The sequence below is a fragment of the Xyrauchen texanus genome, chromosome 16, assembly GCF_025860055.1.
Source record: "Xyrauchen texanus isolate HMW12.3.18 chromosome 16, RBS_HiC_50CHRs, whole genome shotgun sequence".
Taxonomy (NCBI): Eukaryota; Metazoa; Chordata; class Actinopteri; order Cypriniformes; family Catostomidae; genus Xyrauchen; species Xyrauchen texanus.
In genome coordinates, this window is record NC_068291.1 from 4872733 (window position 1) to 5016911 (window position 144179).

General features: G+C 37.2%; 2 protein-coding genes across 7 annotated transcripts in view; both read left to right on the top strand.

Annotated features, from left to right (window-relative positions):
* The window catches only part of LOC127656899 (cytochrome c oxidase subunit 7A2, mitochondrial), a 6353-nt gene extending 5429 nt beyond the window's left edge, over positions 1-924 (top strand). Inside the window, exon 4 of the mRNA XM_052145431.1 lies at positions 726-924. Coding sequence (XP_052001391.1) covers positions 726-784 — 59 coding nt within the window. The 3' untranslated portion in view covers positions 785-924. The remainder of the gene's footprint in view (positions 1-725) is intronic.
* A 5418-nt stretch (positions 925-6342) lies between these two features.
* Positions 6343-118434, top strand: col12a1a (collagen, type XII, alpha 1a). Of its 6 annotated transcripts, none has more exons than XM_052145093.1 (66): positions 6343-6456; positions 7303-7406; positions 12902-13018; positions 13096-13236; positions 14132-14185; positions 15604-15867; positions 16292-16456; positions 16547-16720; positions 16830-17120; positions 17499-18101; positions 20127-20405; positions 20501-20773; positions 20890-21159; positions 33430-33699; positions 37370-37636; positions 37744-37936; positions 39306-39430; positions 46068-46217; positions 48454-48573; positions 48659-48823; positions 48980-49126; positions 51115-51257; positions 54194-54323; positions 56594-56739; positions 61438-61567; positions 61683-61819; positions 62816-62945; positions 63138-63277; positions 63861-63993; positions 64091-64111; positions 64248-64387; positions 66021-66150; positions 67830-67969; positions 69065-69194; positions 72044-72186; positions 73576-73705; positions 73795-73937; positions 74109-74238; positions 75989-76108; positions 76819-76965; positions 77063-77179; positions 79347-79499; positions 79586-79660; positions 85526-85665; positions 85778-85901; positions 86170-86313; positions 89221-89385; positions 89480-89518; positions 89614-89752; positions 93277-93419; positions 94562-94671; positions 102710-102865; positions 103137-103214; positions 104784-104870; positions 105303-105356; positions 105947-106042; positions 106375-106428; positions 107547-107600; positions 107814-107867; positions 109260-109331; positions 109543-109578; positions 109844-109910; positions 110022-110204; positions 111796-111873; positions 113672-113842; positions 117608-118434. In XM_052145093.1, the coding sequence occupies exons 2-66, from the start codon at positions 7337-7339 to the stop codon at positions 117754-117756; spliced, it is 9339 nt and encodes a 3112-aa protein (XP_052001053.1). In that variant the 5' UTR covers positions 6343-6456; positions 7303-7336; the 3' UTR covers positions 117757-118434. The 6 variants fall into 6 exon arrangements, with proteins under 6 accessions (XP_052001053.1, XP_052001054.1, XP_052001055.1 ...); XM_052145094.1 differs by having other exon boundaries at positions 117611-118434; XM_052145095.1 differs by having other exon boundaries at positions 13150-13236.
* The last annotated feature ends 25745 nt before the right edge of the window (positions 118435-144179 follow it).

A 144179-nucleotide genomic window follows, 5' to 3' on the forward strand; every position in this document is an offset into this window, starting at 1 on the left:
CCGCTGTGTTGACTTGTTGATATGATGTTGATACTTGTTGATATGATGACGTTAGTTATCCGGTCTGTTCCACGCAAGCACATTCACACTCTTCCAAAAACCTGTAAGAATGCTTCTAACGTGTTTACATGGCCACATAAACCACGTTCTCCGGGAGAAATGTGTTAAATCTCTCTTTTAATCCTTTATACTATGTAAGGAAAACGTGTGTTCTCGTTTACATGGCGTTTTAGAATGCCGCTTTCTACAAAAACCCTGAGATAAACCAATTTCTTAAGTGCATGTAAACGTAGTCACTTTTGACTTTAAGATTTTTTTTTTAAAGAACCGTAGTGTGTGTTCAAATAATTAATTTGTATGAGTTGAATTATGATGTATTTTTGAATAAATTTTTTAAATGAGTGTCACATGTCCTAGTGGAATTTCTATGAAACATCACTAATATGTTTAATAGTCCTAAATAATTTAATATGTAGTTCATAAAATGTTCATGTTGTCTATGTAGTATTTGTATTGGATTTCTTGTAGATTTGTAATTTTTTGTTTATTATTATTGTTCAACTGGTGTAAGTGTTAAACATTTCAGAAATATTACAGAGATTACCAATAATTTAATTTAGGTGTGGCCTGATCCGTGATTCAACGTTTTTGAAAGAATGAACTGAATATGTAATTGTATGGCTCTAGAGCATTTGTTTGTTGTGTAACCCTTCTTGTGTCTACAGGGTGCGGTTATGTGGTGTATACATTGATTAATGCAGCTATGCCCAAGAAGAAGGAATGAACATGCCCCTCTATTCATGTGTCTGAGTTGTAAAGATGATTAATCCTCAGAATTATATGTCCTGACATTTATTTTGAATACATTGGTTTAATATTTATTGATTGTAATATACATAGCAATCACATTTAATAAAACTTTCCACTGTACCAACGTCTGTATGATTTCTTACATTTTCACCTATCCTTAAACACAATTTATAAAACTATATTTAATTTGAATTAAAGATACATGCATTTCAGTGTATTTCATATTTATTAGGACTGCATTTGTGAAAATGTGTCAGAGATGTAAATTAAATAAATAAAATGGGAAGGGCATTTTATATATATATACACACACGCAGTACTGTGCAAAAGTTTCACAAAAGCATTTGTCTGAATGCTTTGTTTTTATATCTTGAGCTTTTGTGTGTCAATAGGAAATATAAATGTTAGACTCCCAAACATTACTTTTGCAAATAGAAAAGATTAGAGTAGAAGAACAGGGAGCCCTGCAACAGATAGCATGGCCCGCACAAAACATCATGTCAGTCTGAGATTACATGTAGAGACCGAAGCAATTGAGACAGCTGAAATAGATAGAAGAACTGTGGTAAATTTTCCAAGAAGCTTGGAATATCCTTTCTGCCAACAACCAAGAAAAACTGTCCAGGTGTACCTAGGAGAATTGGGGCTGTTTTAAAGGCAAAGGTGGTCACACAAAATATTGATTTAGTTTTTCTATATTTACTGGACTTTGTATGACGTTTATTGATAAATGAAAAGTATTTATGGCATTATTTTTGAAGACATCTTTACTATGCAACATTTTTCACAAGTTCCTAAATCTTTTGCAAAGTACTGTGTATGTATATCTATATATATAATTGGGGCAGCATACCATGTGCTATATACCAGAGCTTGACCCTGTTGATTTGAATGAACTGAAACAGAAAATGCTGAATTTATTGCAGGATTCCTTTTATATATCAGATATAGTTTCAACTTATTTTCAATGCCATACTGTAAATCTAATAAGGCGGGGAACTCATTTGAATTAAGCTCTCTAAAATCTTAAAAAATGTTTTTTATAAATATAACTTCATATTTTGGAGTAGAATTAGCAGTTTTGAAGCACTGCAAAGTTTATATTAAGTATGGGGGAAATCGGAGCCAGTTGTCACATATCATTAACTATAAGGTTTGAGTGAAAAGTCAAAAAGTGTCTTTATTTTTTCCTGAGCAAAACATTTTGAAAATGTTCATAGGTTTTAGTAGAAATAACTTTATGGTATGTGTATATACAGAAAATAACTTTAAAAAATAAACCAACTCTAATCTACATTTTCCATTGAGTACTTGAAGGAATAATTCACCCAAAATATATAATTCTCTTATCATTTACCCACCCTCATGCAGTGTCAAACTCGTATGACTTTCTTCTGCTGAACTTGAAGAATGTATTTAGTCTTTCCGTACAGTGTACATCATTGGGAGTAAAAACTGTAAAGCTCTGAATAATACATAAAGGAAGCATAAAATGAGTCCATACGACTCAAGTGGTTTAATCCATGTCTTTTGATGTGATCATTTTTGACAATTATTTCTCCAAAGTAAAGCTGGGTTCACACTTCCAGCAACACGCAGCAAAAAACAACCACATCTCATTAATTTACAATGAGAGCTGGCGACTTCCGGCAACACGAGCAATGCTGAACGGATGTGGGCGTGTCCAGCGTCGCGACAAAGTTGAGAAAAGTTTAAAGGTGCGTACTCACTGCCAGCGACATCGCACGCGACAGCGACTCAATACCATTCATTTTCAATGCGAGCACAGCGACTTCCAGCGACACGAGCTGTCGCGACCGTTGGCGCTAGATGTGGGCGTGTCCAGCGACGCGACAAAGTTGAGAAAAGTTCAACTTTGGAGCGACTAACGGAAGCAACAGCCAATAGGAGAGATGACGGGAGAGCTCACATGATCCTTCTCTCTCTCTCAGCTCCTGCAGTAACGGAAAGATGGATGAAAGGCTAATTCTTGCTGTTAGAAATTTTCCAGTGCTCTATGATATGTCTCTTCCCATGTACAAGGACATTTTTAAGAAAAATACTGCGTGGAAAGGTGTATCTGAGATCGCAGGGATTTTATGGACCCAGACAGACCGGCATTTGCATTTTCGCCGCAGATAAACAGCCGCTATGGCAAACAGCAGGCCTTGTTTCTCATTCATCTTTGATATAAAGCATTTTATGTACTGATTCCATTTATATTTAGTATTTTCCCTCCAAAACGTTTGTTTTTAATGGCAAGAAAAGAGATTCGCTGTCAACAGCAATGGAATGACATCCGTGACTGTCATTTATAAACGTTACTAGGCAACCAGTAGTGGGAACATAGCGACTTCACCGCCAGCCACTGGCGACCTGCAGCGACAAAGTCGCTGGCAGTGTGTACGCACCTTAACTTGATGCAAATGAAGAGCGACTTTCGGGAGCGACAGCCAATACAAGAGAAGATGGTAGAGCTCGCGTGATCCTAATGTTTTAATAATAATATTAATTGTAAAGAAACGTGCTGTTTAGACTCCATACACACCACTAGCGAATTAACTGCCAGCTACTGGCGACATGCAGCGACAAAGTAGCAAAGAAAGTCTTTCTCAAAAGGGGTCTTCACAATGAATAACTTTCAGTAAAGTTAATTAAATAAAGATAAAACACCGTGACACATAAAATATTGTTGCTTTAACTTACAAATCACAGTTGAACTACAACATTCTTTTTTAAGGTAAAAACAGGAAACATTTAACCACTATTTCCAATATTTCTCAGTGCATAATGAACTGCAATATCAAAATTCAGATGTCAAGTCCAGTATATCTTTTGATTGTCCCTTCATTCAGAAATAGTACTTCTGCATGGTGTTTAGGACTAATGGTATGTCCTAACCAGAGGCAATAAGTGAAAAAGGTATCTCTTCCGTGTTATAGTTTTGTGTGTAATACTGTATAAAACTATGTACCAGCTTCCTACTTATTACCTCAACATGAATAGGTGGAAAAGGTTTTTGAATTGCAAATTTGCATCATCAATATGTACATGTGGGCGGTCTATGTTCATGTTTTGATATGTATTCACCTGACGTCAGAACGTTGAGGAATTTCAGAACGAGTTGTTTTTGCAGTTCAGTTTGAATAAAGAATATTTTTTGACTGAGTAGGACATTTTGAGTTCTGAAAGTTACAGTATGTTTTCATTGTACGATGAACTCTTTTAGCTCAAAAGGTCAAGGAAAATTTCATATTTAATCATATAGTTTAGACTGTGGTCATAGACCGAAATCCAGACAAAGACACCAAGCTATGAGGCAATGTCCTAGACCAAGACTTTGAGTAATGAGACCCAGATCTAGACTGAGGCCACATTTATGTGGTCTTAAAAGGTCTCAAGACCACAAGATCAAGACTCCAATTCTGCTATATAGTATGCCAGATTAAGAGCACAGTCTGAAGAAAATGATGGGTTTGTGATGGTCCTCCTCATCTTTTCTTTATCAAAAACTGCCTTAACCGTGTTTAAATGGATAACCTTAAAGTAATGTATGTATGTTATAAAGGTGTACAAAAAAACCTATTACTCCCATTACCGGTGTAGTGGATTACTGCGAATATAACAGTACACACTTTACCATGAGTAGTGAAGTACTTTTAGTATGCAGTTGTGGTAGCCTGTATGTGAATCCTGGCTCTGTAGCGTCTGTCAACACAGCTAGGGACGCGACAAACTAGAACGCTCCCATCTATCCTAGCTAGTCATATTTATGCACATTTTACATCCTCTCATGACTCATACATTCGCATATATCTCGTGAAGTTTGTACTTAACCCTTGTGCATCAATAAAAAAAACAACAACAAGGTCAGAGGTTCTTAGAGGACAAAAAAGTCCACGTCATGCCATAATAATAATATTAATATTATTTTCCACTTTCAATAAGTTGTTTTTTAACCAACATCAGTCCTTATCATAACTACTAAATATTCTAAAATGTTCAGGAATTTAACCCTTTACAAGCCAGTTTGTGTATATAATACCTGTTGTTTTTAGGGGGGAAAAAAAACAAAAAACTTATTGTTCTATATATTAGAATTATCACAGTCTGGGATAAGTCAATAATTAGCAACAACACAGATTTTTTTATGCATAATTATGTTTTGCGCAGTCGAATAAAAAAATGGCAGTTTGTTTACATAATGCCACTGTTGTTTTTTACACATGCATACAAATTTCTCAATACACATACAAAACACACTCTGATATCCACACCAACACACCCACACAATTTTAGCTGCATCATTTATTCAATTGGCCTGCAGTGCTCTATAAAACAGCAAACAGAAAGTAGGAAAAAAGCATGTATTTGCTCCATAGGCTAAACATGAGGAAAATGGAACCATCTGCTGGAAAAAAATAAACATAAAAATGTTTAAGCTACGCTCTGGAATGAAAGCATAATATAATTGAATTCATGATTTTATGTTTTGATGGAACCGGGATCAAATATTGCCATTTTAATTTCACAAGATTTCAATGGGGACATTTTTGTCCTGAAGGTCCTGAGTGTAACTATTTTATGTACACAGTGTATTATAGATGTATTATAGGAACTGAGGTTGAAAGATAAAAATTTCCCCAAAAATACACACCTTTGGCAAACATTTATGCCGTTGGCATTAACATAGCCAAAATGATCGGGGGGAAAAAAATGAATAAAACAAAAATGTCCCTAAGGTTACACAAGGGTTAAACTTTAGTCAGCTTGGTTATTATAATAGACCTCGTATGTGTACGGTGGTTTTCACAACACACATAGTTTCAAAGCAGCTTTACAGTATTTATTGTACCGCCATGTTTAATTTCTGGTGTGAGGGATAGACTCACCGTCCCTTCAGTGACTAACACAGTATGAAGCTCATAGATCACAGCAAATTTTACACAACTTGTGGAAGTTTTGTTCCCCAGAAGAACGATCCAAAACACTTCAATAAGTATCCCTCACAGCCTCGCTGTCATACCCTTCAAAAATGACAGATGGTGCTGCTGTGAATATGATGTGAGTCGCGTCGCGCGCTCGAATAGCGCAACTTTACAACCCACACAAAAATAAACTTTATCCAAATGTCATTACAGGACGTGTCTTTCACAGATATACTGCAAATACAACTGATTTGCAGTTTTAGCCCTTAGCCCTTAAAATGTGGTGCTGAAAGACCGACGCTCGCATTTTGTCATTTGTGATAATTACTTTTTACCACATTGAATGAATTAAAATGCTTAGTCCAACTTTTTGGAGTAGAATCTGAGTCTGAGGCATGAACCGTCTAATTCCAGACCTTCAAAGAAACATTAATTCCACCACAATTACATCCCACGGACTGATGTGGATCCCTGCCCATCCCATTACAGAACAGTCTCTGATGGGGGCTCCATTCTTGAAGAATTTCGTAAGGGAGTAAAGTTTGGGAACAGCCCCCTATTTAGTGTCAGGTTGAGCTCAGATACCTCCCATTCTTACCGAGGCTTTCCCTCACTGCTGGAGGAACGAGAAGAAGGGCTTTCTCTCAGTAACTGTGTCTGAAGAGGGGGACATCAGCTTATACTTTTCATTTGTGTTATCGACGGATACTTTTAACAGGTCTGAATGTGATTTTATCATTTTTTTTTCTTTCTTATTCTTCTTCATTTAATTCACACATCACAACAGAATAATTTAGATTTGCATGGGTTCATAAGACATTTTTTTAGTCAATAGTCAAATGACTATTTTTAATGAATTTTTGGTGTCTAAAGGTTTTAGTGAGCATGTCAAAATTGTAAGAGGAAATGAAATCCCTTTTTGGGTCGTTATGTTAACTCTTTTTAGACATTTGGCATCTGTTCTTTATAACACTGTGATGTTTGACCTAATGCAACAAAAAAATTTAAATATTTAATATTTATTAAATATATAAAATTAAATTTTAATTAAGTTTTTATAAAAATAATGTCACCGGGATCATTATTAATTTAGGTTTGCCTCATTTGTATTAATGGAATGAATGACGATTGCGTTTGAGATATATCTTTATGAACTTCCATGTGGAGGCGCTCATGATCTATAATTCAGATCATGGTCTCACATTTTGAAATGATCAGTGCACAATAGTCATGTATGAGAAGCTCTTTATTTTTAACTTGTGACTTGTATACTTGCTAAAGATGATTTACATTTCTACATTTTGAAACAACAGTTCATGTAATAAAAAGGAATGCAATAAAATGATTCTTCTGTGTAATAGATGGAGAAATGATGATGAATTCTATCTATCTATCTATCTATCTATCTATCTATCTATCTATCTATCTATCTATCTATCTATCTATCTATCTCTCTCTCTCTCTCTCTCTCTCTCTCTCTCTCTCTCTCTATCTATCTATCTATCTATCTATCTATCTATCTATCTATCTATCGATCGATCTATCTAATATGTTTTCTTTGTAGATTAATTCATGAGCTGCTGACTGTCTCTGTAAATATGAAGACCAGGCTGTCGTTGGCCACTGCTGCACTCTTAACTCTATTACTGAATTCAGTAGAGGCTGAAGGTATAGTCCATGCATCTCTCTCTCTCCTTCTTTCACCTTTTTTACAGTTTAAGTATTTAACTGAAATATGTGTAAATTTATTCATTTAGAAAACTTGAATATCCCAAAAGTTAAGTCCTAGTTTGGTCACTAAATTGTGTTGTTATTTCTAAACCTAGTAGTGGTCTGTAAAAATGAGCAATAAATTATGTGCTATATATGTTTAAAAAAAAAATGTTACTCACAATGTTACATCATTTCAGTGTTCATAGATGCACATGCTCCTAAAGATACAGAAACTTTTAAAGTTACTTTTTTTTTCTTCAAAAGTAAATATGTGTGTATACTAAAATGTTACTGAAAAATATGTTGTAAAGTAGGCCTAATCTGCAATTTGTAGTGGGCCATTCAGAAGAAATGCCGCATGAGTCTGGGATAGTAATCATTTCCTCTATGAGTCAGTTATCACCCAATTAATTACTATATAATTAATAACTGCTGACTCTAATTAGTCTAATTAATTTGACTGTCTGTGAAATTAAAACACTCATTATTAAACAGAATTATTCTTTTTAATAAGTATTTTAATTATTATTATTATTAAAAGGGATAATTAGCAATTACTAAAGTATATGAAGTATATATATATACTTCATATATATATATATATATATATATATATATATATATATATATATATATATATATATATATATATATATATATATATATACTGTACATATACAAAGATTAATTAACATTAATACCAAGAATGGCCAGATAGGTTTGAATTGTCTACTGATAACTCAGATAACCGCTGTGTACAACTGTGGTGAGAAGGATAGCTTCTCAGAATCCTATTACAGTTGGTTTTAATATTGTGGCTGCTCAGTGTGTGTGTCTGTATATATATATATATACTTATATATATATATATATATACACACACACACATATATATACATACACAGGGTTGGGAGGGTTACTTTTAAAAGGTATTCGACTACAGATTACAGAATCTGATTAGCTGATTTGCATGTCCGGTTTGCAGAGTGATACAAGAAGTAGGACAGATGACTCGCAATAGCCGGATAGCCGGTCTGATATGACTTAATCCCCAGATGTGCGGTTGTTACTCAGACACATCAGACCACTAGATGGCACCATTGAACAATCAGAATCGAATGTTTCACTCCAGCAGGACTTGTTATTCCAGCTTTTCACAAGTCCCATCTTTTTTGTAAAAAAAAAAGATTGCAGTTAAGAGTTACTTTCTCCATCACTTGATCACTGACACAGAATCTCTGTTGTGTGTGTTTTGTGGTGTGTACAACAGGGTAATGTCCCCTGACACATCGCAAAGTTTCTGCCCTATTCCAACCAGTGTTCAGAACTCACACAAAGCTGAATAAAATGTCAGAATCTAATGTCATATTGGTAAATACATTAAATGTGATAAAGAAAAATGTATGTGTTAAACAATTTAAATGAAGTTAGTTATATTTAATTAATAAGAAGTTATCACGCATATGAGTCTTTCTCCTTAGAGTATTTACTTTGTATTTTTATTTAGAGATTTCATGTTCTTAGGGCAGACATAAATAGGTTAACTTTTGTTAGACAATTATTTTCACTTTCTTCCGTAAGAACACAAAGTTAAAATGCTATGAGAAGTTATGAGGAGTTGATAGATGTGTTAGTTTTCACAGCACTTTTTCAAAGCAAAATGTATGACTGGAAATGTGGGGAAAAGAACCTGGGAAAAATGTTATTAATCTGTTAAATAACAGAATAAGTTATAGTAGTAAAATGGATAAGGTTTTTGTACCACATGAATTTAAGTTGTTTTAGTTTAAGATGAATAAATAGTTTCAGTCACCACACATCATCAGTTTAGTCCACTGACAGTTGTCTAGGGCGAAAATGATGTGATGTAAAAACATCTGAGGATGGAGCTTGATTCAACTGGAACACTGAATGGAAACTTGTAATTCATTTGTTTTTTGTGTGTTGTAACAGAATGGAAAGATGTAATATGAGAGGGCCAAATTAGTCCTCAGACAGCACAAAGACAAAGAGCCTTTTTAGGCTTCCTGCAGTCGCTTTCAAAAATGCTGAGTTGCAAGCCATATGGAAAGTTAAAATGCAGTAATGTTTAATGTCAGCACATGTTTCTGAATTACTTTGGCATCTGTTTGGCTTCTCTGGGAGACTCCAACCTCTTTTCCGAGCAGCCTGGCAATGGCGCAAGCCAAAAAGAATGCCTGACTGGCTTGAGGTTATTGACGTGGGGCAGACTCTCTCCAGGGAATGCAAAAGGACTTCTCCTGATGGGCCACTTCATCCTGAAGTTTCCAGAAACTCAACACGAGCAGACATTTTTGTCACTTCGTTATTAAACTGTCAATAAAGTCAACAAAGCCGTCACATTCCATTAGTTCACAGTTCACTAGTAAGTTGGTATTTAAGTTTGTACTTTGTCAAATCTTAGACAGCCTGAAAGTGAATGGTAGGTAGTAATTTATAGATGATTTTTGTGCGCTGGTGCTCTGACACCTCCCGTAAGATGCCTCAGCTTGACTTCTGAGAATCAATGAAGACTCATGGGTTTGGAGATGGCCAGGGGCCTGTTTGGACACATGAATGGAATCTGCCCAGGCCGTATGAGTTTGATGCGTCAGGTTGGTGAGCATTCTTTCTGAAGCAGACTCTCAAATCTGTGTTCAGGCCGTGTTATTTGTTGTTTGCCTGTGCAACTGGTGTGTTTCCTCCATCATTTGTTTTAAAATGATATTCTGGTGCTCTGGCCTCCATCCATCTTCTTTTCTTTCCACCCAAAACTTTCCTTGCTTTGTTTCTGCATGTGACATTTAGCCATATCCACATTAGCCAGTTGGCTAATTAATTAGCACGTGAATAATTGAGCAACCTTTGAACACTAGTGCATGAACAAAACATGATCCAGATTTCTACAGGGAAGATCTGCTGTTATACATGGTAAACCCTAATTTTGTCCAATTGTTTAAATTAGCTGAAATGTCAAATTTGAACTCAAATATGTATTTTTCTTAAAGATCCAGTTCAAACTATTGAGTGCAAAATTGAGGCTATATGGAAGAACAGGCGTCTATACATTTCTGTGGAGAAATAAGTTAATATAATGATTGACCTAGAATTAGTTGCAATCTTCTTTATTATTGTTATTGTGTATGATCTAAATTTGACTAAAACTATTGAGTACATTTGACAACATTTAAATAGAAAATTTGAGTTAAGTCTACTTGCATCTAAGTAGTTAAGTTCATTCTATATGATCACCAAGTTAAGTGAACTTAATTGCACAAGTTTTGGAGAAACCATTACTCAACTGATATGAGGTGAACAAGTTTAGTTAATTCATTGAATAAAGTCAACTTAATAGGGTTTGCAGTGTAGATGATGTTGATGCATCACCTTGTTGTTGATAAGTAGCATGTTAATGTTTTACTTTTCTAATCTCTGAAACTGACTCTTAAAAATCAAGGCTCCAATTACAACCGAAAACAGCCAAATGTCACTGAAACTTTTTTTTAGTTTAACAAAGAATTTATAACATCTGGTCTAATTTTTTTGTAAACCATTCTCTGGTGCTACCTACAATGAAGAGCCTACAATGTAAGATTACAAATCTTGAAAGAACCATATAGCCAACTCAAGAATACAGCGGAAAATGGTTCTTTTATTGGAAAAACTTTTTCTTACAGAGTATTTGTCTCATGTTTTACAGTAAAAAATATCTAAATGTTTTAAAAACAAGATACATTTACTAGAAAATGAAGTAGGATATTTTGTCTTGTTTGCAAATTAATCTATCAAAATGAGTTTACCAATGGGTTGAGAGAAAAAAAACTTGATTCAAAGTGAAAACAAGTAAATTTTTCTTACCTCATTAGCAAATATTTTTTTCTTACATTTACATTTATGCATTTGGCAGACACTTTTATCCAAAGCGACTTACAGTGCACTTATTACAGGGACAATCCCCCCGGAGCAACCTGGAGTTAAGTGCCTTGCTCAAGGACACAATGGTGGTGGCTCTGGGGATCAAACCAGTGACCTTCTGATTACCAGTTCTGTGCTTTAGCCCACTACGCCACCACCACTCCACTCCATTTCTTAATTTAAGCATAAAACCCCACCAAATTTTACAAGATTTCTTTGAATATCTTATGCCATTCTGCTTCTCAAGTAGTGTTGATCCAAATGTGTTGTGAAGAACCATTTAAGAACCTTTATTTTTAAGAGTTTTGCCACAATACTAAAATATTGCATGCTGCAACCTTTTGGTAAAATACACTAATACATTTTTTTGATATGAAGATTTTCCTCTATTGTTTGCATTTCAGATTTCCTCTTTTTTCCCTGTGCATTCATTGCATTTAAGACATTATTATCTTCATCAATCATCAGTATTCATGTAGCTGTAACATGAATGTTGAGTATGCAAGTGGAGTTCTTTTCTTAGAGCGCCGCTCAATGAAATGAGTCCCACTTTATAAAGTATTGTGTAGATTGCATGTCAATAATGTCTATGAAAGAATATCATTTTGGAATATATTTGTAGCATCTCTATGTGTGGTCCCTTGTGTACATGGAAACAGATTATCAAGTTGTTCATACGGCAACTTTCTCATGTACATGTGCATGACACTTTGATGACACTATGTGGACGTGAGTTTTCCCCCTATATGAGTCAATATATTTGTTTGTTTGTTGTAATTTTTTGTTGTTTTGTCGTACATTTTCCTCTATACCTCTTTATTAGTGTGTCAAAAGAATGTTTTGTCTTTATATGTACACCCTCTGAATGAAAAGGAACTACACAAAGGTCTGTCATGACAAATTGTGTATTCTTTTTTTGAGATTTGCAATGGATGTGTGCCTCCAATAAACTTGTTAGTACTCGAGCCTTGTTGGAATATATGTATATATACAAAGCGTATATATATAACATATGGTTTTGATCTCTGACAGAGCCATCTTGATACCTTTGACATGTTAAAAACTTGATTCCATTGTATAATCAATGTCTTGATATGTCTGTTGATTTACTTTTATTATCAGACTTTTGTTTCCGGTGAACGGGCATGCCTTGTATTGATTGCATTCAGCATGTATTGGATGGTTGTCTGCATATGGATTGGCGGAGGAAGTTTCATTAGCTATAGGACTTGAAATGTGTTTAGTCCTTCTGTGCTTGAGCTGCAGGCCATGTGATTCCAGGTTATGCAACTCAAGAAAAGGCCATTTGATCCTAAATGGCTTCCGTCACCCTCTTACGTTGTCTTACGTTCCGTCATCTTTACTCTTGATTCTCTTTGTCCTGCCTAACAATAAACAACCTGACTTCAGTCCTGAAGTGTTTGTCATTGGGATTTCTAAAAGCATCTGCAGTATTGTTTCTTTCAATATTTGTATTATTTATTCAGACATTTCAATTTTTCTTGATAATGAATCATTAAACTTCTTGTTTGCAGTGGAGCCCCCTTCAGATTTGAAATTTAAAATCCTAAATGAAAACACAGTGCAAATGTCATGGAGGACGCCTTCATCTCAGATACAGGGCTACAGAATACAAGTAGTATCAGATGCAGGTGAGTAATGGATGTTCTACATGTTCTGTGAGAAGCTTTAAGCAACTAATGACGTGCTATCTTGTTATCTGTTCCAGATGATTCTAAAGATTTCACTCTTCCTGCCTCGGCTACAAACACATCTATCACAGATCTGACAGCAGATATAGACTATTCTGTGTCAATCAATTCATATGATAGCTTGGAAGAAAGTATTCCTATCCTTGGCCAAATAACTAGTAAGTGGCATTATGTTTTGATTCTAATTAACCAGCCATTCTTTCTTTTTCTTTTTGTCCTCCTCTTTTTATTAACAGCGTTTGCTAAGATAAGCCTCACTGTTATTGCAGTGTTGCTCTGGCAATTTTCCCCAAGTTACTCTAAAAGTAATCCCTTACAGATTACAATTGACTTCTTTTTAAATTGTAATCAGATTATTTTACAGATTACTTACTGGAAAACTAACCACATTACTCATTACTTTATTTCAAGTTACTCTATAAAACATTGTTTCTCAACCATAGATGAGAAAGGGTCTATTCGGGGTGGGGGTGTTGAATATTGTCTTGGAGAATGCAGGGCCTTGAAGTCAAAGTCTTTGTTTTTATGCTTAGTGAATTCAAAATAATGGCTACCTTTCCTTCTCATCCATTGACATATGCAATTATACTCTCTAAACCAAGCTTTACATCCTTGCAACAAGTCATTATGGGGCACACACTCATATTTAATTATTGTTGTTTTAGTAATATTTGTAACATAGCTAATTTCATTCTAATGCAATTGATAGTCAGTAACTGTCAGTAACAAGATGTAATCTGTTTCATAAGTTTTGACTAAAATGTTATTGAAATATAGTAACTTATTGCTTTGTAATCACATTACACCCAACGTTGATTATTGCTCATAGGTAGGTTAGGGATTTAAAACATGATGGAAAAATGGGAAAGAAATCCCATACACTTACATTGAAGGAGGAACCCAAGCCATAGGGACAAGAATATCATAGAGACTTGGGAGTGGGCTTTTTGACTTTGGCCACTAAAATGTCCACTTTGTCTTTTATCAAATGTATTAAACAAAAATTACAAAATGTCAAGCATTGTTGATAAATGAATTTGCCTCCTATTCCAGTTCAATCCAGTAACACCAGTGGAACAGCTAGGAGACCACAGTCAGATGCAATCAGTAAGTACATCTATTCATCAGATTTAATCATCACCATTCCTTAACAGTTCAGATTTTTGGATATTCTTGGTTCTTGTCAGCCATCGAATGGCACTTTACGTACAATACCAAATATTTTCCCTCTGGACTTTGTGGCTCCAACCGCTGTGGTCTTTGTAAATTTGTTACTGCTTGCATATAATCTTTGCCCTAGTTTGTGGTTGGAAATGTATAAATTGCCTTTAATTAAAAACACTGAAATAGAATCAGAGCTCATGAAATCTTTGCTTTGTGCTGTTGGATAAAGTGGCTGATAAAATATGGAGGAGGGGTGAAGTCACTTACAGCCTCATTCATTGATCCTCAAACAGGCACACATCATGTTTTCAACAAGTGGAAAAGATTACTGTTCTGACCCAATTCCACCACTTGTCTTCTTTCTTGTGGGTCCAAATCATCCTGGAGCCAAAAAAAATCCCATTGAAATTCTAGAAAACCATTTCTTTTACTTATAGACACTGTTCTCAAGATTAGGCTTTCATACTTACACGTTTAAAGTCATGTCTAAAAAAAAAATCTGAAATACAGTACTGTGCAAAAGTCTTCACAAAGCATTTGTCTTAAGATGGCTATTTATATCTTCAGCTTTAGTGTGTCAATAGGAAATAAAAATGTTAGACTCCCAAACATTACTTTTGCAAATAGAAAAATTTGAATAGAAGAACAGGGAGCCCTGCAACAGATGTCATGGCCCCCACAAAGCCCCCCACTGAACATCGAGTCAGTCTGAGATTACATAAAGAGACAGAAGCAATTGAGACTTCGCCACTGTTCTTGGAACATCCTATCTTCAAACAACCAAGAAAAACAGTGTCCAGGTGTACTTAAAGAATTGGTGCTGTTTTAAAGGCAAAGGTGGTCACACCAAATATTGATTTAGCTTTTTTATACTGGACTTTGTATGACATTAAGTGATAAATGAAAAGTATTTATGTCATTATTTTTGAAGACATCCTCACTACGCAACATTTCTCACAAGTTCCTAAAACGTTTGCGCAGTACTGTACATTTACTGAAAGGTTCCATTGCTTTGCAAAGCATTTTCGAAATGTTGAATGCAACAGAGCCAGAGGACTTAATGCAGGACAATTATTAATAGCTTGTGTCTTTTGGGAGTCATTAATTATCAGTTGAGAGTAGTTGCAAAAATAACAGACTAGTTATGCTAAATAAATCTGCTTGAATAGACTGCTTTTGTAAAAAAAACTAAATCTATTTACCATTAATATGTCAAAACAAAAAACTATTAGCTCATGTGATGTATGTCACTTGCCTTTAGCTGAATTAATTTTTCATTTAGATTGTAGAAGATTGTCATTGATAGCATGGTCTCACTGTTTTGTCTATGACTCATGTTTCTCTTTTCCCTTGTCATGCAGAGTGTTCAGTAAGTGCTATTGCAGATCTAGTTTTCCTGGTGGATGGTTCTTGGAGTGTGGGAAGAGAAAACTTTAAATTTATCCGGAGTTTCATTGGGGACTTGGCTGGAGCTTTTGACATTGGGGAGGCTAAGACTAGAGTGGCTGTGGTACAGTACAGCACAGACACCAGGACAGAGTTCAACCTGAACCAGCATTACAGACGGCCAGACCTCCTTCGAGCCATCAAAAATCTGCCCTATAAGGGTGGTAATACCATGACAGGTGTGTTAACCACGTTGGTTATCATGCAGTACATATTGATCAACATCCTTGTTGGTCCTGGAACAACATTACTAATCAGATTTTAGCAATTTAGGAAAATAGTAGGGTTTGGGCAAAGTGAGGTTATGGCCTAAACAACATTCTTATTAATCCATCATTTGCACCTTTAAGGGTAGTTGACAGGAATGTTGTTCCAAAACCAAACCAATGATGCTGATCCAGCAACACATCCTAATTAGCAAAATCATGGTCAACAAACCTCTTCTAACCTGACTTTGTCTTTCATCTGTCACATAAAACATGCCACCCTGGCTAAATCAGATAAATGTTTATAATACCTTTCAACACCAAGTTGCTGGTATCACTTAAAATGGATTCACGAAGTTGGATTTGTATCATGATGTGCTGCTACATGTTCAACCAGGTGATGCAATTGACTATTTGGTGAAAAACACTTTTACTGAGGTGGCTGGAGCCAGGAAAAGCTTCCCAAAAGTGGCCATGATCATCACGGATGGAAAGTCTCAGGACCCAGTGGAGGAGTATGCCAAACGGCTGAGAAACATAGGAGTAGAGATCTTTGTCCTGGGTTTGTGTTTTCTTTTAAGCATATCTGATCAAATACATTTTTTTAAGTTGATGAAACTTTATATCAAGCAGCTTTTCATGTATTATTCAGGTATCAAAGGTGCGGATGAGGATGAGTTGAAGGAGATTGCCTCAACCCCTCACAACAAGCATGTCTACAATGTTCCAAACTTTGACATGATCAATCAGGTGCAGAAAAAGCTCATCACTGAGGTGTGCTCCGGTGTGGAGCAGCAGCTGAATTCCCTTGTAAGCGGAGAGGAAGGTACAACCTAACACATACACTCATAATGTTGCAAAAACTCACTAAAAGACGATTTGAAGATGTCTTTTGGAAGGTGTCATTTTATATAAATAAATGCATGTTTTCGCAGTTGTTGAACCAGCTTCAGCTCTCAGAGTAACGGATATCTCATCCAAGTCCATGAGGGTCACGTGGGATGCATCTCCAGGGGACATCACAGGCTATAAGCTTCAGTTCTTCCCCATGATTGCAGGTGCCAAGAGGCAGGAGTTGTACACAGGACACACAATCACCTTGGCCAATGTCAGAGACCTGTCTCCTGAGACAGAATATGAGATCAGTCTGTTTGCCCTCAAAGGTTTGACTCCCAGCAAGCCAGAAATAGTCAAGGAGAAGACGCAGCCTATAAGAATCTCCACAGGTTAGATCATAACTACTAATTTGTCATCTAACAGATGATTTTATTCTAAGCAACTTACAATACCCTTAAAACAGGTAAAGCTCCCCACCAACTCACTAGTAACCCACATACAAAGGCCCAAAAACTGTATGTATTCAGCGTAAAAAAGGGGGGGCACTGAATTGACCCCAATGGGGTGCTTGGATGGCAAAACGTTCAAACGCTTCAATTATTGGCCCAGATATTTAACAACTATGCTGCACCTCCCTACAACCCCTAGATCCTCCCTTCAGACCATCAGTATACTTAGCCATTTCCCTAAAAATCGATCTAGTTTTAACAAGATTTATAAATTCCAATGCAGAGAATGGTCACAAATCTTTTTTTTTTTTCCTATAGAGTGTTCTCTTGAGGTTGATGTCCAAGCTGATGTTGTTCTCCTGGTAGATGGCTCGTACAGTATAGGACTGGCTAACTTTGCTAAAGTTAGAGCCTTTCTTGAAGTGCTCGTCAATTCTTTTGATATCGGACCTAACAAGGTGCAGATCAGCTTGGTTCAGTACAGCAGGGATCCTTACACCGAGTTTTCCTTAAACAAGCACCATGACATTGCAGCCGTAGTAAAGGCAGTCCGCATCTTCCCATATCGTGGAGGCTCCACCAACACTGGGAAAGCCATGACCTATGTGAGGGACAAGATCTTTGTTTCCGGCCGTGGTGCTCGTGATAATGTGCCACGGGTCATGGTGCTTATCACAGACGGCAAGTCCTCAGACTCCTTCAAAGACCCTGCCAAAAAGCTCAGGGAGGCAGACGTGGAGATCTTTGCTGTGGGAGTTAAGGAAGCTGTGCGCTCCGAGTTGGAGGCCATTGCTAATGCTCCTGCAGTTAACCATGTTTTTGAGGTGGAAGACTTTGATGCCTTTGAGCGGATCTCCAAGGAACTGACCACATCTATCTGCCTAAGAATTGAGCAAGAGCTCCATAACATCAAGAAAAGAAGTAGGTGGCGACTTTCCTTTTTTACTATACAGTTACTTATTGCATTCTGTTAAAAATCTATTTTTTGCTGATATTTAGTTTCATATGAGAAATGTAGATGGGTACCATACCATGACCCAATGTCCTTTTTGGTCCTATCAACATTAATATCAACCAATCATATTTTAGGAATAGGTAAGGTTTAGGCTTAGGTCTGGAGTTCAGGGCTTGAAAAGCATTCTCATTAGTCAAGTCAAGTCAATTTTATTTGTATAGCGCCTTTCACAACACACATCGTTTCAAAGCAGCTTTACAGAAGATCAGCATTAACAGACGATAAAACTGTAATGTCTATAAAGTCGATGAATCATCATTGTGTAATTTAGGTAAAATACGATTCTTAATCTTGTTTAAAAATAATCAAATAATAATTGTATTAATAACCCCAGTGAGCAAGCTGTAGGTGACTGTGGCAAGGAACACAAAACTCCATAAGATGTAGATTAATGGAGAAAAATAACCTTGGGAGAAACCAGACTCACTGTGGGGGCCAGTTCCCCTCTGGCTAACATTATGAATGTAATGTAAATATTAATTATGTATAGGAAAAATCATGGTTTAAAATTATTAAACTAAGTGTTAAGGGTCAGTGATTAAACATCGATTGTGTTTGAACTGTAAGCTTAATGACCACAGTCTTTGAAGTCCATCTTGATTAATTGCAGAAGTTCACATAGATGCAATTGTCCTTGTTAATTGGCTGATGAAGGCTTTTGTTGGCAATAGTTAGGCTATGCATTCCATTTCAAGATTGTAGTCCATCAATAGACAGAGGTGATGCAGGTTGGAGTTGGCATCAGTTCATCCTCTGAAGTCCATCATAATAGACTGAAGTGATGTATGGCTGGCACCGGCTGCATTTAGTCATCATCATTCAGCGACATGTAGCAGTGGAGTCCAACACAAAGCAGGAATGGTGCTGGATCCAGCCGGTTCTGGTGACCTCAGCATAGGAGACCTGAGGTTGAGACAGGGAAACAAATAAAAAGATGTAAGTGTAGATGCCATTCAGTTTATTGCAGTTAGAGATCATGATCATGGTTTCTGGTTTCTGGTTCCGGCAGACCCAACTAAAGCAGCCTAATTGTGGGTTGGAGGATAAATTAGGTGTGTGCCTGGCTAAATAGATGAGTCTTTAGTCTAGACTTAAACTGAGAGAGTGTGTCTGCATCTCGAACAGTGTTTGGAAGACTATTCCATAGTTTAGGAGCCAAATATGAAAAGGATCTACCTCCTTTTGTGGATTTTGATATTCTAGGAACTATTAACAGGCCAGAACACATTAGCCAATTATTTCCAGCTGATAGGCAGTTTACTCTGGGAAGTTGATGATTAGGGTGGGGTTAAGAATTCGATTTGGACTATATTTGTTTGACAGGAATGTTGTCCTCGGAGAAACAAAAGATGCTGATCAAGAAAAACCCCCTACTTGGCAAATTCATGGTGACCAGTATTGTTTTATAACACAAATAGTTTTGGAAATGCTAAGATTTGAAAACATATTTTGCATGCAGCTTAGAAATAATTAACACTGATTATATCTCAGCACCATCATAATCAATATTAAGTGAATAAGTAGTTTTATTCACCACATATTGAAAAGTTTCAATGTCAGTGTTATTCTTATTATCTTTTAGTTAATAGTTTATAGAATTTATAATAAAATGCTTTTAAAATTTCTTAGCTAGTGGGGTGAACATTTACTGCTCTTATAGCTCAGTTGCTCAGTCTAATATCTGTCTTATGTCCAGTATATTAACAAATCTCTGCTTGCCATCTCTTATATAAGGACACCTCTTTATTCTAAGTTGCATATTTTAAACTTTTTTTCTCAGTAGATACTCTGCAGCAACCCAAATTCCACTATAGATTCAATGTATTAACAAGCAAGACCAAACCCAAAGGATTAACTGAGAGATAATAAACTTTTGAGAAATTGTACACTGAACAATCCTGAATGCATTTGGGATGTGTTTTACCATACAGGTTTGATTCCTCCAAAGTCACTGAGCTTCTCTGAGGTGACTTCCAGGAGCTTCAGGGCCTCATGGATTTCTGAGGCACAGGATGTCCTGTCTTTTCTGGTGCGTTTCAGGGCGGCGGCTGATATAATGGGAGACTACATCTCTTTGGTGGTTCCTCATGACTCCATGACTACCATTTTGCCAAATCTCATCCCCCTGACCACCTATGAGGTTAACGTTATCGCCCAGTATGACAAAGGAGACAGTTATCCCTTGACAGGAGAGGAGACAACTTTGGAAGGTATTTGATCATCGTCAAAGTCACTGACATACAGAATACAGCTTCTTGAACTATATACAGTATAAGCGTTAACACACACCACTTTTCTAATTCAGAAATAGGCGTTGTCCGTAACCTCATGGTGAGTGAGGAGACCGTGGACAGCTTACTTGTGTCATGGAAAGCCGCTCCTGGAGCGGTATTGAGGTACAGACTGTTCTATGAGCCAGTGGCTGGAGGAAATAAACTGGAAGCAGAGACTGATGGAAGTCAGGTCACCACTGTTCTCCAAGACCTGCTACCCATCACCACCTACCACATCACAGTGCACGCTGAGTATGCAACAGGGATGGGGCCTTCCATGGACACTACAGGCACCACCAAAGAAGGTCAGTTGTTGCTTTCATTCTGCAGTCATTTTCCTTAAACTCTTTAAAGTGCAGCAGGAAAAAAGATTATATTCCAAAACAATTCGATTAATCCTATTTGTGTGGTTCTCTCTCAGTTAGGGGCTCTCCACGTGACCTGAGGGTCTTCAATGAGACGGTATCGAGCATGAGGCTCTCATGGCGGGCTGCTCCAGGAAATGTGCTTCAGTATCATGTGGCCTACAAACCTGATGGTGGCGAGAAGAAAGAGATATTTGTTAAAGGAGACACAACTAACACAGTACTGAAAAATCTGCTGTCTGACACAAAGTATGAGCTCTTTGTTAGCGCCCACTACTCCTCTGGTTTTGGAGATCCACTTTTGGGAACAGGCACCACTCTGGAAGGTAAGAAATGAGTGACTTGAAATATCACACATGATGCTTCTGGGTTCTTCAGTTTAATTAATTTGTCTGCTATACACTGTATGAATAAGATTAATACTGGCTTGAATGGATGGTTTAAGATGTCCAGGTGAAGTAGGGTCCACCATCACATCACTCTGCAATGTTACTGACACTACATTAATTTGTTCTTCTTTGAAGGCAGACATACTTGTAAGAAATTTGATCTCTTTTCAAAACATAATGAGCTGCCTCGCTTTGTACTGCATACACAACCAAATGCCTTATAAGGAGGCATGATGGACCTCATAAGTGACTGATTTGGAACTCTCAACTTAACAAAATTTTTCAGTAGCGTGACAGCAAACAGCTACTTGAACTACTTGATTTTTGTATCAAGCATTCCAGCATTGCATACTGGAATTGCCTTATCTGTGAAGGATGCTGTCAAATCTAGGTATTTTATAAAGGAAGAATAATGTTGCTGCATACCTTAATGCTTACTACCAGCATGCCTATGATGCCTTAAAAATGCTGTCTAACTAGGCAGCTCACTAGGTTTTGGAACAGAACTTTGATGTTGCCTGCCAGTGTAAATTCCACTCAGCTTTTTTCATTGTGGGAAGCTGCAAATGGATGACCTTTAGAATAGATTAAAAACTACCAGGGGGCATTTACACCCAATGACCAGGTCCTTTGGTGTTATGGCTGGGGTCAAATGGGTCCCATTTCCAGAGATTTAGTGACCACAGCTTTTGTATCTCATCCCACAATGAAGCAGCAGTTGTCTCATTAGTCATGTTTGTGTCAGATAATGAGAGGGTGTTTGAATCAGTCTGGATGACCCATGTGAATTCCCCTACGCTCAGGGTTATTACATTTGGCGTGTGGGCAGATGATGAATTAGCTGAGCTTGTACAAATTTCCACATTCATGCTTGGGAATTACTTGGACGTTGAATGGAAATTAGAACGTCATAGGTTTTACTTTGTTGAAGTATGCCTCTCTAGTGTCTAAAACCCTGGTTTTAGCGATCAAGATTTTAGATTTCAGTATACATTTTCCTAAATTATCCAGTGTGTAGGCTAATTGTTTCCCACTTTCCATCGTAATACCACATCATGTCAATGTATAGATTACATAGCATCTTCATATTATTTTGAAGCCAAAAGATTTACAATGATTGCTAGTTATCTCTTGACCAATGCCAGTATCCTGTTACTGTCCAGCTTAGAGGCACCCAAACCAAGAGAAAACTGCATCCACATAAATGTACATGGTTCTTGCTTTTGCAAAGAGTGTGTCTCTCTTAATATTCTGACTTGTCTTTTGATAAAGAGCTTGTCAGTGCTAGAATTACAATTTCCATCCTTTTATCATAGAAGTATTGGCCATAAATGCCACAAGACCTACCTTCTTTCCTTACATGAATTACAGTAACCATCATCCTAAAACAACTGATTTCAACTTCTAACCTGAACCACTAATGACTATCCTATGGTTATTTTACAAGAGCAGATATTTCAGAGGCCGATCATTATATATGCTGACTCAGGCCAACTTTCCACACAGGGTTGAAGGAAACATGTGATGCCTTCTGGCTGATGACAAGGCATCTCTGAACTGAGCTTCATTAAACTCTATGTACTGGTGGACAACACAGCTCTCTTTGTTTGAGTTTGCCTCAGCTTCAAGAAAAGTGCACTTTGAGGCCAAACCCAGTCAGAGCAGTTAGAAAGTGACCTTAGACAAGGGCTGTGGGTGTGTGAATCACTCTTGATCTCCTGTGGAAAACAGGCACAATTCAGCCTACTGAACTTCTTGTGAATTCTTTAAAATCTAATAGCAATTTTTGACTTGTAATATCTAACAGGAAAACAGAAATGACAGGGGATACTAAAAGGTTTGTTCACCCCAAAAGGAAAATTCTTTCATAATTTACCACCCATCCTTTTGTTCCAGATCGGAATGACTTTCTTTCATCTGTGGAACACAAAAGGAATTATTAGGCTTTGTGTCCACCATTAAAGGGGTCATGAACTGCTTTTTTTTATAATTGTATTATCTTCCCTGAGGTCCAATGATAATGTAATAAAGGTTTGCACCAAAACAGTCACATATTACATAGCAATATGTGATAATAGTCTACCCTGTTTTTGGCCCTCTGTGTGAAACACTTGGCCTAAGCACCTCCTTAAAACTTCAATGTAAATGTCCACTGTTATGATTGGCTAGCATCGTGCAGCCCCTCAAATTCAGCAAACTTAATCAGAAGAGAATGAACAAGCCCCTCAACATTATAAAACAAAATTGCAGGGTTTACGCACAATGCACATCCAACATGTTGCATCTGAATATATATTAAACTGTTCATCTCAAGCACAACTGTTAACACTCAGCACCGTAAACTATCAAACAGTCATTACATTTGAAATATTCATGAATGAAATGATTTACTTATGTTTTTGATAGGGTTCAAGTGTCCAACCTTCAATAGCAGTTACTTTGCAAAGCTTGAATCGTATTATGCCTGTTCACAAGCAATCCACGCTGACATGAGCCTAAAAAACGAAAACACATAGTCCAGAGTGGTGAAACTAGATATAGCATACACATACAGAATCATCCTGCACTGAGGCGCACATTGCTGGAAACACATCAAAATGGTCAATCGTCTAAAGACGTCCATCTTAGCATATGTTTACATACACAAACTATTAAAAATAGCGCAGATGTGTGAAAGTGCATGTCCATGACGTGTTTGTGCATAAAACAAAAAGAGGCAGCTTCTGAATGAAAGAGAATTGCTTCTCCCTTTCAGAGTTGTAACTTGCAGAGGTGGGTAGAGTAGCCAAAAACTGTACTCAAGTAAAAGTACAATTACTTCAAAAACATAATTACTCAAGTATCATAAATAATTACTTGAGTAAGAGTAAGAAAGTATCCAATTAAAAGAGTACTCAAGTATTGAGTAACTCATTACTCTCACAAATGACATAATAGACATTTACTCCCCTATATTTACTATATATATATATATATATATATATATATATATATAAATTGAAAGTGAATGGTGACCGAGACTGTCAGTCCCTAACATTCTGTCTAACATATTTTGTGTTCCACATAATACAAAGCCTCACACTGGTTTGGAACAACATGAGGGTAGATAAATTATGACAGAATATTAAACTATGGCTGAGCTATCACTTTAAAGAAATAGTTTACCCAAAAATGAAAATTCTCTCATCATTTACTCATGCCATCCCAGATGTGTTTGACTTTCTTTCTTCTGCAGAACACAAATTAAGAGTTTTAGAAGAATGCTAAATGTAAACTGCATTTAAGATGATCCAAAAAGCATTTAAAGGCAGTATAAAAGTAATCCATAAGACTCCAGTGGTTTAATCCATGTCTTCAAAAGTAATATGATAGGTGTGGGTGAGAAACAGATCAATATTTGTCATTTTTGAAATATTCATGAATAGGCAGAGAAGAATGTGAATCACCAAAAACACAAGAAGAATGTGAAAGTAATCTGTTTCTCTTTTTCTCATACACACCTATCACATCACTTCTGAAGATACTGATTTAACAATTAGAGTCTTATGGATTAATTTTTTGCTGACTTGTGTTTGTTTGTTTAGCTTTAAAATGTTGCCACCAGAGTATGTGAAAGAAAAGCTACAATGTGCTTTATTAGAACACTAACATTAGCCCAAGACTAAATGAAATAATTTTTATAGCTTACTCTTGAAACATATGGGCAGCATTCTCTGGGTTTGATCAATTAAATAAATTGCTAGATGCAATTATTAGGTCTATGTATTATTGCCTAATTATTGACTATTATTCTCTATTATTGCACTTCTTTTAATTAACCTTGCCCTATAAATCTGTGAACAAACAAAATTTAAATACATTCTCAGAATATTCTACTCTCTTTTAGTTCACTTTTAGAAATACTAGCGTTTTTAAATCTTCCTCTATTCACATTTGCTGATTTTCTTCATCTGCAAATTTATAATGCATAAATTAGCCTACGGCACTAAAATACATTTAGATGGCAATCGATTAAATTCAAACTATGCAATATTAACATGTTGATTAGTTCAGTTGGTGTTTTGCGTTGTTAAAAGTTCATTTCTATTTAATGCAGGGCATAATAGCCTACAGTTAAGATTGTGATGCATTAGATTAGAATGTTGATATGATTATTCAAAATATTTAATAGGGGAGAGATATAGATGTATGTATTGATGACGTTTAGACTTTCTCTCCATATATGAATGGATTATCATTGTGTTTTCTGGACACGCCTTTTAGAATTTCACAACAAACCTTCGATCATGGCAATCACCTCCCCACTATTGTTCTCCTTCGCCATCCCGTCGTTAATTTTCAATAAACAGCAGTTGATGCAGGAATAAAAAGACAAGACACAAGCATGTAGTTAAGTCAAGCTTTACTGTAAGCTTACCTCAGTAATAGGGAGTGTGAAAACTGAAAGCAAAAGTAACCTGGTGGTCGAACATTACCAAATTAGTATTTTTTTTTTTATCACATTCTTTCTGGTTATATCAGAAATTCCATCTTTCCTTCATTCCAATAGTGTTTAACACTGCTTAACATGTGGTGAATTATTTTACTAAGGTCCGTTAAAAGGTGTTTTGCCTGTGAAGGAGCGTTAGTGGAGCACTCTTGGAGCGAGACAAAACAATGACGCTCCAATTTTTTAAAAACCCGCTCCTTGCTTCAGGCAAAATCATGCCGCTCCACTCCTTACTCTGTTCCCGCTTCGCTCACATACTCTGGTTGCCACCCATTCAATTGCATTGTAAGGACCTACAGAGCTGAGAAATTCTTCTAAAATCTTCATTTAAGTTCAGCAGAAGAAAGGAAGTCATACACATCTGGGGTTGCACGAGTGTGATGTAATAATGAGAATTGAAATTTTTGGGTGAACTATCCCTTTATGGGCTCTTGTCAGATCTGGATGAATATGTCAATAAGAAGAGAGGTTTGGAAATATTTCTAGTAATTATTACTGTGAAAAGTCCCACAAGGACATTATATATAATGCTGAAATATAATGCCTTCTTTTGCTATTTCATAGCTTTTAAAATCTTGTGTGGATTCTTATTTCAGTGTAGTTACAGTTTTCAGTAAGTATGTAGATCGTTAGTTCTGTACAGCAGTACCGCTGCTCTCTAAATGCAGAGAATGCAGCCTACGTAGGGCAACAACTCGTGGAACACCCATTGTGCCTGAAACTGCCCCCTATCCACTATATAGTGCACTATTTCGAGTTTGCGCTATTTTGTAGGAATGTCTGAATTCTGAATGAGCCACTCATTCCCTACTTTTGTTCACTCATTCTTACCCACAATGCACTCTAATTTCAAGTACACCCGATGACGGTTAATTTCCCGCAATTATGGGGAAGATGTACGAGCTAGGATATTACTGCTTCTTTCACTCCTGCAATGTTTTATTAAGTATTTTTTCTTGTTTTAAGGAAGTTTAAATATTTTTACCACAAAATAAGACAAAAGTAATATCTATATATATATATATATATATATATATATATATATATATATATATATATATATATATATATATATATATCTATATATATATATATATATATATATATATATATATTCTTTTTTTTTTTTTTTTTTTGCAGTGAAGGACTCATATAACTACACAAATAGTAATTTTAGTAGTAATTTTAACTACTGAACTCCACTCAAGGTTCCCTGCAGTGTTTGAAACTATAGTTCACCAAGCTGCAAGCTACACATAACTAGATAACCTACAGTCAAGCTTTCCTTTTAAAAAAGTAGTTAGTTTAAGTTGTATTGGTTCTGGGGTTTTCTAAATCAGACAGTTCGCAGCAGATGTAGCAGGGAGCCTTTGTTGTGTTTTAACACCTGGTGAATGTGGTTGCAGTCAGCATGAGTTTTGTCTCATGATTGTTTGTGTGGAAACTGGGCTCAGGAGATATTTGCCAGTGCCAGATTGTGTTTCTGTTCCAGACAGCTGCCTTGTTTTAGTGAATATCAGCTGGATTCTGTGAAGAGAGTGTAGAGAGAGGACAGAAAACATCCACACCTCAATAACTGAATAGACTAAGAACATATTTTGCAAATCTGACACCTATGCTTACGGTATTAATCAGTGAGGAAGCCCAGGTTAGGTTCAAGCTCCTGAAATTGGATAAAGTATGTCTATAACTGCAAATAGGAAATTGATGGAAAATGGTCCACAAACTTTTAATGCCATATTTATTTATTAGCTTTTTTATTTGTTTGTTTTTTGGAAAATAATTTCAAAATGATATAGAGCGCAACAGGGATTTAATAAAATTCTTCATAAAACCAACCAGCTCCGATGTGAATCATATATATTTTGATTTAAGTAAAAATGTATTTGAAAAACAGTCAAAGATGCAAGACTTTCTACTTAATATCAAATTAGGGAATAAACTACAAACCCATGAAGCATTGTGAATGATATAATTGCATTAAAAACATTGGAAAATGTAAAACTATTGATTTTAGGCTCTTGATTATCAGTATAGAACAATATATTACAATTTTATTGAAACATTTTTAAAGATACAAATTGTTTTAGAGTGTAAGGAGACCATCTTGTTTGGTTGCATTATAAACTGTGTGTCAAAGGAGTTTTTTTTGTGCTTTCATGCCATGTTGGAATTACTACAATTATGAGATTGTGATGTGTAAAAATCTCACGCCATTGTAGACCTCATTAATTCATTAAGGCCACTTTATTTTAGTCAATCTTACCTGGTGCGCTTTTTTATCTTAAACATTTTGCAAGAACACGTAGAGGTGAATTAACGAATTAATGTTTTGATTAAATATTTTGTTGTCATCAATATCAAATCCACACATGGATCCATTTTGGGTTACGAGCATTATTTCAGATTATGAGGAAGTGAACAACTCAGAGTAGAATCTCCTAGTATTTACTCTCTCCCCAAATTACAGTAATTCCGTTTTGATTCACTCCAACTCTGATAGGTGAATCTTTCTCATCAGGATTCACGGGTAGTTCTTCACAAGAAATTCTGCTATTAAACATGATTTTATTTGTACAAAGTTGAAGTAACATGGACTGGTGGCTTCAACAGAAGCATATACCATCAATTAACAACCTAAAGTTGTTTGATCTAAAGGTTTATGCTTAAATTCTTTCAATTAGTTTTTCTGACAAATATCAATTGTCCATGCACAAAACCAACATTTTAATTAAAAAAGTCCCAGTCAGCAGGGGGCAGTCAGCACAATGTGCAGCTCTACAGACAGCAAACCACAATTACAGACAGCACAAGATGAGGACACATTCTTGTGTTCAAACACTACCAGATGGAGCACAAGACCGAATGCGGGGGTCTCAAAACTATGTTTAACTTGTCAAAGCATCCTAAAAACAATGCATTAATGGCATGATGCAACCAAAGTGAGATGCTCCAAAAGTATCTGTCTGACACATGTATACATAGATGCATTATTAGAGAAGACCTTATAATAAGTCTACCTTGGACAGATTAAATTGCAAAATTGATTGCTGTGGACTATAGGTCAATAATAGACATAAATTGACAGCTTTAGTTAATTTATAGATTGATGACATTATTATTACTACTTTCCACATTCTAGAATAATAGTATAGAATGCTTTTGACGGGTAGTGTACATGTCTGCTGAGCAGTTTTGTCCAGCCTCTAAATGTGATGTGAGGAATTTGAGATTCAATAGACCTCTTATTGGAGCAGGAAGATCTGGAGACTTTGCTTGTAGAGACAAACAACCACTAGATTCTCTCCATCCAGAATGCACATAAGGCTTTCAGTCCTGCTGTCAAGAAAATGTGCTGGCTGAAGGAAATAGCAGTGGAGCATTTGTGTTGCTTCCAGGAATCATTCACACGATGATTACAATTTCTGTTCCCAGTTAACAGTTTGGAAGAAATGCAATAACTAGGATCAAAGAAGGTCGAAAGCCTGCTTTTAATCTTGCTTGAACACATAACAATATCTGCAGGACAGCATTAATAAGCTCATGAACAGCACAGCGTTTCCGTATCTCTGTTAAGTGGCTACTTCTTCTGTCAAAGCAGAATCTTACTAAACAAATTATTCTTCAATAGCATGTGTAAACTGCGCAGTCATGCGTTACACTGCCTGGCATTGGCCATTTGTCTGCATATTAGTAATGAAAGCAGCCTGCAGAAGACATCAACATGCGATTTGTTCCCATCTGCGCTCTGTCAAAAAAATCAGCAACTACAGATCCAGGCACCCTGGCATGATTCCTGCCTCAAAACACACAGGAAAGTCTAGACTTCTCCGTCTGTTTCATCTTGACTCAGTTCAATTCATCATTACCACTGCTCATATAAACTTAAGCACTTGTTAAGAACTAGTCCTGCACCATACCTTATTGTGCAGCTTGTTGAGGAAAGGTGCGTTAATACTTTTTTAAAGTGATCCGAGCCATATCTGGGGACCAGAATATCAGAGAGGGAGTGGGCTTTTTTGATTGGTCCCTGTAAGCAATCCTTTAGCAACCAGTGTTTGGGAGTAGTTAAATAAAAGTATTGACATGACTAACTTAACTACATTTCAGTCATGAAAACTCTCTGAAAGATTTTGCATGTTAATGTGGGTATGGAATACTGAAAGGATATTGGGTTTGGCTGACTAGATCTGCTCTGCTGCTGCTGCAGACCAAGAAGAATTGCTACTGCTAGAACATACACAGACATATTGAGTTAAGCATGTGGACATGCTTCTGCTGCTTCACAGTTAGAAAAAAACACAACATATGTTGCATCAGCATGTATGACATGCTGCTGCACAATTAGACATAAATACTGTCCCCATATAGCAAAGCTAAACAGGTGGAGCTAGAGTGGTGGAGGGTTTCAGAGAAACCAGCTTACTGAGCAAATGTAAATGTTAGGCATAGAGAGAGTATGCAAGTTGATTGGCTACCTGATTACACAGCAAAGAACCTATCGGCTTACACCATGGACTGGGAATTTCATGGGATCTTTCATGCCAACTGGCCCAAAACTTGTCGACGGGTTGGGGGTGATGGGGGGGGGTGTTGATCCGAAAGTTGTTGAGTGGGGGGTGATGGGGGGGGGGGGGGCTGTGTGTTCGCTGTCCTTTTCTGCATATCGTGGGGATGTTCTGCGGTCCATTCTGCATAACGCGGCGGCTCATTTGAGATTATGGCGGCCCATTCAGCACGTTTTGTGGCCTTATGCCAGATTACCAATCCAGCCATGCCATGGCCCCATTTACACCTTGCATAAACATGACACTCGACCACTATAAATGACAGTGCACCCAAGACACATAGTGATTGGATTGTGATAACATCACTCAAACCACATTTTTCATGCCAACTGGCCCAAAACTTGTCGACGGGGTGGGGGTGATGGGGGGGGGGATGTTGATCCGAAAGTTGTTGAGTGGGGGGGTGTTGGGGGGGGCTGTGTGTTTGCTGTCCTTTTCTGCATATCGTGGGGCTGTTCTGCGGTCCATTCTGCATAACGTGGCGGCTCATTTGAGCTTATGGTGGCCCATTCAGCACGTTTTGCGGGTTTATGCCAGATTACCAGTCCAGCCATGCCATGGCCCCATTTACACCTTGCATAAACATGACACTCGACCACTATAAATGACAGTGCACCCAAGACACATAGTGATCGGATTGTGATAACATCACTCAAACCACATTTGGAGGTGGTCAGGAATGGACTCTGACAACATTCAAAGAAGGTGTAAATGCAAATGCGTTTCCGTTATCTGGATACAAATGCATAATTAATTATGTGATGAGGTTACGCTACAGTCATCCATTGTTAAAGCGTTTTGTGTTCTTGCCTTGTTTCTGTTAATTCAGCCATAGCAATGTGAAGAACACAACAGACATTGCCATCTTGCAATCTTATCACAATGAACAAAATCCCATTCACTATTCCACTAGAATACACTTAGAATATTACTACTTGGAATCTCTCTCCTCAAATCTCACTCGCTCACGTCTCTCTCCTGTTTTCTAATCATACACGTCACACGTGAAAATAGTCTTCAGTCACACATTTTAGTTGAGAAGAATATACAAAAAGCCAAAAGTGAGAGGAATATCATTAGATTTGCTTCAGCGACCATCACCTGTATAGTGAGCAATGGAGCCTCCTATAACTCTCTATGCAGTAAGTTCATTCAAACCAAACTTCCTATTTAAAGTTACGTTTCATGCTGCAGATTATATTTGGGCCACTCAACTTAAGCTTTTCTGATAATTGAATCTAATGACCAATAAAACCATTCACTATATCTACATGCTTGAGTTTCTACACATTGGCGACACCTACTGATGAAACGTGACTTGACTAGAATGATGCCTGTTCTGAAACATTGGTTCGAAACTATTGATTTGTTAAGGATTTGAAGTTTTAAGAAGCAAGATTTGTGAGAGTTCATCACTAGTTTAGGCTAATCGAAGCCTGGTTTATTGATTGCTCGAGCAACACATCAGTTTGATCTTTGTTGTAAATCAAGAGGAGGAAAGCAATGACTCAAAGCAGCTAGTAGTAATTTCTATTCAGTCATTTGCCACGCTGTACTACTTTTAATGTGTGTGCCAGAAGTGTGCATATTTTTATGTCAGCTTAAGTTCAGTTGAGGTGTAGGTTGGTTCCGGCACTCCTGCTTACTCAGATGTCAAAGAAGAATTACTCTCTCCTGAAAGAGTTTGGAATGTTAAATTTCTTGAACTCTTAAGCTATGATTTACAGTCTCTATCGTCCCGAGTCTTTATGATATCTAGTTATTGTGTTATCAATGACACAACCACTGATACTTAATTGTACTTTAACTTGACCTGCTGTTTCAGCCTGACAATTGGCCCTTTTGACATGAATTTGAGGAGCAGTTTTCAGTGGGTGGTAGACAGGTGACTGTCCTGAGGTCAAACTCTCATCAGGAGAACAGGATGAGAAAAGGCTGACTAGCCTGTAAGCACTACCACATTTTCATATATTTTCAGGTCGCTTTCCTCTTTTTTGCTTCGACCCACTCAACATACAGCTAAGAAGAAGTAAGAGAGGGAGGGTAGGTGGTATGGCGAGGACAAAAAGTGATCTACATCTGCAATTTTAGCAGTATGTGTTTAACGGATTGGGTTTCGTGTTCAATGGAAAGTAGATGTGGTGACAGATGTGTGGCAGCAGTGGGAGAGATTGTTTTTGCAGAGCACTTTTCCAGGGTGCTCACTTAGAAAGAAATAGTTTGCACCAAAATGAAAATTATGCATAATTTACTCTCATTTAGCAGAATGTTGATGCTACTCCTTCCTTACAATGAAAGCATGCAGTGTCCAAAAAGGACATAAATGTACAATAACAGTATCCTAAAAAAAGTAGTTCATTTGACATCTAAAATCGATAGCTTTGTGTGGGGAAATGTTGTGGTTGTACATATTCAAACTTAGCACAACAATACAAGAGGGCCAGAAATGAAGGGGGGTTCAGACAAAAATATCACCAAAGGTGACAAAAATGCCCCCAAATAAAAATGTGAGGGCAAAAAATTACTATTAATTACTAAAGTACTACAACTTCTGATGTAGTTTCTAATATTCTATTCTAGGCCTAGTTATATATATATATAAATGTTATATAAAGTTATATATATATAAAATGGCATAATATATGAGTTGAAGTGGATAAAAGATCGCAACGTGTCAAGTTTGAATATGAAGCACAATCTAGATATGAGAGCAATGGTGGAGGGGAAGATAAGGTCAGTAACGTCTTAAATTATGGTTCATGGTATAGATGGCTTCAAAAGACCTGGAATAGAGAGTACTTTTATTGTGCTCTTGGTGTATTTTTGGCATTTTTGGAACTTGACAGCCCATGGTCACCATATGCTATTGTTTTATGAAGAAATGCTTTCGCTCCTTGGAAGAAAGGTAGAAGAAAGGAAGAAAGAAACAACATGAGTAAATGGTAACATTTTTGGGAACCATTCCTCAGGAGAACTAATCCTTGTGTTTTTAATTTACACACAAATAAACTTGCATCATACTGTATTATCCAGTTTTGACAAAAGTGTCATTTTTTTAGGTGTTATTGCTGTTAGAATAAATCATTACACACATGTTTGTATAGGTTCTCTGCTCCTAGACTTTTGCATCTTTTCAATTTCTGTTTTTAGAACTCAGTTCCCCTTCGAACCTGGTTACTTCGGATGTGACGGAGAGCAGTTTTGTAGCATCCTGGACTGCCGCCCCTGGCAATGTCCGCCTTTATCGGGTCAACTGGAAATCCCTCTTTTCAGAGGAAGCTGGAGAGAAAACGGTCCCCGGGGACATTACCACCACTGTTCTGGATGGCCTGACACCGGAGACCCGCTACAAGGTTTCTGTGTATGCTGCCTACAGCCGGGAGGAGGGAGAACCGCTTCATGGAGAGGAGACCACAGATGGTAGGTCCATTCCCACCCACTTAATTCATCCAGCATACACACTTTACCTCTCTCCATCTGAGGTGGGCCTCTCGTCCTGAAGTAACCTACCCCTGAGAGGACAAAAATCCTTGATATACTGTACATAATGTGAGAATATTCCATTGACATGCACCATAGACCAGCTGCCCTATCATTTTGCATGTGAACACAAGTACTGAAGGAAATGGAATGGATCACTGGACATTTAATGTCTGCACAAAGATATTAAAATCCAATTAAACAAAAAAACAATTCCCAGCTAATTTTAAATGATTAGTGACATGGCTCCAGACTACATCTAAAATGTTCACAAATGAAAAATGAAATAAAATTATTGCAACATTACCCTGAACTCTAGTCGCCATTGGTGACAGTCGAAACAAATTGTGTGTGTACAGTACTTGCAGTTTCATCAGATATCATCTTACAGAATTATTAGTTATTGAATTACACCTTATGCCTCTTTTCACCCTTTCTGTTAAGATGAGCTCACTGTATGTAACAAGCACAGGGACCCGAATTGTCTGATTCATGGACAAATATATTTTTGAACCGGGTTTGTTTTATGAATCAGAGTCACTTTGTTAGAGAATCATACAGTGAATCAGCCGCCAGTGAGTTCACAACTGAATTCCAGATTACCGGATTACATTTATAACATGTGATCGCTGATGATTATTACATTGTACATTTTAAATGATTGCAAGAGGGCATATTTTATTTTCCTTATATGGTTGTGAGAGCACCTACAAAATAAAATTTCCCATTCCATTTTTTAACTAATTAAATATTTCAGCTTAGGACACAATGGCTCAGTAGTCATTCTGTAAGTCTGGAGCCCCAAGTGAACACCTTAAAACACCCTAACAATGCCCTAACAACCACCCACAGCACACTAGCAACCCCATCGCAACATGCTAAAAACTACTCAGAAAACATCTTTGCAACCACAGAGTAACACCCTGGCAAACTTCCAGAACATCCTAGCATCGTGGTGCTAATTTTTGCACAGGCAAGCACAACCACTCTCATTTTCTTCAGAATCTAGTATTATTTTATCCTTGTATCTTCATTCAGAGTTTAACAGCTCTTTTAAATGCACTCAACCCCTCTCCTAAAGCAATATAATGACATGAGGCTTTGATGTATGCTGAGAACAAAGGCTCTAATACAGAAACGTTTTACTCTGGAAAAAGTGAAAGTCTGACTTACAGTTCCTTTCGTTAGCACGTGCAAAGCGTCATTGCCATAGGTTTGTGTCATTGCCACTGTTTCTTTTGAAATGCCACCGCTGTGGGCTTTGTTAACATATGCTGAAGTGTATGGAAGAGTAAGAGTGTGTGTAGTCCCTGATTTAATGATTTACACATGCTCTCTGCTATCAGGGGACACAGGATTCGACACACTCTACAAGACTCTTACATATAAATCAATGGGAGAACTCATTCCCGTTTAGTGGATTTTTTTTTCATGTACTGTAGGGATCAAAAGTCTAAGACCATATTGAAAATCTGGGATTCTTTCACAGTTTTACTTGGAAGTTATGACATAAAATGAGGAAGAAATATTTAAGATTCTGTGCTGTATCTAAGTAACTATTTCAAATATAAGCCCGTTTTTAATATTTGACCATATTATCACTTTTTTCTTTGTATTTCTTTGTATTCATTGAACCAATTTATCAGATTGTTATATTGATAAAATTAAATTAGATAATAATAAAAAATAGAAAAGTTTTACTAGTGGTCTTAGACTTGTGTACCACATGGTATATGAGCATGATTAAGCATGTCTTAAATTTGCTATCAGGTTATCTTGCTGTCTGGCTGCTTATTTATTTTCTGTCTTCTAAGAAGTCTAGCAGTGGAGCTGAAAACAGTTTTTTGTCACTCCCATCTGCATTTTATGTCTGCCATCACTCCTTCAGGACTGACAACACACTGTGTCCTCTTGGTTTTAGGATTTTTTTATTTTTTCGAAAAGTTGTTTTCCATCCATTCAACTTTGTGGAAGGTCTCTCCATCTGAAAGTGTTCTTTAGATCATTTAAAGCCTGACAATTCATTCCTTTTCCCTCTTGCGTAAATCCTCTCTGGTCACAGCATGGAAAGAGAACATTATAGCCGGTTTTAGAATGTCTGTGTTATGCATGATGAACAACCATTTCGGCATGTCTGGTTTCACCCGGCTTGGAGATTCTGAGACAATCTTGGATCAAGATTATAATGGCCGATTAACTTTCCTCATTTGGGTAGTTTGGTTTTCCTTTGATCCCAGGAGTTATGGATAAATCAGTTTGGGAATGCTCAACATTTGTAAGGTGCCACTAACGTCACCAAATAGAATAGGTAAATTAAATAGGTAAATTCGGTCAAGACAAACTTTTTTGTTGGCATGACAAAGACTTAAGGCGATTGTACACTGGACGAGAAGCGTCACACATGCGAGTATGATTGGACACTTCAATGCGGTACAGCTGGCAGTCCAGGGTTGTGAATCTTATTACCATAAACACAAAAGTTACGAAGGTCTTTGTACTTCTTCAGGAATGAACAAAGTGAAATTAATGAGTTTGCAGGTTAGTGTAGAAAACTGTTTTATTCAAGTTGTCAAACCACAAACATACATTGAAAATACTGAAAATACATTGTGCAGGCTATATTAAAGATATATATTCACAATATATAATCTAGTGATGGCTAAACCAATTAATCTATGTCCTTTGAAAATTAATTGGGACCAATTTAATGAAAAACATTTCAAGTTGCACTCCATGGCATAGCAGAAATTTGAGCAGCATCCAGATTCATATCTGGGTGCCACCAACAGACAGCGAGCAGTGGTGGCGGTGTGTGTAGATTCATAGAAAACAATTGTTTCCAATTTAGAACACGCCATGTTGTCCGGCAGAAGCCTTTGGTGTGCGACTGTCTCTAAACTAGTTTTAAGTTTGATGGTTATACAGACATTACAGATAGGTAGAAAGAAAGAAAGAAAGAAAGAAAGAAAGAAAGAAAGAAAGAAAGAAAGAAAAAAAAGCAAGGGAGATACTTTTTTTTTATTTGAATTGTCTTAGCCGTGTGAACTTTCTGTCAATATAAGTCAGTGGTATTTTTGATTGCCCGCTATGGGGAAACCGCAAGCTCGATCAGTTAGAAAAGACATAGCACACTAAGTCAGAACAGTCTTAAGGTCTGTACCAAATTTGGTGGATGTAGCTTGAAAGCTATAGGAGAAGTTACAATTGATCATTTTGATCTTAGTTTAGGAATTTGGGAAAAATCCTAAACCATGTCTGTAGAATAAGAGTATGTTGGCTTTGTCAAGCCAACACAATGACTGCTTTCAAACAGGTTTCCCCAAAACTCCCCCATCTTCCATTGGTCGGACAAAAATATAGCCCCACCCTAATCTCACACCATTGGTTGGAGTGGCCTGACACCAGACCCAATGGTGACCCAATGTCACTCTGTCAGGCAGGTCGGGATGCTCAAAAAAACAGAGCTACAGTACAGTGTTTACACATTTTTGGGGAATTAACCATCAAATTACTTATAGTTAGGTCTGCATATTAAGAATGAAAATATTTTACAATACAAAATTACATACTTCACCTTTAATGGTTATTCCCTTTCATTTATCTCCCCCAGTGTCTGCAGCTGCGAGAGTTCTTACAGTATCAGAAGAAACTGAAAAAAACATGCGGGTGACATGGCAAACAGCACCTGGCAATGTTGTCAATTATAGGGTGTCGTATAAACCTCAGGGGGATGGGCGTCAGTTGGTCTCCAAAGTACCAGGTGGAACCAACACCATCATCTTGAGAAGGCTGCAAGCCTTGACCACGTACGATATCACCGTGGTTCCGGTCTACAAGTTTGGTGATGGGAAAGCAAGGCAAGGAGAAGGAACCACTTGTAAGTTTATCTTTGATCACCAACAGGATTAATAGTAATTGATGATTTGATATCTTGAAGTGAAGCAGAAGTTAATTCTCTAATTCACCACTATGTTCTCTCTTCAGTGTCTCTATACAAAGCTCCCAGAAACCTGCAAACTTCAGAGCCCACTAAGACCAGTTTCAGGGTAACATGGGACCATGCACCTGGAGATGTGAAGGGCTATAAGGTCACTTTCCATCCCACTGGACAGGAAGTGGACCTTGGAGAGCTGCTAGTTGGACCCTATGACAACACAGTGGTTCTGGAAGAGCTAAGGTATGAAATGCCAATGCAGTAAAATATACTGTATATTGATCCATATTGTCATGTATTACAATCACAAACCATGGATTCATAAGACAGGTAATGTGTTAGCCTTATGCAAATGTACTGTGATAATACCATGGTACTTTCCATGGTCTATAATGTACCTGTACTCTCATGTTATTTAGATACTCATTGTTACTTCAATGAATTGAAATGGTACATGTCCATAAATGCTGTGAGCCACTGTACCATATCCAACAAAACATGTTAGTACCCTAGTACTTTATGGTACTGTTTTTAGGTAACATATTTTAAATTGCATGTGGTTATCTCTATTCATAGAGTAACATTTTGCTGTGTCATTTTACATATTTTACCGCAAGATGATATTCAAGCAATTACACTACTCTCATTTGGCTTGCGCTCTTCTTTAAACAGTCATATTGGTAATCATAATGCCACAACAAGGATAAACTTTGACAAACCTCTGTGATACTTCTTCTGTGTTTCTTTTCCCTTGTGTGTTATTGCATTTTTTTAAAGGATAGTGCATCCAAAAATAAATACATTCTGTCATGACCTTCATGTTCCAAACCTGTATGACTGTCTTTCTTTTGTGGATTAAAAATAGAAATATTTTGCTGAATGCCCACAGTATTATTTTTCATAATGGGGACTGAGCTTATTTTGAGCTAAAACAATTACAAGAAAGCATGAAAAAATTAGTCCATATGACTTGTGCTCCTTATTCCAAGTCTTTTGATGCCAAATGATGGGTTTGTGTGAGGAACAGGTAGGAATTTAAATCACTAATAAACTTACACTCCACCACAGGTTTCAAATGTCAATTTCATTGCCATTGGTTCTTACTTGTCTCGTTATTGATGTCTAAGCTAGCACAACACATCTGGATGTGCCATATCTGAATTAAATAAGATTGGAGAGCTATGGAAAAGGGGGAAGATTTTCATTGCACTTCTGCTTATTGGTACTATGGTACTTTTATTTTATTTTATTTTTCATTTTTGGAGCTTGACAGCCATTGCCTCCATTGTGAAGATCATGGACATTCTCCAAAATATCTTTGTTAGACTTCCACAGAAGAAAGAATGTCATATGTGACATGCTCCATCAAAATGAGTCGATGCAACTTAAAATGGTGGAGCGGGTCACTTATGGGTTTGGAACGACATGGGTATAATGTGTAATTGGGAATTTTCATTCATTTTGGTTGAACTATTCTTTTAAAGATCCATTGCTAAAGTAACACCTGTTTTTTTTTCTTTTCTTAACTTAATCTTTCAATTAGTATTTTTAGGGTTGATAAATTAGATTTGAAGGTTGGAATGAGGACTGATTTTTATTGCTCTCATCTCAGGGCTGGCACTAAATACACAGTGAGTGTGTCTGGCATGTTTGAAGGAGGAGAGAGTATGCCACTGGCTGGAGAGGAAAAGACCACCCTCTCTGATGCCCCCGAACCTCCACTTTTTCCAACCACAGGTAATACAAAAACATATATAACATCTATAACAAAGCATATGCTTTTACAATACTTGAGTCAGAAAAATAGGCTATAGTCTCAGATAGTGTTTTGAGTAATGGCAAATACCATTCAGCACAGCTAATTGTGTTGTCAAAAAGCAGACAGGGTGACTACGCCACATGGTAGCCGCTGTCTCTGCATTCACACAAAGTGACGCTTGAGTTTCAAGAGCAAAAAAATGATCTGCTCACAATTACCAATGCTTTACAACTTTGTCAGGAAAAAAATGACAAACAGAATTAAGGCTTTGCACATGCTCTGCTGACCCTGGTCTGGAATGTTGCTCCTAATTGGAAACAGATCTGGTGGTGAGGGTCTGCTGGTCAATACCAGCATGAGAGAAGAAGGAAAATATACTAAGGCAGGGGATGAAGTTTGCATACAAAACTGTGATATTGCTAAGGTACCATGTCCAAAAACATGGTAACTTGAAAATGTTATGCTTTTTTGGAATTGTACCTTGCTGTGTAAAAAAAAAAAAAAAAACAGCTTAAAGAAGCCTAAACTGGTTTGCTTAGCTGGTCTCTGAGCCTGGTCAGACTCATCAGTTTGCTGGTTTTTAGTAGGGTGTTATGCACTATTAAGCTAATCAGGCTGAGAGACAAGCTGGCCTTCAACTAGTTTACTAGTTAAAATCTTTAAATCTATCTTCTTTAAAATACTTTGTCTTCACTGTTACAGTAAAACCCAGTTGGGTCATTCCATGTCAACTCTTTGGCTCATTTTACATATAATTTTACTGGTGAAAGATAAAAATAAATGAGGATGAAAGCCAATTTATTAAATGCCATGGATCAATATTTACTGAGTAATCCATTATTAACAGGGGGGTCAAAATAAAAATTTCCATCTATGATTTTCGAGCAAAACTACAGGTAAAAAAATAACATTATTGTTTTTATGTGAATAAAGGTACATTTATAGTTTCATAATTACTTGTAGTTCTTGGGGGGGGGGGCAATTGGCCAGCTTACTGTTTAATTTCACATAATTGTAATAGTAGGAAATATCAGAAGATGACATTGAAATGGAGTTCGTTAGCATCTGAGATTATTAAAAGAAATTGGTTGGAATACCTGGCAAAATACAGCAGAACTGGTGACATTAGTGAGTCTGTGATCCTATATAACACTCTTGAATTAAACATACAGACAGTCCATTCACATGCAGAAAATATGTTGTGAAACACGAGGCTGCATTGTCCAAAAACACAAAAAAATCAACACTCCTCTTCACTCAATTATGTTCTTTTTATATTTCTTATATATATTATATTTTTTACTAGTAGCCCCAAAGAAACATTTTTAGACCAAATAGTTTTCCTAAAAATGGGTGTCCTCATATGTGGACAGTGGGACTAAGTTATTGTTTCCAGGACAGATGATTATTTCTGTTTTTGAGATGTTATAGACATTACATCAGAAATAGACATAAATAATTATAATTTAAAGTATTGACCAGCATCATCCAATCACTGCAAACCATGTTAAAATAAAATTATACATTATAAATTCGGAATTTGTGTACTGATTATCATTGCCCCATGTCTGCCAAACATGCTGAGTGGTCCAAACATCATCTGCAGCCTGAAACTGAACTTTAAAAAGGAAGTTTGGATCGAATGCACGTATAGAGCATAGAGCGCTATAGGAGGCCCCATTGCTCACTATTTTGTGAATTACTTCACCTCCAGTGGGTTATCTGTCTGCACTGGTCTCAGAACAGTTTGAAATGCACCTTATTTTCATCCTAAATCCAAATAAAGTCTCTGAAAGCAGTTTTTGGATGCATCCATTAATTCTCAACGTGATAATGCACAGTGAATATAGGATATTTTAACTGAAACTGAGCATACGAATGTGGTCATTGTGTTTAATGGCATGCCGTTTTGCGATAAATCACTAAAATTAAAAAAATGGCATATTGTATGAACCGTCTCGGTTACTGTTGTAACCTCCGTTCCCTGATGGAGGGAACTAGACGTTGTGTCGATGTGGTGACACTAGGGGTCGCTCTTGGGAGCCCCAAACGCCACTAATCTTTGAGAAAAGGCCAATGAGAATTGGCGAGTGGAATATGCATGAATTTGAACGCGCCAACCGTGCACGTGCAGAAATGCTCTTAATCGTGTTAGGCAGTGCAAAACATTTGCACTTAATGTGGATGTTTACAAGGATTTATACTAGGGGTGCAACGGATAAAAAAACTCACGGTTCGGATCATATTACAGTTTTTGAGTCACGGATTGGATAATTTTTCAGATCAGCAACAAGGAACTTTTGCCTGTGGTTTTAGCAACATTAAAAATACCCAGTGTTTAAATCAAATCTTAAAATCAAATCTTAAATCGTTGTTAAAGACCAATATGAGACATGATGATACCTTCTTCCTTTAAACAATAGTGAAAGAAAAAATGATGTCCACATCATTAAAAAAGTATAAAAACAGAAAGAAAGAAAAAGTGGACGAGCTTATAATGTCAAATTCTTTTTCAAAAAGATGAGGATGTCTACATTGTCTGGGGAGAGAGTAGACCTCTTTGCAGTCACTATGTCTCCTGCCGTGGAGAACACCCTCTCTCTAGGGTTTTTACACTCATTTATTTTCCACCATGCAAGTGGATCACCACCATCCACTGGCATACTGCTTGCTGCCTCTTTGATGGTGTTGGCAAAAGTCTTGTCCCTGTACTTATTCGCAAAGGTCTCCCCTAAATGCTCCTCCATGGCCGCCTTCTTTTGTGGAGGAGATGCCTCTGTGGGTGACGGCTCTGTGGCTTCACCCTGCAGAAAAATTGGCTCTGATCTATTAACTAACTATATTTCTTATCATAGCTATCCAATAACATTTGCCATTTTTATTCCAATTAAAAATGGATGATTCTCATAACAATAGCATAGAAGACTAGACTGCAGTATTTATTAGAAGTAATTCACTATATATAAGTAGCCACATTCTCAATGGTGAAATCACTGTACGTCCTCTCACGTAGGGCAGGGTCTAGGTGAGTCAGGCACATGAACCTTGGATCAAGTGCAGTAGATCTATGAAGATAGTCTTGTATATTAGGGGGTTGGTGTATCTGGATTTAAGGTCCCCTCTAATAGCAGCCTTGACATCTCTAGTGATGGTGCTGTCTTCCTAAATTGGAGACATGGATTGTAGAATCCTTGGTTTCAGAGGTAGGATCATGGTCACAGACGATGCAGTTTCAGTGCTCAAGAGGGTTGAAACTATTTTGAGGGGTTTGAGCACCTGGAGGACCTCCTCTGCCACTTTCACATCATCTTCAGACGATGGTGACAATGGTGACAATGTCTCTGATATTTTTTTTCAAAGTCTTTTCTGTCAGTGCAGAGTATACAGCTGCCTGCTGCTCAACATAGCGCTCCAACATGTCATAAGTGGAGTTCTATCTTGTTGTGACATCGTGTATGAGCTTGTGTGCTGGTAGCTGTAGCATTTCTTACTTGGTCTTAAGCACATGTGCTGCTGTTGTGCTTCTGTGGAAAAAGGAAACCGCCTTCTTGATCCTCCCAAGGACCATCTGGTTCACTGAGATTCCATTTTGGGATGCTAAATTGATCACATGTGCAAAGCAAGCTATCTGGGGCCACAGTCCAGCTTCTATCACTGCATTTACTTGGATCTTGGCGTTATCTGTGGTGACTGGGATATTGGTATTTTGCCTTTCTAACTTTCACTCTGCTACTGCTCCTATCAGTGCCTGTGTGACTCTCATAGAGGGGCATGACTGTAGCACTGGACTTTGCATCTGTAGTGAGCAGTCACAGTCACGTAGCTTTCCATAGCCCTGGAGGTCCACACGTCCGCGGTGATTACAATAGAGGATGCCTTTGATAATTCTGCAACAATTTAGATTTTTTCCTGTTCAAAAAGTTCTGGCACAATCTTCATACAAAGTGGGTGCACAAGGGGATTTCGTAGCGTGGCTCAAGCACTTTCACCATATTTTTAAACCCTTTGTTTTCCACAACGGAGTATGGCCTCATGTCTGCAGCGATAAACATCCCGATAGATCTGGTAATCGCTTTAGCCTGGTCTGATTTGGCAGCAAAGGGCTGCTTAAATGCCGCGGCGATAAGCTATTGGCTCCCGTCACTGGCACACCAGGGAGATGTCGCTTCAGATGTGTGGTCATGCTCGATGTATTGCCACTTTCATACAGCTTTCTCGTGCCACAATGCCTACATACCTTAACAGTTTTTTCCACCACCCTTCTTCCGTCATCATTATATTTTACAGGGAAGCCAAAATGCTCCCCTACATGCAACTTGAATGATGCGGGAGGATTTTGGAATTCTTCTGCTCCTCCACTAGCCATGATGACTGTTATTATCAACTGCTTAACATGCCATGTTATCATGAACACACCACTGATTTGTCTATATCTTTTCACTGCATCTCTGCATCGCCAGTAAAACTGTCTTTTACTCTATGATGCTTAATCTTAGCTCTTGCTGAACAATGTGGAGGGGTCCGTATGGATCACAGATCAACTGCAATCCATTACACCCCATATTTATACAATAGGCACTGATATGTTGCAGCGCTGATATAAAATGTAAACTTAGAAATTGAGGTCATAAGAGCCCAGTTACAGATTCACGCTTAAAATCATGGTATCACCATGACAAAGCCCACATTGTCACAATCACTAAACAGTATCTCAACATGTTTTCTTTAGTTGGAGCTGCAATTTTTGTCTTGAAATATCTCCTTGTCTTGGTGTAAAATTGTCATTGTGTGGAGTGAAGAAATTTTTGTTTTGCACGCTTGCTTCTGTAAAGTTGAACGCGACTCGAGTGACAGTGTGCAGCTTTGAAGTTCCGCTGTCGTAAGAGTCCCGTTAAAAAATCTCAATAAATTATGCATTTATTTACACTACATCAGAAATTCACTTGAGTAAGAGTGAAAAGTACCCACCATAAAACATTACAGTACATTCTTTCAAAAATTTTACTCAAGTAAATGTAACAGAGTAAAAGTAGTGCGTTACTACCCACCTCTGCTACAAACTGGTGTGTTCATGTTGACTGATTTTGACTGACTGTACAACATAAACAGAATGAGCTGTCAGCATCAAGGTAGACGGAGCTCCATGTCACACCTACAGATGATGTGGACCAATGACAGCAAGGTGTTTAGCAGCCGATTAGAAGTTTTCCTAAAAGTTTGCCCAGATGAGCTGTTACGAACCACCAAAATGAACACAAAAACCCCATCATTTTGACCAGATTTTTTTCTAAATGACGTCAAATTTCGTACGAAGTATATTTGGGCCTTTACTAAACTACACTCAGTAGTGCATCCATCCAGCAGGTATTTAGCATGCTAACATTTACTTTCACTAGTTCGTACATTTACAAGAAATAAAAGAGATTTATTTGAGTTACATTGGCACATCTAATTTTGTTGGGTTTACCCAAAAGAAAACTGACTTTAAACATATGGAACCACTGTACATGATTGAATCAAGTTTAGCCAAAGAGATGTTTTGAGTGCATGGCATTTAATATTTTGGCTTTCATCGTCATTTATGTTTATCTTTCCTCAGAAAAGTATTAACAAAATTCAAATTTAAAGGGAAAGGTTCTGAAATGTGGTTGTTTTGACATGGAATATCCCTGTTGATTATGGACTAGATGGATCTTGCCTTCTAACAGGAAGTGAAGACAGAGAACATGACATGAGCGCCTCCTGCGTACTGTACTGTCCAACATATGACATGGCATTTAAGTTATGTGCTTTCAGACGGAGATGAAAGCACACCATGTGTTCGTTCTACTGAACAATCTGGACATACTTAAGGAAGCCCATCTGTGTCTATACTAAGCCATGCTAGATCCATCCTGTTATTCATTCAGTTCATTTTATTAGTCATCTTCCATTAGAGGGAATATTTGGCAATGGCTTCACTTGTTTTCTTTACTAATAAAGCAGAAACATAAGCTTACTGATTTGTAGCTTGTTAAAGACCTCATCAAATGGATTGATGAGTGCAGCTTTCTTTCTTGTGTTAACATATTTCTGTTTGGGTAATAGATCTCTTTTAAGGCCTTAGATAATTCATTTTATTGCTACTAAGAAACTTCCACACAGGTATGTTTTTTATGTAAAAAACACATTTCATAAACATAGTAACCACAGCATTTGAAAATGTATCAATTGGGTCTGACTTTTTTTCATATCTTTTTTTTTCTCAATAAATCAGACAATTTTGCAACCCATTCTCTTTGAGCAGGGACAGATGGTCGGCAATTTTCCCATTCGCCACAATCAGGTGTCTGGAAAGAAAACAAGATGGGACACAGACCAACACATCTCTTAAAAGAATGTTTCTTCACAAACAAAAGAGTTCATAGTTTAAAAAGATGTTATGTAACATAACTTGTAAAGAGATTATACAATGTATCTGCCCAAAATAAACTGTGTTGTGGCTTGCGTGAATGTGTGAATGTTTTGTATGTGTTTTCATTTCTCGAATCTTGATCTTTGGCATCATTTCTATCTTTATGGCTGCTAATATTAGATTTGTGATAATTGTTCTTTAATTGTCCTCTGGCCATACAGCTGCAATGTGCAAAACCACAGCTCAGGCCGACATTATCCTGCTTGTTGATGGATCTTGGAGTATCGGCCGTTTGAACTTCAAGACCATAAGGACTTTCATCCTTCGCATGGTGGGTGTCTTTGACATCGGCCCGGATCGTGTCCAGATTGGTAAGAGAATTTTGTTTCACTTTATATTAGTGTCTTTAACTACTATGTACCAACATTAAAATACATACAATACAATGCATTTATTATGTAACTACATGTTAATTAGCAAAATTCTCACAAGATTCACATTTTCTGCTACTGAGGTTGGGATACAGGTACTGTAAGTTTAGGAGTAGGGTATATGGTAGGGTTAGGGTTTAGGGCATGGGTTGATGTAGGGTTAGGTTTAGGGTTAGAGGAAATGTTAAGAGTGTAACTACAGATGCTATTAGGGCTGTCAATCGATTCCATTTTTTAACCTGTTAAAACGCAATCGCCCGCGCGTGGTAATGACGTCTCTCTGCTTACTTTTAATATATCATTTACCATCTATAAATGTAATTAATGTTAATAAATTCTACATCTTTTCAAAGGTCTAAGGGTTCAACATTGATATCAGATCTCTGTTTCATGATAGCAATGCTCCAGAAACAGAAATGTAGTTATTTACAAATGAGTACAAATGAAAACATGCGATATCAAAACGGGACTTCATACCTTTATTATGAAAACACGATCGCCAGATGAATCCAGTTCAACACACTTGGGTCAATTGTCCATGACAAGTGTTCATTTGAAAAACATCCAATAGCACTTTTTGTCCATAAATGTGACAAATCTGAGAAATATTGATGTATTCTCTCCATTGTTTACATGAGATCTCGCCTGAAAGAATTATCCTTTGTCATCGTTCTTCAACAAACTGCAATCTGAGCAGCATTCATGTTGTAAAACTGTATATTATCTGATATATTAGAGTCTTATAAACAAAACGAGCCTCTCTCCAAAGTCTATTTTAAAAAATGGGGCGTAGTTTTATTCATAATAGCCGAGCAGTGCAGTCAGATTTAGTCTTGTCTTGAAAGGCGGAGCCTTAATTTTACTCTGTACGCTTCCAGCGATTTTACAGAGAAAAAGCTTGTAGGAACCTCATTTTTTGTCAAATTTGACTTGTGGCTTGGAGAATATTATATTTCTAGGTTGTCTTTGTACTTTTATTATTGTTTTTTTTTTTTTTTATTAGTTTGTGCTCAAAAAGAGTAATGTATCAACATTAAAAAAATGTATGTATCAACAGGTTTATTAATTACATGGTATGCCGATTAATATATTAATCGAATTAATCACATACAAAAATAGTTGCTAAGAAAGGCCCTCAAATAAAAATTATTCTAAATATAATTATTAAATAATTATAAAGATATATTTAAATAATTATAAATAAAATATATATATCCTAAAAAATAATACAGATATTTAAAATGCATTACATTATATGGCACACAAGTGAAAAATTATAAAATACAATACAATATATGAACATAAGCCTATCATTGGCCTACAGCTCACAGCAATCCATTTTGCAAGTGTATTCATCAATCAGTCCGAGATTTTTATAAGCGCTTGTCTAAGAGTGTGTCAATTATACTCCTGTGTCAGAAGGCCGCTTTCGGAGTGTATCGGATGTTAAGTCGTTTTTAGGTCGTCTCTGTCTGTATTATCTGCTTGTTGCCTATACAGAGAGGTTGGCTTACTGCCCCCTGGATAAAACAGGTGGTACTTCTGCATGAATTGCTCAGATGGAAGGAATATTGCTTATTACGGTCCGGGGACATGATTATTTGCGTACATTTTTATAATTAATCGCACTGAATTAACGTGTTAAATAGACAGCCCTAGAAGTTATTCAATGCAGATACTTTAGAAAATATAGTGTAAATATAGTGGACTATGCCTTATTGTGGACTCCTGCTCCTGATTTTTCTCCTGAGAAAAAGGCCATAGTATTCTCCTCTAGAGTTTCAGATCAGACGTTTGAAGCAAAGTTCAAACTTTGCTCAGATTTGCCAAGATACCAATGCTTTTAATCAAAACTCAAATATAAAAAAGTATTTCTCATCAAATTCGTCCAGGACCAAAGAATCTGAGCTATGATATCCACATTAATTTAATAGCTCAGTGCAGCCCTTTTAGTGTACAGAATGTCAACAATTTCCTCATTTGTGTCTATGTTTTTCTCCTCAGGAATTTTAGGAGAAACATTTGAAACACATTGATACTTTAATTAAAATCATAACTAAGAAATAAGTCTCCTGAGCTGTGAAAGAGAAGCCTCTAAGCAGAAACATCAACATTACAGTACATACATACAATGTGTGGTTATTCATATGAACATTGCATTTGTCCTTATTTATAGGTTTGGCACAGTACAGTGGAGACCCAAAGACAGAGTGGCACCTAAATGCTCACAAAACCAGAGCATCTCTTCTAGAGGCTGTTGCCAATCTGCCCTACAAAGGAGGGAACACTCTGACTGGTATTCTGATCCACATGTGAGAGTTGTTTGCTTGTAGTCCCAATTATATTCAGACTTCAATGACCTGTATTCTAATATTCCACAGGCCTTGCTCTAAATTACATCCTTCAGAACAATTTCAAAGCTAACGTTGGAATGCGTCCAAACTCCCGAAAGATTGGTGTCCTGGTTACTGATGGCAAGTCACAGGATGACATCGCACTCATCTCTGAGAAACTGCGGGACCAAGATATCGAGCTGTATGCCATTGGTAAGAACTCTTTTACTTTCTCTTTCATGATGAAGACAGGATAATTCATCACAGTCCTGCAGTATATGAATGCTCAGTTAACCGTACTGAATAATCAGTTGAAGTTAAATGTCGGATATTGTTTAATTTATCTTTTTGGGGTTCTGTGATCTCCAGGTGTAAAGAACGCAGATGAGGGCGAGCTGAGAACCATTGCTTCTGATCCTGACGATATCCACATGTACAACGTGGCGGACTTCTCCTTCCTGTTAGATATCGTGGAGGACCTTGCAAACAACTTGTGTAACAGTGTCAAGGGTCCAGGTAACGTTGAGGTCATATGCTGTATGTATGAAGTCATGGAGATGTATGTTTAATATATTATATTTTGAATATTCTCTGTATTGTTAAAATAGTCACGGCTAAAGGGCGTTATTAGGCACGATGTGCAGTGGCGTTACTATATTCACAATATAACACAGCCTCAGGTGCATTATTGCTTTTATAAAGCAGTTACTACATAATAAAAATATTAAGGATACAGATTTTTCTTTATCTTTATCACATAAAAAGTTTACGCTTAAAACATTAAAGTCTCTGTATACCTAAGTCAGGCATATGAGGTATCATTTGAAGTCTTAGAATCTGCACTTTGCAGAGATAACCATCAATTTTGCATTTATTTGACTCAAAATAACAAAATAAGACCTTAAGACAGTTGTGCTGAAAATGTGCGCCCCCTAGAGGTAATGGGGTATAAATATTTATATGAAAATACAAGTCCTTCACATAGCATCTAAATGAACAAGTCATATATCAAATGAAAGCTCTGATTCTCAGGAATCTGACTGTATAGATTAGTTTTGTTTCCCTAATAACACAGTTTGAAAGATTTTCAAAAGAATAGAAAGTCATCTTATACAACTGTCTCATTTATGCTCCGATAACTGCTGCTGTAAGCCCCAAGTAGCCAAAAACTTTATATTACAGCTATAAACCAGCTTTTACCTTAGGCATCGCCATTTTTTAATTGTCTGTGAGCTTCTTTGACTGAATAATCCAATGTTATATCTTAGATGTCCAGAACAGAATATGCCATCTAGAAGGAAATGTGTGGAAAACAAATTAGAAAAATATGTTTCGACAACTGAGTATCAAATGTTTTATTGCATCGCAAAGGGGAGGATCTCAGCTTTATAATGACACCTAGATTGAGCTTCTAGTGTACTCAGTGGCTAAGATATTCAATGAAACAACAAGGGTGGTGCTTGAACTAAAAATTAGACTTAATGTCTATGGACGAGCACATCTGTGAAGGCTAAAATGCATTACAGCGCCACCTTCATTTCAGATCTGTATAATATAATGGAATGTGATAGAGAAAAAAATATTTAGTGGAATAAAATGAGATGTTTCAAAGGGAGGCAGAGTGAACAAATCCAGAATTACATGTTTACAAATTTAGGACAACAAAAATAATGGATTTTTTTTTCATAAAAGCTTTCTGTTTATCATAAAATTATAAACACATACATTATTATTTATGAATTAATATTAACTTTACTAACAGGTTAATTGAGTCATAAAGACACATCCTTTATATGTGAGATTAATCAGATATATCTACAACATAAACAGAACATAAATAGAACTTGCATCTGGAAAGACAATGAAGTGAATGAACAGGTAAAATGGATTAAGTTGCGTGCTAGTCAGAATGCGCAACTGTAAATATGCCTTTTCTATAACGTAATATCATAAACGTGAGATTTTCATGACATATTAAACTTATGTTTATATTATACCTTTAATATGTTTCATACATATTTAAATAATTGTGAGTAGAATATTTGGTTCATTTTGATACAAGTTTGATACATTTTATTATTTTGCATATTATCGTTAATTGGACTAAAATGAATGAATCCGTCATGAAATACTGACTAAATTTAAAGCATTTTGTTGTCAAAAGATAAAAATTATGACTAAAATTAAAAAAATTGAAAATTAACACTGCCTTTATGGGTGGTGTGCCTTTATCTCATGTTTCTCATATCTCATATTTAACCCTGCTTCACTCAAATGCCTTTGGCTAAAGGAAGAAGAAAGGAATTTCCTTAACAGGAACCTTCTATCAGTGCTCCAAAAGAGAGAAAATTCCTAAATTAGAGAATGCTAATCTCTGAAAAATTTGGCCTGAAGTCCTTTTCTTCAGTTTGTGACAGTAAAAATATTCCTTTTCTATGACTTATTACCATTGTGTAACGAGGTCAAAGGTTAAAGTCTAATTACTGCCATTACTGCCCTCACAGGAGGAGGCCCTGAAACACCCACTGATCTAGTGACCTCAGATGTGACCCATAACTCCTTCCGTGCCACCTGGGTCGGACCTGACGGACCTGTAGAGAAGTACAGAATAGAGTATGTGAGCATTGGAGAAGGAGAACCTCAACAGGTATGAACATTTCAAGGCCAGCATCACTATGATCGGTAATGATCACAAGTGACGTGACTTTTCCCTAAATACGAAATTCAGTAACAACTATACACAAAGGTGTAAAAGAGGGGCCTTATATTTAATTTTGAGATTGATTACATTGTGATTACGTGAGTTCCAGCACATTTTGTTAGGGTTAGGTTAAGGGTTAGGTTTAGTGCCATTACAATACAATTCGACCCTTTGCTTCACTTTACAAGTTGGAAGTCTGACATAAAGTGGCGATCCATTGCACTTATCCAAGTAGAAAGCTGGAAATTCTGACACTCTGAATTGAAAGCTGTATGAATCATCACAGCAACAAGCTCCAATACATTGTACTGTGACCTGTCTTCGTATATCTATCTACCTATATCTATAATAAATTAAATCAAATAAAAATAAATCAAAACTGTTATATTTTAGCATCTTCACAGTAGTCACCCTTTGCCTAGAATTTGCAGACATGTACTCTTGACATTTTCTCAACCAACTTCTAGAGGTATCACCCTGGGATGCTTTTTAAACAGAATTGAAGTTCCCATCTATATGTTGGGCACTTATTGGCTGCTTTTCTTAATTATTTAGTCCAAGTCATCAATTTCAAAAAGTTTTGTTTCATTTGATTACATTTTTAGTTTTATAATGAAATACATTTATATGGTGGCACAATTATATTTTTATAATTAAACATTTAAGCATAAGCCTTCGGATCAAAAGATTTTTAAGATCATGAGAAACATGTTGTGTTTCAAGTGTTTCAAAAGTTATTTTATATATATATAAAACTGCAAAATTATCAGTTTTTTTATTTACTATTTATAGGTGAGTGTTTGAGGAAAATTTAAATTTTTGTTTCATTCTATAAAGTACTGACAACATTTCTCCCAAATTTCAAATAAAAATAATGTCATTTAGAGCATTTATTATCAGAAAATGACAACTGGTCAAAATAACAAAAGAATTTTAATTTTTAAATGGCACAATACTAATGTTTTAACTTAGGAAGTGTTCGGAAATCAGTATTTAGTGGAATAGCCCTTATTTTCAATCACAGCTTTCATATGTCTTGGCATGTTCTCTACCAGTCTTTCACATTGTTGTTGGGTGAATTTATGCCACTCCTGGAGCACAAATTCAAGCAGCTCGGCTTTGTTTGATGGCTTGTGGCCATCCATCTTCCTCTTAATCGCATTCCAGAGCTCAAACCATCCTGCCTGGCACCAACAATCATGCCACAGTCAAAATATATATATATATACTGTATGTTTATATATATACAGCCTTCTCAAAAAATTTGCATATTGTGATAAAGTTAATTATTTTCCATAATGTAATGATAAAAATGAAACTTTCATATATTTTAGATTCATTGCACACCAACTGAAATATTTCAGGTCTTTTAGTGTTTTAATACTCATGATTTTGGCATACAGCTCATGAAAACCCAAAATTCCTATCTCAAAAAATTTGCATATCATGAAAAGGGTCTCTAAACGAGCTATTAACCTAATCATCTGAATCAACTAATTAACTCTAAACACCTGCAAAAGTTTCCTGAGGCTTTTAAAAACTCCCAGCCTGTTTCATTACTCAAAACCGCAATCATGGGTAAGACTGCCGACCTGACTGCTGTCCAGAAGGCCATCATTGACACCCTCAAGCAAGAGGGTAAGACACAGAAAGAAATTTCTGAACAAATAGGCTGTTCCCAGAGTGCTGTATCAAGGCACCTCAGTGGGAAGTCTGTGGGAAGGAAAAAGTGTGGCAAAAACGCTGCACAACGAGAAGAGGTGACCGGACCCTGAGGAAGATTGTGGAGAAGGACCGATTCCAGACCTTGGGGGACCTGCGGAATCAGTGGACTGAGTCTGGAGTAGAAACATCCAGAGCCACCGTGCACAGGCGTGTGCAGGAAATGGGCTACAGAGAAGCAGCACTGGACTGTTGCTCAGTGGTCCAAAGTACTTTTTTCGGATGAAAGCAAATTTTGCATGTCATTCGGAAATCAAGGTGCCAGAGTCTGGAGGAAGACTGGGGAGAAGGAAATGCCAAAATGCCTGAAGTCCAGTGTCAAGTACCCACAGTCAGTGATGGTCTGGGGTGCCATGTCAGCTGCTGGTGTTGGTCCACTGTGTTTTATCAAGGGCAGGGTCAATGCAGCTAGCTGTCAGGAGATTTTGGAGCACTTCATGCTTCCATCTGCTGAAAAGCTTTATGGAGATGAAGATTTCATTTTTCAGCACGACCTGGCACCTGCTCACAGTGCCAAAACCACTGGTAAATGGTTTACTGACCATGGTATTACTGTGCTCAACTGGCCTGCCAACTCTCCTGACCTGAACCCCATAGAGAATCTGTGGGATATTGTGAAGAGAAAGTTGAGAGACGCAAGACCCAACACTCTGGATGAGCTTAAGGCCGCTATCGAAGCATCCTGGGCCTCCATAACACCTCAGCAGTGCCACAGGCTGATTGCCTCCATGCCACGCCGCATTGAAGCAGTCATTTCTGAAAAAGGATTCCCGACCAAGTATTGAGTGCATAACTGAACATAATTATTTGAAGGTTGACTTTTTTTGTATTAAAAACACTTCTTTTATTGGTCGGATGATATATGCTAATTTTTTGAGATAGGAATTTTGGGTTTTCATGAGCTGTATGCCAAAATCATCAGTATTAAAACAATAAAAGACCTGAAATATTTCAGTTGGTGTGCAATGAATCTAAAATATATGAAAGTTTAATTTTTATCATTACAATATGGAAAATAATGAACTTTATCACAATATGCAAATGTTTTGAGAAGGACCTGTATAGCTAGAGCAGAATTTCCTGGAATTGCATCCTACTTTTATCTTAGATCAACTGAAGTTACGGTATGAGGTTATCTATAATCTATCCCTCTGTTTCAGTTGTTTGTTGATGGGATGGTGACGACGGTGGTTTTGGAGAGTCTTACTCCACTGACGCAGTACATAATGAAGGTTTACTCAGTAGTGGGAGAGGAGAGCAGTGAGCCACTCAAAGGCATGGAGACAACATGTAAGTAAGCATTCATGAACAGAACAACAAGAGGCAATTAAGCAAAATGTCTATCATCAAATTTCTAATTTGGGCAATTGACAAATTACAAGTACCGTAATTTCCGGACTATTGAGTGCACCTGAATATAAGCCGCACCCACTGAATTTTTAAAAAATTCTTATTTTGAACATAAATAAGCCGCACCGGTCTATAAGCCGCAGGTGCCTACTGGTACATTGAAACAAATGAACTTTACACAGGCTTTAACGAAACACGGCTTGTAACAAAAATAAATAAGCTTTAACGAAACACGGTGTGGCAGCGGGGGCGTGGTCAAGCGCCCGTCCGGGAGAGAAAAGCGGTAAGGGCGCTTACATCAAGTGCTGAAAACTGTCACGCTGGTGCCAGTGTGACAGTTTTCCCAAGAAGGACACGTGAAGCAGGGCACTTGACGTTCCAGGTAAGGCTTTTAATGGCCACAGCAATGTTTCCAATCAATTTTATAAAGTTTCTCAATTCTTGGTCTTCTATGCGCCAACACTAGACTGACGTGTTTCTGTCTGTCTGTCACTCACTCACTCACACTCTCTCTGCTGCCTTTTTATGCCGCTCTCCCCACGCTTACTGAAATTAGACACCGGTGTTAGACATTAGCTCAGGTGTAAGCGCCCTTACCGCTTTTCTCTCCCGGACAGGCGCTTGACCACGCCCCCGCTGCCACACACGGCTTGTAACAAAAAATAAAAAAATTTGCAAGTCATTCTTTCATATCTTCAAAGTTCATATTTTCAAAGTTCATATCTTCCTCCTCTTGTGCACATGAAACCACTGAAGTCATCTCCTTCGGTGTCGGAGTTGAATAGCCTCAGCTTTAGTTGTCTTTTTGCGTCAATTCCTCACGCTGCTGTTTCCAACGTCTCCCGTGCAGCAGCTCTATTTCCTTTTCCAACAGCCAAATCAATCGCCTTCAATTTGAAAGCTGCATCATATGCATTTCTCCGTGTCTTGAGGGTGACAAAATGACTACCGTAATCAGAATGATGGGAAGTTTGAGCGCGCTCGATTTAATCTAAACAGTAAACAAAAAAGTTGTTTGACCTTAACCCGTTCGGCAATTTCATTGGTCTAATGGAAGCTTCATGCCGCCAAAAAATTGAGCACGTCACAGAATATTTTTTGTTTTTTTTAAATAAAATTTGAAAGCGGGAAAAATCCATATATTAGCCGCATCGTTGTTTAAGCCGCGAGGTTCAAAGCGTGGGAAAAAAGTTGCGGCTTATAGTCCGGAAATTACGGTAGTGTATTGTAATTAATGAGGATTTTATTCTGCATTTCTCTATATTGTAACAAAAAGTGTAATGGTATTACCATAGTTTTTGGACATTTACCATGGAAAAATCATAGTGTATGAATGTTGAAACCATGGTATTTATCAAAGTATCATGGTCTGTCAAGACAAAGGGGATTCTGCAAAACGAAAAAAATTAATAAAAAGAAATGTAATATGTAATTTTTCAAATTGTCCTGTACTGTTTTACATCTTAGTAGTATTTGTTGTACTGAATATAATTTAAGACAAGATGATTTTCATTACTGTATTACCAGTAATGAGCGACATTTTTTGCATTACAAAGTTGTCATCATCCAAATAAAAACCTGGATATGTTCTTGTGAGATTTACCCTTTTAAATGTGAACTATCATGCAGTATTCATATGTAATTATCCTCCAGGACAATTTTAAAAATACATTTTTGAATTTCTTCAGTATTTTCTTTTCTGGTTTTATAAAATGTGCTTATGATTAGCCAGTAACTGAGAAAGTGCAAATGAAATACTATGGAATGTGTGTGTGCTTACATTGCTAAATCTGTGTTTGTCATGCTTGTTTTTAAATTATCAATGTATGACTTAAGGCAATCATTCCTTTCACAGAGCCGTCAATGTTTTCGTGTTACATACGGCATGATGCTGCTTTGAGCTGCAAAGCGTCGCAGTATTATTTCATGCACATTTGCATTTACTCTATGTGTAATCACCATTGTCTTTATGTGTAATGTCATGATGTTGGCATATCTGTTTGTCCTTGTCATTTCCATCGTGTGAGTATCCCATTACTCCTCTCATCCAACCATTGTCTTCCATGGTGTTCCATTCCACAGTGTTAGGCTTCCGTCATTCCACCCTGGATTGCTTCCATTTTTCCATTCGTGCTTCATTCCGCTTAGATGGATAGCCAGGGATAGAAATGGTTTAGAGAAAAAGAGAAAAGCTATGTTCCCCTCTGTAGTGCCTTTCGGTGCTGTGATGAGCATGAACATCTACAAAGTGCGCTCCACCACCATGAATGTGAGATGGGATGCGGCTGAAGGGGCCACGGGCTACATGGTTGTGTACAGCGCCCTTAATGCCACTGAACCCTCTAGGAAAAAGGAGGTACGGTGACGCCACACTCAATATTGCAACCACTGTCCCACCTGCAGCTAAAATTAAAGGGATCACATGTCAAGAAATAGTGTTTTTTTGGCCTTTAATGGCAATAACTGGAAGAAACTAAATGTGCTAATGGAAATATTAGGTTGTTGTGACACTCGAATCTGTCAACGGCTATGACATGGTAGAAATGGCAAATGGAAAGCATTTTTGGAGATATTCTAGATACCAACTACAGTTAATAGATTCAAAAACGGTCTTCGTATTGCAGCTTTTGGAAAATCAAGAGACTCTGCGCTCAGCTCATTAGCTCATTGGGGCTTGTTAACACAGTTTCTCTTTTAAGCTTTTCACATAGATTCAGAGAATATCAGCATCAGTTCTGGCTACAATCTAATGTCCACGGGGCTTTGCCTATAGTTTCTGGGAGAGCAGATGTTCCAAAGCTCCTCCATTTCCTCATTAGAGAGAAAGAACATGTTCAGCACATGATGCTTGTTTGAAATAAGGCTACTTGGAGTTTTTATGGCACTAGTTTAGACATAATTGTAGTGGTAGACCAAGTTATAATGTCTTGGAATTCAAAGTTAAATACAGGGTACAATACAGTGTAGAATATGGGGAAACATACAGTAGGAATTTGTTTGTTAGTCTATTTGTGCTAAATCTATGCTGCTGAAAAGACCAGAATATGTTGTTTTTGTTGCTGATACCAGTATAGGATGCTGGTGTGCTAGTTTCCCCACCAGGCTTATTAAGAAGCTTAAACTCAACATGAAATCAATATTGAGCCTATTTTATTTCCTTATAAGTTTGGAATTGTTTTGGAATTCCAAAAGAAAGAAAAAACCTTTATCTTTCATTAAAATGTAACAACTTGCTCTGCTTCTGTGATGACTTTCCTTTTTTGTTGGTTAATGTCAATGAAAAGCCAAACTGCTATTGGCATTGATAGTAGGCTACTGTTGTAGGTATTGTAGCCTTATTAAAATCTTGCCTATATTTGTTGGTGGTTAATGTAATAAAAGAAGTGTTGTCAATCGATTACAATGAATTACATCCCGATAAATTGATTGCATTTATCAAATGAATTGCATATATCAAAATATTTGCTAAAAAGATGTTCAGATATTAGATGTTCAGATTAATATGGGAGACGAGTAAAACAATGAGTGCGTTTACATGCACACCAATACGCTGATAAATCCCAAAAATCTGCTTATTTAAAAAATGCAATGCAAGAAAACTGCTTTTATATGAGTCTTGAAATAATCGAGTTATTCTCTGCTTTGATGTCAAACCGTGTCACGCACACACTTGCGCACTTTGGATAAGCTGGTAAGAATGGTGGTAAAGGTGTTTCTGTGAAACGTGAAATCAAAGTATTGGGCAAAAATCAATCGGTTATTTTTAAGCCGTGTATGAACTTACATCGATAAAGCAAAGCTGTTTAATGCGTTTACATGACCACGCACATTGTCGGCTTATTAATCGTGTAAGACCGTGCATGCAAACATGCTCATTGATTAGGTTAGTCTAGAGATCGACCGATATTTCTTTTTTTAACCGATATGCAGAACCGATTTTTTTTAATCAAATTGAGAAAATATTAAACGGAGAAAAAATTTGCAAAAATTTTATATTACAATAATAATCACATACCATGCTTTTTATATAATAATTACTACAGCAACAATAATAATTGGCAAACTAATTTCACATCCTCTGATTTCAAACAGAGAACATAAATAAATGACATGGGAGTCATTACATGAATATTATCTTCCATTTTAAACTAGACCTACAGTTTAAAGATCTAGGTGTTGTTTAATAGGCTAAAGGCAAATTGTTTGCTGGAATAAGTATACATTCTCAGGAAAATGAAAAGCAATAAATATATTGCTGTGAGTCCATCTCAAATGGCGTCAGAATTATTAATGATGTTTTGTTGGTCTCTAGATTATAGCTGCTGCCTCACAAAACACCTGCTGACAGAGCTGAAATGTTTTGTTTTACAGAGAGCAGAACATCTGCAGCTTATCTTGCAGCAAATTACACGCAAATCTCATCAATGCTCATGTCACCTGACACAAAGCTATTTTAGACACATTTATTGTGACGCGAGTACTTTGCCCCATGAGTGTCTTTGCATTTACGCGAAACTTTTACTTGAACGGTATCGCGGAGATAAGTAATTTACACAGAGCTGATGATTAAGTTTAATAGGAAATGTTCATGTAATTTAGGGGATTTTAAATAAGTGGACCCTGTAAAAACTGAGCTGGTATACCGTGGCCATTCTGGCATACGGCCAGTCATTCTATTGGAACATGAGCATCTACCTGAATGGCAAATTTACAAGACTAATAAACACAGCCAACCGAGAATTAAATTAAACCGTCATATTTCCAACATACACTCATCCAAGTTGATGAATATGAAGTAATGTTAAGTCTTTTAGGATTTGTCATTATGTGAGTTCATCTCCGTTTCTTAGCACTTAAACCTACACATCAAGCATTTATGTAACACATCTCACTACAGCATAAATGGCTGTTACGTTTAATAAAATGTATTAATTTAAGCAATACATTGCAAAAACAAGTTACTTTACCTGTGGACATCCCCCAGCATTGTTTCTTCTCACACGCACTGCTGCAATGGCCATCTTAATCGCAATTCTGTTTCAACTCCATGTTTTTAGGATGCTATGCTAAGTTAAAAATAGTCGAAACTATGAAAATCATGTCTTGAGACCACTGCATTCTATTGCTCTTCATTCAGCTGTAAAGAAAATGTACTATGTGACCGGCTCTCATTATGTAGCTGTGCTGTTTGTGAGTTTTTTTGAGAAGCGCTGACTGTCCCCTGCTGACGCAGCTCATAAAAACATGTTACTTTAAGCTCGATTTGCTCAGACTGTTAGAAAATACATTATTATGGAAGTACTGATAAATTGTGTTAATTGTGCTGAAAAGTGCAGTCGTTGTTTACTCACACCTCTGTGTTGTTATAACCCTAGATGATTTTCTTTCTTTTTCTTAACACAAAGGGAGAAATTGTGAAAAATGTTGTGCTCAGTAATGTCATTCAATGGCAGTTTATGGTGACAACCTCTTCAAGTTTTAAAAAAACGCAAAAGTATAATTCAGAAGTCTTATAAATGATTCCATGAGACTCATGATTGTTATGAAAAAATACGATAAGGTTTGGTGAGAAACAAACAGAAATATAATTAGTGAAAATGTTCGCTGACCGCCAAACTTCTTCGCGTGTTCTTGATAGGGCATGAGATCAACAGTTCACGCAGACCCCTCGTGACATTGGGGCGAAAACGTGTTTATCTGTTATAAACAGATCCACCACAGCGATAGCGACAACAGAACACAACACATCTGCACACAAAACAGAGAACAGAACTTACTAAACATGTTTGAAGAGTTTGTAGTCGAAGAATTTATGCATTTCTATACCCAGCCTTATTTTTTTGAAAGTTTTTGGACCAGTGCCTGTTCACAGTGGACGGAGTTACCCGCTCGATGCCAAAAATAGAAAACATGCGATCGACATGTCCCGTTGCTCATCGCAGCTAGTTAAGACAAACACCCTGATTACCATAGAAACAAAATATGTGTTGCGCGTCATTTGCCATCAGGTTAGGACACGGTGTGACTGTGGCTGCCTCTACCCTCCTCTATGTTTCTGTTTGATTCCAAGTACTCCATTTAAAAAAAATATGTTTTGTAAGTTCTGTTCTCTGTGTGCAGCTGTGTTGTGTTCTGTTGTCACTATCACTGTGCAGGAACTTTTCACTAAATTATACATTATATTTCTGTTTGTTTCTCACCAAACCCTATCGTATGCTTTTTTTTTAACAATCATGAATTTCATGGAATAATTTATTAGACTTCTGAATTATACTTTTGCATTCTTTTGAAACTTGAAGAGGTTGTCACCATAAACTGCCACTGACATCACTTTCACAATTTATCCCTTTCTGTTAAGAAAATGAAAGACAGTCATATAGGTTTATAACACCAAAGGGGTAAACAATGACTGAATTTTCTTTTTTGAGTGAACTCATTCTTTAATGTTATTTTTTCATATAATTAATCATAATAATTTGTGTTAAATTGACAGTCTTAAATAAAAGTAATAACAATGTTACCATTCGAATGCATCATGATGCTCTCAATGGTGAAATTTACATTTAGACTCCAAGTCCCGGACTTCTAAAAATGGGTTGCTGGCGTTGTTTCAGGAGGAGAGCTGTCCTCCACATTTCACTACAAACTCACATTCAAAATGGCTCTATTCTGACATGGAATGTCCACTATTCAGATTTTTCTGAAATTCCCAATGAATAAAATCCCACCCTACATTTTCTTCCAGAAATGTCTTCCAATTTCTTCAGAAAATTGGTCGAATATAATTTCACTCAAAAAGAAATGTCACTTAATGGAAGTAAAATAGGTTGTGAATACTATTTTATGTTGACTTTAGCCAGCAAGACCTCCATCTAAAACCAGCTTCACCAAAAAGACTATACTGGTCCAACAGCTACATCAGCAAAGTAACTCTCACCCAACATAAACAAGCCTGGAAATGCATGCTGGCCTAACCTGGTCTTTTCAGCAGGATAATTTTCCCTTTGAACGCATCCACCATCCCTTTCATTTGTGATGTGGTTAACCTCCACAGATGCGTGTGAAAGGAACGGTCACTGACGTCCAGCTGAAGAACCTTCATCCCAACACAGCCTATGAAATTTTCATCTCCGCCATGCACGGCAATACTGCCAGTGAACCTCTTGCTGATCTGGGGGTGACCTGTAGGTGGCGCTAGGGCTTTCTTTCCCTCAGCAGGGACGTTTATCATAGCAATTAGATTCTCATTGTTTGTTTGTTTTTTTTTGTTTCGTTTGTTTTCTCCTCTGCCCGCCATAGTGCCTCTTCCTCCATCCGGTGAGTTGAGGATCACGGATGTTACCCACAGCACCATGCTGCTGGACTGGGATGCTGCACCTGGCGCCGTTCGCAAATACATCATCACTTACAAGCCAGAGAATGGAGAGTCCAAGGAGGTAAGATCACTGTTAAACACGAGAGTAGAAAGGGATTGAGGACTTCAGTGGCTAGGGTGTGAAGTTAAAGCACCCCAAGGAAGTTGCTTATGTGCTTATGGGATAATTATGTGGACAGCTTAACAACTTCTGGGGAGCTGAACTGTTGACCAACACTCTTATGTTTGGATGTATAAAGATGTCTTCCCAATTCACTGCAGAAATAAGGCTGTATCTGAACTTCCTGTGGAAAGATTCCTGTCTGTTTACACAATAAGTCCAGGCAGATAATGATGGATTTGGGACCTAACACTGCAGCAGTTGCATTACACAAGTCAGTGGAGATACCAGCTGCCGAGAGAGCAGCTGTTCTTTTGAGTTTCGGGATGTGGAGATCATCTTCCATAAGAAGATTGTGAGAGCAGATGCCCACCAAAAAGATGGAGGTTGCAAGAGTTTTGAATGGCATGCAGCAATCCTGTGCTTTTGGAAGTGAATTTTATGGGTGTTTTTCCCCCCGTTCTTTTTTTTTTAAACTGGCAGTGGCAGTTTTGGCCTCAGTGGTGCTCCACATCCTGGGGCATTAATCATTACTCAATGCTGCTCGTAACTCTTCATTCTGGGATGAAAAGATGAAACAAACATGCACACAAACGGAGGCCCAGGTGGACCGAGGCCTAAGAAACCTTTTGTGAAATCACAAATGGCGGCAGCTCCTGTTACCTGACAGATGATGATGCACAGTTGGATCAATTCTGCAGGACCTTAAAGTGCTTTTACATCCATTGAGGCTCCAGTGTTGGATTATCTTCTCTCCATTTCTCTAACACCTCTCAACCACCCCAAAAATCACTGTTTGAAATGCATTAGACTTATTAGAGTGTCCTATTAAAAACCTTGTGACTGCTGCCAAGTCTCCAGGGTTTGTTTTTCCATGATGTATATAAAGTAGGCTATGCTTCTATTTGGTCAGTCATTTCAAAAACTTTTAACTGCATTATCCATGTTTCTATTAAGCTTGAAGTTGACAGAGATGTGACAACTAAAGGACTTGATAATCTAATTTCCCAAACGGAATATGATGTGGCTGTCACTCCAGTCTATGATTCGGGAATGGGAAACCCAATGCTTAACACAGCCATTACAGGTAACGGACCAGGGATTCCATAACCTGTGATTTTCCTTTCTTTTCACTGGCATAATACCTGAATTTTATATGGTTTATGTGTTCCAACATTAAGAATACTAACTCAATTAACCAGTTCATTACACCATTAAACCAAACAACACCATTGAGTTACTAATGGTATAACTCAATGTCTCTTTCTCTTCATTTTAGATGTTGTCCCATCGCCAAAGAATTTGAGGTTCTCTCAGGTGACCCAGACCAGTTTCAGGGCTCACTGGGAGCATGGTGCTCCTGATGTTGCCCTCTATCGCATTGGTTGGTCAAAGAGTGGAGAGAACATCTTCCGATATGTAAGAAATCAGACAAAACTAATCTAACTAAAGTAAAAAAATTGGAGTATGGGGGTTTGTAGTGTACTCCTACAAGTTTGCAAAATATCATACTTGAACAACTACATAAACATAAACTTGAGGCTGTTGGCTATGTAAAAAAAGGGAAAAGTCCTTTGATATGTCCCAGCCCAACTTTCCGTTTCAGTGGGAAACATGTAAACACAGGAAAGAAAACTGCATTTGTCAAATCATATCATTGGGTCTTTAAAATTTCACAAACACATTGTTCCTCTTTATTGTTTTATGCCTGTAGCCCTATTAAAACCTCACAAATGGAACATATTCACAAATGGTAATTGTATATGGTAGTTACTTCTATTCTGTCATGTACACGATAAACATGTTGCTGTTGGTCCATATAGACTTACTAAATGTATGGTTGAGATTGTTTTTTAAGTTAGTAGTTCGGTTTGTGATCTTTGTTTTAAGCATGTTTTACTACTGATGTGTATTGTTTCCATAGATTTTAATGTAACGAGGATACAAAGAAATTATTTATACTTTATCAGTAGCTAATATACCAGATTCCTGTCTTTCTCAGGAGATCTTAAACAGTGATGACACCAACTTTCTTCTGGAGAGCCTTGAACCAGACACTTTGTATGATGTGTCTGTCACTGCCATTTACCCCGATGAGTCTGAAAGTGAAGATCTACTGGGCAGCCAGCGCACATGTAAGAAATGACAAAATAGAGACAACACATTTTTGCACCACATTCAAGAAAATGTGTCTCATTTTTGCTCTTTCTCTTTGTTCCCTCCCGACTTTAGTGTCCAAAGTCATTACACCTGGTGAGTTTGTTGTTTATATATATATATATATATATATATATATATATATATATGACATTTGACACATAGACTACATATGGATCCATGATGATTTGTTGCATTGAAAGCAAGATTGTAAAGTCTGCTTTTCTTATAGCTCCTAGTGGATCCCCTCAAAACCTCCAGGTGTTCAATGCAACCACCACCTCCCTCACCACCAAATGGGATCATGCCCCAGGCCGAGTCCAAAACTACAAGATTACCTATGTACCAGTTGCAGGAGGAAGATCACAATCTGTAAAATTCCTCAATATTTTTAGTTCATATTATTAGACTGATGACTGCATGCATGCATGGAAACTTTGTTTGAAATCCTTTTTATCCTTAGTCAAAGATTCATTATTTCTCAATTGTTTAAATCTTAATCTTAAAGGAGATTAAGACTGTCTTTGAAGAGTTTACCATTTCTAATGACTTTCTCTTAGAGTTTAAAGTAGATCTTTAATGTTTAGAACTTTTATATATTGTTGAGTGATTAGGATATTCTAATAATGCACATGCTGTTGACTTTGCGTAAAATCTCTAGATTAATGTCTTATCATTTTAATGAACCAGAATGTGTTTACTAAAAAGAATAATTGTTTAGATGAGCTGACAGCAGACCCAATATATGATTTGGGATTCCTACATTTAACTGGACTGTTGGCTTGTTGTGTTTTTAGTTGTAGAACAAAACCACTACCTATATTTCCATGACTTGGCCCATCATCCTCTTGTCATTTGTCATGTTTTTGGGATATTTGAGTGGGTGTAGGAGTGTTGTTTTTCTACTAAAGCCTTTGCAGTAGCTTTTCTATCATCTGTTTTTTTCATCAAGCGGATTTACACTGGCAGCAGTCACAGGAATAACAGCATAAACTGCTCAGTGGTTTGCTTCACTGAAAAGTAGTCCTATCACCAATCATTTTTTAGATGTGCTGTCATTAATATTAATGTATTCAGCCAGCACTGCCCAATTAGTTGAGCTGAGGATTGCTTAAGTTTATTTAATGGAATATCCTGCTTAAACTATTATTATTTATGTTCTTTTTAAGGTTAATTTCACTCATTTAATTATTAATTCGTTTTTTCATTACTTCTATCAAAATATAGTCATTTATGGCAGTTTGTCTGAAAGAACACAACACAACTGGATGTCTTACGCACAATTTACACATGGTCGGTAGCTGGTGTAAATTTTGTTCGTGTCAACTAATGTTTTGTAAATACGAAAAATTTCATGAATCCGAAAATTTGTCAGACCGGCTTTACGAACGATTTACACAAAAATGAGTTCTGCTCGTGTTTTATGAATGAGGCCCATTTTTTGTTGGTTTGTTTATTATATTCTCAATGGTAGTAAAAGTTGTATGTTTTTGTTTGAACTAACTTGTACGATTGTTTACGAATTCGCCATCTCGTACTATTATAACAACTTCTTGTGAGTCCGGGTTCTTCATATTTTAAACGCTAATTTGCAATGCTGTCGAGTTTCCCCATAGACTTCCATCGTTAAAACGTGTTCCACGCAATATATTTGTCACTGAATAATGTCTCTTTTAATATCACTTCTGTTCTTTACAGTCAGTTGTTGAATAAAAAAGACATATAGATTCCATATGGATTCCAGACTTTACAATCTTGCATATAACATAGAAAGGTAGTCCTAACTCGAAATTATGATCTAGCAACATTTACAGCTTAAATAATAAACAGTTTTTACTGAAAAATGCTCCTTTAAGAAAGTTTTTAAACCTTTCTATATGCTTGCTGTTCCATTGCAAGTACCTTACTGTAACCTTGTGTAGGATATTTCTTTAATATACTGTAAGCTAATGGTGAATCTAATCTTTTGAGTACACTTAATAAACAATTAGTTCTCTCCTTACAGACACAGATTGGGGGGAAGAAGAACACAGTTATCCTGCAGAAACTGACTCCAGATACACCCTACTATATCACTGTTGCTGCAGTCTACGCAAATGGAGACGCCAAAGACATTTCTGGCCAAGGAAAGACGTGTAAGTGACCAGCATGTGATTTAACCGCATTCACAGGTGCCAGTTACCCAGTTACTTAGAAGTTAATACATTTTGTGAATTCTATCATTTCTTATTAAGCACATACACGTTCACTGAGCAATATACTCATTCATACATCCATTCATGTCGCTTTATTCATGTGCATATTCATTTATTCATTCATCCATCCACTACTTATTTCACCCCAAACATATGTATATTCTATGTCGGAGCCGTAGCCATTTGGGCGGTGCTTTTTTACTGATTGTCATTGGTTTTTGTAATTGGATACGCCATATTTTATATACACATGTGATACACTCTTTCAAATACCTGATGAAGGTTGCATGACCAAAACGTTGTATTTATTCATTCAATTGTTTATTTGCAAGCAACAGCACTGTGCTGGATTTTGTTTCTTGTTTAATTATCTCAGTTGAATTTCCTACGCACTTAATGATAATTTTTAATGAGTTTTTTCTTCTTTTTTCAATATTTACTGTTTAAAAATGATTTCTAACCATTTTTCAAAACGTACACAATTTAAAAAAAGATTTTGGGGCAGCTGTGGCTCAGGTGGTATAGTGGGTTGGCCACTAATCACAGGGTTGGGGGTTTGATTCCCGGCCCACATGCCTCCACATGCCGAAGTGTCCTTGGACAAGAGATTGAACCCCAAGTTGCTCCCAATGGCAGGCTAGCACCTTGCAAGGCAGCTCTGCCATCATTTGGTGTGTGAATGTGTGTATGATTGGATGAATGAGACGCAGTGTGAAGCGCTTTGAATACTGCTAAGGTTAAAAGGCACTATATAAGTGCAGATCATTTACCATTTTTTACCATAAAAAAATTACGGCAACATCATTTTCACCACACTAAACACCCATTTTTTTCCAGAAGTTAGTGTACTTGCTTCATAAGTCAACAAAAGGGAAGAGCTTACTTGAGAGAAATTATGAGACAAGTGAATTGCCTCATATGCATAATTATGCAAAAAGTTTGAAAATATTATTTAATTGTTTGTATTTATGATACATCAAATGTTAGATATAAAATGTGCCTCAGCAAAACAAAAGAGTCTGCCATTTTATTTCAAAAACTTTACAAATGTAATTTCCATCAGCGTAATTTCCACCACAGAATTCTGTTAAACGCAATGCAGAATTTGTGATGTGGGAGGTGGTGGGAATTATTATTATAACTTTCAGAAAAAATGACAAAAATAACTCATGTGAGGCATTACATACACTGTTAGCAGAAAAAAAAACATTGAGAAAAACATAAGAGAAAATTTTTTTATCGAGACTTTACTTTCTAGAAATCCACTGTGCTAAAAGAGCCAAAGTTGAAGGAACACTCATATACACTATTAGTACTATTATTAAACGGACCTTGCACAAGCACCTTTTAACATGTTTCAGTATATTTAGTATTTCTCTCTAATTTATTGCACACTATATAGTGTATTTTTTATTTAAGTAATCTATTGAGACATTTGGTATTTTATTTGTTTTTGTTTATTGTTATTTCCTATTCTGCAGTTTATGTATACTGCTGTAATGCTGTCAATTTCCCCAAAGAGATAAATAAAGTACTGCCTTTTCAAAGACTATGCAAATTACATAAATTAGGCCCCATTGTTTACATGTTGAATAGAGTTGTAATGTGTGTTCCCATAGTACCGCTGGGAAGTGTAAGAAACCTTCAGGTCACTGACCCCACCGTCAGCACTCTCAATGTAGGCTGGGAGCCAGCCGAAGGAAGCGTACGTCAGTACAGGATTTACTACCAGCCCGTCACAGGGGGCGCAGAGGACATGGTACGTCTCACAGCACCTAGTCTTAAGAGTATCATCTAATTACTGTGTATGCTAAGGCTAATCTTTTTCTCTGCGTTTTGCCCTTCCATCCACGCAGAGATGGTGATTTTGACAACAAAACCAGAGATTTTCGAAATGTGGATACATTTGAAAATACAGTCTTTGCGTTGTGGATTGGACAGGGAAAACGGAGACATCTGAAAACGATTATGCATTTCTTGCCATGTGATACAGTCATGTGACCCTAAACAAACGAGATGGCAGCCCATGTTGTAGTAGCGTGTTTGTGCCTACTATTCACTTTGATAATGTTGTTAAAGATAAAGGTTACTTTGTACAACCTTCACATTGCATTCCTTCAAAGGCAATGGGAAGTTTACTCGGAATTGCTGCCTGGCAATGGAAAACGAGGACAATTGCATTTCAGACCGTATATGAAACAGTGATTTTGGCATGCGCAGTAAGGGGATTTTAGAGTTTTCATGGACGAGCAACTTTTGGAAAACTCTTGAAAATGGCAGTGTGGACAGAAAGCTTTTCGTAAATGAAAACGGCATGTATCCAGATGAATGTGGACATAGCCTAAGGCAAGCTATTTGCTAATACTCTTTGTTAAACTATTTCTCAAACTCAGGGTTAGGGGTTTAAATGAAAATTTGTACAACTTTGGTGCGCAACCTGTCCCCCACCATTTGTGGACGTGAATGATCCCTCCAATTTGTTTTCTAAGCGAGCAGACTTACAATTGTCTCTAGGCAGACTATAAAGCTGTTGAAAAAATCCTATAAACATTCATTGATTCTAGTCTTAGCCAGTGTTGGGTAAGTTACCCAAAAAAAGTAATCCTCTACAATTGATTAAATACTTCTTTAAAATTGTTATCAGATTACTTTAATGGGTACTTCATAGAAAAGTAATCACATTACAAATTACTTTACTTTTAAGTTACTTTCTATAACATGACACAAGTCACCCTCAGCAACACACATTTCTCCCTTACAATGAGTTATTAGATGTGTACGCCCTTCAGCTGTCAAAGAGACATTGAATATATCCTTCAGAAAATGTAATCAAGTTTTTTTGTTGTTCTCCAAGGTCCAAGTTCCTGGAACCACAACCAGTAAAGTTCTAAAGAACCTGCTGTCAGATACGGAGTACACAGTAACCGTGGTGCCAGTTTATGCTCCTGGCGAGGGCCAGCGCATTTCAGAGAATGGAAAAACCTGTGAGTTTTTAAAGTTTTTCCCTACTTTTACCATCAATGGATGTTTCAAGGCAAAGCATTCCTATACTCATCCATAGTATACCCCCTAATGACATTCTACCTTTTGCCAAAATTCTAACTCCCGAAAGTGCAAAGTGCCGTTTTGTGGCTTTTACGTTCAAGCTTTGTACTTATAAATGACTCTCAGATACTTGCCCAAAGATTGCTTTCTTGGATTGATCACCAGGGAGGAATGCAGATGTGTTGGCAACCCCATCAATGTGTCTCAAGTCTGGGCTTAATGAGCCTCCTTTATGAGGTGTAATGACTGGTGATACTGTTGCGAGGGGCATGAACAATCTATTTTATAAATTGAAAACTGAAGGAGGTGCAAAGACATAAAAGCAAGCTTATTTACTGCCCTTAACACAATACTTCTCATTCTGAGTGTAACTAACAGATTTTGTTGCCGTAATTGTTTTTCCACCACTCAATACACGTGGTTTGCTTCTCATCATTTGGGATACTTTGTTGTCTGGTTTTCTTTGTGTGGAGACATGCGATGTTAAAGTGCTGACCACTGCTTTTGTTTAAAATCTTATATCCTGGTTTTTGTTGTTGGAAAACGCTCTGTGTTTCTGATGTGAATGATTCATGACACATGTCTGTTTGTTGGATAAGCAGTTTTCATGTGTGCTTTCAAAGGTTGCTGCAGCTAAAAATACGAATCTCACGAAAACATGTCCAGGTCACAATTTTACTCCCAAACGAAGGATAAAAGATTTATTATATTTTAGAAGCCTGTTATAGAGTGCAACAGTCTGGTTCCAGAAGTAAAAATCCTATTTATTTATCCTATAGACTAATTGATTTTCAACGTTAACTTATAAACATTTAAAGACAGACCTACTGTGAGCTAAAAGGTTGTTCATCGATGGTATATGCTTCTGTCGAAGCCATCCATCTGTATTATTTCATTGTTTAAAAATAGTGTTTGATAGTGTAATTCATGGTAAACAACTACATTACCCATGGTACAGAAAGATCCACCTATCAGAGAACCACAGCCAACGAAACCCGGGAAAAGTGCCTCAGAGCGACCGCGCGCTCCCATTACGCACTGTGAATGATGTAATCATCTTAAACTACTTATATATTTGTACATATCGGAATATTTAGCAATTTAAGTAAAATATATTGCTTCTATACTACAACCTTGAATCAATAGTTTTATAATTTGCAGTGCTTCATGGGATTGTAGTTGTGCCCTCATGAAAGATAGTAAGTACACAGCCTTGTATCTTTGTCTTCTGATTTTCAAATACTTTTTTTGCCTCAAAACAAAGTTTGTGATGTGATTCACCTCTGAGCTGGTTGGTTTGGTTCAGGTTTTTAACAAAAAGTCTATGGAAGAAATGGCTGAAAAAGTTGACAGGCACTGTTGCGCTCTATTAGGACTAATACGATTTTTATTTTATTTTTGGCATTTTGGAATTGTTCATGACAGTTTATTTCCTCACAAATTACCACTGGACATTTACTTTGAGTTTTTGTACATTCTCATTGGTGATTCTATTGACTTTCTTTTTCTGTCCTTCAGTAAAACGTACCTTTTGAAAAACATTTATTTTATTCTAATCAACATAAATTAAATGCAGTACAACAAATACTAGTATGATATAAATGGTAACACTTTATTTTTATGATCCCCTACAGATATTCAACTGTCTATAAGTGACTTATCAAATTACTTGCTATAGCTAAACAGTGTTTCAACAAACATTCAGTAGTCTTTCAATAACCTGTATATAGATCTTTATTGATGACCTACATACATTATTGTTGAGAACATAAGTTCATTCAAATTGATAGACAAAAAAATGACTTCTGTACATTTATATTTCTTTTACATACAGTTATGTGCTGGTTGCAATGTGGTGGTGCGATTCCTGTGTGTTATTATCAGTATTGGTATTTACCATCTTTTGATAATCTGTTTAAAAAAAGGAGACATGTAGCAAGTCAGCTAACCGTATTCTTTAGATGTTCACTTTATTTTGATTGTCCCTAGGTAACTATAGATGAACAGTTGAAACTACATTAAAGTGTCTGTGAACAAACAGTCAGTAGAACATTTCCAGAAAACCTCAGGGTAACTAAAGGTGAAATAAGAAAATGAGCAGGTAAGCAAAGAAATGTAAGTAGGTCATTAATAAAGATCTAAATACAGGCTACTGAAAGTCGGCTGAATGTGTGTTGAAACACTGTTTCCTAGCAATAGCAAGTCAGTTAAATATCTTTAGGGGGACCATCAAAATAAAGTGTTACTATATAAATAATTAGCAATGTAACTGTATATATATATATATATATATATGGGACACAACGTCTCGTTCCCTCCATCAGGGAACGGAGGTTACAACAGTAATCTAGACGTTTTTTTTCTCAGACTTATTTCTTCCTTATGATTTTAGGGTGAATTATGTGTTCTTGAGATGTTTCGTGAGAATGTCCTATATCATCTATATTTACATTTAATGAGAGCACTCTTACCATCTGTTTTAGTTTTAAGCCCGTTTTCCCCAATCATGTGAAGTGTCTTTCTTCACCCTTTTGAAATGTGTTTATGTCATGTCCTCTAAATCTTTAGCCGATTTGTTGATTGAAACGACCACTAATCAACGTTTCTACCAGTTTGTTTAGAGCAGCGCACGCTGTATGTAAGCAATGTCCATTCATGCAGTTCATGAAGGAAATCCTCTTTTTTTGGGGTCTTGTAAATAGTTTGAAAATATCTTTACCTCTTTAACCACTCACCCCTTTCACTCTCTTTCGTTTTATGATTCTGCTCCCACTCATTTCTGCAACAGTGGTGCGGACCCCTGCCAGGAACATCCAGGTTTACAACCCCACCACAAACACCCTGAATGTGCGCTGGGAGCCAGCCTCCGGAGAAGTACTGCAGTATCGTGTCATCTACACCCCCATCACCGGAGTCCATCCCTCTGAGTCTGTGAGTCATTGTTGTTAGGCTCGCGTGAGATGTCATAGAGGAAATAAAGCGACAACAAATGTCAAAGAACAGTCGCTGAACCATTTGAATGTAACAATCTGTTTGCAATCTAGCCCTCCACAAAGATGTTTATGTTTTTAATGTTGTGTAACCTCATTCTCACATTAACTTTTTTGCTTGAGAGGGATTTTCATAAAGCCTAGAGATCCATAAATGGCTTTATTGTCCTCTGACCCTTGCATGAACAACAGCTGTGGGAAATCTTGAGCCTAAACCTATTTTATTTCAACACTTATGAATTTAGAGTTGAAACAGAGTGATGTTGTCTTATTTTTAGAGAATTAGCTCCTTATCTGCAGCCACTGAGATTTTATTTCTTTGTGGAATATTGCTTTGGATGCAGAAACTTTTCCGATATTAGAGACAGTTTTCCAAATCAGTTGCAATGAGGCAAGTGTCCCGTTACACTGAGAAATTTAGCCTATAAATTGACTGCACTTTATTTTAAACCTTTGATCTACCATGAATTGCTTTTCCCTTTTTCCACTGGAACTCTAAAAAACCCATTGCACAGAAGTACAAGCATTTGTCAACTGGCGAACTTCAAAATAAAGTTTAGGGTTGTCAGAAAAGAGAAGAAAAAGAAAAAAAGGAGTTCCCTCTGTAAGTAGTTGGGAAGTCAGTGACCCCATGACCTGGCATAGTGAACACTGGTGAAAGGAGGCAATTGCAAATCACTGTCAGCACATCAATGTATTGCTACAACTGCTAGACTATTAGCACATTAAGGAATAATTCCACTGCTTTTCACTTTACATTGACTGTGTAAATTATCGCTAATGGTTGGGAATCAACTGGGAGTACAGATATTTCAAAAAAAGAGTCCCCAGTGTATTTGTAAAATTTCCTGCTTTATGCAGCAAATCTTTGAAATGCTGGTTTCTTTTGGCTGCTGTGTCTGTGCTTATCACAGTAAGAAAATGCTCAAACACATTATTGTATCAGCAAAATCAAATATCACACAATCTTTTATCATATTAAAATATGGTCTGGTATAATCATATCGTTATAATTGTATTTGTTCAAGACTTAAAAAAAGGTATTAAAAAGTCTGTGCAGCATCCCTGTCATTGAATATAATTTTTCGCTCAGAAATATGTCACATTGTGGAAGTGAGAATGACATTTCATATTGACTTGTTCCTAAAAATAGGACTGATTTTCAAAATATAATTTCTATTTTATTTCTTTTGATTTTGGAATATTACTGTCACACTTTCTATTTGAGATTCACTCGTTAATGTAGGTGAAAGTATTTGAAGCCACTGATTACTCTGACATCCTTACAACTGTCAATATGGTTAATGATTACTGTTTTATTGTTCATTAGGTTCTTGTTCAAGGGAACACCCACACTGCCTTGCTGCAGCAGCTAAATCCAGACATGGAGTACTCGATCAGTGTGGTGGCCCTGTATGCTGATGGAGAGGGCTCCTCTGTTTCTGATAATGGAAAAACAAGTGGGTCTAAATTCAGGAAACTTTGATCTTCTTGCCTTCCTGAAACATGACTGTGAAAGAATAATGGTTTGTGTTCTTTCTAATTGCAGTGCCCCGCAGTGGCCCCAGAAACCTGCGGGTGTACGATCCAACCACAAGCACGTTGACTGTGAGCTGGGAGCACGCAGACGGGCCCGTGCAGCAGTACCGAATTGGCTATGCACCAACCACTGGCGATCCCATTGAGGAATTTGTAAGCAGTGTTATACAGTATTTTGTGATAATAACTGAAATGGACATGACCGGTGCATGTAGCAGCATATGTGGACATATGTATTGTTGTTATTTTGTGTCTCCCTGGATATTATTTGAGTGAATGTGTGCTAGTAAGATAACCTTGTCCTACTCTGTATTTGTCACATAGACAAGTGTTCCTGGCAACAGAAACTCTGTCATCTTGCAAAACCTGCAGCCAGACACTCCTTACAACATAAATGTGGAGGCCATTTATCAAGATGGCCCTGGAGGACGACTCTCTGGAGATGGACATACATGTAAGATGGTCAAACAAGCACTTGTTTTTCAGGCACTTAAACATATCGGTTAATCAGTTTTAGGTCAATATCAAACATATTTACCAAAGATACCTATCGTAAAAGATATTTAGAAAAGATCCAAGATACAAAGTCTAGGACATTTCATCTTTTCATTTCAGCCATGACAATTCAAATAAAAGAATGTGTTATAATGTATATGACAAGTTGGTAGGTTTGGTTTGCTGCTGCAGAGCAAATACAAAGACTTGCTTCTGCCTGAAAATATACAGACATGCTTGTTTAGCATGTAAGATATGATGTTGCACAATTAGACATAAATAAGACATGCGGCATCAAGCATGGAGGACATGCTGCTGTAACACAATTAGAAATACGTACAATCCCCTTAAAGCAGATCTAGACCAGTGGAGCAGGGGAGGAGGAGGGTTTCAGAGAATATACTCTTGTAGCATGCTACAGTGAAACCAGCTTATCTGCTAACAACTGAGCAATTTAAATGTTAGAAAAAGATAGAACGAAAATGTACTTGGCGAGCACATTACATTTTAAAGGGCCTATCATCTTGCCCCATGCGAGCCAATTGGGTTAACAGATTGCATGTCGATGACCTGCCAGCTTGGGCCATTTAGAGTTTCATGACTTAACTTAAAATCATTAATGTGAACTACTATTCTTTGACCGTGCAAAGAAAATGACCTCCCAGATGGGCAGAAATTACATATTCAGACAGGATTATGGTGATCAGACATTTGTTTGTGAAATAATTGTTACTGTGGACGTCTGTTATGTTTATCGTCAATTTGCATGGGATAAGCGATGTCTATAGAAATCGCAGAGATGGGTTTGTTTACAGCATTTACACATTGCCGTCACATGTACTGTATCTGAATAATTTATCAGCACAACTTTAAAATAATAAACATGTGCATATACTGTCTTAGGTTATTACAAGAAATGTATTGCAATATCTGGTCAAATACATGTCACAATAAAACATGTGACATTAGCGATCCTGCAATCCTATATTACAGTTTTGAATTAAAAAAGATGGACAGTCCATTCATGTAATGTATTTTTATTAGTCCTTCAGGAAATATTTTTTAAAATGCAGGTCTGCAGGTGGCATAAAAGGCTTCAGAAAACATGCATCAATCATATGCAACAGCCAGCGTTATCTGAAGTTGAAAAGTGCATCTTCATTTTCTTGTGTCAGACACTTCGAGAAACAACAATAGTTAAAGGGCTCAATGGTTGGACAGTGCAGATTCACTGTCTTTTTACCAGCATGTCACTTTGCAAGGGACTACCTTAACCTGGGGTTATATTTCCAAGGGATTTTATAGAAAGTAAAGACTGTTCCAGTCTGTAAAAATTGGACGGGATTAAAATCACCAAGAAGCTCTGGTTATTATTACATTACCCAACCTCCCCATAAAAAACTAATCCTGTCCGAATAGAGCTTTATTGACAGAAATGTCTTGTATTATTCCTTTTATGTCATGAATTATCTTCTATCAGTTTACCATGAAATCAAATTTTTGGTTTTATGGCTTTTAGTTAAAGTCTGTTTGCTTTTAGACCATTTCTTTGCTAATGTTCTCGGTAAAGTTTCTTTGTTAAAAAGAAATGTTCAGAAAAGTGTTAATCAAATCCTTTCACACAAGCTGTAAAGGAATTCTGTCTATTCTCTATTGGCTGTATCTTGGCTCATGTGTTAAGTTTCTTTGGCTTGTCCCCTCTCCCTCAGTGGATCTCCTGGAGCCTCGTAACCTGCGTGTTTCAGATGAATGGTACACTCGTTTCCGTGTGTCTTGGGATGCTGCACCTGCACGGGTCAATGGTTATAAACTACTCTATACACCAGTGGGTAAGAGACAGCTGTAGTTTATTTAACCATGTTCTTATAATCAGGAAACTGTGTTGCTGGTCATATTATTATAACAGTGTTGGGAAAATTACTTAAAAAATAAGCTTCCCAAACTACAAGATACAGACAACTTAAAACAGCTAAACTACATTCATGCTATCATTTAAAAAAATTGTTAGCTACACAAGCTACTAACAAAACTATTAGAAATATTATTGAATATAATATTAATAAAATAAGGAAACACAATTTTTAATATTTGAGTAACTAAATATTTCAATTCTATGCAGGTGCTCAGTACAAAATATAATAAATAAATAAAAAAACAGCATTGTAGCGTTTTGTGGCTCTACGTCGTTACTCGTTGGATTAAGTAGCTTGTTACTGGAAAAGCTACACTTGAGAGTAGCTGAACTATTGTCCTGCTACTGAAAATGTAATTAAGTTAGTTAAGATGAAACAAACTACTGTATGTATTTTGAAAGAAACTTAAAAGTAAATAATTAGTAGTGTAATTATTTTTCAATTAAGTAGTCAGTAAAGTAACCTGATTACAATTTAAGAGAAGTAATCAGAAATTTGTTGTGGATTATCTTTTTTTAAGTGGTTTATCCAACACTGGTTAATAGCATCACGACTTTAAGTTAGTTACTGCCCAACACTGTGTTACACATTTTGTATTCATTTCTGTTTTTTTTATGCCATTACAGGCACTACTGACACTTTGGAAGTGTTTGTTGGTGATGTTACTACATACAACCTGCCCAACCTTCAGTCTGGCACCACATATGACCTGAAAGTGTATGCTCAGTATGATGCAGGCGTGAGCGGAGCACTCATTGGACAGGGAACCACGTGTATGTGCTTGTTTTCTTAGTCTGGGAAGCTGTATAGACATGATATGAGATTCTATTTACATTGGATTAACTATGGAATGCTGATTGTCTTTTCCAGTGTATCTCAATGTAACTGACCTCTCCACATACAACGTTGGTTATGACTCATTCTGCATCAGATGGACTCCTCATCGGGCTGCTACTTCTTACAGACTAAAAGTCAATCCTTTTATCTGTAAGTAAAAGCTATATAAAGACAAAAGGGTGAATTAACTAAAAAGTTGTGTTACTAGTGTGCAATATTTCAGCACAAAGCCCTTGCTTTACTTTCATAGCCTCCTTTCTATGGAAATTTGAATTATAGATTGCACCACATTAACATCTGTCAACGCTATTTGCCTGATTTACTTTGCCCAGTTACCGCCCACAGGCTCAGTCTGATATCATGAAAATGATGTGACTGCGGCGGCATTAATGCAAAATAACATTACGTGATTCATTACATGTATAGTGGCAGTTCCTGATCAAATGCTTACTGTGTGGCACTAAAAGAGTTTGTTCTCCCAAAGAGATTGGGTTTTTAAGGTTAATGCTCTATCAAGCTTTAAACTAACAAAAGCACTGTCCTTACCCTAAATAAGGATGTGCAAAACTAGCAATTTTCATTGTTGGACGACTAGTTAATTAGTCGACTACTATAGTGCATCATAACCCTAAACCTTAAGGCTAAACCGCTTGTCTCATAAAAGCTAGTTCTAAGGTGAAAAACATAATTGCAGAAGCTACCATTTTATTTTAGGTTGCTTCTATGACACTTTCGGCTCACAAGTCGACTTGCATGCTCAGGACTGGCATTGCAACTACAACGGTCTATCACTTGAGCTACCACACAACTTGATTTCACAGTAATAAGCTTGTAAATGTAGTTGGTTATGCAATACCTAAGTTAAAATGTATCTCCTTACAAATCATTCTCTATAATAAAAGTGTTTTGATGTAATAAGATAGCATTGTGTAAGGAACAGAGCGAAAAGTACATGTTTATGAACTAATAATCTGACGTTTTACTCGTAATTTGTGTGAAAGTGAACAAAAGTCATTGGGCCTCATTCGTGAAACTTTCGTAAATTGTATTCAGGCTTTTTCAGCACGGTAGCTCAGTGGTTAGCACTGTCACCTCACAGCAAGAAGGTTCTGAATTCGAGTCCCGGCTCAACTAGGGCCTTTCTGTGTGGAGTTTGCATGTTCTCCCCGTGTTTGTATGGGTTTCCTCCGGGTGCTCCGGTTTCCCCCAAAAGTCCCAAAACATGAGGTTAAGTGAATTGGAGACTCAAAATTTCCCCGTATGTGTGATAGTGAGAGTCCCCCAGCCACTGGGGGTTGCGTCAGGAAGGGCATCCGGTGTAAAACTTGTGCCAAATCATATAAATGTATGCGGACTATCACGAAGCAGACCCTGCACATATGCGGGACAAACGCTAGGAAAGAGAGAGATTATTGACCATATGTTATCAACTAAATGTGATTTACTGATGCCTATACTAAATTATGAAACCTAAGTTATCCAACCAGTCACATTAGAGGGCATTCATTTTAGTTGTTGTTGAGAAAATCAAATGCAAACTGCATCTTTCTATGATCCTGTCACACCATGTCAAGCATTTCTGTTGGAAAAATGCTGAGTTTGAAAAAATAATATCCTTTTTTTTTGTCCAAAAATGTACGTCAGTAAGGCTTTACGAACGATTTACACAAAAATCTGTTCTGCTCGTGTTTCATGAATGAGGCCCATTGTTGTTGTAGTATTTATTTCACCAGGAAACTGCTGTGATTTACAACGAGCCACATAAAACTTGAGTTATAGTAACATGATTCTCTGAGACCAGGTTGGAAAAGATTATAGCTAGATATTACAATGATCATGGCATTTGTTGTCAAGCATTAGGTTGTGTGGAATTCACAGCCTGAAATTTCTAAAATTCACTTTGAGTTCTTTTTCAAAAAAATTCACCAAAAAATAGCTTTGCGTTAATTTATACATTTGCCTTGGCACTAATTGTTGTGTGCATATTACAATAAACACAGGCATATTTGTACCATTACCTACTTAGCATTATTCTTTTGTGAATCTGGTGCTAAAACAATGCAGAAAACATATGCAAATTAATTTTGTATTAAGGTGTACTGTATATTTTATGAGTATGCGTACTCATGTATCCATGCTCTACCAGTTGAACTACTGGAACTCCAAGCAGCATTTACAGGTCAATCACACAACCTTTGCGTTACTAGCCAACAGCACCATATTGTTCTCCACAAATATCTTGTATTAAGATACAGTTAAAGTGTATGGTTTCTACTTGTAGTGATTATAAAATGTTGCTCTTCTCTCCAATCATTAGCGTCTAATCGTGGGGCACAGGAGGCCACTATCACCGCTGCTGAGAGCAATTACTGTTTTGATGGGTTGACACCGGATGCGCTGTACAATGTCACTGTCTACACCCAGACCCCCAACCAGGATGGACCAGGAGTCAGTGTTAAAGAGCGCACATGTAAGTCGGTGACGTCTTCTGAAGATATCAAGTACACAGCTCCCTTCACATCTTACTCATGGTGTTTGGTTTCTTCTTTTATTTAGTGGTGAAACCTACCCAACCCCCAACAAAACCCCCAACACCTCCGCCACCACCCACTATCCCTGGTGCACTCGAAGGTAAGGACCGTGCATCAAAATTGACCTAGAACTGTCATGAGATTGAAATAATTTATCACAATGAACCTCTTCAGCTCTGCATAAATCCCAAGACATGGCTATAGGTACACGGGTGTGGCCAGAAGTTTACTTTTACAATTCAAAAGTAAAAAAAATTTTTTTTTTTTATATCTGCTACTATTTGAAAGTTTAGAATCATCACTTTTTTACAGAACTCTATCACTTTGCCTTTTTGTTACATCAAAAAACAAGATAAGGACTGAAAACCCCTACATTGCAATTAAGACCCACACTGTTTAATGATGTAGGAGTATGAATGTAAATGTTTTTCAAATACAACTAAAATAGACAAGATTATCAAAAGAATCACAAAATTGAAAAATGATATCTGTAAGACAACAAAGACAAACGTTCTGCTCTGATTACTGCTTCTGTAAGCCCCTAGTAACCCAAAACTCTAATCAATTCTTATCTTAGTCTGTTTTCTTCAAAATGAGCAATTTGCCACTTGTCTATGAGCTTCCCTGGGTAAATATGTTGTAAATGTCATAAATGTTGTCAACTACCGATTATGAAATGAAAAATAAAAGCTACTCAGTCAACTCAGAGGCCGAGATTTTCTCATTATCGTTAATACATCAATATAAAGCAATGGTTTCTTTCTCCATCATCACTGATAAACGAGAGTTGCTATGGGATTGCTGTTTAAACAGACACTTATGCTGGTGCTCTTATTTCAGTTGGTCTTTAGAAATCAAACAGAACATGACAAAAGTTTTAATTTCAAACTAAAAAAGGAAACTTTGTCACAAAAGACTTTTTAAATGTTAGCTTGACAAAGCCTTGCCTGAAAATGTAAAAAAGAATACATTTTAAAAAAAATTTTTGTTTTTGTTTTTGTTTGAATGTTAGCATTAAGCGTTTGTGTGAGTGTTGCAGACTGAGTAGGGTTGCAAGTTTTAAGACATTTCCTTAATTGACAAATTAATGAAATTAATGAAAATTGATTAACCATTATCAATAACTATAATAAACTGTAAGTGATTAACAGCTTGAAACTCCAAAAAATACAAGACACATATTGTTATTCAATCATAGCTTTATTTATAAAAGTTTGATTTTTGACTGACCAACCATTCAAATGAAAACTTGAAAACTTCAAAATCGCATCAGAGAAAAATTCCTTACTGCATCAGGAAATGTGTAATTTTAATACATTCAGGCTGTGTTAAGTATAAATTTGTGAATTTTTTATAGGTGAATAATGTAACTTTTTTCAGGTCAAAATACTTTACTAGCCAAGATATATATGCATTTTGTGCGTATATGGTTTTACCGTTTATCGCATTTTGCCATCATTTAATCGCACACTGTTGCACTGGCAGAATTAATGAAATCAGGCACTGACAGGACGGTTCTGGGCACCGTCTTGACACGCCTCCACAAATTTTACACAACCAGCAGAGCTGGGAAAATGCTACTTCAACTTTCTTTGCACCAAAACTGCATCTTGTTTCATCTTGGCATACAAATAAAAGCATTTTACTCTCCGTTCTTGTCAGAGAGCATTTTTTCTTTCTTAGCGTATATCACTCATATTTCGCGTTCAGAATGGCTAATGAAACATTGCCTTTGGAAATAAACAAATAAAGGCATCGTTGGAGGTTATGCAGGTACATATGAATGGAGATGTACATGGAGATAAGAAAACTGCATCGTCATGATCTTGGTAAAGAAAGAAGCAGATTGTATTACCGACTCTTCAATACAACAACACACAGCAACTAATGAATGATTTACTTACTCTTTTACTATCAATGCAGACGTTAGAAAAGACTTGCAAAGACACAGAGACAGAGAACGGCGTAAAACCAGAGTGAACATTGACCCCCCACACACACACACACACACACACACACACATGCACCACCAATAAAGACATCGCTGCGCAAGTTGCTAATACACTCCACCCGTCAACAACAGTGATTTCACCTAGGGTGCCAAAATGGTCAGAAACTGCACTGTCGTAATGCTTAATAATTACGAGAACATTCTACCTCATGTGCAGGATCTCTATACACCCAGCTGCCGTTCAATCCGCCAATGTTATCAGATGACCCAATTCCTCTGCCAGGCTTTCTTTCTGTTGTTTTTATGTTATAGTATACTTGTTCATTACGACGTTAAATGTTCATCACCTTTTATTTAGTATGGCCTATATGTTCATAGGAAATCAGAGATTGCAAAAGGGCCTGATGAGTCTGAGGGGTGTTGGCAAATGTTGTTTGAAATCATTCTTTATTTTTGTAATTCAGGCAGTTGAACTATCTCTGCTTTCCAATGTTTGGATGACCAACATTAATCAGAATTAATGAAACACCCCACTCCATCTCTCTGGGAGATTAAGCTCAGAAGAGGAAATGCATAAAGAAGGACATTTGGCCAATTGGCATTTCCATCCACTTGAGAGAAATACAGAGGACATTGAGCATTTTCCTGTGAGGTGAAGAGATCTAAGGCAGCCTGACCATACCTCTGTCATATCTGATCCACCACCTGCGGATGGAGTCTCCACTCTCCATACAGAGGTTTTGCCCTGGACAATAAATCTGCCCCCCTGTTCAAAATCCCTGGAACATGAGTTGCCCTAAGGGATAAGAGTTTTATGCCGCACCACATGATCAGTCTTACAGAGAATTGATGCAGATAAAGGGAGCATGTGCCTCCCTGTCGGTTGATATTTTTTGCAACCACTGTAGAATTGTCTGTTTTCACTAAAACATGCTGGCCACTGATGAAGCTCAGAAAGTTTTTCAGAGCTAAAACATTGCCAGCAACTCAGTAATTAATTTGCTTGTGAATTAAATGAGGCCACACACCGTTCACAGTCCTACCCATCAGAGTTGCTCCCCAGCCCTTAAAGGACAAATCAGTTGTCATAGTAACCCTTGATTAAACCACCACCAAGGGAATCCACATTCTGAGACTCACGGGGCTTTTCCCATGTCTGAGCGCTCTGACGCACACATTAGTTATTTTTACCGGCTGATGCCACTGAGAGCACAGATGTAGATGCGCAACCCGCTGCTGAAAATCCCTCATTATGAGAAGTCCCAAATATACTACCGAAATTACTGAAGCCTTTAAGCCCAGCATTCATACATTCTGTACAGGACCACTCTCCCTGTCTGAAGCTGATTAAGACATTGTGTGAAAGACGTAATCCTCCCTACTAACAGCGTAATTCGATAAGAGAGTGAGTTTATGCTGAGACCCAGATATTCTGTGTGTTGAGAAGGCTCTAATTGGCTCTTTTCCATGTTGATTCTGAAACCTAAGCTGTTGAGATGATTTAACACTATGTCTGCATCTTTGATTGCTTGCTCTGTCGACGAAGAGCATATCAGATAATCGTCTACGTAGGACAATATTCTTATACCATTTTTTCATTATGGGGACAGAGCCGCTTCCACAAATTTGCTGAAAACCCCCGGGGCTAAAGAAAGTCTGAGCAGAATAGTTTGAAACTCGTAAGCTGTGCCTGGTTATGCAAACCTGAGAAATGTACTGTGAGACGTAAAAATGTCTATGTGAAAATATGCGTTTGACGGATCGATCGACAAAGTACTTTGTGTGTCAACATTCAGAATGAATACATTCGTAGGTGCTTGTTTAACACACAAAGATCCAAAATGGGTTGGAGGGATGTGCTCCATTCTTATGGAATCACAAAGTAACGGGAGTAAAAACCCTGACGGCTCTCCTCCACTGGCACAACTCTGATCGTCCGTTTGTATAACAGAGTTTTGATTTCGCCCTTCAGGAAATGAGCCGACTCTCTCTTGGCCACCAAAACTACCACTCGGTTGAATCTGGTGGTTTCATTGCAGATTGTAGCCTGTATTCCCGTGAAACCGTAATTAACCACGGATGAACTGCACATGCACGACAATTGTCTATGTGGGCCAAAAGTGGTCCCCTGTACACTTCTGCACCACTGGCGTTGCATTGTTGCACGGACAGGCTCCTACTGAAGGAGCGAGTGCTCACCCCAGCGGTGATCCTAGGGAATCGCTCTTCATTTCTTTGGGTTTTTTGTAACATATCGCCCTCTGCTGTTTGCCTGGCTACGATAGTGCATCTTTTATTGTCTTCCGAACTCAGGGAGCATATAGCCCTTAGCCTGTGGCCTGAATGTGCATTCTTTATTTTCAATTCCCCTGAACTGAGAGGTGCTTGAAAACACTGTGTGAGTGCTTGGTGACAATGTTGAACATAACTCTGAGTTCCCTCATTTCTCTGAACTTGAGGAGAAATTACAGAGAGGGCCCTTATAGAACTTAAAATGAGGGGGATGGATTCCCACCTCCTTCTCTTTGCTGGTGGAGTGAGGGGAGCAGGGGAACACTTGCATGTCAGGTCACACGCTTCTTTTTCCAATCCTCGGGGTGGGGTGGTTCCTAGAAGCCGTGGTTCCTAGCCGCCACGGCTGCAAACAAATGTTTTCCCCATGGTCTCCAGCCATCCGCTCTTGGTCGTTGACCTGCATGTTGCCTGCCATGAGCAGGTCTTTGACTTCTATTTCCCACCAGCTTCACTCTCGCTGCCACCGCGGCTGCTGCAGAGCACCGTCGAGCTGACGGAGAGGGTGGTTGCGGTACTTGCTTGTGTGGTAAAAAAAGGTTAAAGGCCTCTTCATCCTGTTTCCTGAGGGTGCTGGTTTCCCTCATTTTCTCGAGAGCCGGCCTGAACAGACCCTTAGTGGGGTCGTAAGCTATGTCCATGACTTTCACTGGTTCGGGTGGAGATGGTAGGCCACTGAAGGTCTGGTAAACACCAGCTCTCCCATACCCCAAATCTCCAACTTAGAATATTCCTTGGCAGGGAACTTGTTTTTAAAGGGGCTAGGCCAATGGCGAGGCATCTCATTCATGCAAGCTGGCATGGCAGGCTGGAGTTAACTCATGGTGGGTTGTGCAGGTGGCAACATTTTCCCATCGTAAAGGTCAATCTAAGCCAAATTTGCAATTTACACAACTCATGCAGGCCATTGTCCACCTGAGTGCTAGAGTTGGCCTTGCAAGGAGGTCTAGATTGTTGGGCAGGGAAGGGGAAATCCTTCTCCTCTTCAATGTCTAAATCGAGGAGGTCAGTTGAGTTAGCATCCCCCTCTGTGTCCTCGTCACCCAGCCCTTCTTTCTCCTGTGTGAGTAGCCCATCATACAGTGGTGTTATGCCTCCATCATGTCCGTCCAGCTCATAGTAGCTCACGTTTGATGGTCAGTAGCCATAGATTTTGCAGTAGCTCCAGACAAACATGGGTCCTCTTGGTCTGTCACCGCCATTCTTAGACTTCTTTCCAAAATTTTCCCTTTGGCTGGGGTGATGACCATCAACATAATGTATGAAACATGAAGTTATAATCCGAAGACTCGTCACAACATTATATATATATATATATATACAGTATATATATACAGTATATATATATATATACAGTATATATATATATATATATATATATATATATATATATATATATATATATATATTATTATTATATAATTAATATTAATCTAAAATAAAAAATATTATTCCAATTCCCAATAATTTTTTACATTTAATTAGTCTTTTTTGTTTGTTTGTTTGTTTGTTAAGATCTGTGGAAAGAAAATGGATAAATATTTTTTTTATTTAAGGCCCACAAAATATATCAAAATGAACTATAAAACATGTTCTTTATCATCATCATCACAGTATGAAATGCATTTGGAATCTATATTCCTAATACATCCATGTCACAAAAACAAAATAAAAAATGTAATTGGCCCATTACTCATTCCACTGTCTGTTCTGCCTCGGCAGTGTGCAAAGGTGCCAAGGCTGACCTGGTGTTCCTGATTGACGGCTCTTGGAGTATTGGAGATGAGAGCTTTGCTAAAGTCCGCCAGTTTGTTTTCAGCATGATTGGAGCATTTGATGTCATCAGCCATGAGGGCATGCAGGTAATGGACCTGTCAGTGGTCATGTGATGAACAACGTACTCTACGACATGCGTGTTGACGGCGTGGCTGTGCTGTGACTCATTTGATCCTTTCTCTCATTTTGTTGAAACAGGTGTCTTTTGTGCAGTACAGTGATGAGGCTAAAACTGAGTTCAAGCTGAACACCTACCATGACAAGGGAATGGTTCTGTCTGCCCTTCATATGGTCAACTACAGAGGAGGAAATACCAAAACAGGTTCAAAATCATTGATGAACATATGCACATATGAATGTCTAGATTTGCATTTCCTGAAAGAAAATAACAGTGCTTGCCAGGCAGAATAGTTTTTTCAGTAAAACAGTTCATGCAGATTGTGCCAGATTTCTGTTGAATGCACACAAGATCCAGATTTCCTGTGATTGTCATTCCTGTGGAAATGTATACAGTATCAATATATGTCTATCCAATGTGACATTTCTTTTTAAAACATTCTTGCACCTTTTAATGTGTATGAATGTTGCAGGTGCTGCATTGAAACATGTTGGAGAGAAGGTGTTTACCTCAGACAATGGTATGAGGAGGACCGTTCCAAAGGTACTGGTAGTAGTCACAGATGGACGTGCTCAGGATGATGTGAAGAAGAGTGCTACTAAATTACAGCATTCAGGTAACTACAGCTGGATTTTAAAATAGAGCATTAACTCTGTATGAAAACACCAAGATGGAAAAACATGCACATAAAAACGTATATGCTTGGTTAAGGTGGAAACATTTTTGTGTTTAGTAAAAAGGCATAAACTATGATGAAAATATTATAAATATTTACCATTTCATAAAGCTGTGACTTTGCCTCAACAAGATATGTGAATACATCATTTGCCTACATTAATATCATCCTATAGCATTTCAAATGTTGCTCTAGATATTCTAAAATGCCAAATTCTCTCATTAAAATGACTGGCTACTATTACCTCCCAGATCTGTATGACCCAGTTTTGATCTCACACATAAGGCATCCTGACTGCTAACCCTAATTGCTAGCAAATATGATGTTCATAAAAATTCTAGTCTTTGTGCTATAAACCGCAATAATTGTTTTACATTTAATAAAAGAGCCACTTCAACTTGTATTTTAAGTTTTTTGTTCTGCCAATATCCTCAGAAGTTTCGATTTTGTTCTCTAATGCTTCCTTCATGTGTTATCGGAATCATCCTACTTTCCACTTCTGAAGTGCTAATTACGAGTATGTCGCATCCATGTGCTTTGTTGTCAGAAAGAACAGAAAACACGAACATCGCCAGGTACAGTCATGCATATTTGTTGAGGAACTTTTATTTTGACACCGTAATACATATTAATGTGTTTTGGTCAAAAACAAGCTATTTTTACAGTGTAAAAATGTACAACATGCATCAAATGGTTGCAGATATACATAAATGGATATGACCAAAACGGCAAGCACTAACAATTAGCTGTATTTAGAAAATGTAATAAAATCTGCCATTCATTTGCAAATTGTTTTTGTGATATTCCGATTTTGCGCATAAATTAAATTCGTAATTTGGATGGAAACATCAGGACAATAAGCAATACAGTACATTTTCTTTTGGTTAAAGTGGCACTCAGTAACTTTTGTCTTTGTGTCATCTTGGACTTACACTGACACCTAGTGGCTTGGATGCAGCATAATTTAAAATCAGCAGTTTTCAGTTTCAGATGCAATTGTAGAAATGCATATTCACAGTCAGCCATGATTACTTTAATCAATGAGTGAACGTGTCTAATAACAGGACGGTTACTGAGATTAAGTGAGTAGTATTTAGCTGGCCATGTGATTTCCCATGTGCCGACCCTCTCCATGTAGAATAAAAGCACTTTTATAATGTAACTGATATGACTGGAGTCTTCATTTTAATGTGAGTGATCATGATTTCCTACATATATTGCAAAATTACAATTAATGTCTTTAGGTGATATATTTTTAATGAGGAAAAAAATTACTGAGTGCACCTTTTTAAGTTTTTAATTCTTTTTCTTGAATTTGTTATTCTCATTATTCTCAATGGTAACAGTCATTATAGTCTCAATAGTGTAATACAAGTTTTTTTCATGTCGTTCATGTCATTGATTGGTCGTTTGTTGAGCATTTGCTCTGCAAACTACAGTTACTAAACTACACTCTGTAGTGCTTCCAACCAGCATGTATTTAGCATGCTAACGTTCACATTCACTAATACTTATAGAAATAAAAGAGATTTATTTGAGTTATGTTGACACATCTTATTTAGTTTACCCAATTCAACTAGGTTCTTTCTACACAAAGTGTTTGTATTGAGATTACATAGTTAAGAAAACTAATTTCAAACATGTGGAACCACTGTCCACAATTGAATCAAGTTTTGCCAATAGCAAAAAGTGTGTGTAAATAATACCATAATACACAAATGTTTTATGTTAATCATCCTGTCCCTTCACAATTTATAGTTTTCTTAAAATAAGCATGAATTAAAGGTACAACAAATACTACCTTAACATATAAACACTAGTCACTTGATTCAAGTCAAGTTTGAATTATTTCTGTATTGTGACGTATTTTCAAGTGAAACGGCTTGTCGAACAAGAAAAAAATGTATGGCGGGGATTTTACACATCGGTTGTTGAATGGATTGCGAAAGTGGCCGTTGCATAACGGCAGATCTGAATGCGAGTTTGCGGTAGACACGCACACACATACACACCCTCCAGTGTGCTGCTTTTGCTATAGCAGTGATCTCAACACAGTTAATGACTGACAACATTAAATGCACTCAGCACATCGCGGCCTGTGCTTATGACAAGGGTGTAGCTGTGTAAAAAAATCACAATATTTCAACATTTTGAATCACAATACACTAAATATAAAGGGAAAAAGAACACTTACTTGTGCTGTACATCCCAAGATACCGCCAAAAGATGCCTGTATTAAAAAAGTACTAATAAACTCTAAGCGCTTTTTCCGACATGTGTTCCATTAAGAAGCGATCACACCTGTTAGCACTCATGCATCAAATGCTTCGACCAGAACTTCGAGTTCGCAGTTTTTCGTCCTTCAAAATGTGAATTCATGCCAGCTGGCCCATAACCAAGGTAGTTTGCGGTAGGGAACAGGGTTTTGGGAGGGAAACCTCTTAAAAACCTCTTAATCTCTACATTTTAGCTGCTTTGATGCCAGCCAGGCTTGTTTACATGACAGGCTGATGGGGCGGGGTTATGTACATGTGATATCAGCATGTGATATTTTGTTCATGAACTAGTCAGCCTTTTCTCATTCACTTTCGTCTTTTCCCTTCAAAGCCAATGAGCTCTAGTGCTTTGGTGGCTTTCTTGTCTGTAAAAACTGATTATAGCGTGAGCCAACAGAATATTTCTTTAAATGTCGTGAAAGTAATGTCACAATGCCAAAAATATTGATGGTCTTAAAATAGGCTTCATTTTTGTGTCCTTAATTCTTTGATATGCTTTGATCTATCCTTAATTACCTTGAGCTAATTACTGTACATGCTCTCTACATTCTCAATGTTCTGTCTTCCACAGGCTACAGTGTGTTTGTGGTGGGTGTCGCTGATATAGACCTGACAGAACTAAAGAATATTGGAAGCAAGCCCAGCGACAGACATGTTTTTGTCGTTAATGACTATGATGCATTTGACAAGATCCAAGACAACCTCATTACGTTCATCTGTGAAACAGCAACATCCAGTATGAAGTCATTCTCTGCATTGTTGGCTTTATTTCTAACTTGAAAGCTGGGAGGAAACTCATTTCTGGCTCTGTTTCTTGTACTCTTTTACAGCATGTCCTTTGATTTACCTTGATGGATTCACAACACCAGGTCAGAACTACTGTAGACTCTCTCTACTTAAAAACTCATCAATCATAACATATGTTCTGTTGTACGGTTTCTGATGTTTTGATGAAATCTGGCAGGCTTCAGGATGCTGGAAGCTTTTAACATCACTGATAGGACATTTGCTAGCATGAACGGAGTATCCATGGAACCTGGATCCTTCAACAGTTACATCGCATACAGAGTCCATAAGGATGCATTCATTTCCCAACCCACAAAGTAGGTTCAAGTGTATGAGTTCTGAATGTTCTCTCCCCTGCAGGCTGTAAAAGTACCCAAGAGATCACAATTATTTTTAACGGTCTGCAAGGGTTTTGCAGTCTGTGATCTCCTCAACACCCATTTTAGGAGGCAGCGTCACTCTTTGGTTGTTGTTTCAACTTGTCAAAATTTTCTTTATGCCTCCATTAAACACAGGGGTGGAGCTACGATTTCCGAGGCCTCAAGCAGGGGCGGACAACCAGGGAAAATAAAATCATTTCTAACAGCCATTGTAGCCAAGCACATTCAAAATGTTTAATGAAATAAAAATCTAGATAAAGGTAATGAGATCCCAAATGCCTTGCCTTGAAAGTAGATGAGAATAGGCGGTTACAGTTAGGCGGGAAGTTAAATAAGTGCAGACAAGTCAGACATGTTCAATGTCAGGAACCTTTTTTCACTAAGGAGCAAATTTGAAAAGTTTTGGTTGAGGCAATTTTTAGAAAGAGCCATAGCACAAACTAATAATTTACTATTTTCAATTTTCTTTTTTTATCAAATAAAATGTTTGTTATGCCCATAGACTACTCAAAAATACAAAAACAAACAAATATGCCACAATTAATTGGTAAAATGTTACAATATGGAATTTAGTACACGTGTTTGTGCGGGTCTCTATAAAATTATTTCATTTTACAATTGTTCATGAAAAAGTTTACTTCCCTTTTGGGCTGGGCGATATGTAAAAAAATATATATTTTAAAGATAATCGCCTTAGAAAATATCGCAATATCCAATTACGTCATCAACCACCCTGCCGAGGGTCGGTGAATATTTTTGTTTTATTGATTTTGCTTTCAAAACTAAATTAATTTATTGAAACATGAGAAATGTAAACAAAAGACATTTCTAAATTCAAATTGCACTTTAAAAGAAATGAAAAAAAAAAAAAAATAATTAAAATAACATGATTAAAAAATCGTATATATAACCACCTCCACAAATACAAACATTAACTGTCTCCATTTGCCATCACAAAAGTATTCATCGATAACAGGTGAAATATGACTTATAGCCTACAAATGAAGAACTAAAGACAATTATAAGTGCAAAGATAATAATAATCATAATCTTTGTGGTTAGGATTAGGTATAGAGATAGGGTTATGATTGGGTTTAGATGTACTGTAAGGATAGGTGTAGTGGTAGGGTTGCTACAGGGACTCCAAATAAACACAACATACACAGTGTATATGACATCCAACTGTTGCAAGACCTCAGCATTTCACTGGTTCATTGCAGTGGGCATAAATTGTAGTAGTCTTGCAGGACAAAGACAGACTCTTCTCTTTTGCTCAGCTTTATGACCGAGACCCCTCAATGGTGATTAACGCCTCTACTGGTTAAATAATAATTAACCCTAATAATGTTCTTATTACATTTTCCTTTTCCAAAGGACAAACAAGATGGTCTTTTGAGGCCTTTCATCAAAACATAATTACTTGCTCCATCTCGAAACACTTTCCACTTTTCATCTCATGCATTCTATTGGTTAATGTTAACAAGTAACCAAATAGTTGTTGTTTCAGGAGGGAAATAGCCCTCCACAATTCAGAGTAAACTTACATTCAGCTTCATTCTGGTTTGGAACAGACATTTTTCATGATCCAATTAATTCCTGATAGTTAAAATCATGTCCTCAAATGGTCCTGAGGCAATTGATGAGCTGCTTAATAATTCAGAAAACGGTCTCTTGCCAAGGCATGCTTGATTAATTTGTCTGTAATGATTTGTATTTGTGCGTTGGTAAGCAGCTGTACAAATGGAAACATTTCTAGCACCAGATGAGGGAAATTCTTTCAATATGTTGCAATTCCTTGAGGCTGGGAGCCGTTTCTCTCTTTTGTTTTTGTCAGAAGATGGTACATGAATATTTGTCTGGTTTGACACCACAACAATTTAAGCTGTGTGGAGTCTTTCTGGTAACTGTCATCAGACACCTGCAATATTCCCAACCATCACAGTAAAAATTTTAAAATTCTCAAGACACCATTTGGGGTTCCATTTTAGAGAAGCTCTATAGATTGCCAACAGATCCAAGATAATGGTTACTCAATAACCCCACCATAATGTTGAAGTTCCTGGAGTATATAAATAAGACCTTTGAGAGTCCTTTAACCCTTAAATGCATGGATATTTCACCAAGCATGATTATAGTTTCTCAGGTCTTTAGAAACCTGGCATATATATCTGTTTCAAATGGATAAACAAAATGCCCAGATAGTTCAACATTTTCAAAGCATTTTCAAGACAATTCGAAAATAATAGAATAAAATGATAATGCAACAAATGATAGAACTTTCTCATTACTTCCACAATTACATTTTATGAGATGCAACTGGTTTATGCAAACCCATATTAAGCTATACATATGTATTTTTAAAAGGCACTTATTGAGTTTAAACAAATGCACCGCTTCAGAATTTCAGTAGTTTACCTACAGTAAATGGCAACAGTCGTATCATATTGTACATGTGTTCAACTTCCAAGTTGCTCCATAATAAAATTGCAATGTCAAATCATCACTTAAGTAAAAAATAGCATGTGTACACGCATATGGGATACTGATAATTCACCGCTGTTGCGCAGAAAATCAACATGATATAGTAGTCATTTGTATGAATGTAGTTCAGTCATGACAACTCTCTGAAAGATTTAGCATGTTAATGTGGGTATGACATATAGGATATTGGTACAATCCCCATGTAAATGTTCTAGACAAGTGGAGCTGGGGAGGGGGAGAGTTTTTGAGAAAACTCTTGCAGTGCGCTGCAGTGAAACTGGTTACTTGAAAACTGAGCAAATTTAAATGTTAGGCAAAGAGAGAGAATGCATTTTGATTGGCTACCCGATTACACATCAACTGACTTATCAGCTTACACCATGTGAGCCGATTGGCTTGACACATCACATATGAGCGAGCTGATTGGTTAACAGATAACAAGTTCGAACACATCAGCTTGCGTAATTAAGAGTTTCATGCCTGAACTTACTCATTACTCATTTTTTTACTCATTACTCGTCTTGTAATAAACAACTAAATAAATATCTTATGATAGTAAACATACAGTATATAGATATGAGATGGTTTCAAAATGCATTGTGACACTATAACATATCTCGGGTCTATAACATACTTCATACACCCTATACACTTTTGGTAATCAAGCCATTAGCATTTCATAAGAGGAATACTGAAGAGGTGGGGCATAACTCCAAAAAAAATGGATGAGGTAAATTTGTTGGAATGAATGCCAGGGTCACTAAAGACCTAAGGGTTAAAGGTTGCCAAGAACTTCCACAGAGGGTTCCACCAGTGTGGCATCTGAGAAACCTCATATGGTACCTTCAGAATCCTTTCATTTCTACATTTTACACTCCTGATTGGACAAAAGCCATGAAATAGGACTGCCTCTGAAATTCTAATAAATGTCTTAGCATTGATAAATGAGCTGTATTGAAAAGCTCTATTTTTCTTTAAAGGGAAATCCATCCAGATGGTCTTCCTTCCTCCTACACCATCGTCCTTCTCTTCCGTCTCCTCCCTGACACTACCAAAGATGCGTTTGATATATGGCAGGTTGCAGATAAGAATAACAACCCAGAGGTCGGACTTACCATTGACCGTAAGAACCATTTTTTTCTGTTGTTGTGTATGTGTGTTTGCAGTTAGCATGCAGACAGTGTGAAGTCTGTTAAAACGCCTTTAGAAATGTAGACATTGTTAATGGATTTACTACAGTAGTCGCTCAGAAATGCATATTGAAAACTCCTAAATTAACATGGACATTTCTTGTTGTGTTGTAGGGGTGGGTGGTGTGATGGGATACACTGTGCAATAGTAGAAATGTGTCAACTGATTGAGATTTTGATACACTGCTTTTACTGTAATAAATATGTTTAAAATTGCAGAGCAATGCAGAAAAAAGAGGAAATAATCAAATGATATTAAGAACCTTTCATTTGTTGAGTATTTCATTTACAGTTTTTTCCAAAAATATGCATAACCACATGGTTTTTAAAATATTATATTTTAGTTGAACTTCCAGCTAAAATAACTAAATTGGCCCTAGAATGTTTTGATACGTAAGGCAAACTATTACACACTTTGCACATTTACACATTTAATTGCATTAGATAAAAAACGTTAAATAAAACCAAATGGCTTGTGCAAACAAATGATGCTAGACCTTTTCTCAAAATTACCTTTACTTTGAATCTTTTTTGTTTTTGTTCAATTACTTTTAATCAATTGGTGCCAAGGTGATTTTAAGTTGATGTTTTCAGTTTTCCTCAAGTTTACACCAGTGAGCTTGTATAGTAACCACCGGTGTAATTCCTCACATTAACTATGAACATGTTGCACTAAGTTTGACAACCAGAAGTGTCCAAAAAAAACAGAAGACAAGTTTTTCCATCTTAATTTCTTAACAAAATATCTATGGTTTTATCATTTGAAACCTAACTTATTTTTGTAAAATGTTTTGCTTGATTAGTGCATTTGTGCTATATGTCTTTAAGATAAATGAGACTTATTTTGATATTTTGTTATATACTACAAAGAGATCATTTAAAATTTGTATTTAATGTGGCTAAAGTGTCAAAGACATTTTGGGGCCACTGTATACCATTACCGTGATATTAAATGACTTATGCGGTGAAATAAGATTTTGGTCATACTGCCTACCCCTATTGTGTTTTTCTTTTTGCCATATTAAGCCTGGCAGTCAGTAAGAGAGATCTGATAGTGTGTTTTATATGCTTTCAGCCTCCAGTCGAGTCCTTTCATTTTACAATAAGGACACCAGAGGTGAAATTCAGAAAGTCTCCTTTGACAGTGACCATGTAAAGAAAATCTTCCACGGCAGTTTCCACAAGGTAGAATGATTTTACATACATTGGATGCATACTTGGCCATTCGAAAAGCTTTAGCAAATGTATTATTTGTGATAGACAGCATAGTCATACATTTACATTTGTTTCTTGAAAACTTGGCTAGGTACTCTCATTAAAATGATAAAATTGCACATATAGCTTCAATCCCAAGTCATGATAACCTCTAATTTGGATTCAAATGCAGTCCCTGTTCCATAGACGGAATGGCTGATATCTGTCATTGGACTGGATTTCTTTTGTTTTAATTGGATGTCTTGTGCATTTTAATTGGCTGTTAGATTTGAACTGGGAGTGGCCTTCTATACTACTGCCAGATACTGCACATTAAGAAAGCCGATGTATTTCTATGGATGAATATAAGTACCTGAAAAGTAGTAAAGTCTGTTATTAATAACAATTTTAACTGATATGGATTGTGATATTTCTCGGCCAATAGATTCAGAACAAGGGTCCAACTAAGGATACAGTTTTACTCCTTGGAGCTCAATTAAAGATTTGTTGCTGTTGAGTTTGCCTTTCGATTTGAATTGCAATGTTTTAATGGCCCATATGGTGCACATATAGCTTTAGACCCAGCAGCCATTATTCTTAGTAAGATCAGATTTGTAGATTTGTCCAAGAGCAGTCCAACACTGCACATGGTGAAATGGCTCAGGAGAATTGGAAACATCTATCATTTATTATAAAGCTTTAAAAGAGGACGTTAATGGTGTTGTTTTTATATAAAGGGTTTTAAGGTAATTCTAGCCTAAAACAACGAGAGACTCTTTAAAGCAAAACATGACGGCTTGCATAGTTTAACGAAACACTTAAAACAAGTCTGACAATCAGGAGACTGTAATTTATACTAGCTGGAATTTAAATGTTTTGGTATAGTAAGTGCATGCTGACAAATCATATTTTAAGGATGACTAATTTTAAAACCACAAGTGAGAGAGCTGTATATTTGAGAAATTGAAAAGCACAGCTTAAGCAGTGGACATACATACAAATATTTTATTTTCACACTGATGTAGTCATGCATTCTGAATTGTGAATTATCTCTGAACATCTGGTTTTGGTCCAGGGTTAGAGCTGAAAGCCATTGGTTTGATATGGTGGCAATTTTCTGCAACATTGGCATTGCTGGGGACAGCAATTCTCAGCCAAGGTGGTATTTAGATGACCAACTTGGTCACAAGATTACAGACAGGTTACATGGAATGAAAACATTTTGGTTTTAGCAAACCTATAATGCTTCTGCTATGTTGATTAAGACACTTTCTTCCTTCTCCCTCTTTCTCTATATGTTCAACAAAGCCAGAAACATGTAATCCTATTTACCTACATAGGTAAACAATAACATGCCACTTGTAGTGTTTAAAAACACAAATTGGATCTCCTGGTAAAACTTTACATTAACATTCCCTTTGTTAAATGAATATAAAGGAGTTTATTAATGACTAATAAATCATTTACAAATGCGTTTTAAATCATTGATATGTGGTTATAACAATATGAATAAAAAAGGGGGACTTTCACTCTTTAGCTGACATATAGTGAGTCATTGTACCACATATTTTATAAATACTTAACACATATTCAGCATTAGTAAACTATTAAAATGTAGCTTAATTTAAGGAGGAATTACATAATGCCTGCTTTTAATTTCTCTATAATAGTCCATTTTTGCTGCATTGTGACATGAATTAGGGCATTTTATGTTTATGAATAAAATAAACATCAATAAGTGTATTTATTAAGCATTTATAACATGTCTGTTAAAATGCTAGAGAAACAATTTGGCAAGTATTAATGAAAGTTGCACTTTTTTATTCATGTTGTCATAACTGTGTATTAATGATTTATAATGCATTTGTGAATGACTTGTTAAAGTGTCTGTTTAATATATCAACATTTTGATTATTAAAATTAATGTTCATATTAATTTTACAGCTCTATACTCTTATTGTATGACAATTTATTTATTTTATTGCTTGTGGAGAAATACCTGAGCCTCACCTAAGAAAAAAGAAACCTTTAAAGCAATAAAATTGCTATATACCTTTAGTAATAATGTTATAAGGTCTCCATATATTGTAACACATTTTTACATTACGACTTTCAGACCAGCTTGTCTTATCTACGCTTTGACCAGTAATGTTGCGCTTCTTTGAGTGAGTGAGTTTGATCTATATGAAAGTTATATTTTATATGATTTCATTTTAGCTTGTGTGTTCTGAACCTTGTTAATGTAATATACCAGCCTGTTGTGTTTCACAAAAACAGGTATATTTCTAGAAGACATCATGCACTATAATCTATATTGCCTTTCATCGTTATATGGATTATATTGGTATATAATAATATACACAGATAAGCCAAAACATTATGACCACTCACAGGTGAAGCGAATAACTTTGATCATCTCTTAACAAGACAACAAGTTCTGGATAGATTTATGGTAAGCGAACAATCAGTTCTCATATTCAACATGTTGAATGCAGGAAAAATGGGCAGGAGTAAAGACCTGAGCGACTTTGACAAGGGCGAAATTGTTGTGGCCTGATGACTGGGTCAGAGCATCTCTGAAACGGCAAGGCTCGTGGTGGTGAGTTTCTACCGACAGTGTTCGAGGAGGCACAAACCACAAACCGCCAACAGGGGGTTGGGTGTCCAAGGCTCATCGATGCACAAGGCCAACGAAGGCTATCCTGTCTGGTCCGAACCGACAGATGGTCTACTGTGGCACAAGTCACAGAAACTTTTAATGATGGTTACGGGAGGAATGTGTCACAACACACAGTGCATTGCACACTGCTTCGTAGCCATAGACCAGCCAGAGTGCCCGTGATGACCTACAATGCCTACAATGGGCACCGAACTGGACCTTGGAGCAGTGGAAGAAGGTTGCCTGATGAGTACCGTCAACCAACACATTCTCACACCCCAACTCGTCACGTACGGACGCTTCGGGCAGTTGCCCATTTGCTTTTACATCACGTGGATGACCATGCATGTGTGTGCCATTTACCAGGGGAAGTGACAGCAACAGGATGCACTGTGGGAAGATGACAAGCCGGCGGAGGGAGTGTGATGCTCTGAGAAATGTTCTGCTTGGAAACCCTGGGTCCGGCTATTCATGTGGACGTAAATTTGACACGTGCCACCTACCTAAACATCGTTGCAGAGCAGGTATACTCCTTCATGTCAGTGGTATTCCCTGATGAGAGTGGCCTCTTTCAACAGGATAATGCACCCTGCCACACTGCACACATTGTTCGGGAATGGTCTGAGGAACATGATGAATAGTTCAAGGTGTTGCCCTGGCCTGCAAATTCCTCAGATCTCAATCCAATTGTGCATCAACAAGTCTTATCCACAGCTGCTCCACCCCGCAACTTACAGGACTTGAAGGATCTGCTGCTAATGTCTTGGTGCCAGATACCACAGGACACCTTCAGGGGTCTTGTAGAGTCCATGGCTCGGTGGGTTATTACTCTTTTGGTGGCTCGCGGAGGACCAACAGTATATTAGGCAGGTGGTCATAATGTTTGGCTCATCAGTGTACTGTATACTATAATGGTATTGACCATTATGCTATGGCAAATTCAGATTGGGTGTATGGAATTATAGATTATTAGTTTTCAGAAACAAACCCTACCAAAAACCCATTATTATAAGCAGTAAGAACTCAGTGTTGACAAAAGTCTGTATGCTGTGCCAGTATACTGTTTAACAAGAACAGTTAGTGAGCCATAGGAAATTAAAAAAGCTATTAAAGGTCTTCTTTGGTCAACCGCATAATACCGTAAAGAAAATTGGCCCTTTATTCATTGTATTTTACCCCTTTTATAGAAGCGAAAATTTAATGAAAGCTTTCCTAGTTACTTTAGATTAGGAGGCCATGTCTTGAGGCACAGCAGTCTTACCCTGCTTAATGGATTCTGCTAGGAACACAGAAGCTATGTTCCAAATTATAGTGTGCTTCCTACAGTACCTAGACAGTATTTTTAAGGCCCTGATATGCTTCATATGACAATGAAAAACGAATGTGTGTGACGTCATTTTGAACAAAATTTGGCCAAAAAGGTGTTTTTGCATACGTTTCGTTGTTTTGTAACAGCTCGCCTGGGCAAACTTTTAAGAAACTTATTACTGGCTGCTAAACACCTTCTTTCTGCCATTGGTTCACATGATCAGTAGGTGTGACCTGGAGCTCTACCTTGAGGCTGACAAATAATTCTGTTTATCTTGTTTAGTTAGTCAAAATCAGTCAACATTGAACACACTGGCGTGCAGAGTTATTAGCATGCTGGTGCAAATGTATCTATATCTGTACGATCGTTCACGTTTTTTTTAATACAAAAGGAATTAAATCTTCTAAAATTCTCTCAAGTGCCCATTCACTCATGTGCAAGCTGCAGAAAAAGCCATTCACGCATCTGCCCAAAGTAAGCCTATCATTATTCATATGTCTTTATTCTGCACATTAACACTTTTATAGACTCATATTTGCAATAGTATCAGTAGCTATGTTTCCATCCAAGTGTGAAACTTAATTTATGCGAAAAAAACATGTTGCAAAAACTGTGCGAATAAAGTTGCATTTCCATCCAAGGGTGTTCAAAAGGATGAAATTGTCACTTCCGAAGAAATTGTAGCCACTGTGAGTGTTTTATTTATTTATTTAGTATTATTATTTTCTCCCCAATTTGGAATGCCCAATTCCCAATGCGCTCTAAGTCCTCATGGCGGTGTAGTGACTCTCAGTTACCACTGCGTCTGAGACAGTCAATCCATGCATCTTATCACGTGGCTTGTTGAGTGTTTTACCAAGGAAACATTGCGCTTTTAGAGGCTTCAAGCTATTCTCCACTGCATCCATGCACAACTCACCGCTTGTCCCACCGAGAGCAAGAACCACATTATAGTGACCACGAGGAGGTTACCCCATGTGACTCTACCCTCCATAGCAACCGGGCCAATTTGGTTGCTTAAGGAACCTGGTTGGAGTCACTCAGCACGCCCTGGATTCAAAGTTGCGACTCCAGGGGTTGTTGTCAGTGTCTTTACTCGCTAAGCTACCCAGGCCCCCACTGTGAGTGTTTTATTAATAAAATACTGGTGGTTTAGAGCACGCAGACAAAAAACTGATAAGAAATTTCTCATGTTTGGGAGCGGCAGAGCATCACACAATTCGAATAAAGGCTTATTTGTTCTGCAAACTCTTTGTAGGGTTTGGATTTTCTAGACATTGTTATTTCAGGATGACTAGAGCAACGTTTCAGATATGGTCCGCTTATTCCAGAAATGAACAAGTTTTTCAGTCACATGACCTCTTTGATGCGCATCTTTAATCCTAACTGAATTTTTTAATTCTGTAAAGTGCGCATTTCTTGTAATCGAATACAAATTATGTACCTCAAGCAAGTGTATACATTTTTAATGTGCATTTCTGTCTGTCAGTCATTTTGTGCGTTTTCATAGTGTTTTAATTGCAGCAAATTATTGAGGCTGAATGCCATTTTTATGACATGTTGTTCAAAACAGTTGTCGGTTAAGGGCGCAATTTTGCTTCTGTTGTTTTTAACAACCGCATCTGCTCGATGTTGGTCTCAACAAAGCTCACTTGGTATGTTTGGAGTGCAGGGTTTTGGAAAGAGGGGGCATGGATAATCCAACGGCTCAGCATGTGGAAATTCCAGAATGGCTAAAATCACTTAGAGCACCTTTAAATATGACCAGGAAATTTTCATGACAGGTTTCATGAGAATCACCCATTCGGGTGACATAAATTTCATCATTAGCACAGTCAATGCGCATCCCATCACCTGTACGCATTGTCTGCGCATGCGCTTGAAGCTGACTGTATTAAAGAAAATGACAAAGCAGTCGTAGTCGTATGCGTATTAAAAAAATGTATGAGGTTAAATTTCGGCTAGGATGTGCCTTGAAAATTTGCTGCCTATGTAGACAGTAGACAGTGAGGCAGCTCACTAAAGCCAAATGGAAAAATGTGAAAATTATAGCTGCTTGACACTGCTTCCTTTCTGTGATTTTTTTTTTACACATTGAATTCATAGACTGAAGTTAGAGAAAATGGAGGAAGAAGTTGGTCAGCCAAACATGCAACTATGAAATGGAGGCAGATAGATATAATGAAAGCCTGACAAGAGAGGGGGAAGACTAGAGCAGAGCAACTAAATGAAACCACATGGTGGGCATATGTAGACACCCACGGTAGCCAGAGGGGGTTGAACGAAGCAGGCGTGAAGGCACCGTACACGGCACAACTGGACGAAATAGCAATGTTCTTTGGCCCATTCCACTGAAACTCAATTTTCCCTCTAGCAAAAATTTACTCTCGGGATTCAGGTTCTTAAGTAATGTCTATTGTATTCTCATCTCCCCATGAGCTGTGTAACATACTATTTGGACAAGCTTCCAAAGCTTTCCATATGAGTAGCTACATCCAAGCCAGAAGTTCAGACCCATTTTCTTGTGGGCAGCCAAATACTAATATTTGGTTGCCAAAGATGTTGACGGTATTGTGGTGAGCATTTGCCAAGAATTATGACATTGTCTGTGGAATGCTGATCAAAAGAGTAAGAATATCAGATGTATTACAGCTTGTCAGACAGGGGAACATGAGCACATTTGACGGTTAGCCGCAGAATGATATAATGGCATGATGTGGTGACGCTACATCTAAAGAAAACGTATCCCCCAAAATAGGATGGAAAAGTCATTTTGGTGGTTGTATCCACATTTAGATTCACTTAGTATAATGAAAGTTTAAATTAAGGTTGGTAAACCATTTAATATTATCATTAAAGGTTATTCTGCTGATATTAATTTTCTTATTTGTGTTCTACTGTTGGCATGGCTTAACATTATGAACTAATTTCTAATTAAACTCATTACAGTGGGGGAGCATCTATTATTGGAAGGATTGAGAGCATAGTTAGTGGAAAGCCTCACTAATGCTCATTATTTTTTAAACCCTTAACTCAAAGTATTAACCTTCGGCACATAACTCATCCCACATTATTTGTGCTAAAGACATGAATAGTACCTCATATCATGCAGCTTGTTAAAGAGAGGTGTCTTGAGCGCATTTACATGCATGTTCTTATCATTGTATCCCCCTTATGCCATCCCAGGTGTGTTTGACTCTCTTTCCTTTCTTGCTAACACATTTAACGAAAAATAGAAAAATATCTCAGCTTGGTAGGCCCTTAAAATGGTGGATGAATTTTATTCATCCACCATTTTAATAGTTAAAAAGTACTTAAATACTGATCTTTTTCGCACCAATAGTGATCGTTTCACTTTAGAAGACTTTAACCATTGGAGTCGTATGGAGGACTTTTATGCTGAATGTCTGTTATCTTTGGCGCTTCAAAGGTCAGATCACCATCCACTTGCATTTTAATGACCTACTGAGCTAAGATATTTTTAAATTTTTCTTAAAATGTGTCCTTCTGAAGAAAGAAAGTCATACACATCTGGGATGGCATGGGGGTGAGTAAATAATGACAGAATTAAAATTTTTTAGTGAAATACACCTTTATCAAACGTAAATGTGATTTGGATCAGGTTTGTAAAAGTCTGATTTCATGTTTTTTTTTCCTGTTCAGACAACAAAAACCTAAATGAATTTAAGCCAGGCTAACAAATTTGAGTATGCAACCAGTATGCCCTTCCAGTATGCAATCATCCACAACACCCCAGGATTGTAGGACCAAATTTTGTGCGGACAAGCACCAATAATATTTTCTTTCGAAAATTACAAAATCTAGTTCTATATAAATATTAGACCATTACTGGCTGTAGAGTCAGTGTTCTTAGGGATGACGTGAGGATGGTTTTGGCTCGGATGAGTTTGACATACTTCTGTCAATCAGTTTTGTGAATCCCTTTCAAAGAGATGTATGAACCAAGCCAAGATGTCCAGATTACTGAGTGAGTAATGATTTAACTGATGGTTAGACACTATTACTGTAGTATTTTCACTAATGCCTTTTTATTTTTGCAGCTTCACATCTCAATTTCACCGAAAAATGTCAAACTGAACATTGACTGCCAAGAAGTGGCTGAAAAAGAGATCAAAGCGGCCAACAACATCTCCACTGATGGCTATGAAGTCCTTGGCAAAATGGCAAAGTCTGGCGGTTCAAAGAAGTCAACCACAGTAAGTACAAATTGCTCATTCTCTTTCCTAAAACAAAAGATCTAAACACAGCTAAACTATTATGAGCCTACCTTGCCGTTTCCTTTGTCCACTCGTATTCATTTAAGGTCTTTCACATCCTCCCACCCATTCATGCTTGAACTGATTCGATTCTGTCTGTGTTCTTTTTAAACACTTTGTTGGGTGCATGTAGTCATGCCTTTTCAAGGCCCACAGCTCAATGGAAGCCATCTGTAACATCCGTTTGTGTTCCCTTTTCCCCCTCTTTCAGTTCCAGCTCCAGATGTTTGATATTGTCTGCAGTTTGGGCTGGACAAGTCGTGACAAATGTTGTGATATTCCAGCAATGGTAAGGAGGGATTGTATATGGACTGTCATTTTAGGGGGTGGGCGTTCTCTGAGATTTTGTTTGCTGTCTAGTCAGACCGCTGAAGGCTTTCAGTAAAAGCACACTTAAAGTTGTATAACCCAAGCTGATAAAAAGATGTTTGTAATTAGAGCATGGGCAACTTCCTTCCCCTAAACACAGCTGTCAAGATCCAAGCAGTCGTGTTTCAATACGATTTCCCTTTCTCTGTGATTGCCCTTCCCCTTACTGTATCTTTGGACAGTCCCCCTGGAGCAATATGTCATGAAGTGTCTTCCTCTAAAGCGCTGAAAGAGCTCAGAGTTCAAAAGGTTAACTTTAAATCAAGCCTAGAGCCTACTTGTATTTCATGACACTCATCACAATGTGACCACAATCACATTGTGTGTGGGGAAAATACAAGCATAGTGTCCGAGTTACTTTTTAAATAAGTAACTTGCATTTTTTTAACCCTCTATTGCACAATGCCAGGGAACAAACCAATTTTCTATACTTTGCAAGCACATGATATAGGTAATATGGAAATTATATGGTTAAAACTAAAGGGATGACTTAAGCAACAACATGCTTTTTGTTGGTTAGAATATATCCTGGTGGTCGAAATTGAAAAAAATAAAAAAATAATAATAATATATGTTAGTAAAAAGACTTCATTTCAAAACATTTAGAATCATATTTTATATTATAAGAATATAAGTATTGTGACATCCACAAAAAGTATAGTCACTCATTTTCACTTCAAATATTTAAATACATTTATTTCCATTGTCACACAATGTTACCTCCAAGCAGCATACCTAAAATGATTATTTTTCTAAATTTGATTTTGACTTAGTAATGAGGTCCAATTACACAATAAAAAAGTAAATAAATAAAAAAATAAAATGTATACAATCATTTCATAATGTGTGCAATAGAGGGTTAATTTATTTGATTTGTATTTAATTTCATGTTAACGATTATATATTATTACATTTTACATTTCTTTATTATTACATGATTACATTATTATTGCTATTGATTTTTTTTCGCCCCAATTTGGAATGCGAAAGTAGGTCCTCGTGGTGGTGCGGTTACTCACCTAAATCCGGGTGGTGGAGGACAAGACTCAGTTGTCTCTGCTTCTGAGACCATCAATCTATGCATCTTATCATGTAGCTCGTTGTGCATGACACTGCGGAGACTCACAGCATGTGGAGGCTCATGCTGTTATTATTCTCCGCAATCCACGCACAACTTACCACATGCCCCATTGAGAGCGAGAACCGCTAATCTCGACCACAAGCAGGTTACCCCATGTGACTCTAACCTCCCTAGCAACCGGGCCAATTTGTTTGCTTAGGAGACCTGGCTGGAGTCACTCAGCACACCCTGAATTCAAACTCGCGACTCCAGGGGTGGTAGTCAGCATCAATACTCGCTGAGCTAGATTTTTTCTTAAAATATTTACAAACAAAGGCAACTGAAAACCTGTCTCTTCCCCACAACCTTAACTTTTCTGTGTTTAACAAATTCAGCATCTTCAGTTTTATCCCTGTTGTTGTTCTGTAGAGAGATGAAGCCAAATGTCCTGCTCTTCCTCACTCCTGCACATGTGCTCAGGACAGTGTTGGTCCTCCAGGCCCGGCTGGCCCTCAGGTAAGACCATTAGAGTCCCATGACATTTCCTCCATCTGTGAAGTCATCGAACTACCACTGCAAATCTATCCTCTTATGATAAAGAAGAAAAGGCCCAGAGTTCAGGGATGGCGGGCTGTTTTCCCCCCAAGCCCCAGGGCTGTAACTGCAGCCCTGCTCTTTACATTAAATACATGAATAGGATGATGGGGCCTCTTCTCTCTATGCTATTATGCATGGATTGTTCATCAGGGATTACCTATGGTTAACAGCACAGCATGAGCTCATGACTAGTGACTTATTCATGGACTTTAAGGGATGCACTTAAATGTGCCAACATTGAAACATTATTCCCTCTAGGGCTGTTTTGACAGTTTGGTTTATAAAATGATTAATACTGTGAAATCCTTTGAAATGCAATGTCTATACATACTGTTCTTTTTTTTTTCCCAGGGAGGTCCTGGTACAAAAGGCCCACGTGGTGAGAGAGGAGATTCTGGCCCAAAGGTAAGCTCCTCCTGCAATGACCTGCTGATCGATACCAAATGATCAGATATTGAAGTAGATATTGAACAGGCTCCTGCTACATGCCATCAGTGCATGTGTATTTCATTTATGTTCTCTAGCTACATGTTAATAGGTGACAACTTTTCTGTCAATATTCCCTAGAGATGAATGAATCGTTATGCCCTTAATCATGTTTTTTAATAAATACATTGAAAAAATACTGGACATAAAATTTGGCTTTTTTTCAGAATAATCGATTAATCGAAGAAATAATCGAAGATTAATTGATTATCAACATAATCGTTATGCCTTTAATAAATGTTTTTTAAATAAATAATTTTTATAAAATACTAGAACTAAAATAGTTCTTTTATCTGAATAATCGATTAATCGAAGAAATAATCGAAGAATAATTTATTTTTCAAAATAATCGTTAGATGTAGTCCTACTTGTCAATTTATTGCGTGTCCGTTTAGTATGAAAGGTCAATGCTCCCACGATTTGGGAAACCCTGCCCTTCAGCGAAAGTAAAAGAACATTAGCCTGTTGACCGAATTAAAGATTCTAAATAATTGTGTCTTTCTATCCAGGGTCCAATGGGCCAACGTGGCGAGCAGGGTCTGCCAGGGCAAATGGGACCACCTGGCCCACAGGGCCCCAATGGACTGTCTATTCCTGGTGAACCGGTAAGTAAAGGACAAAATTCTGTCCAGTGCTGTTTGTGCACTGCTGTCTTGTTCCCCGAATGTCTTTATTAGCATTTCTATTTTTCTTTCTTGGGCTGTTACATGCTGCAGGGATTATGAGCCTGGCTGGCTATAGTACTGTAATGTGTGGGTATGAATTATGATGAAAGCTTCAAACCCATTTATTTATTAGAGCCAGCAGTCACTCTGTCCCTCTCCCTGTAATCCACATACTGCCGAGATGTAAATTTCATGTTTGATGTTACAGAGGAATGAATGGGGCAGGTTTATAGCAGCAGTGTGAAAGCTTTCTTCATTTCTTCCATTTTCAGGGGCGGCCCGGACCTAAGGGAGACCCCGGTGACTCAGGTCTACCTGGACAGAGAGTAAGTGTTTTTTGTGTTTGAGCTGTTTTTTGAGTTCATGAAATCCAAGATGCCATTTTAGATTTTGGAGGTTGTCCATAAGGCAAGGTTTTTGCTTCTTGGGTTCAACAGCATTCAGGAAATGTGATATGTTTATCAGATAAACGGCTTTCAGTTTGGATTAATCCTCAAGTATTCATAATGAAATAGTTCCACACTTAACTTTTTTATATTTAATAAATTTACAATTGGCAGATTGAACTGATTTCCTCTCAAAATGTGGAGTTTTACAGTAGGGTTACAAAGTACATAGCAGTTAAAATGTTTGTTTAGATTAAAACAGCGTGGAATGATTTTTAATGGCACTTTCCTCAAATACGTTACAAAAAATGGCTTGGAACTCTTAAAAAGTTAAACAAAGTATCAGTGAAAGGAGATGATTAAACTTACATTAAATACAATATGAAGTGTTTTTTTCTATTTATTTTATATAAGGTTTTCCATTTTTACAACTTTGTTACCAACATTTTTGACTTTTCATCTGATTTTGGAATTATTAAACGATAATGATAATAATAATAATAATAATAATAATACAAATGCCAGAATGGGTAACAGTGTTGCCAGATAGACATTTTATTAGACATTGGCACCAAATGTTGTTTTTTTAATTACTGATAAACATATATTTTATATAATATTTTAAAATTGAATATCAATTGTATAGATTATGCCAAATGGATGGCACTGTTGTATGATAGATAACTGTTTATGTAGTTATTCAATTTGTACCCTTTTCATGGAAAGTGCCTAATACCTTCACATGACATCATTTTATTTTTGCAACTTTCAGAAACATACACTGCCAAAAACATGTTTGTACTTTATGCCTTAAGATGAAGATGCATCACTGACTACATTACATCAGGTTTATTTCCACATGAATTTGTGTACCTTAATTAGTAATACCTTTCTTCTTCTCCATGGAAAGGTTAAACGTAGTCATTCCCTGACAGTAAATGGAAATGCTCAGCTTTGATCCTCAAACAGCTAAATCGTTGTTTGATACATATAAAACACTGTTCAGTATTTTGAAACAACTACTTGTATGAGTCAATATTAATGATTTTTCTTAAAAGGGCCAAGTTGGTGCTGCAGGTCCTCTCGGCCCCATTGGACCTACTGGAGCGAGGGTAAGACAAGTTTTGCAATCTGAAAGAACAGTCATAGTTTTAACATCGAGTGCATGTTTTCAGCTGTAGTTGTTATCTAGGTTGTGTCTTGTCTGCTCAGACCAATTTAGTCTGTTGCAGTAGGCCCATTACAAGGGCATGTTTAGACATTCCCCCTGAAACTATTAGTTTGTCCATCTTCTACATTTCATGTCGGCATATGTTTTTGTTCAGGGTCCACCAGGAAATGAAGGCCCATCTGGACCAAGAGGTCCATCTGGACCAATGGTGTGTAATTTTTCTTTTAAATGTAAAGCAATTATCATTAGCCAGAAAAGTCACCATTAAGAACTGATTACAGATCAAATGTTATATAAATGAAGCGTTCATCCAATGTTATATTCTTCCTTTAGTTACCTCAACCTTGCCAACACTCACACATAAAACGATCAGCCACAACATAAAAACCACCTGCCTAATATTGTGAAGATTCCCCTCGTGCTGCCAAAACAGCACCAACCTGAGATTCTATTCTTCTCACCACAATTGTACAGAGTGGTTATCTGAGTTACTGAAGACTTTGTCAGTTCGAACCAGTCTGACCATTCTCTACTGACCTCTCTCATTAATCAACAATCATCCATAAGATTATCAGCAGTGCAGTGCATAAAATTAATCAGATATGGGTCAGGAGCTTCAGTTAATGTTCACATCAACCATCAGAAGGGGGAACAATGTGATCTCAGTGATTTGGACCGTGGCATGATTGTTGGTGCCAGATGGGCTGGTTTGAGTAATTCTGTCTGAGATTTTCACGCACAACAGTCTCTAGAATTTATTCTGAATGGTGCCAAAAACAAATAAAATCCAGTGAGCATCAGTTCTTGTTGATGAGAGAGGTCAACAGAGAATGTCCAGACTGGTTCAAACTGACAAAGTCTATGGTAACTCAGATAACCGCTCTGTACAATTGCGTTGAGAAGAATATCATGTCATAATGCAATTCTGAGATGCGGGTTGGTGCTGTTTTGGTGGCACGAGGAGGACCTACACAATATTAGGTAGGTGGTTTTAATGTTGTGGCTAATCGGTGTATATGTATAGAGTACAACAATATATCATATATATTATAAAATTAGGAAGAGATAATGCACAGTCATCTGGTTATTATTGCAAAATAAACAACTCCACACAATGTAGTGGATTATTTTGACATAATTACTGGCCGATTGTACATTATCCGGCTTATTAAATGACTAATTAACGAATAAATAAATGAATGGTCATAAAATATTTTTAGAGTTTTATTCTGTGAGGAAAAAGCTTTGCTGGAAATTGACTGTACCATCTCTCATGTCTAATAGGTTTGACTGTTGTACACTTTGGAGCTTTATTCATGATACACGAGCAGATCAAATTTGTCTGTAAATTGTTAGAAAAACGATTCTTAAGTAAATTGCCCCATTCAATTCAATGGGACAATTTACGCAAGAAAGCATTTACACACAAATTTGTTGTGCTAGTTTCATGAATAAGGCCCTATGTTTTTTAAGACCAAAAACTGACACAGTTTCGGTGTCAGTAAATATTTATAAACAGTAATGTTGTGAGTTCAAACTGTCAGGAACTGATGGTTAATTAAGCCTATTCGAGTAGTGATTACCATGTTTACATTTTTAGGGACCCCCAGGATCACCAGGGATGCCAGGAATCGAAGGAAAACCAGGAAAACCTGGAGACACTGGCTTCCCAGTATGTTTATGTTTAAGTGGTTTAAATAAAAAATAAAAAATGACTTTTTTCATATAAATGTATATATAGTATATGTAAAGAATAGCAAAGTTGATGATGAGTTATAGATACTGTATCTGCCATTGAAATATAGCATATCTACATACAAGCTACAGACCTGCTATTGCTTTTGTCTGTTTTCTGTCTTATCTTTCTCTCTTGTCAATCACAGGGAACTGTTGGCATAAAAGGAGAGAAGGGTGAAAGGGTAGGTGTCACTTTATCACAGGAATAACTCTGCAAACACCATTATTAAATTACAAATATCAAAGGCAAGCATTACTATTGCTTACACTTGAGATTAGGGATTGTCACTCACGTTTAAAATATAAACGATGCAAACAAAATCTGTATTTGGTGTGTTCTACATGTCTGCCCATGACCACCAAGGTGTGCAAGTTTTTTTTTTATTTGTTTGTTGGATTCAGAAAATGTAAAAATCTAGTTTATTCTCTTGTCTCTCTGATCTCCAGGGAGATACTGCATCACAGAATATGATGCGATCCGTAGCAAGACAAGTCTGTGAACAACTAGTCAACAGTAAGCAGCCTCATTCTTTGTTAATATGCTAGTGACGGCTTTAACACGTTTTTGCTTAAACCCACAATTTTCTCATTATGCTAATACAGAACATGCCTAATTTGCTTGTAGGACAAATGAGCAGAATTGATATGATGATGAACCAGATCCCCAGTAACTACAGGAGCAACAGTCCTGGTCCTGCTGGACCTCCAGGCCCTCCTGGCAACCAGGGATCTCGTGGAGAGCCAGGTCAGACTGGACCCAACGGTTTCCCAGGAAATCCAGGTTCGCAAGGACCTCCAGGGGAAAGAGGTTTGTGATTTCCACATTTAGGAAGAAATCTTTGTTATTAAGGATTATTAACCATGATGGCTTAAAATATAACTTTTTATTAGGTTGACACCATGCTGAGCAGAGTATCTAATGACAGAAATATGCTCTGCTGAGATTGCGGTGTAGGGATGATGTGGGAGGGTCAGTTAGAGCTATGTGACTCTGAAAATGTGTAAACTGGGCAGTGGTTTGGACTTTTGAGTTAAATTTTTGTTGATCTCCAAATCAAGAGCATTCATAGGCTCAATCATAATTCTTTTCAAGTTTCACTGTACTTTGTCTCCAAAATGGTAATATTTTAAAATAAAGATAGTCAATTCTTAATTTAAATAAAGAATGTTGTGCTATATAGACACCTTCATGGATGGAGGGCCAGTATGGCCAGTGCAAAAGTCATGCAACCTGACTTTCAAACCAAGCTGAACGCTTGTGTCCCCGAGCCTCAGAGCAAATAAAGTGCAAGCTGCTCACTTTGGACTCTGGGCCCTTTTGCGCATACAACTCATGCTGAACACTAGAACCCGTGGGCCCCTCTGTGAATAAAGGCTAGCTGATCACTAGGGTCCCTGAGCCCCTTAGCATATACTGTTGACACCAGGGTCACCAGGCCCCGCAATATGTCTATGGAATTATAGCTTGTCAGACAGCTACATTTTGATGAGCTAGTGGAAAGACATGTTGGGTACAATGGATCTAATACCCCCATGGGGTAAAACGCACTTTTATTTTCTCCCAAAACACAAATATCAACAAAACTACCACATGCTATATAAATATACCATGTTTTACACTCACTGAGAACTTTATTAGGAACACTATGATACTTATAAAATGCCTGATGTGGTCTTCTGCTGTTGTAGCCCATCCGCCTCAAGGTTTGGCATGTTGTGCATTCTGAGATGCAATTCTGCTCACTGCAATTGTACAGAGCGGTTATCTGCGTTACCATAGCCTTTCTGTCAGCTCGAACCAGTCTGGCCATTCTCTGTTGACCTCTACAAGGCAATTCTGTCGGTAGAACTGCCGCTCACTGGATGATTTTTGTTTTTGTCACCATTCTGAGTAAACTCTAGAGACTGTTGTACGTTAAAATCCCAGGATATCAGCAGTTACAGAAATACTCATACCAGCCTGTCTGGCACCAAAAATCATGCCACAATCTAAATCACTGAGATAATTTTTTTCCCCATTCTGATGGTTGATGTGAACATTAATTGAAACTCCTGACCCTTATCTGCGTGATTTTATGCACCGAACCTCTGCCACACGATTGCTGATTAGATAATCACATGAATAAGTAAGTGTACAGTTGTTTCTAATAAAGTGTTCAGTGAGGGTATGTAGGGTTGGTAGTTCAAACTTTTTTATTTGAATGCTATTGGAATTCAATATGACATATATGATATTTTGCCTAACCAAACACACAAATGTTGTTGTTGTTGAATTGGCCAATTTTTATTGTTCAATGTTCAATGTTCCGTCCACATCTGTATACTTTGTGTTCAGCATTTCTACCACTCAGTTCGATGGTTGCCATTTTAAAGTATTTATATTCCCCTCTGTATTTTAGGATTGCCCGGAGAGAAGGGTGAGAGAGGAAGTCCAGGCATTGGCACTCGGGGACAGAGAGGTTTATCTGGACCACCTGGTATGTCATTATGCAACCTTACTCCATCTAAGCTTAACTGGGCTAATTTTACTGCTAATTATATCCAGAGTTAGTGGGCACACACAATGATCAAGTTTCAGACGTAGCCTATCCAAAATCTCTTGATAAATGAACACCATTTCTGCTGATCGTTAACATATATTTAACAACAAAAAGTGGTCATTTCCATATCACAATGTTCCTCATTCTGAGAGGAACACTCAAGTATTTAAGCTTGATAGATGAACATAAACATCAAAATGATGAATAATCATGAAATGAATGGCCTTTTATGCAACTGCTGGCATTAGTTTTTCCAAAGTATCGGGTATGACTGTTTCCTCTAGTTTGATTGGACAAGATGGTTCCAAAAAGTGCCAACCTCTCATCAAACCGAGTTGTGAGTTGGGATTAAGATAACCTCAAATGTATTACAATTCAGCTGAAGGTTTTGCCTCAAAAGACCTATGACAAGTTATATACTTAGTTGAAACATTTATTCATGTGTTAGATATAAAGGAAAGCAGGGATTTTTCTGTGATAAATCAGAATCCAATATCAAATAATGGTTCTTCAGTGGTTCTTTGTGCTGCCCTAAATACATTAACAGCATTTTTAAAGATTTTGAAGAGTAGCCATGTGTGGGGAACAGATGGCATAAATAACGTCATAGGATGGAGCCCTACGTCATATCAACAAGTCAACACAGCAGAAAGAATTCAGCATTTCTGGGACTACAGCAAGAAAATGGAAAAACACAATGTACACTATAAACTATACCCATTTATATACACATATTTAGAACATCGACTACTGTCCCTTGTTCACTTATATACACTCAAGTACACTGGAGGAATCCCAGAGTTTAAGAGGAAAACCCCATTATTGCAGTGCAATTCCACTGCAGGTCATGATGGAAAGTTAAGTAAACAAACACAGCAACAACTCTGGAATACCTGAAAATAAAATAACAAAGCCTTCCTTGGATGTCATGTTTGTTATTTACACAAGCGTTGTGGTAAATTATGTTGCTATGAGGAAAGTTACTTTCCTGCTATGAGGAAAGAGACACATATATGGGAGCAAAGGGAATGTCGATAACACAGTTCATGTAGAAAAAAATTATCCAGTTATTAGGGAAAATTTGTTCAGACATGTTTAGGGTTTTGAGTACAACACCTCGATTCAGTCATCCAAGTGCACTACACATAAAGGATAATGAATTATCTGTGTCATGGTAACTAGAACAACAATCTGTTAAACACAATTCAGCATTTACTCTAGGGGACATTTTGGCCTTTATGTTGCTTAACCTACGTTGTCAACATATTTAATTGCTATACAATGTGCTAGTGCAAAACCAAAGTCCCAGGAGCCAGGCTATCGCTGAAAACTTGAAAGAAGTGGAATGTATCCTTCATAAGAACGATGCCAAGACCACTTTAGAATGAATCAGACTAAGGTTGTATTTGTACAGTAGGAGGAAGTTTGCGGTGACTCACTGTTTGGGGGAGTGCTTTCTGCGGAGGCTTCATTGGCAACACATGTACTGACATCGTAGTGTACAAGAGTGAGAGTCGAGGGACAACATTCCAGTTTGGTTTGTACAGTCTAGACAGAAAGGGGTTTGGGGAAGGGTCGGCAAAAGAGTTTCTCCTTCTTCCTTTTAATTAAGCAGTCAAAATATTTAAATTACTGTGTTAAAATCAGATTTCCCCCTCTGTATCAAGCTGAAACTTCGAAGTGATGTCAAGAATTTTTTCTTTTCTTTTACACTTCCTTTGCTTTCTTTTTCTAGGGCCACCAGGGCAGTCCCAAATAGGGCCCCCTGGTCCCACAGGCTCATCTGGGCCTAATGGCCCACCAGGGCGGCAGGGTTCCCCTGGCATCCGAGGACCACCTGGACCTCCTGGATATTGTGATTCCTCTCAGTGTGTAGGCATTCCCTACAATGGACAAGGATACCCAGGTATGCACATAAGGTTTAGAATAAGGTCTTAAGCTCTGTTCCAAAACCTATTGAGCCACCCTGCTGTCTGGAAGGGCAGTTGCCTTTTAAAACAGCATCTTAAAGACACTTTTTCACTATCTTCAACCTCCAGATACAACTATAACATTTCAACCCTATTGGTACATTTTCTGTGTAATGTTATTTTATAACATTATAAACATTATATAAATGACATAACAAATTACACTTTAAACAACTTTACAGCTGAAATATGTGAGTGCTTTTATCAAAGTGAATAATGTGTGCTTCAATAAAATGATAAGCTGCTGCCTTTAAACCCTCTAAAAATCGGCCCCATTGACCTCTATTGCAAGTGCCTCACCGTAAACTTGATTTTGCACCTTTTTTTTTTATTTGATTTTCAACAAAAAGAGGGACAAGTCAGTTTTTTTATCAAGATTATGCCACTATTGCTGTTGATTAAGCTTAACTTGTATTGCACCTGGAATTAATTAAAAAAATTTTGTTTATATTTAGTTTTAATTACAGATGCCTTTTGTGACATATTTGCAATGCAAATGACCATTTCTGACTTCCTCATTCATAAGCATTTAATCTACTGATCTAGCAGGAATTAAGAATAAAGTGAAGTACAAAACCACTGATGTCACTGCACTCATAGTCTTGTTCGGCGGTCGTATACTGTCTAAGCGAAATATTTAAATGCATCCAAAACTCAAAACGGATTGGAGAATTTTGCATCTCCTGATTTTCGGAACTCCATTAGACTCTCCATTTGAAATTAATGACTTTGGGTATATCTAGGGTTGCCACCCATCCCATAAAATACAGGATTTTCCTGTACCGAATTAATATGGGACACGATTTGTCCAGTATTTAAGCTAGTTGGATAGCGTCAAGGCGAAATTGTTCCAGATCGCTGATTTAACATTGATATAAGTTGGAAATTTTGCCTATGGTGGGCAAGGGGTTGTCTGAAATGTCTAAACATTTAGCTAAAAATGTGCAAATCCCATAATTGGGATGTTGACGTATATCCAGAGCATCGAGCGGGGTTGGTTCCCTACTCACTAGGCTGCACACTCTGCATTTCGAAAGCGGTGGTAATGCTGTACAGAACTAATGATCAAATACTTACAACACTGAAATAAGAATCCATGCAGGACTTTAAAAGCTATGAAATATTGAAAGTAGGCATTAATAAAGCATGATCTTGCTTTGGTTTATATTTCAGCATTATATATAATATAATTATATATATCCCCCCTTGTGGGACATTTTCACATTTGCACCATAATAATTACAAGAAATGTTTCCAAACCTCTCTTCTTATTGACAAATTCACCAAGATCTGACAAGAGCCCATAAAGGGATAGTTCACCCAAAAATTACAATTCTCATTATTTACTCACCCTCATGCCACCCCAGATGTGTATGACTTTCTTTCATCTGCTGAACTCAAATTAAGGTTTTTAGAAGAATTTCTCAGCTCTGTAGGTCCTTACAATGCAAGTGAATGGATGGCAGCATTTTAAAGCTCAACAAAATAAAAATAAAAAAAGTCAGCATAAAAGTAATCCATAAGACTCAGTATCAGTTTCTTCAGAATCGATGTGATAGGTGTGGATGAGAAACAGAGAAACGGATCACCTTAACATTCTTCTTCTTGTGTTTTTGGTGATTCACATTATTCTCTGCATATCACCCCCTGCTATGCAGGGAGAAGAATGTCTTTCTCATCCACACCTATCATATCACTTCTGAAGATCTGGAGTCGTATGGATTACTTTTATGCTGCCTTTATGTGCTTTTTGGAGCATTAATATTTTGGCCAACAGAGCTGAAATATTCTTCTAAAAATCTTAATTGGTGTTCTGCAGAAGAAAGGAAGTCATACATATCTGGGATGGCATGAGTAAATGATGAGAGAATTTTAATTTTTGGTGAACTATCTCTTTAAAGTGATAGCTCAGCCATAATTTGATATTCTGTTATCATTTCCCTACCCTCATGTTGTTCCAAACCCATGTGAGCCTTTGTATTATGTGGAACACAAAATGTGTTAGAAAGAATGTTAGGGACTGACAGTATCAGTCACCATACACTTTCAAAATATGGAGGAAAAAAATCACTGAAAATAAAAGGTGACCAAGCCTAACATTCTGTCTAATATCTCCTTATTGTGTTGCATTGAAGAAATGAAGTTATATGGGTTTGGAACAACATGATGGTGAATGACAGAATTTCCACTAATAATAATAATCATTCTGAAATACATGTTAAATGTGTATTATGTAATGGAATATAGGGGAGTAAATGTCCATCATGTAATTTGAGTACTACTTGAGTACTCTTTTAAACTGATACTTTCTTACTCAAGTAATTATTTATGTTAGTACTTTTACTTCTACTTGATTAATCTTTTTAAAGTAATTGTACTTTTACTTGAGTACAGATTTTGGCTACTCTACCCACCTCTGATAAATAGTTCTTCTCATACAAAATGCAGAGACTTGACAAACATCCGATTCCAAAAGAGTTTGACGTTAGCATGTTGCGATACTCTCATAAGCATAAAAATAAATAGCACACACAATTATTGGGTTGAATAGTATTTTTAGCAAGTGTATTTATATTTTATATTTCTCTCAACTTGTCAACCATGCGATGCATCCTTAGAATTTGGCCAAAACAAGGTATCCTAGAATGCAGCATAGTGTCTTAAAATGTGGTTTTGGTAGGCAGCTCACTAGATTTTGGAACAGATCTTTAAAAAAAACAAAAAAAAACTAATTGGTAAAGAACTGCATGTTATAATTTCTTTTACACTACAGGAAGTAGTTAATCATTTTGCCACTGAGAAGAACTAACACAATCTTTAACCCATTTCAGGTTTTGCATAGTATGCTATGTAGACTGCCTGATTCCTTACACAGAGATTAGCACACACGCTCATGAGCTAATAAGGATAACCACCATGGATATGATTGCTGAATATTTGCTGGCCAACTCTTAAAATCAATCAAACCAAAGAAAGGACTGGACTGCCACTAACACCAGCTGAGCGCTACTATATCATACTGGAGACACTGTGGCCTGTTTGCATCTAGAACTTAAACTGCAGAACAGCAAGAGAGAACTTCCATTTGCCGACAACGCATGTGAAACTACTAACATAATGGCCATTTTTTTAACAGTGTTCAACAGTGGTAGCTCTGTATGAGGGTTAGTTGACTGTAACTAAACTAATTGTGCCTTGTAAATGTTTATCGGTGACATGATCGGCTAAAATAGGTTAACAGCAGTCACCAAGCTTGCGCCTGATAACTTGCTTCTTGCTGACCGCTGACATAACCTGTTTTATTTTTTTTAAACACCTTTATTGTTGTATGCAGCCAATGCTCAGGTCAAAAATATAGCATGTGCCATTTGTATATGCAACCATAATGTTTTTGGTACATTTGCAGAGTGCTGTGTTACAAACTTTTCTTTATTATTTTGTATTGTGATTTATATATTTGTGTGATACCTCAGAGAGATTAGTGCAAGTGTGTTAACTTCAATTGTCCCCAAATAATAATTTGTATACATTTATGTTAGATTAGCGATAGTTGTGGACAGCTACAGAATGGGGTTAACATTGACATTTTTGTATTACTTTTTTACGACTTAATCAAGATTACATTACACTATGTATAACTGAAGTTATGACATGTCGGAACCGAAAAGCACATGCTCAGCTGGCCAAATAATATTTCCAAGCAGGCCCCTACCAACCTGGACCTGAAACCTACGTAGTGCCCATACCAGCCGAGCCGTCAGAAGATACCGAGACACGATCACCAAGTTTAAGAAACCAGCGTGGAAAAAGATCGCTATCATCACAGGAAGCTGAAAGAATAGAAACATAAAGTGAAGTGGAGGAACCGTTCAGTTGTATCTTCTGTAGTGTACAAAACCTAGCCTCAAGCCTCATTCATATGCAAATGTTGAAATAAGGCTGATATTCAACCCTCGTTTCCTTTTAAGAAACCTGTGTGCTTGTTAATGGTTCCAAATTGTGTCTTTGCTTGTAACATAACTGCATTTTGTATTTGTAAGAAACTCAAGTTCAGTATCCCAATCACAGAATATGCAATGGAAATGAAGACCTATTAATAATTAAGAACGGAATCCTCACACATTAGAAAGTTTGAAAGTGTAAACGTGTTTGTTGCACTGCAATTTTATGTGCTATGTCTTCTCTCTCATGGAAAATGGCAAATGGTTCCACTTCCTTTAAATCTTGTTAAACCGGACTTTTGTTTTGTTATCCTAAACTGAATATTTATCTGTTGTATACGAACTCAGACCAAAGGATGAATTGCATGCCTGTGTTGTATATTTAGTAAGGACGTTTACATTCAGAATATAGTTGTTTTTTCCAATGCTATCAGTTTCAAATGCAGTTGGAATTTGATGCAAGACTATGGAAAAAGAATAGCTTCTTTCATGTTTAAATTGCACATTGTGAATTCCACAGCCTTGTTTTCTTATTTATTTCTGAATCAGAAGAGGCATTTTTCAATAAAACTACTGAAAATGTTTAATTGCTCTTGTGATCTTTCTTTGGGGAACATGTAAGAATAACATCATAAGGTTTGGGTAATTTATCATGAAATATGTTCTTGTCTAGGATCAGAATAAATGTTCTGTTAGGTAACAAAGTTCATGGTGCTATAACTAGGGAATAAACACACTTCAGATGACCTCTATTAAGCAGCGGATCTTGTAATTATAAGGAAAACATTAAAAGGAAAGGACTTCCAATGCAATGTTTGTGCAAATGCCTTAGCATTTATTAAAGCTATAGTTTAGACAAAAATTTTTACCCCCATGTCATAAAACTATCGTATGACTTAAAAAAAGAAAATAATAATAATTTAATATACAGAGTAGTCTTTTATGCTTTTATACGCTGTATTTTTGTCAGCTTTAATTCAATATAAATTATTTCATTGAAAAAAAAAATATTCAAAACTTTCTTCTTTCATGTTTCACTGAAAAATGTTTTCAACTACTTTGAATAGTATTCCTATAAGGTTTTATTCCACTACATTAGAAATGCAGATCATTGGCAGAAATCCTTAATTGTGCTCTATGATGGATTTTACACCTTAAAAGCATGCAGCCATTATTTGTTATCTTATATAAAAGAGAAGGTTAAAGGCTGGCTCCCCAAAAAACATGCCTCTGAATTTTTCATTCACTTCTGTGGAAATATTTAGTTCAAAATAACTTTGTCTGGAATGTATGATTATATAACCCTCTGTTTCTGATACTTGCTTACACACTGAAAATGCATTATCTGCAGGGGTGTGGAGTAACAAATTACAAATACTCATGTTACTGCAATTAACTGCTTTTTCCAAAGAATTGCACTTTTTTTTAAGTAGTTTAAAATATTAATACTTTTACTTGAGTATATTTTAAGAGCTGTAATTTTTACTTTTACTGTACTATTTTCCGACCGTCTGTGTTCGCTACCCTGTCCTGATTTTATTTTTATCTATCAACATGATTGGCTAGGGAGAGTCTCATGACTCCCGTCAAATCAAATCACACATAAAAAACTTGAATGGCAGCTGTAGATCTGGTGCCAACTGTTATGGATTCAGAGAATGCCTCAAGCACAGTATACAGCTGAACATCACAGCTGCGCCTGGAAGGGATTTTAACAGTGAAAAAGCCAATTACATGATCGTGCCATGTGAGTTTAACTTGCTCAAGCCAGATATCAGCATTAATCCTGCCTCTAATTTGAAGAAACATATCGAGGTCAATTTCATATTTCTGCTTACTAGATTCTGTGTGTCTATGACGTAGCCTGTAATTTAATTATCCATCATTGGGATTATTGGGTGTGAGAGATTAATGCAATGTTATCAATAGGGCTGGGCAATACAATAATCAAAATGTTTTCGGAAAAAAGTCCTGGATCAAACTTTTGAGTATTTTTCTATATTTAGCCTATGTTTTACATTTAGAACAGGGGGTGTTCATTACATCAATAGCAAGAGCAACACTGGTTGGTTGATCTAAATGAAATATAAAAGATTGACTTTTTATTTCCTGACATCTGTAGCTGTGTTGTTTGATTGACAGGCGGCTAAAGTTTGTGCGCTAATGTGGTTATGCACATAAATTGTCAAATACATTTTAAAAGTCTTGATGAGGATTTAATGTAAACGTGGTCGTTTATGTCTAAAGTGAATTTAAAAAGTGAGACAAAAAGCGTAGTTGCATCAAAATGTCGGACTAGAAGTGTACATGTAACTGAATTGAGGACTGTCTAGTAGACTATGTCATATAAAGGCTATTACTCCAACAACAATAACAAGGAAAACCACTCACTACTTTTGGCTGAATAACTTGAGTAGCTTTAAAAGTATTAATGTAATTGAATAAAACAGTGACATTTTTATTAATATTCTTTTTTTAAATATTGTTTGTTTTTTAACAATACTGACCCCTGATGTAGAGAGTGTGTTAATTGGTATAATAAATGACCAGGAAAGTAGAGATGATAAAATAATTTATTATTATGCTTAGCATTTATAAAGATAGAAAAATATCAACCTTTGTAGAGCAATTCTTCAGCAGAACATTCCACCAGTCACAAACCTCTGAAAACTGTGCATCATGCATTAGAATGAGAACACAACTATTTCTTGGCTTAAAAGATAAGCCAAGATAAGACTCCACGTGCTACTTAAAGAAAAAAAATCACACTTATAATTTACTCACCCTTTCTTCAGAAGAACACAAATTAAGATTTTTAGAAGAATATTTCAGCTCTGTAGGTCCATTCAATGTATGTGAAGGGGTGCTAAAATTTGTATGCTCCAAAAAGCACATAAAAGCAGCATAAAAGTAATACATACAACTCCAATGGTTTAATCCATGACTTCAGAATTTATATGACAAGTGTGGGTGAGAAACAGATTAATATTTAAGTCTTAAATATTATTTTTGCTAGAAATTCTTCTCTCTGCCCAGTAGGTGGCGAGAGGCATGAAGAATGTGAATCACCAAAAACACAAGAAGAAAGTGCAATTTAAAGTGGAGATTGACTGAGCAGGAAGGAGAATTAGTAAAAAAAGGAATTAAATATGTATCTGTTTCTCACCACATCTATCATATTGCTTCTGAAGACATGGATTAAACTACTGGAGGCACATGGATTAGACTACTTTTATGCTGATTTATGCGATTTGTGGAGCTTCATTATTTTAGCACTGATTCACTTTCATTGTATGAACCAAAAGAGCTCAAATTGTCTTCTAAAAATCTTAATTTGTGTTCTACAGAAGAAGGTCATACACATCCAGAATGGCATGAGGGAGAGTAAATAATGAGAGAACTTTCATTTTTGTGTGAATTATTCCTTTTTAAGTGTGATGTAGCCCCTGTACTAAACAACCATGTCTGCTCTACCTCCTCTATTGTGCAGAACATGATGTGCCAAATGATTCTGCTTATTTAGCTTTTTTTTTTTTGCATTCCTTGCATTGTTTGAACATGCCTTATGCACAACAATAACACCCTATTGGCATCAAGGGAAATTTAGACCCTACACAAAAACATACTTTAATGTATTTATTTCATACATTATGATTTAAAATGGTGATCAGTGTATTGAAAATAACTTTTTAATCTTTTCATAGGTCATAGGTTTTCATAGGTCATAGGTTTTCATAGGGCATAGGTTTTGCCACTCAGTACTCAATACTCACTACTCATGAGTACCTTTAAATGAGCTACTCTTTTACTCTTACTTGAGTAGTTTTTAGGATAGCTACTTTTACTCTACTCACACTACATTTTTTTGGGAAGTAACAATTCTTCTACTTGAGTATGATTTTTCAGTACTCTTTCCACCACTGATTATTTCAGAAATTATATTTTAATGTGCTCAGATATCATGCAGTCAATGATTTCATCATGTCATAATTTATCTTCTATAGCCACTTCTTCTATGTAGGACAGGAGCCTATTCCAGCTGTCTTGGGCCAAAGGCAGGGAAACACCATGGACACCTGTGGCCAATCCATCACAGGGCTAACACACACACAGAAATAGACACTCTCACCTACAGGCAATTTAGAGTTTCCAATTAACTTAACCTGCAATTTCTTGGAATGTGGGGGAAACCAGAGCACCCAGAGGACACCCACACAAACACAGGGAGAAACCCCACACCCTGGGTGAGCCTGGAATCAAACCAGGGTCCTTCTTACTGTGAGATAACAGTGTTACCCACTGAGCCACCGTGCCACACTTTATGACATAATGAAATCATGTAAATTATGTGAAAATACAATCTTACTTCTCAGTAATTGAAGCAAGGGAATTTGTGGGTGTAGCTTTAAGAAATGTACTATAAATTATATGAATGCAGATTTGAATGCATGTTTATGTAAAATAAAATAAACAAGGCAGCATAGAATAAGTTTATGATTTTTTTTTCATGGGCTGACATTAAGTCTTATATAAAGATGACATTTTAATAATTCTGACACTCAATTGAAGATACTGGTTTCATGCATTAATTTCCTTATGTTTTCCAGTCTTCCCAGATGTACCATATTCTCTCCTAAAAATGGAGAATGACTTATTTCCATTGCCAAAACTCTGTTGAAAGAACTGCATTAAGTGCCTTACATTTAGCTGCAGTGTTATTTTTAAGACTGATTTTTGTGAGAGAGTTTAGGGTTTGGACTCTGGATACATTTGTGTTGGACCTGCTCCAGAGTCTTGTTCCACACTGCAGTTCCATTCTACAGAAAAAGAAAGAAAATAACTCCCAGTTTGTATGTTGAGAGATCAATTAAAAACATCTGTACTATAGTGGACACAGAAAATGTTAGGAACACAAAACTTTAATTGTCATGGCAGCTACTGATTTCAACATTTATACATTAACAGGCAACGTACATTCTATTGCTTATGTTGCTGTTTTTTATTTTAATACTTTTAATTTTTCCTATACAAAAAACTGATACCGAGGATACTTACAGAAACAGTATTTATACCCATATTGAGTAAGAAGCTGTGAAATACACATATGGTTTGTGCTGTCACCATGGGACTTTTGTCATATTTCAACTTGCCATTTTGCAGCAAATTTCAATTTCTTAATTTGTCACATTGTGAAACTTTTCAAAAGCCATGTGTCCTCATTATGTCACTGCATATTTGTGGTCCTACTATTTTCAGTAAAAACAAGCCCTAATCTCGTAGCGGCCCATGCATTTTAAGTCTTAATGCTTTTCACAATGAAAAAGACACCCTATGCACATCATACATTTTGTCGTAGCCAACTAATAGTACCAACAAAAGCCACCAACAAAAAATTGACATGACACTCTATTAGTGATGTCAGCAAGTAACCGGTCAAGCTGGTTCACAACATTGTACTGAATCGAACTTTAGTTCCGGGTTGATGATGATGCAAGACGCACAATCAACGTACTGGCTACGCAGCACATCGAACTGTCCGACTCAAGAAGAACCGAATGAGCTGGTCCCACTGACTGTCAACGTTTGCAGAGGATTACAGAGGACTTGCTATGTGTTGAGATGACACCACTGTCATCGGCCTTATCCGAGACGACAACACTGTCATCGGCCTTATCTGAGATGATGATGAGTCTGCATATAGAAAGGAGGAGCATATTGAACGGCTGGCTTTCTGGTGCAGTCAAAACAACCTGGAGCTGAACACGCTCAAAACGGTGGAGATGATTGTGGACTTTAGGAGGAACACCACATCATTGTCCCCCCTCACCATTCTAAACAGAACTGTGGCAGCAGTGGAGTCATTCAGGTTCCTGGGCACTACCATCTCACAGGACCTGAAGTGGGAGATACACATCGACTCCATTGTGAAAAAGGCCCAGCAGAGGTTGTACTTCCTTCACCAGCTGAGGAAGTTCAACCTGCCACCAGTGCTGCTGAAACAGTTCTACTCAGCAGTCATTGAGTCTGTCCTCTGCACTTCAATAACTGTCTGGTTTGGTGCAGCTACGAAATCAGACATCAGAAGACTACAAAGGACAGTTCGGTCTGCTGAGAGGATTATTGGTTGCCCCCTGCCCCCCCTTCAAGAACTGTACACTTCCAGAGTGAGGAAAAAGGCTGGTAAAATCACTCTGGACCCCACTCACCCTGCCCACTACCTTTTTGAACTGTTGCCTTCTGGCCGGTGCTTCAGAGCTCTGAACACCAGAACCATCAGACACAGGAACAGTTTTTTCCCTCAGGCCATCCATCTAATGAACAATTAAATCGCCCCATTGAGCAATAATGATGTGCAATACACAGTTTATTTTTAATTTTAATTTATATTATCCAACTTATCCACTTCTGCCATTACTTACATTGCTCTGTACATAATATACTGTTTTTTGTTCTTTATATAAAGATTGTATTAGATTTGCACTACGTGTGTGTATGTGGGTATGTATGAAGGTGAGTGTATGTACGTATATGTATAATTATTTATTTTGTGTTCTTTTTTGTTTTTAATTACCTATGTCTTGCTGCTGTTTTTGGTATTGTTTGTATTGTTGTTGACTGGAAGCTCCTGTCACCTAGACAAATTCCTTGTATGTGTAAGCATACTTGGCAATAAAGCTGATTCTGATTCTGATTCTGATTCTGAGATGGTAATATCAGTAGCCAAATAAAACATTTAGTTTTTATTTAGCATTTTAATTATTTACAAATATTTGCAAATGTGATGGTAATTTTTACTCAATGAAGTAACTAATACAGGTAGGTGGCTCTTACGACTTACTAGACCAGTTACTGAACCAAAGAACCCCTTCAAAATGAAGGAATCAAACCAGACAGAATCAAAAGTCAGCTCTTCGGACATGTCCGACTCAAAAAGAACCGAAAGAGCCGGTCCACGAACTGTCAAAGTTTCCGAGGATTACCGAGGAGTCTGATGAGTGAGCTGCTGATCCTATGACCATGCATGTACCGAGGACATGAACGAGCATGGAGCGAACGGTAAGTTTCTTTAATAACAACCAAAACATACTGGAAATATTCTTATGCCTAGTTTTATTAAATAAAATTTAAGACATATCCACGTTTGTGCACAGTATCTGTATTGGGTGCTTTAGGTGCAATACTTTAATGTAGGAAACTTATTCAAGATGTAAAAAAAGGCACTGTGCTGTTTAATAAATTCAACAATCACACAGTCATGCAGAGCATATCGGGCCGTTAAATCTATAAAGGTCACACGACTACGACAAAGATGAAATATATGTCGTAACCTTGGTTCCCTGATGGAGGGAACGAGACGTTGTGTCAATGTAGTGACACTAGTGGTCACTCGTGAAAGCCCTGAACACCTCCCATTCTTTGAGAAAGGGCCAATGGGAATTGGTGAGAGTAATTTGCATGCCACTCCCCCGGACATACGGGTATAAAAGGAGCTGGAATTCCCACTCCATTCAGGTTTTGTGCTGAGGAGCCGAGACATGGTCCGGCCATTTCAGCGGCTAGTACAGTGTTGTGGCAAGAGGGACACAAAGTCTTGTTCCCTCCATCAGGGAACGGAGGTTAAGACAGTAACCATGACGTTCCCATTCTGTCACTCACTTGACGTTGTGTTGATGTAGTGACACTAGAGGTAAACGCCACAACAGCTGAACCGTGTTATGTGAACTGCTGATGCAGGTGCAAGCAAGCTGCTGCGTGCTTAATAGCAGGAGCATCAGTCTGCATGTAAATTCCCCCAACGCCCCAAAAGACATCATGTAGTTCCCCACATCCCTGAAGGGGGGAAGCAATGTAAATAGCATGGGAGCAGGCCACGCCAGCCGCGCATGGAATAGGCATGGTGGTAGGTCCCGCCACGAAAGGGGGGGAACTGTACAAACACAGCGACCGATGGCAGAGAGAGCAGTAAAGGGCATATTAGACCCCATAGTGGGGCTGGCTGCAAACTCCTCCGCCAAGTTCACGAGCCATAGGGCTAGGGAGGAAGGATATCCAGGGTCAACGACTTTGTGAACTCGACTGGGGTTAAAACACACGTTTTCACCTCAGGGGAGGGGAAAGGCGCTATATCAAGTGATAAACCCGGCCAGCTGTTCCGTATTATCAAACTCTACCTGTACATACCAGTAATAACACAGGATGAAACCGGCTCAACCCGGAGATTGTAAAATCTTGTAAAAGTATTGGGTGTTGCCCAGCCCGCTGCTCTGCAGATGTCTGCAAGAGAGGTGCCATTGGCCAGTTCCCACGTGGATACCACACAACGTCAAGTGAGCGACCCCTAATGTCACTACATTGACACAACGTTGAGTGAGTGACAGAAGAGGAATGCGTGATTCCTTAACTCAAGATCCGTTTGAAGGCTTTGGCAAATGTATCTAAATTACTACACCCACCAAGTACAAATAAAACAATCTGATTGGCTGATGAATCTGGCAGTCTGAATTTAGATGCATATTAATTTGCACTGTTGAGGGATTCAGCTGAAATTCTGAAGGCCTTAAGGGGTGGAGCTCAGACTCACGTTTTGCTTGTAAGAGTCATAAAATTGTAAGAGTAAAAAAAAATAAAAATTCTGATTGGACAAAAGTTTTGCCCCTTTTCATTTAAACATGCCTTAACCACAAGTCAGACATGTAAATGCTGTTAGTCAATTGTGAAGTTACAGTCGCAATAATTTTCCAATCTCATACTGTAAAACCAATATTTTCACAAACAGCACTCTGATTTCATGTGTGATCACGTTGGATATTATATAGGAGAAAACTTCATTTAGTGTTACTTTACATTTTTATTCCACCTTAATCTGATTTTGATGCACGAATTCAGGACAAGTGTAACAGAAGGTCAAAAGTTCTTCAGCTGAAATTGGTCTGTGCTTAACGAAATTCAAACAACTGCCTCCAGTGGCCAAATCTGGAAGTGTCATTGAACGTAAAAGCGAGTTGTAAAGTGAGTTGCTTTAAGTTGCAATTGATGTAATACAGTGTATAAAAGTGCAATCTTAGAAGGAAAATGGAACCTCTGAAATGCATCTGTCATTAATTATGTAAACACAATTACATCCTAGTTTTAGCGCAGGACAAGAACACAGGTCTCTGATCAGTCGTGCCACAGAAAACACATTGATGAATTGATGCAAAGATGGAAGATGTCTGATGGAAGATGGGGCTTGTCAGGTACTCCCCAGAATGGGATTGATGTCAATATACTGTAATATTCCATACAACATGTCAACTTCCAATGAGATCATGTTGCTTCATCTCCAGCTAGTGAGAAACTACATTTACAACAGAAAGAGGCCTATCCTGGCTGTCAACATGTCATACAAAGAACCTCCTTACTTGATGCAATCAAGAGTACATGGACACCATCATCACCAGAAGATGATGGAGGTGGATTGGACATTTTGCCAGAAAAGAACAAAGGGACATCACCAGAACAGCCCTTCACTGGACACCAGAAGGGAAATGCAGGAGAAGCAGACCAAAAAATACCTGACGCCAAACAATGGAGACCAAGCTCAAGAACATGAACCAGACCTGGGGGACTATTCAGCGGCTGTGGTGTGTGTTTGTTGCTGCCCTTCATGCCAATAGGCAAAATGGGCAGTAAATATTTTCATGTGTGTTATACATTTCTAAACTTACTCATAATGTTGTTAGCTTAACAACATGCTAACACCAAACTCCATTTAAATAAATTGTGAGTCAAGTCTCCCATTTGCTTAGAGTGCTATTTGTATGCACAGAATTGCTACCTATGTAAAGCATTCCAAATCGGTCTTTTATGACATTCTATTTCAGTTAGGATGCCTATATAAACAGTACACAGCAAGGCAGCTAAGTAGGTTTTGAAACAGAGACATTGTTATTTGTATTGAAGCTGTGTGATTATGATTCCATTTTATTGTACAACCAGTAGGAAAAACAGGAACTTGCCTCATAGTCTGAAGTATGAAGAATGATAGCAGTTGTTTGCCAGGGACATCTAGTCTTCAGAATTTCCACTCTTTTTGCATAAGCGGCTCCCGGATTTGGTTATCCAGTCCTACATGTCACTTTGTTATGCTATTTGGAATGCATGGGAGACACGCAGTGAAATGGATGAATAAATATCCATGCTTGTGAATTCAGACCAATTAAAAGAAATAGGTATTACATTTGAACTGTTACTGACTTCATTGAATTTCTTGCATTCAGTCAGTTGCATCTGAAGGTGGAAAACTTGAAGCATTCAATTACATTTCTAAGGGTGTCATGGCTCTGGTGAGTGTGTTGGTTTATTCTGTGTGTTTTGTTATTTTCTCTCCCTCATGTTTCGCCGGTGAAGCCGGCATGCATGATCAGTGTTTCCATTGGAACATTGATTGTTCCCAGGGGAATGCTGATCATGCCACTAATTAGCCTCCTCTAATTCACTCCCTACTTAAACCCTTCGTGTTCTCAGTCTCTTGGTTAGATTAGATTATTGTTTGATGTGAAGCAACTTACCTCTGTCTCTGCTTTGCTGGTCCTGTCTCGTGTATCTGTTTGGTTGCCTGTCTCTGCCCGCATGTCGGGAGTGTGGTTACCTTCCATCTTGTGCTCTGTGCTCACGAATGTTCAGTGAAGGATTCCTGCATCTTCCATCTTTGCCTGCATGTCGGGAATGTGATTATCTTCAAATCTGCTAGGCCTTATTCTCTGCACCTCACTATGCTTCTACGGAGGATTCCTATGGATCTGCTCCTGACTTCCACGACACACATACTCGTTTACGAACACACAGATCTGCCCATTGTGCGATTGCGGCGCACACTCATTCACAAGACTCCTTCCCTCTACTGCAGCCGGTGCCAGGATCTCCAGTCTTCACCAGCACAGTTAACATTATAATGTTTTGTAAATAAAACCTTTGAACTGTTCCTCTGCTTTTGGGTCTCTTTATCTCACTCTCTGACAAGGGGAGGTTATGGACCTTTTATGTAATTGTTGGATTACACAGAAGTTTCCAGAGTTGGCCAAAATTGTTCAGACATTACCAAAAATGTTTAACCAACAACTGCCATGACATACAAAATAAGGTGATAGGAACTATGAGCAGCATTATCACCAACACAATTGTCAAAGGGGAATCTTGGTTCACAATTTAAGTGGATGGCACGAGAGATCCCTTATTTTTGAAACTTGTATCAGGTGCAACAGAATGTTAAGTAAGTTATTAGACATTGCCACAGATGCAATGAGGACCTCAAGAGAAAAGAGCAGACAACAGGATGTGTTATATTGTTGAGGGTATAGTCTGTTTCAAAGAAAAATGTGTGGAGTCTGTATTAGGAGAGATGAACATGTGTTTCAGTGATCAGAACACAGTTCTGTTAAAGGTGCTGCATGCTCTTGATTCAAAGGATGACACAAAGTCCATAAAGTCCATAATGGACTTAGCCAATCTGACCATTGTTGAGCCAAAGTTAATAGTTTTAAAGCAGTTCATACAAACACAACTGGACTATACAACAGAGGAAACGTTGACGGTGCAAAGACTGCTTTTAAGACCCTGGAGACCACACTGAGTGGCAATAAAACATGGCGTAACATTTGATTCATCATCTGCAAGCTGTGAAAATTAGTTTTCAATATTGAAGAAAATTTTTGCAGATCAAGTAAGTCATGGTCCTCACTCAAAAGTCCCCTTGATCATCCCCTTAGTGCCCCTCGCCTGGAGCTTGGACGCATGGCTTATGCTTTCCAACCTGTTGCGGTGGCTGGCCAGGACCATCCGACTCGGCCATGCAATTCAGTTCACCAGGCACCCGCCCCACTTCAGCGGCGTCCGCTTCACCTCAGTTCAGGGCGAACACGCCTCCACCCTGCGTGCGGAAATCGCAACCCTTCTGCACAAGAACGCAATAGAGCCTATTGGAGATAGGGTTCTACAGCCCCTACTTCATCATACAAAAGAAAGGTGGTGGGTTGCGGCCAATGTTGGACCTGCAACTTCTGAACCCAACTTTTTAATCCTGGAATTCCTCAACATCATAACTTAATGGACCAAGCATCAACTTCCTACTGAAGACCTGGCTTTGGACAATAAAATGGTCAAGACACTCAGCAAAAAAGGGTAATTGGTCAGTAAGGCCCTTCAGCATGACCTTCTGAACTTTCTGAACACACAGATTTTTAAATCAGACTTTTCCTTGAACGGTTTCCAAAAGACCATCAGATTTGCACGACTCTAATACATTTCATCTTAATCCAGGAATATTTTACAAAAAGTCACAGTACCAATTTAACCTTCTAAAATGTACAGAATGCATTTAAATCCACGCTTTATACACTACCTAGTCTTGCTAGGTAATTCTGACAATTGCTTTGAACTGTTGTAACTTGTATAACTGACAAATTAATGATTATAGCCTGAAGTACCTCTTTAAAATGTGTGTGATGTGTTATCCATGTTGTATAACCAAGGAATTAACCAGTATGATTTGTAACCAGGGATTTTCATGTTTTGTTACCTACACATATAATATTCATGAAAGAATGTCAAGTTCAGTATGCAAACGCTCACTTGGTTATATAGAGGAAGCTGATGATATCATATCTCCGCGGGGGTCTTTTCCCCCTGAAAGAACAGGATAGGAAAAGCACACCTTCCCCGATGCGTGTTATAGCATTAGATGGCCCCAGCTGCGTCTAACACTCTATGGAGAGAAAACATAGAGAGAGAAAAGATGCGGCTGGCATGGCCTGCTCCAATGCTAGTTACGTCCCCCTCAGGGATGTGGGGAACTACATGACATCTTTTGGGGCTTTGGGGAAGGTTACGTGCAGTCTGATGCACCTGCTATTTTTGCACGCAGCAGCTTGCTTGCACCTGCATCAGCACTAATATATGTAAGAGATACAGTAGGCACAATGTATATACAACAGTACCCAGATTATCCATGGATAATATACAATATACAGATAATATACATATATATAAAGATAACCAAAGATATATATTGAATCTACAATTATATCAAGAAATACTGAATATACAGTATACAATGCAGCTCCGGGATGATTACAGGTAGTAAAATATCAGTGGCCTAATGATTTAGTGTAGAGTTCAACAGGGTAATGGTTGTGTGGAAGAAGCTGGCCCTAAGCCTACTGGTTCTGGTGCGAATGTTCCTGTATCTCCTCCTGGAAGGAAGGAGGTTTAACAGTTTGTGACTGTGATTGGAGGAGTCCCTTATGATGTTGCGTGCGCTACACAGACATCTACTGTGGTGAAGTTGTTCAATGGCAGATAGTTTGGCACCAGTGATGTTTTGGGTGGTTTTCACCACCCTTTGCAGGGCTTTCCTTTCAGACATCGTGGAGCTGCCATACCACACTGTGACGGAGTTGGTCAGGATGCTCTCAATGGTCCAATGATAGAAACTTGTTAAGATCTGGGGAGACAGATTAACTTTCTTCAGTATCTTCATGAGTAAAGATGCTGTTGGGACTTCCTAAACTGAGTTAATGTATTATGGTGCCAGGACAGATACTTTCAGATGTGGACACCCACTTAAAAGTTGGAGATACGCTCTACTTCAGTCCCATTGATGTAGATGGGAGAGTGCCTGCTGCTTTTACATTTCTGGAAGTCCACAATTAGCTTTTTGGTCTTCTTGGCATTGAGAGTGAGATTGTTGGTGGAACACCAAGCTGCTAGGCTTTGGATCTCCTCCCTGTATGCCAACTCATCATAGTTGCTGATGTGACCTACCACCGCGGGATCACCTGCATACTTGATGATGATGCTGGAGTTATGCAGAGGCACACAGTCATAGGTAAATAGGGTGTAGAGCAGCAGACTCACCACACAACCCTGTGGGACACCAGTTTTTGTGATGAGGGTAGAGGACATGTGATTGCCCAACCTAACAGACTGAGTGAGGTCTATTGGTTAGGAAGTCCAGAATACAGAACTGCATATTTAAAATCTATTTATTGAAAAAAAAAAATTTCAGACTGTAACGGGCACAGGCACAGTGGCAACAACCCTTACATAAAATTGAGAGTTTGTGGCAAATTTTCCGCAACCATGCCATAAATTCGCCACTGATAATTTGACATGCAATTGAGCTTTGCAGCAAATTGTCCATTGTTGCCAAAGGTAGAGCTGCAAACTTCTGGCAAACATTTGCAGTGAATCAAAAGCTAATTTGCGTCAAGTTTAGATTTTTGTAAGCGAACCCTCCTTTCAGCTCTTCACCGATAGTGATCATCTGCATGTGAAAATAATGAGAGGCAAATTTGCAGCAGGTTTGCCAGAACTCTCGATTTTTGTAAGGGAAGAGTCAAGAATTATGCAATCCCAGATGCAGTACACAAGTCTGTGCTCCCAGCTCACACAAACACATAAATGAAACAAAACATGCACTCTTACAATCATCTACAATGTATTACAATAGAAACACAATAAATTAAACTCTGTCATATAGGCTAGGCTAATAAAAAACTGTATAAGCAGTTCAACAGTATTCCTCCTTAATCAGTAGTTGATCATCAGCGGTATTCTATAAAAACAGAATAATTTTTTAGAGACTATTATTATAGAGACACCATCAGCCAAAATCAGCATGAAATATAACAGAAATGTATGATTAACATATTTACTTAATTATAAAACTTCTTTGGAGCACTAATTTTTATAATTGTAAAAAAGGGAATAATAAATATATAGTTTAAATCTATCTGCAACTATCGGCTTTGATTCTTGACAATAATGGATAGTTCCAAAAATTAACTGTTAGCGCCTATATATCAGTGGAGCTCTTGCTGTGGCAATATTTAAAGGGTCAATTACTGCTGGTGAACGGTGTTATACGGTAGTTGAAAGGCAATTTCTTGTTGTAGATATTAATTTGTCCAAGTTAAACAGCAGGATATTAAAAATAAGGGTGACCCCTTCAACGGAATAATATATACAGAGAAGTGCATGCAGAGAAGTCCATTCCACTTATCAGTGTTGTCTTCTTGAGAGCAATGTATTCTCGTCTTGCATATAAGAAAATGTGGATTACTGACATTTACATTTTTTTAAATGAGGCACCATAGTGACTTTTTGGAGTTGCAGGATTAGAATGTATTTTGTAATGAAGGTCATTATCTTAAGTTTGCTGTTCTAAATGATCTTTGATTATGTTAGCTGCACTAATTGCCAGCAGATCCATTATATTAATGAATTTAGTGGTGTGTGGTTTAAGACTGGAATATTACTGGTTGAAGAGTTCACAAGTCCTCACCCTGGGTTGCATGCATTTCCTCTGGTGTTAGTAGCCATCGTGCCCCCGAACATGACAATTAACCCTGAGTTGCTCCAAAATTGCTTCAAGATGTAACAGCATCATATGATCGTACCTGCAGTCCCTGTTGTTCTATGTTTAGTTTCAGGGGTGTAAAGTAATGAATTACAAATACTCACGTTACTGTAATTAACTACTTTTTTCACAAGAATTAAAATTTAAGTAGTTTAAAAAAAATATATTTTACTTTTACTTGAGTTAATTTTTTAGTGCTGCAACTGTACTTTTACTGCACTATTTTTCCACCATCTGTGTTCGCTACATCCCTGTCATGATTTTATTGTTATCTATCAATGTGATTGGCTAGAGAGTCTCATGACTCCCATCCAATCAAATCACACGTAAAAAACTTGATCGGCAACTGCAGATTTGGCGCCATCTGTTATGGATGCCTAAAGCACAGTTCAACACCTGGAAGGGATTTTCGCAGTGAAAAAGACCAATTGTTTTATTGTGTCACGTGAGTTTAAATGTCTGAAGCCAGATATATCCATTAATCCTGCCTCTATTATGAAGAAACATATCGAGGTAAATTTCATATTTCTGCTTATTAGATTTTGTGTGTCTATAACGTAGTCTGCAATTTAACTATCTATCACTGAGATTATTGGGCTGCTGTGAGGGATTCATGTAATGTAAGGCTGAGCGATAAAAAAAATGTATCTGAAAAAAGAGAGATGTCCATGATATAGATGATATCCCCCCCCCCCCCCATGTGCTACTTAAAGATATAGTTCACTCAAAAATGAAAATGCTCTCATCATTTACTCACCTTCATGCCATCCCAGATGTGTATGACTTTTTTCTTCAGAACACAAATTAAGATTTTCAGAAGAATATTTCAGCTCTGGTCCATAAAACACAAGTGACTTAAATATTGATCCGTTTCTCACCCAACGTATCATGTTACTTCTGAAGTCATGGATTCAACCACTGGAGTCACATGGATTAGGCTACTTTTATGCTGATTTATGTGATTTTTGGGGCTTCAAAATTGTGGCACCCATTCACTTGCATTGTATGGACCAAAAGAGCTGAAATATGCTACTAAAAATCTGTGTTCTGCTAATGAAAGAAACCCTGGTGAAAAAAAAATATGCTAAGAATACTTGAAGCCAGATTAATTATAAGTATGCTTCAAATGTGTTAATGATTAGTTAAGTAAGTATATTTTAGTTGTAATTATATTGTAGTAAAGCATAACTTTAAGTGTATTTAATGTACTTTTGTGTACTAAATTGGAACAACTTCAAGTATACTTGGTATACTTTAAGTATATGCCAGTGTAGGGTAATTTCATGCTTGATTAGTGATATTAAAGTGTAATTTATTTGTGTTACAAGTACATTACAAATTAATTGCGAGTGTCTTCGAAACATTCAAGCAATATACCATAATTGTATTATATTTTAGTAAAAAGTATATGCTCAGTAACACCTTACTACAAAATACTACAAATTGCACACTTTGTCTTCAATAACAAACTGTTATTAGTTAGCTATACTTTGTACAATATACTTCAAACATTGCATAGTCTTACACAAGACAGTATTTTAAATATGTTACCTGCATACACTCTAAAATTTGACATGTTCAGTTTACTTAAAAATTAAGGAAACTGATTGCCTTATTTTTGCAAAGCAAACTTACTAGCTAAAATGAAGTTGTGTTAATGTTCCTATGCAAGTTATGTCAACTTGTTATTATTAAACTTAATAGTACATTTCTTAGTTAACTTTACTTGCTTTTACTTGCTTGTTTTTTGTTAATTACTATAAATTAATTAGTAACCTTACAAATTATTTATTAGTAAGATTACTCTATTAAGTCAATTAACTTAAAATGAATACAATTCGTTCACTTTACATCTGAAATACCACTAATATTAACATGAGTTTACTGTATCACTTTAAGTTGTGTACACTTAAAATACTACGTTCATTCGGTTTCCACATTCTCTTTAAGTAAACTGAACATAGTTTTTCTAGTTCAAATAACGCACTTAACAATTTGAAATTCTCAACTGTTTATTTGTGTAATAAACAGCTGAAACTCTTTAAGAAGAACAATAAAAAAACTATGCCTTTAAAACAATCTGTTCTCAAGACTTAGACCTCTTGCAGCACTCTGCTGCATGACAACTTAATATCTGGACCAAAAACAAGGTATAGAGCATTTGCAGAACAGGTACTGATCAAACTCCCAAAAAGTATTTATAAAAAAAAAAAAAAGAGCCTTTACAATATAGAAAAACCTGCATGTGTCTTTGGAAAGATTCTTAAACTGAACTGCAATTACAGCAAAATATGCCAGAAACAAGTTCAGCTTTTAAGGGTTTGGAGTTTGGGTTTGAGACTCTTTCCTCCCAAAGACAGAAATACCCGCTGAATAAAATCGAATGTGTTCCTCAATGTCTTTGGATGGTCTAAATTTAGAGCATAGATCAAAGGAAATGGAGACATACAGAATGTGGCAATTTGGGACATCATCCATGACAATTCTTCCCTCCATTGCATCCATGTTGAGGGCATGTGGACGTTTGGCAGGCATGCCTTCAGGTAAAACTGTGAGCAGTCCAACATCTAATTCACTGAAGACTGCATCTACATCTGAATCCTATAAGAGAATGAAAAATAGGAATTGTGAATTTCTTATTCATTGCAACAGTGCTGGATATATTCTAGTGAACAGGGGCTGTTCATTAACCAAAAAAATTTAAACTTCATACATTTTTGATAACTACAGCAGGTGTACAGTGATGTAATGCAAACATCAAGCACAAGGAAATGCAATCAAGTTTTAAATCATGAGAGAGATGACAAGATTTACAGAGTTACAAAAAATATTGTTTCAGAAGACATGGATTAAATCACTCAGCATAAGGGTGAATTATAATTTTTGGGGAAACTATAAACTTTGTTTTCTAGTTTACTGTATCATATTGCATGTCTTCAGAAGACTTGGAAAATCACAAGTTCAATGGAATACTTTATTGTACTTTTACATTGCTCTAAATTATTAAAGGGTTAGTTCACCCAAAAATTTAAATGATCCCATAATTTATTCACCCTTAAGCCATCCTAGATGTATATGACTTTCTTTTTTCAGCCAAACACAATCAGAGTTATATTAAAAAATATCCCGCTCTTCCAAGCTTTATAATGGGAGTGAATGGTAACTTAGATTTTGAAGCCCAAAAAAGCGCATCTATCCATCAAATAAGTAATTCATACTGCTCCAGGGGGTTAATAAAGGCCTTCTTCATTACAAAGCTTGGAAGAGACAGTGTTTGTGTTTGGCTGAAAGAAGAAAGTCATATACACCTAGGATGGCTTGAGGGTGAGTAAATTCTGGGACAATTTTCATTTTTGGGTGAACTATCCCTTTAAGAACACAGAATTGAATTTATAGTATATTTTATTGCATCAATTTAAGGAATTTAAATCACCAATGTCACAAATCAATGAGACAAATACAGTATCGACTGTAAAAGTACACCCAGAACTTTTTCATAACCTAATCTATAACATCATGTAATAAAGCAAATTGACAATTTAAAAAAGTATAAACAGCAATAAAAATACTTTATATACTCATCCTGAAAAATACCTCTGGGTCATTCCCCAGTAGGATTGGAAGACCCTAAAGTACTGCAGTCCAAACATGTTACATCAAATGACTGAAAAAGTAGAGACAGGTAGACATGAGGGTAACAATCATAGCCAAATCATGATTTAAAGATGACAATAATCACAAAGGAATACCTTGTGTCAACATGATGCATAATTTCATCAAGTGTTCTACCCTGATTTCCTCCTTTTCTACGAAAATTTTCAGTCAAACGTGCAGAATGCGTGTCCAACGTTGCATAGAACTCAGATCTCAGATTTTCCCCAGATATGTGATTGAATTCTGCAAAGACCTAAGCAAAAATATGTGGTTATTAACATTCAAATACACAATTCATGAAAACAATAAAGTACAAAAAACTCTAACAATTATTAAGAGTATTAAACAAATAAAGCAATAAATTAGGTTTAAATCCAAATATATTACCTCGCACAGGGGTGTCCACACTTTTTTGTGTGATGATCTACTTTTAAATGACCAACTCAATAAGATCTACCAACTAAAAAAACAGTTTCATAAAAAAAAAATGCTTGTTGGGACTACTGCGTGTAGTATCTGTCTGACATGGAATTCATATTCTAATGAATTAAACAATATTTAATAATGTTCAATGTTGATATCATTCAGTTTTAACACTAAACCCAACACACCTACAGCACAATATAAACAATAGCCAAGGCATTTACCTTATTCTGATGATTTGCACTGAATGAATCAGACAGTTTTGCATAATCCGGGCAGTAGCTGCTGGTTGCTAGTCTCAAACACTGCTAGCTTCGCAATTTCACGCTCTGTTCTCAGAAGGCCTTGGAAGGTGCGAACCTAGTTGCCAAGGCAACTGAATAAACAAAACTCTCGCCTGGTTAAAATGTACTCATCAATTACAAATCAGACAGAAACTAAATGAAGGAAAGACATTATATTTGTATTAATATTGAACGAAAGTACATTTACATTTTGTGCGATCTACCAGCACTGCTTTTGCAATTGACTGGTAGATCGTGATCAACGTATTGGGCACCCCTGACCTAGCATTTACCGAAGAAGAATGTCGAATCCTCAGTCCATGTGCTTCTGTGCTGTGTGTGGGAGGGGAAATTGCCGTCCAGTGTGCATGCCTAACAGCACGTCTTGAACATTTTGAGTAGTTAGTTAATTAGTTATGGGAGCTAAGTGTTCGAAATTGTCAGCAACAATTAAAATAAAAAAAAAACTCAACATTTTGATTAAATTCAAGTAAACATACTAATATTTTTAAGTAAGGAATACTAAAACATTTTACAGTGTACTTGTGTTTTCAAGGCCATTACAATAAAATAACATATAAAAACTTCAATAACATAGTGTTTATTTAAATCTCACATGGTTTTATAATTGTAAAACATAACAAAATGTACCAACTGTAGCTCCCTCCAATGACAGACATGAGGCACAAGGTCATAGTTAAAAGACCCCTTCAAATCTTCCTTTATTTTTCTCCTCGTCTTCTTTCTTCTAGGTTTGTCTGCTTGCATGTTTATTACTAAGTGTAGCTGTTGCTAATTTATTTTATGTCGTCTTTTTTGGTGCTTCGCTCAACAGGTGTTTTCTTAATTAGTAACAGGTGGAACACTAGATCCGCAATGAATAGCTCCACCTACAAACTACTATTACTATAGGTACCAAAAAATAGCAGGATAAACAGTTCTAATTTAAACTGCCAATGGGAGGCAGTTACACCAACCATGCTTTTCAATTAAAAGAATACTGAAAGAAAGAAACAAAACAAAAAAATGTTTGGAACAGCGGCCACACGAACTACGCATTGTTATCTTTTCTTGCTGAAATGTTCATTGTTACACTTGTGCCTGATGGCCACTCGTCTAAAATATATTTTTAGATAATATAATAAAGTACAATTATTTTAAAGTGTGTTAAAATTTGTATTGTGAAAATTGGTGAAAGAATGATGCTAATATACTTTAAATATATTTAAAGATTGTACAATTTGCAATATACAATTGAAAAAAAAAAAGAATATATTTAAAATACAATAAAGTATATATTTTTCACTAGGGAAGTCATACACATGGCATAAGGGTGACTAAATAATTAAAGAGAATTAAAATTTTTGTGTGAACTATCCCTTTAAAGCCCGATGTGGCCCCTGTACCAAACAACTGCTCTGTCTCCTCTATTGTGCCAAGTGACCCTGCTTTTGTTTTTGTTTTTTTTATTTTTGCATTCCTTGCATTGTTTTGAATATGTTTTATGCGCAGCAATAACTCTCTCAGTCGGCATTAAGGGAAATTTAGACCCTGCACGTAAACTTATTTTAACGTAATTGTTTCATACATTATGTTATTGAAAAAAACTTTTTTATCTTTTAATTTCTGTAATCATGTCACCCTTTTATTTATTTATTTAGATGAAATTCATGTAGTGTTTACAATATCATACATAATGATGTATTTTAAAAGTTGTCAGTCAATAAAAAAATTATTTCTGGCAAACAGCCATGAAAGGGAATGTAAATGATGGTATGTGTGCTTCATTAAGTCAAGTCAATTTTATTTGTATAGCGCCTTTCACAACACACATCGTTTCAAAGCAGCTTTACAGAATATCAGCATTAACAGACGATAAGACTGTAATGTCTATAATGTCGATGAGTCATCATTGTGTAATTTAGATAAAATACGATTTTTAATAGTGTTTAAGAATAATTAAATGATAATTGTATTACTAACCCCAGTGAGCAAGCTGTAGGCGACTGTGGCAAGGAACACAAAAATCCATAAGATGTAGATTAATGGAGAAAAATAACCTTGGGAGAAACCAGACTCACTGTGGGGGCCAGTTCCCCTCTGGCTAACATTATGAATGTAATGTAAATATTATGTATATGTAAAATCATGGTTTAAAATTATTAAACTAAGTAAGGGTTAAGGGTCAGTGTTTAAACATCGATTGTGTTTGAACTGTAAGATTAATGACCACAGTCTTTGAAGTCCATCTTGATTAATTGCAGAAGTTTACATAGATGCAATTGTCCTTGTTAATTGGCTGATGAAGCTTTTGTTGGCAATAGTTAGTCTAAGCATTCCATTTCAAGATCGTAGTCCATCAATAGACCGAGGTGATGCAGGTGGAGTTGGCATCATTTCATCCTCTGAAGTCCGTCATAATAGACTCTAGTGATGTTTGGCTGACACCGGCTGCATTTAGTCATCATCATTCTGCGACATGTAGCAGTGGAGTCCAACATGAAGCAGGAATGGTGCTGGATCCAGCCGGTTCTGGTGACCTCAGGATAGGAGTCCCGAGGTTGAGACAGGGAAACAAATAAAAAGATGTAAGCATAGATGCCATTCAATTTATTGCAGAGTTAGAGATCATGATCAATGTTTCTGGTTCCGGCAGACCCAAATAAAGCAGCCTAATTGTGGGTTGGAGGATAAATTAGGTGTATGCCTGGCTAAACAGATGAGTCTTTAGTCTAGACTTAAACTGAGAGAGTGTGTCTGCATTTCGAACAGTGTTTGGGAGACTATTCCATAGTTTAGGTGCCAAATATGAAAAGGATCTTCCTCCTTTAGTGGATTTTGATATTCTAGGAACTATTAACAGGCCAGAATTTTGCGATCTTAATGAACGTGTTGGAATATAGTGTGGTAGAAGATCACTTTGTACGTAGTTAACAGAATTTTTTAATTAATACGGAATTTAACAGGTAGCCAATGTAACGATGATAAAATGGGGCTAATATGATCATATTTCTTGGTTCTCGTCAGCCCTCTGGCTGCTGCATTTTGAACCAATTGAAGTATATTTATTGATCTTGCTGGCCATCCTCCTAGTAATGCATTACAATAATCTAGTCTTGAGGTCATGAACGCATGAATTAGTTTTTTGGCATCAGCAACCGAGAGCATATGCCTTAATTTAGCAATATTTCTTAGGTGGAAGAATGCTGTTCTACAAACATTTGTAATTTGATTTTCAAAGGACAGATTGGTATCAAATATAACACCTAAGTTCTTCGCTGTTGAAGATGATGTAACAGTACATCCATCTACAGTCAAATTATATTTTAGTGGCTTATTTTTAGAGTTTTTTGGTCCAATAATTAGAACCTCTGTTTTGTCAGAATTGAGTAGAAGGAAATTTCTGGCCATCCAATCTTTTATTTCATTGATACACTCTGCTAATTTTGAGATTTGTGAAATCTCATCAGGTTTTGAAGAAATATAAAGTTGTGTATCGTCAGCATAGCAGTGGAAACTTATTCCACGATTCCTGATAATATCTCCCAGGGGAAGCATATACATGGAGAAAAGTAGAGGCCCTAAGACTGATCCCTGTGGCACTCCATATTTTACTTTTGTTTGGTTTGACAATTCCTCATTTACATAGACAAAGTGGTAGCGGTCAAAGTGGTATGCTAAATATGACCTAAACCATGCTAATGCAACTCCACAAATTCCAACATAATTCTCCAGCCTATTCAAGATAATGTCGTGATCTATCGTGTCGAATGCAGCACTAAGATCTAAAAGCACTAGAAGAGAAATGCAGCCGCGATCAGATGATAAGAGCAAGTCATTTGTAACTCTGATAAGTGCAGTCTCTGTACTGTGATGAGGCCTAAATCCTGATTGAAATTCTTCATACTATTTCTCTGTAGAAATGAACATATTTGGGAGGATATTACCTTTTCTAGTATTTTTGACATAAACGGCAGATTTGAAATCGGTCTATAATTAGCAAGTTCTCCAGGATCAAATTATGGCTTCTTAATAAGCGGTTTGATAATTGCCATTTTAAAGTTTCTTGGGACATGTCCTAAGCATAGCGAGGTGTTAATGATATTAAGAAGAGGTTCTGATATTACAGGAGATACCTCTTTTAAGAGCTTAGTTGTGGCTTTTAATGTTTCGATAAGTTTTGTTAGCTCTTCATGACCTATGATAGCGAAGGATTGAAGTTGCACATGAGGAAAATTATTAGACACTGTTTTCTGAGGTGCTATGACAGATGATTGCATAATTCCAATTTTATTTCTGATTATTAAAATTTTATCTGTAAAGACATTCATGAAGTCATTACTCTTGAGCTGTGACGTAATGTCTGGTTCGGTTGAGGCTTTATTCCTAACCAATTTAGCCATAGTACTGAATAAACATCTAGGATTGTTGTGATTATTTTCTATGAGTTTACTAAAATATGCTGACATGGCAGCTTTGAGTGCGTGTTTGTAGCTACAGACACTATCCTTCCATGCACCCTGAAATACTTCTAATTTTGTATTTTTCCACATGCGCTCCATTTTCCGAGCTGCTCTCTTGAGAGCATGAGTGTGATCATTGTACCATGGTGCAGGGCTTATTTCTTTCATTTTCTTTAATCGAAGTGGGGCGACAACATCAAGGGCGCTAGAGAAGACTGCATTTAAATTTTTTCCCGTTCCATGTCACGTTTTCCCTGTTGTCCGCCCTGAGTCTCACTGTCCGTGTGTAAACTACAATTCCCACAATTCCTGGCCTCTCTCACTGCCTGCACTCTTCATTGTTCTCACCTGTGTCTCGTGTAGTCTTCATTGTGTTGGTGTATTTAACCCTGTCTGTTTCTCCTTTCCCCTGTTGGTCTTTGTAGTATGTAGATGCCGGTTTCCCATGTTTCCATCGGTGTTCTCGCCACAGTTATCCCCATGTATGCCTTCCGTGTTATGTTAACCCTTTGTTTGCCTTTCGTGTTTCGTTTACCTTTTCCCATCGTGGATGTTTCCTTTTATTCATGTTATTTTGTGTTGCCCGTTTACTTTAATAAACCTTGCTGCATTTAGATCCTCGTCCTGTGTCTGCTTCCACAACGACGTTACAATTATCAACATCAACTCCATATGAAAGAATTAAATCTAGCGTATGATTATGGCGATGAGTTGGTCCTGTTACATTTTGTCTGACTCCAAGAGAGTTGAGAATATCGATAAATGCTAATCCCAATATATCATTTTCATTATCTATGTGAATGTTGAAGTCACCAACAATTAAGGCTCTATCTACAGTAATTACAAGATCTGATAAAAAATTTGCAAATTCACTAAGGAAATCAGAATAAGGCCCGGGTGATCTATACACTGTAGCAAGGTTAAAGGACGACAGAGATTTTTTATTTATATTTGTATTTGACGGTGTCACATTAAGCATTATTAGCTCAAAAGACTTACATTTATATCCTGTCCTCTGAGTAACACCAAAAACTTCACTGTAAATTGTAGCAACACCTCCTCCTCGACCCTTCAGATGAGGCTCATGTTTATAACAATAACCTGGGGGAGTAGATTCATTTAAACTAATATATTCATCCGGTTTAAGCCAGGTTTCAGTCATACAGAGCACATCCAATCTATGATCTGTAATCATTTCATTGACAATTAGTGCTTTGGTAGAAAGAGATCTAATGTTTAGTAGCACTATTTTTATATGATGTGTATTTTTAATTTGTTTGTTTTGTTCAAGTTTGACCTTAATCAAATTTTTTCTAAATGATTAAGTGAGGGTATTGTGTTTCGTAGTTCATGTAACAGACACAGTCTCTATGAGATATCTAGGTGATACAGTCTCTATGTGTTGTAGTTTAAGTGACCTGTGTGACGTCTCAAGGCAGCTAGCAGACGTTCGGATTAACCAGTTTGTCTGCTTCCTGACCTGGGCCCCATTTAGTTAATTAATATCATTATTAAGACTATGAGCCAAATTACTAGAGAGGAGAGCGGCACCTTCCCTGGAGGGATGGAGTCCATCTCTCGTTAGCAGGTCAGGTCTACCCCAAAAACTTTTCCAATTGTCTATAAATCCTATTTTATTCTGCAGACACCACTCAGACATCCAGTCATTCAGTGACAATAATCTACTATAAACCTCGTCACCACGACGAGCAGGGAGGGGACCAGAGCAAATTACAGTGTCTGACATCGTTTTTGCAAATTTGCACACCTCTTTAACATTATCTTTAGTGATCTCCGACTGGCGAAGCCGGGCATCGTTAGTGCCGACATGGATAACAATTTTAGAAAATCTACGTTTCGCATTAGCCAGCACTTGTAAATTTGATTTGATGTCAGACGCTCTGGCCCCCGAAATGCAATTAACAATAGTTGCTGGAGTCTCTATTTCCACGTTCCTTACAATAGAATCACCGATAACAAGGGCTCTTTCAATATGATTCTCAGTGGGTGTATCACTGAGTGGGGAGAATTGATTGGAAACCCTAACAGGAACGGGAGAGTGGTGTCTCTTTGCTGAACGAGTATGCCGCCGAGACATCACCCAAATGCCC

Coding starts and splice junctions, on each gene's coding strand:
- col12a1a (XM_052145093.1), top strand. CDS start 7,337: ATGAAGACCAGGCTGTCGTTGGCCACTGCTGCACTCTTAACTCTATTA. Junction 85,902..86,169: donor AGGAGGAAATACCAAAACAG/GTTCAAAATCAT, acceptor TGAATGTTGCAG/GTGCTGCATTGAAACATGTT. Junction 89,753..93,276: donor TTCATTTCCCAACCCACAAA/GTAGGTTCAAGT, acceptor TTTTCTTTAAAG/GGAAATCCATCCAGATGGTC.